The following is a 144,179-nucleotide window of genomic DNA, read 5'->3' on the forward strand; positions in this document are numbered from 1 at the left end:
GGTACATGTTTCCATTTCAAATGTTGGCTCCCTATAGGGAGCCCCATTTGCTTTGTCATTTTTAAATACTTCAGGTCTCCTGTCAGTCCAATTCAATTCCACCAGCATTTATTAAGCACTCTCCATGTATACAGTTGAATTAGCCCTGGATTCAGAATCAGAGGACTCTTCCCATTTCTGCCATTGCTACCTGTTATACTGAGGCAAGTCACTTAACATATGTGAGTGTCAGTTTCCTCTACTGTGACATGTGCTAGGGCCTCTGAGTTTCTTTCCAGCTTTGGATCTATGAGCCCCTGTACCAGGCACTGGGGATACAAAAGCAAACCAAAAATACCCCCAACAGTCCCTGCCCTCAAGGAGCTTACATGGCCGGGGGTGGGGAGGATTGGGGGGGGCAGGTGGCAGACAGGAAAAAATAAACAGATAAGTTAATTATATGTATGTATACATATAAATTTATACACACTGATACAGACTATATAGAAATCTATACACATATATACACACATACACACATACATATATGTGTATGCATGTATGTAATTTGGAGGGAGCAAGTTAAAGCACTAATAGATGGGGAAATCAGGAATGGTTTTCCGTAGGAGGTGGCACTGTAGCTGAACCCTGAAGAGACGAAGGGGAGTACCTTCCAGCAGCTGCCAACCTCGAACTCTATAGCTGCTGCTCACAAAAGCCACTGCTCACAATGCTCCACATTTGCCTATTATATATCCAGGAGTAATAATTGAAATAAAAGACCACTTAGCTAATAAAATCCACAATGAATTTATTGGCTTATAGGGCCACAAAGCTCAAGCTGACATCATTTTTGAAATTAAGAAAGCAAAACTATTTTTCACTGATCCGACAGCTGCCCTGATGCTTCCCATTGAGAACAGATGGATCGAATGATTTGCTGTGTCAAAGCTATCAATGGTGCACTTTTTTTCAGAGACTTGCAGACTTCACTAATGCCCATGAGAATACTGAGAATGGAATGGATCACAGATTATTCTTAAATTACTATTGGATGGGAATGATAGAAACAAGGCCAAAGGCCAAGGCCAGAAAATAACATAAAACAATACAGCAGATGAACGCAACAGAATAAGTAGGGATCATTGGATTTAGAACTAGGAAGGCCCTTAGAAATTGAGTCCAATCCTCTCACTTGACAGAGAGGGTAGGTGGATGCATGGGAAGATGCTAGCTCAAGGTAGCATAGTTGGCAAAATTGGAATTCAAACCCTTGTCCTCTGACTGGATATCGACCAATCTTTACTTGACACCCAGCTATCAACTATTACAGGAAAACAAATTTACCAGATTTGCGCAACAGGCCTATATAAGTACTCAAAAAGTTGTCAAGGGAAAAAAGAGGTCAGACTTGTTCTGTTTGGCCCCAAGTCCCAGAACTAAACTAAATCTGTGGGAGTGGCAAAGAGATAAATTTAGCCTCGAGGTGGGCCAAAGCTTTTAACAATTAGAACTGTTGAGAGTGAAATAGACTGCATTAGGAAGCAGTACCTCACTGAAGGTCTCCAAAGGGTGGATGACAATTTGTTTAAAGTGTAGTAAAAGGATTTCTTTTTTTGGTGTGGGCTTCACTACATGGCTATCCCATCCAACTTTAACATTTTGTTATTCTTTGTGTAATGTGGTCATTGCAATTAAGTGGCAGAAACACCGGACCAGGACTTTAAAAAAAAAAAAGACTGGGTCTTAGCTCTAACACTCAATAGCTAAGTGGCTTATACTATTGGCTTATAAAAGAACCAAGTGTTAAATTTTCAGTGTAAGCATTTATTTACCTCAGAAATAGGAAAACACTACAAATCAGGGCTTGATGTGTTGTTTTGTTGGTTGTCTAGACTTAAGAAAGTGATGAAGAATATGCTAATAATGTAGATTAAACTTAAAAGAGTGTAGTGGGTATAATTTTTCCCTCAGAAAGCCAGCTGTTAAACATTAACCAGCACACCACTGAAAGTCACCATGCTCTGAACTTCAGGTTGCTCTTCTACAAAATAAGAGGTTGGACCCAAAAACTTAGGATTTACTGTTTGACAAAAACTGCTAGGAAAACTGGAAGCAGTCTGGCAGAAATCAGGTATAGACCAAACACCTCACACTACATGTCAAAAATAAACTCAAAATGGAATTAGATACAAACTTTTGTATCATAAACAAATTCAGACGGGCAACGAAAGACTTAGCTTTTGGATCTCTAGATGGGGAAAAGTTCAAGAACAAATAAGGGATAATGAGGATCACAGAAGACAAAAAATGTTTTTGCACAAGCAAAACAAGAAGGGAAATAGTTAACTAAGAAACAATCTTTGATAATGGTCTCATATGAGGAGCTTATTCAAATTAATGAGAACAAGAGCCATTTCCCAATAGATAAATGTCCAAAGGATATGAACAGGCAGTTTTCAAAGGAAGAAAACCAAGTTCCCAATAAGCTTGTGGAAAAATGCTCCAAATCACTAACAACTGAAAAATGCAAATTAAAGCAATTCTGAAGTTCCATCTCACATCCATCAGATTGACAAAGATGACAAAAAAGAAAAATGACAATTATTGAAGTGCACAAAAATTAACATACTGTTCATGGAGCTGTGAATTGATACAGCCACTCTGGAAAACAATTTGGAACCATGTCTCAAATGTCACTAAACTGTGCATACCCTTTGACCCAATGATGCTATTAGGCCTATACCCTAAAGAAATCAAAGCAAGAAGGAAAGGATCCATAAGTTAAAAAAAAAAAATTGTAGCAACTCTTTTTATAGGGGCAAAGAACAAGAAATTAAAGGGGTGCTCATGAATTGTGGAAAGGCTAAACAAATTATGGTATATGAATGTAATAGAATACTACTGTATTATAAAAAACAAAGAGTTTCAAAGAAACCTGGAAAAACTTCTAAGAACTGATACAGAGTAAAATGAGCAGAACCAGGAGAACAATTTATACTAAAACATGAAAACTGTAAAAACAAATTTAGAAGGACTTAAAAACTCTGATCAATGCAATGATCAACCTTGATTTCAGGACTAATGATAATGTATTCTATTTACCTGCTGACAGAGGTGGACTCACAGGCTGAAGTGTTGGACTAATTTGCAGAATGAGATATTTTTAGACATGGCCAATACGAGAATTTGTTTTGCCTGACTGTGGTTATTTATTTAAAAAAAAAAAGCTTTGTTTTTTTCTTCTCCAGTGTGCAGTGGACAGAGTGCTGTACCTGGAGTCAGGAAGACCTGAGTTCAAATCCTGCCTCAGACACTTACTAGCTATGTGCCTTTGGGCAAGTCACTTAACCTTTGTTTACCTCAGTTTTCTCATATGCAAAATGGGGGTGATAATAATAATATTACTTACCTCCTAGAATTGTTGTGAGGAGCAAATGAGTACTTAGCACAGTGCGTGGCACATAGGAGATGCTATATAAATGCTGGTTATTATTATAGATAATTGAAAGAAATAATTAAAAAATAAATGATAAAAGGGATAGTTTTTTCCTTTCTTTTTTAACTTTTTAAAAAAAATTTATTTATATTTATTTATTTTTAGTTTTCAACATTCATTTTCATAAGATTTTTAGTTCTAAATTTTTCTTCTCTCTTCTTTCTCCCCTCCCCAAGATAGCTTACAATCTCATATAGGCTATGCATATACAATCATATTAAACATATTTCCACATTAGTCATGTTGTGAAAGAAGAATCAGAACAAAAGAGAAAAACCACAAGAAAGAAAAAGACAAACAAAAGAAAATAGTATGCTTCCATCTGCATTCATACTCCATACTTCTTTCTCTGGATGTAGATAGCATTTTCCATCATGAGCCTTTTGGAGATGTCTTAGATTCTTACACTGATGTGAAGAGCTGTCTATCAAAGTTGGTCATCGCACAATGTTGCTGTTACTGTGTACAATGTTCTCCTGGTTCTGCTCATTTCACTCCGTACCAGTTCATGTAAGTCTTTCCAGGTTTTTCTGAAGTCTGACTGCTCATCATGTCTTATGGAACAATAGTATTCCATCACATTCATTAACTACAACTTGTTCAGCCATTCCCCAATTGATGGACAACCTCTCAATTTCCAATTCTTTGCCACCACAAAAAGAGTTGTTATAAATATTTTTGTACATGTGGGTCCTAAAAGGGATAGTTTCAAAGAAACCTCCAAAGACTTATATGAACTGATGCAGAGTGAATTAAGAACCAGGAGAACAGTTTACAATACTACTTTTAACAACTGTTAACAATTATTGTTCATAACAACTGTAAAGAGAATAACTTTGAAAGTATAGTGACCAACTACACTGTAGAGGACTTCTGATAAAGCATGTTACCCACCTTCTGACGGAAAAGAGACGGCCACAGGGTGCACAATAAGACATATATGACGGACATATGGACAATGCAGGAATTTGTTTTGCTTGATGATGTATGTTTATTATAAGGATTTTGGTTTTCTACTGTTTTCAATCCTTTTTTGGAGGAGTGAGATGGGGAGAGAAAAAAACAAGTAGTTACTTGTTAATTTAAAAAAAATAAGAGAGTCGACTACATTACAGGTTCTTGACCTTGAGTCCACAAGACCCCTAAATTTCAGGAAATCTGTGAACTTGGATGGGGAAAAATTATTAAAAATTGTTATTTTCACTAACCTCTAACTCAAATCTAGCATTTCCTTCAATTATGATTTTTTTAAAAAATGCACACTCATTCTGAGAAGGGCTTCATCAGAATGCTAGAAGGTTCCATGACGCCAAAAAGATTAAGAACCGTTGGATTAGATGAATTAACAAAGTTCCTTCTTTGAGGGCTACTTGAAGTCAGAAAGATCAGGTTTTGAATCCTGCCTCAAACAGGCACTGTAAAAAGACCCTGGGCCAGTCAACCCACTTCTCTGAGACACAGTTTCCTTATCTATACACTAGAGACAATAATAGTACCTACTTCATAGAGCTGTTGTAAGTCTCCAATGGGATGTCTATAAAGCATTTTATAATAAATGTGAGCAATTATTGTTTTTTAAAGATTACCTCAAAATGAATTCATAATCTGTCCTCCCACTACCTTCCCCTAGTTGAAGAACAACAACAAAAAGTTCAACATAAATACGCATGCCCAGCCAAATAGCCTTACATATTGACTGTGCTGCATATATGCCTCTTTGCATTCATCATTCATCACCTAAACAGAGTCCTCATGGGTCCTCTGTATTCATGCTTCATCATTGTACTGATCAGAGTCATAAAGTCCTCCAGTCGTTTCTCTCTATAACGTTGTCATCATATAAACTGTTCTTTTAGTTCTGTGAGAGCAATTTTTCTTCTAGCTCTAAGAGCTTATTATAATATTTCAAATCCTTTTGGTACTAATCTTTCTCGAAGTGATCTTTATCTCAGAACCAGCCCAAGACTTTACTCACAAGGAGGAGAAACCAAGGCAACTACTCTTGTCAGTAGGCCTTTAGAAGATGTCAGAACATCTCAATGTCACTCACAAAGAAGCAGCCAGAGAGATGGGGGATAGCTCTTACTGCTGGTAGGATGAAGAGAAAACAATACTAACTGCCGTTTGAATCATAGATCTTTTGGAGTCAGAGAAGAGTTAAGAGGTTAGCTACTTTAACTTTGAGACCCCATTTGGGGTTTTCTTTGTGGGCAGCGAGGTAGTACAGTTTATAGAACACTGGGCAGGAAAGCGGGAAGGCTCATCTTCCTGAGGTCAAATCCGGACTCAGACACTTACTAGCTGTATGACCCTGGGCAATTCACTTAACCCTGCTTGCCTCAGTTTCCTCATCTATAAAATAAGCTGGAAAAGGAAATGTCAAACCACTCCAGTATCTTTGCCAAGAAAACCCCAAAATGAGGTCACTAAGAGTGGGACAAGACTGAACAACAACAGAGTCTAACTTCCTCATTTTACAGAGAGAAAAACAGAGACCTTTAAAGGGGCAGAAACTCAATGAATGTCAAAGCTAGTAAACAGGTGAACTGGGACCAGAACTCAGGTCTCCAAATTCCTTGTCCACTGCCTAATCCACTTTGCCCCAATGGTTCTCTGACTTGCTCATACTACAGATGAGGAATTTACAAGAGAGGTTTGGAGGAGGTACAACAAATGACACACAGGTCACACAGGAAGGGAATGGTTAAACAAAGAATTAAAGTAAAATGAAAGTAGGTGCAGTGGGTTTTAAAATATTTTTATTACTACCTTTTGTTTTTCCATCATCTAGGTTTTTTTTTTTGGCTAGGCAATGGGGTTAAGTGACTTGCCCAAGGTCACACAGCTAGTAAGTGTTAAGTGTCTGAGGCTGGATCCAAACTCAGGTCCTCCTGACTCCAGGACCAGTGCTCCATCCACTGCGCCACCTAGCTGCCCCTTATCTACATTTAAAAAAATTCAATTTTATTTTATTTTCAATTCCAAATTCTCTTCCTCTCCCTCCCTTCCCCATTGAGACAACAAGAAAAATACCAAAAACTCGCAACAAATATGTATAGTCATGCAAAACCAATTCCTGCATTAGCTTTGTCAGGAAGGAAGGAAGGAATATATGCTTTGATGGGTAATCTGAGTGCATCATATCTCTATCTGAAGGTGGACAGAATGTTTCATTATAAGTCCTTTGGAACTGTCTATTGGTCATTGCATCATCTCTATTTCCTAATGTTTGCCTCCACTATCACTCATAGAAAGCCATCTTTTATAACAATGATTAAAAAGAGAAAACAAAAACAGTTGACTAACATATGTAGTATTCCACAAACATAGTACCTCACCTTGGTAAAGAAGGGAGGAGTTACCTTTTCATATATCTTCTTTAGGTTCAAGCATGGTCATTTACATTTGACAGCATTCAATTTCTTTTGTATTGTTTTATTTTTGTTTTATTTCGCAACAAACAGGTATTAATTATTTTCTCCATTCCATCCCCTCCCCTTTACCCTTTTCTAAAAGAAAAAAACAAAAAACAAAACCTCTGGAACAAATATGGACAGCCAAGCAAAATAAATTCCCATACTGGTCATGTCCAAAAATGTATGCCCCATTCTGCATCTTTAGTCTATTACCTCCCTGTTAGGAGGTAGATAGCAAACTTAATCATCAGTTCTCTGGAATCATGCTTGATCACTAACCAGAGTTCTTAAGTTCTTGACTTTTAAAAGCAGCTTCTCTTTATACTGTTGTTATTATATAAGTTGTTCTTCTGATGCTGCTATTTCAGTGCTTCAGTTTATAAAAGTCTTCTCATGCATCTCTGAAACTGACTTTCATCATTTCTTACAGCATGATGATATTCAATTAAATCCACAAACCATAATTTGTTCAGCCATTCTCTAAATGATTGCCATCCTCTTAGTTTCTAGTTTTTTGCCACAACAGAAAGAGTTGCTATAAATATTTGTGTACATATTGGTCCTTTTCCTATTTCTTTAATCTCTTTGGGGTATATGTAGGCCTAGCAACAAGTATCATTGGATTAAAGAGTATTCACAGTTTAGTAACTTTTAGGTCATTGTTTCAAATTCTTTTCCAGAAAGACTATACTAATTCACAGCTCCACTAACATTATATGAATTTACCTATTTTCCCACAGACCCTCCAACATATATCACTTTTCTTTTTCATCATTTCTGCCAATGTCAGTGTGAGGTGGAACTTGAGTTGCTTTGATTTGCACATCTCTAATTATGAGTGACTTGGAATATGCTTTTTTCATGCAGCTGTTGAACAGGTACAATATTGATATATAACCTTTTAGTCTCAAATAGGCATCAGAAAATGAGTGCCTTGAAGTGCTTATACTTTCAGGATTGGCACCCACAGAATAATTATGCCTACCCGTCATTTAGATATGATTGGATTTTGAAGCAGGAAATTCATCTTTTTGCTGCTTTCCTGCTGAGCCACTTAGATATCATGCATTCTAATCTTGATTCTTATAGGACCAATCAATCAACAATCAATAAACATTGCTGACTGAAATGAAGTCTTTTAATGCATTCATGATCTCATAGATGTAGAAATCCTCTTCATCTGGTAGACAGACCTACACTGTCAGAGACAGAAGGGACTTGCGCTTCTTTAGCCTTGCCTCTTCGTTTTGCAGAGGAGAACAGCAGAGTGATTCGAGGTCAAAGTGACTTGTCCAAGGTCAGAGAGTTGGTTGGTACCAGATGCAGACCTAGAAGCCAGGTGTCCTACTCTTATTCAATTTCTACAATTTTCTGGGGTGCCCCGGGCAATTTACTTGATGGTTCTAGGCTTTCATTTTAGGCTATAGGGTATAGAAGGAGTGCTGAATCCAAATTTTAGCTCCAATATTTACTAGCTATGTGAAATTGGGAAAAATTAGCTTACTTTTCTGAGTCTCAGTTTCTTTACCTGTAAAATGGAGACAATACTTAGCCAGCTTATTTCACAGAATTATTATAAGAAAATCACTATGTATTTTAATGGATCTGTGATCTCATGAACTGGGTAATCTCTCCTTCAACAATTGCAGATTATGATCTGTCCCTGCCTTCTCAGCTGTATGATTCTTGTCTGTAACTTTTCATAAGGCTTTCATGAAGGATTTACTCAATGCACTAGATACTTCCCTCTGTTTCTTTTAATACTTCTTATATACTAGTGGAAAATCCAGGTTGTCCATCTGCTATCCTTCACTCAAGCTAGAAAACTGACTCACATGCTTTTCTTGTAATTCATATCTTTTTTTTTTTCAGTGAGGCAATTGGGGTTAAGTGACTTGCCCAGTGTCACATAGCTAATAAGTGTCAAGTGTCTGAGGATGGTAATTCATATCTTAAATGATGTCTCCAATGTTTTAAGGACAGCAAGCAGCTTGCCAAAAAGATGGGCTGTGAGAGCTACCAACAAAAATGAGTAAAGACAGTGGTTCTTGCTTCCAGCAAGTAGAGAGGGCAAGGGGGATTTTGCAGGGATCTTAACAGAGCATACTATATTAGGGTTTCTGCCCATGCCAAGAATAACCATTATACATGTTCAAAGTACAGAATGGTTTCCATTCTGGAAAGGAAGGTGAAAAAGCTAGAAGATTCTCTCTCCATGTGTTACTGGGGAGAATGAAGAGTTCCTTAAAAGAATGGAAGATGAGGGGGGCAGCTACGTGGCACAGCAGATAGAGCACCAGCCCTAGAGTCAGGAGGACCTGAGTTTAAATGTGGCCTCAGACACTTAACACTTACTAGCTGTGTGACCCTGGGCAAGTCACTTAAACCTCATTGCCTCACCAAAAAAAAAAAAATGGAAGATGAGCTTCAAGGTAAAAACAGACAAAAAAGTGTAGGCCAGATGAAGGACATTGAAAAAAAGGAAGAACTACTAAACACTTAGACCCAAGTAATAGATTAAAAGATCTTCTTGTCAAGGAGGGAGCTGGACCCCCAGAAGAAAACAGCTTCTTGTTTCTAAAGAATTCTAAGGAATGCTGACATAAATTCATAGGTGATATAAGAAATAAGGGTCAAAGGAAGAAAATGAATAGTAATGGCTCATGACTTCCTGCTGAGGAGTACCAAAATAGTTATTTCTTTAAATCCTAAGATGTACAGTAGAGAAGTCTGCTGTCATGTCAAGAAATCTAAGAATCTGAGGGGGGTGAGGAAAATCATGGAGAGTGATTTAGGAAGGATTAACAGAGGGAGAAAGTGAAAGTAATATTATCTGGGAATATACTTCAGACTACCTGGATATTAAAAGGAACTAAGAGTGGAGTTCAAGAGACAGACCACAAATCTAGTATAGTCACAATATAGCGGTGACTAGAATGTTGTTTCAATAATGTGGCTATCTGCTGGGGTTCTTTTTACAAAAAGCAGAACATCTGACAAACTCTTGGCTGGCCTTAATGATGGATTTCATTCTTCAAGAGATGAACAAAGAAAAAACTACAATTCTGACCAATAAGGAAGAATTGGATGTTAAAGTGGAAATGATGGAGCCCTTGGGGGCAGTGATCAGTCCACTTGAAAATCTGTGAGAAAGGAGAGGAATGGTAAATATAACCTGTCGTGTCCTCTCGACTGTTGTAGAACAGATTTCAAGAGATTCAAAGTCTAAGTAAGCTGCTATGCCTTAAAATTCTCTAGAGAAAGTTAACACAAGAGGGATGGAAACCTCCAAAGAAAGAAATTCTGAAGATCTTGAAATAATGCTGATGAGAAAGAAAAGGGAGAGCTACTTATTTTTAAAAATGGATGGTTATTGATATATTTTGTTTTTACATCACTTAGACTTCCCCCACTACCCCTCCCCTTCCCAAAGAACCATCTTTTATAAAAAAAAAAAACTTGTTTGAAAATAGGAAGAGAAAAAAATTCAGCAAAACCTATTAATACATCAAAAAAAATTCTGATGTTATATGCAATGTTCCATACCTAGAACCTCTGATGTCTACAAAGGAATAAGAATAGGTATTTTCTCATCTTTTCTTTGGGACCAAGCTAGTTCTTTATAATTTTTATAATTTTATAATTTTGATTGATTTGTGGTTGTTGTTCCTTCCATTTGCATTATTATAACCATTGTGTACAAAGGAGAGTGGTTAAAATTTATTCTTTTGTCAGTTACACATAAAAACAATTTTTAACATTCTTTTTTAAAAATTCTGAGTTCCAAATTCTCTCCCTCCTCTCTCCTTGGGAAGGCAAGCAATTTGTTATAAATTACACATGTGCAGTCATGCAAAACATATTTCTATATTACCCATGTTACAAAAGAAAATGCAGACCAAAAAATCCCCCCCCAAAAGAAACATAAAGAAATTTTGAAAAGTATGTTTCAATCTGCATTCAGATTCCATTAGTTCTTCCTCTGGAGGTGAACAGTATTTTTTATCATAAGTCTTTTGCAATTATCTTAGATCATTGTATTGCTGAGAATAACTAAGCCATTCACAGTTGATCATTTTATAATATTGTTACTGTGTACAGTGCTCTCCTGGTTCTGCTCACTTCACTTTGTATCAGTTCATATAAGTCTCTCAGGTTTTTCTGAAATCATCCTGCTTGTCATTTCTTATAGCACAATAGCATTCCATCACATTCATATACCATATAGCCATTCCCTAATTGATGGGTAAGGGAGAGTAGTTTAAAAGAAACTGATGTAGTTGCATTCATTTTTCAGCTAAGATTTTTTTTAAAGGCATATGGAATATAGGTAACTGAAGATGAACATAAAAGATTGACACAGCCCTGTAAAAATTGTATCTGGAAAACTAAACCTCAGAATAAGCTGAGGCTAATGGTGAATGCTAAGTACAGCAAAGGGGGTTTTAAAATTTATGTTGGGGGTAAGAGAAGGATCAAATAAGGGATGGAACTGATGCTCAGGATGTCTGAGATAATGATAATGTATAACAGAAAGAAGGCAGAACTACTCATTATTTTGCTTCTATTTTCTCTGGTAAAAAGAATGAACTTTGCATAACCTGGCAAGTATATTTTATAAAAATGGCTACCAGAGAGTTGCTCTCTGGTACCTAGCTACAGCTGATGTATTCAGATTACCAGGTCTGGATGTACTACATCTGACAGTACTAAGAACTGACAGAATGAATTACTTTGGCACTTTCAGTGATCTTTGAAAAATCATGGAGAGAGAGAGCACTGTTACTGTAATTGACACAGGCAAATATCATGATTTTAAGTAAAGTTTAGCTATGCATTTTGAAAATTATATTTAGTTAAGTTTTGGTTTCTTTAGTTTGATATATGCAATCAATGCCTTTTATTACCAAAAATTCAGTGTTAGCTTTAAAAAAAAAATTCCCAGGGTATAAAATCTAATGAAAAGTGTTGTAATATGCCTAGAAAGAATGACGCTAACAAGCTGGACAATATCCAGAAGAAGGCAACCCAAAAGTTCCACATCAATCAACAAATTAATAAATATTTATTAAGCACCTAAGCCAGGCATTGTGTTCAGTGGTGGGGATACAACTACGGAAAAAGAAAGACAGTCCCTGCTCTCAGCTGAAAAATTGTGGAGGGGTGAGAGGAGAAGGTACTCAACACAAGATCATGGTAGAGAAGTCAGAGAAGTCTCAAAGTAGTGCAGCCAGGTGAGAATTGAGGAGATAGTTGAGCTTAACTCTTTCCTTAAATGCAGGTTTAGAGTTCAGGACCCCAACCTCTAATCAGAGAGGCCTAGGGTAGTGATAAGGAAAAGTTGAAAGGACTGGGGATGTTTAGCCCACAGAAGACTTAAGAAATGCATGATATCGATCTTCAAATATTTGAAGAACTGTCCTATAAATAGTTTGCTTTTTCTTATCCTGGAGAGAAGAAGCAGGACCAACAGGGATAGAAATTGTAAAGAGATCATCTTAAGCTTGATGTCTTCCCAACAATTAAAGACATCCAAAAGTGGAATGGGCTCTCTCAGGATGTGGTGGTTTCTCCTTCCACAGAGTTTTTCAAGCTGAGGCTAAGAAGTGACAGGGAATAAGAATTTATCTAGTGCCAGCTATATGCTAGGCACTGTGCTAAATTCTTTACCAATATTATCTCATTGGATCCTTATGACAACCCTAGAGGTAGGTGTAGTACTATCCCCATTTTGCAGATAAGGAAATGGAGGCAAACAGAAGTGAAGTGACTTGCCTAGGGTCCCACAGCTAATAGAATCTAAGGTTGCATTTGAATTCAGATCTTCCTGACTCTAGCTAGGCTCCATGTTCTATCCACTGCATCACCTAGTACCACTTGTTGGATACACTAGAGTGGAGATTCTTGTATCAAGGTTGGACTAGATGGCCACTGGGGTCTCTTCCAAGTCTCAAATAATGTCATTCTTCTTGAAGAAACAAATCTAGGTGGCGCAGTGGATAGAGCACCAGCCCTGGATTCAGGAGGACCTGAGTTCAAATCTGGCCTCAGACACATAACACTTACTAGCTGTGTGACCCTGGGCAAGTCACTTAACTCCATTGCCTAAAACAAAAAAAAAAAAAAGAAAAAAAGAAACAAATCAAGGAGTTGGTCCCATTATATGCCCAAAGTAAAGAAATCATGAAGACACTTGTACCTTATGCCCCAAAATCTATTGCAGAGGATGAATGAGAGAAATTCCACAGAAAACTGGAAAAGATATTCCTAAGTCAACATATACTTGGTGAATTCAGTGCAAAAGTAGACATAAGAGATGTCAGTGAATGATATGGTGAAATATATGGCTCGGTATAAAAAAACAAAAGAGATCAATAACTCATAGATCACCTATAAGTCTCACACTGGTATAGCTTAACTACTTTCTTCAAGAAGACTTGATAGGCACTGGATATGGACAGCACCCAATATCACAATAAAAGATGAAACTGCATTTGAAGAACCCTTTAGTGATGTGTTTCAAATGAAGCATGAAACAAGGAGACATGAATTCATCAAAGGTGTTTCCCAATGTAAGGTCCTTGAGGAAAAAGACTGTTTCACTTTTGCATTTCTATCTCCAGAACCTAGTAGACATTTGGAAAATGGTTATCTTATCATGGATAAAGATCACAGAATAATAGATCCAGAGCTGAAGGGACCTCAGAAGTTATCTAGTCCACTTCATTTTACATGAGGAAACCAAGGCCTAAGAGGTTAAGTGACTTATACTTGCTGCTTAATGTCCTATACAGAATTCAAATAGAAAACAGTTTCCCTATGAATTGTGAAGTTCTCAAGCTCTTCATGTTTGTGGGTGATAGTATATTGACCCCATCAACCCCCATAATGTTATAGTCTCCTTGATGAGATACATGGTAATTCAAAAGAGATTGGCTTACGATATTAGCTGACACCATATATAACTAAGGAGGAGCTTTGAAGATGAACAGGAATAAATGATTACCTTAAGGAATTTTAACACTAGAAAGAGAAGAAAGGCTGCTCACATGGCAAGGGGAAGCTATAACAGGAAGATAACCCAAGTACTCCACTGGTAACCTCGTGATGTCAGGAGAAAGTGAATGAGGTCTCCAGAATGTTGAGATGCTGGGTGGATCCCTTGCAGCAACTTATAGGAGGACATGGACAAAAGTTAAACAGGATTGGCAGGCATGGATGGGTCACCATCTGGACCACTGGAGGGAATTCTCAAATTGATGACACATCTATGTGAGAGGAAACATAAAAGGCAGAGCAAGACTGTGTTTTCTCCTTGACATCTAATAAATGCAGAAAACAAGCTTGTAGTTTTGGCTAAATGGTTGAAGTGATAGACTAGAAATACATTGGGATTTGCATTCTACCAACTACACTCCTATTTTTATAGGCAGCTAAGAAATGTAGCAGATAGAACATTCAGCTTAGCATCAGAGTTCTATGCCATCTAAGTTAGAATCCTTCCATGGACACTTATAAGTTACGTGACTCTTGGCAAATCAATTAATTTCTTAGAGACTCAGTTTCCTCATTTGTAAAATGAAGGGGTTGTACTCAATGGCCTTTTTTTTTTTTAGGACATTTTTCTCCTCATTGGTTTTTTGGACCTCTTTTGCCATTTGGGTTAGGCTATTTTTTTAAGGTGTTAATTTCTTCAGTATTTTTTTGGGTGTCCTTTAGCAAGCTGTTGACTTGTTTTTCATGATTTTCTTGCATCACTCTCATTTCTCTTTCCAGTTTTTCCTCTGATTCCCTTACTTGCTTCTCAAAATCCCTTTTGAGCTCTTCCAAGGCCTGGGACTGATTCATATTTTTCTTGGAGGCTTTGGATGTAGGAGCTTTGACTTTATTGTCTTCTGGTTGTATATTTTGATCTGCTTTGTCACCAAAGTAAGATAATATAGTCTGACTCTTTTTGCGCTGCTTGCTCATGATCCCGGCCAATTACTTGAGTTTTAAACTCTTTGTTAAGGTAACAGTCTGCTTCCAAAGTGGAGAATGTACTGTCCCAAGCTTCAGGGGTTTGTACAGCTGTTTTCAGAGATACTTGTAGGGACCTGTAAATTTTCAGTTCTTCCAAGGTGATATGATAAGGGGCGAGGTGTTTACTCCTTTCCTGGCCTGTGACCACAAGTATTCCTTTCTGTCCTGTAACTGTGAGGAGGGGTTCCTGTCCACAGTCACTACAAGCTCCTCCATGCCAGCATTCCTCCTCACCCCAGCACTGCCACCCAGAACTGTGACCCAGATCCAAACAGATTCCTGCCTCAGCACTGGCAAAGAGATCTCTGCAATCCCTCTCTGATCAGCCACTGGATTCCCTTCAGTCTGTGGGCTAGAAGCTCGAGAAGCAGCTGGGCCCCCCCCCCCACCACCACGCTCTTGGGGAATGAAGCTGAGACCCCGCCTTCCTTTCTCAGCACCAACAGAAACAGACTTTTCCCACTGACCTTCTAAGTTGTCTTTGGCATTAGTGGGTTGAGGAGTCTGGAAACCTCACAGCTGCCCCTGATTTACTCCTTTGGAGGCCTGCTCCAGGTTTGCTGCGGCCTGCGCTCCCACACCACACTGTGCTGCGCTCCTAGCCCAGCATGATATACCTTTCTGATCGATCATCCAGGGTGTCTTGGGCTGGAAATTTGTTTCAGTCTATCTTTTTGTGGGTTCTGCTGCTTCAGAATTTATTTAGAGCCATTTTTATGAGTATTTGGAGGGGTTTGGGGGAGAGCTTAAGCAAGTCACTGCTTTCACTCTGCCATCTTGGCTCCGCCCCCCTCATTGGCCTTTAAGATCCCTTCAAACTATATGATTGAATATTATTTATATGGCATTTTAACGTTTACAAAAAGCACTTTATACAGACAATCTTATATGATCCTCACAACCATTCTGTGATGTGAATAGGTATTATTATCATCTCTATTTTACAGATAAGGGAAGTGAATCTAATAATAATTTAAATGACTTATCCTTAGTCATACAACTGATGAATATGGGAGGTAGAATTTGAACCCAGATCTCACCTGACTGCAATTCCACTTCTTTTTCCATTATACCACACTACTGCTCCCCGGCAACTCACACAGGAAAAGCAAACTGGGTAAAAAATACTTATTGCCCAAATGACAACTTGTCATTTGGTGGGCAGCCTACTGAGGAAGCCCTTTAATGACGCACTCTTGGACAAATGCTACAGATGAACAATGTATTGGGCCTGGAAGTGAAAAAGAAAAGGGAACTGAGCTGGAGTCCATTTGGAAAATTGCACAGTGTTTTTCAACAATTCCAAGGTGCCCTTGATGTAAAACCTCATCATTTATTACCAATAGTCTCCTGGTGATGCTGCCTGTCTGTGAATTATAGAATCTCTGATGAAGCAAAATTACAGGTGACTCAAAGGGCAAGAAAGACAGATAGATGGTGGGAGTAAGCAGGCTATGGCATTTTGACATATTCAATAAGTAGCAGAAAAGACATCATCAGAAACATGTATGATTGGAAAAGAAGTGAGCTGGTCATATAGCAAAAGTGATGAAGAATATATGGACAACCCAAGTGCTGCACTGGTATCCAGGGAACTTAGAAAGACTACTTTTACAACACTGGCTGGATTCTCTACAGAGGATTTATGAGAAAGGATAGACAAGAACTGCACAGGGTGAGAAAGCATGCATGGATGGATGGATGGATGGACGGATGGATGGATGGATGGATGGATGGATGGTTATTTGTACCACCACAGGGAGTAGTCACACTGGTAAGAGCAAAGACATATCAAAGTATAGAGGTATATATGTTAAAGTCAGCTAGGTAGTATAGTGAATAGTGCTGGGGATGTAGTTAGGAAGACGTGAGTTCAAATCTAGATTCAGACACTTACTAGCTATGTGACCTTGGGCAAATCACTTAACCTGTTTGTTTACCTTTGTGTCCTCAATTGTAAAATTGGGATAGTAATAGCCTCCCTCCTACTTCCCAGGGTTGCTGCAAGAATCAAACGAGTTAAAATTTGTAAAGTGCTTAGCACAGTACCTGGATAGACATATCTAGTGCCCTATAACTCTATATAAATGCCAGTTATTTATATCCTCCAGCTGCATGTAAGACATTTGAGGGTATGGGTGATGCCATTTTATATTTTTTTATTCCCAGCTCCAATCAGAGTGCTTTATACAGAGCATGTGCTTAATATATGTTTGATGAATTGAACTGAATTTACTATTGGTTTCTAAGCTTAGAAAAATCTCACATACAGGTGTTAATAATCACAAGAACTCACGTCTGCCTAGCTCTTCAAAGTTTCCAAACTAATTTCACTGCAACAACTCTCTGAGGCAGGTAGGATAAATATTGTTATTCTCCATTTGCAGATGAGGAAATTGGGGCTCAGGGAGAAGTGACTTGATCATGTTCACACAGCTTGTAAGGGTGAGAACTGAGATTTGAACCAAGGTCTTCCTGACTCCAAGTTCACTGCTCATTTCCAACACTATATTGCCCCTGCCAAGGACCACTGGACCTATCATTGGACTTACAGCTGAAACCTCCTCCATTTGTTGCTTTCCCCATTAGAATGTGAACTCCTGGAGTGTACAAACTGTCTGGCTTTTCATTTTGTATCTCCAGTGCTTAGCACAGCTTGTGCTGCCTGAGCTAACCCAGAAAAGAATCTATCAACATTTAGCCAGGGATGGGAGGGTAGTGAGAGGCTACAAAGCTGTTTGACTGAAGAAAACCTGCAGATGGTTAAGAAGTCTCTTCCCCTCCTCTCCCTTTTGTGGGAATCACAGCAGGTACCTGTATTCTCTTAGGTCCTTAGCCTTTCATTCTGCTTCTAGCTTCTTTCTCATCAAAGTTAACCATTGTTCCCTCTGGGCAGGTTGGCAGGGCCCAGTCTGTGATCGGAGCCAGTGTACTACAGTGATTACTGGAGTAGGCCACTATCTCCTTGGGAGTCTATCAATGCCTGAATGGGTTGGGAAGCATTTCCATCCTTGCTAGTGCAAAGGCAGTGACCACAGAAAAGGCTTTGGCTCCCCAGCACTCCATAGGGTCCTGGGTTTCTTTGGCCTTTTCCTTACCCCTACCTAACACTTATTCTTAAGTGAACACATCTCTGTTACCCAAGACTTCAGCCATCATGCAGTAGATTTCAAGCAGGAGTGACTGGGAGTCTGTGTTGAGAATGCCTCACTTGCTTTGCAGTAGTCAAGTGCCAATCTCTGGGCTATGTTCCCATTGAAGTTGGTAGTGGAGCCTAAAACCATTGAGTTGTAGGGCTATAGCAGCTGGCAGACAAAAGTTTAGAGAATTAGCTGATGTTTTACATTGTTAGACTGGTTTGTACCAATTAGGATACCTGTTCCCAGAGAGTTCCTGAGATTTTCACACCACAAGTCTCTGTGGGTGTTTATTATAGAGGTCATCTGGCCCAAACCATAACTGAACAAGAATCCATTCTCTCTACAACATCCCAAATTAGTGATTATTTGGTTTCTACTTGAAGACCTCCAAAGACAGGCAACTTGCTTGAGGTAGCCCACTTTTTGACAGCTCTACTCCCAGTTAAGTAGAATAACTCTAAATTCCCATTCCACATGATAACTTTCAAATGAAAATGACTACCATGTGTCATCTAAACCTGCCCTTTCTCATACAGGATAATCATTCTCAGTTTTTTTTTCTTTTTCAAAAAATTAATTTTATTATTTTTCTAATTAATAAGTATTTATTTCACTTAATTAAATGATAAAAAACTCAGCTAAGAAATATGCATAGAAAAACAAAATAAACTTCCACATTGGCTATGTCATATTTGTGTCATAGAAGGAATTTGGTAGGACTCCTTTATCTATTTTTTCAAATAATTTATGTAGCATTGAAATTAATGTTTGGTAGAATTCACTTGTAAATCCATCTAGTTCTGGGGTTTTCTCATTAGGAAGTTCATTTCTGGCTTGATCAATTACTTTCTCTAAGATAAGCTTATTTAATTATTTTATTTCCTTTTCCATTAATCTGGGCAATTTATATTTTTGTAAATATTAATCCATTTCATTTAGATTATCAGTTTCATTGGCATTCAGTAGGGCAAAACACCTGATGACTTTTTGTTTCATCTTTACTGGTTGTGAATTCTTCTTTTGGGGGGGTTAAGTGACTTACCCAGGGTCACACAGCTAGTAAGTATCAAGAGGCTAGATTTGAACTCAGGTCCTCCTGACTTCAAGGCCGGTGCTCTATCCCCTGTACCACCTACCTGCCCCGGTTTTCTTCTTTTTTAAAGAAACCAAATTAGCCAATGGTTTGCCTATCTTATTGGCTTGGTTTCCCCCCCCCCCCAAAAAAAAAATCAGCTCCTGGGTATATTTATTAGTCCAATGTTTTTTTTTAAACTTTCAATTTTGCTTATCTTTCCTTTGATTTTCAAATTTTCTATTTTTATATTTAATTGGTGATTTTAAATTTGTTGATTTTTCTAATGTTACAATTCATTGATCTTCTCTATCTTTTACTGATGTAAGTGTTTAGAGACTTTTTAGAGCACTTAGAGAATTTCCCCCTAAATACTGCTCTGGCTGTATCCCACAAATTTTGGTGTTTCTATTTTTCAGCTTTTTTTTTTTTACTTTATCTTAATATTTCTTGTTGTTTCATGGAGTCATTGGTTTCTATTTGACCTATTCTAATTTTCACAGAATTTGTTGCTTAAGTAAAGTTATGTATCTCTCATGTCACATTGTTAATTCCCTTTCCAATTATTTCTTTCAAAGCTCTCATTTCTTTTCCACTTTTTCCTCTAATGTTCTCACTTTAATCATAAAAACACCTTAAGCCTTTAAAAAAAAAACCTCTTGCTTCATCTCTTCTAGGAATTAGAGTTGAATGTGTGTTCAAGTTGTGTTTTATTTTGAGGCTTGCCTCAAAGATGTTTTAGAATCATCTTCTTCTGGATTTATGTCTTGAGCATTCCTGTCATCATAATAGTTCTTTATGGTAGGATTCTTTGCTTGCTTATTTGTTTACTCATTCTTCCAGTCTACTTCCTGACTTCAGACTTTGGGTTAGAGCTAGGTTCTGTGTACTTCTTGAGGCTATATCTAGGTTGGTCCTTCTGATGTTTTCTTGGAGTATTACTGAGTATTATGGTGCGCCAGGATCTTAGGGACAGTTCATACTAGGTAGCTGCAACATATCAGAGCTTGCAAAGTGGTAAGATCCAGAGCAAAGTCTGATTTCTACCATCCTGGTCTGGAATCTGCAAGTCCCTGACCTGGTGGTGGGTCTGAATAATGTCTGAGGGCTTGTCTCAATTGGAGTTCCAGTAGACTGCTACTGGAACTAGCTACTATTTGCCAGCCAGAAAAGTATGCTGGTTTAGAGTGACAGAAATGCAGGCAATGTTTTGGTCTAGAATTCCTGGTCTGGTTATTCAACTACTGGCTTTAAATTATCTGAAGCCTGGGACTGAGGTCACAATCTGATTCTGGGGTCAGAACCACATACGTGCTGCTTACTTCTGAACTTGTTCCTTGTTCAGTACCCAGCCTAGGGCCTTTGATTACTCCTCACCCTGGAAAACCACCCTTAGGTATATGTCCCCTCCTCAGTCACCCTTAGATTTGTGACTTGAAACTGGTGAGTGAGCAACAGAGATGCCAGTTGGCACCTATTCCTGCACCTTGCACAAGTTCAGGCCCCTCTATGCTGGATTTGCCTTGGTGCATTATCTTTCCCTGTGCTAGAATGTTCTGCATTGCTACTTCCATCTAGAGCCTTTCCCAATGCCTGCAGACCTCTCTGTTTCCCTATGTGTACCTGGGCTAGAAAAATGACTCACTATGATTTTTTTCTTGGATTTCCTAATCAGAACTCAGCCTGATTGCTTGATCTTTTCAGAGGAGTCATGGGATGGATCTGAATTGTACCTCTCTCTGCTACTCCATTATCTTGGTACCTCCTCTCCAGTGGATTCTTTCCATCTTTTCTTTGTCCTTCGGTTCTAACAGATCTAGGAAGTTCTTATTTATGATTTCTTGAAATATAGTACATAGGCTTTTTTTTAAAAAAAAATCATGTTTTTCAGGGACTTCAACGATTCTTAAATAATCTCTCCCTGACCTGTTTTCCAAATCAGTTGTTTTTGCTATCAGATATCTTACATCATCTTCTACCTTTTCAATCTTTTGATCTTGTTCTAATGTATACTATTGTCTTACAAAGTCACTGGTTTCTGTTTGGCCTATTCTAGTTTTCAGGGAATCCATTACATGGGTAAGGCTCACCACTTTCTCTTCCAAGTAATTTATTATCCTTCCATTTCTTTTTTCTGTTTTTTTTTTTGTTTAGTAAGGCAATCGGGGATAGGTGACTTGTCTAGGGTCACACAGCTAGTAAGTATCACATGTCTGAGGTCGAATTTGAACTCAGATCCTCCTGACTCCAAGGCTGGAACTCTATTCACTACACCACCTAGCTGTCCCTCCTTCCCTTTCTTTTATCAATAACTTCTGTATCTTTTTTTTTTAATCTTGCCTCATTTTTTCTAGGCATTCATATAGCACTTGTCTAATATGCATTTTTTAAAATTTAAGTTCCCTGTTGCCAGTTGTTGTTTTCTCCTTCCAAACTAAATAATGGAGTATCTCTAGGTCTACAATAATTATTTTTACTACTTGCCTTCTTTAGTTTACTCATATCTCCTACTTTATTTTCTGGATTGGGGCTCTGTGCCATGGCCAACCAGTGCCCCTTAATATGCTTTTGGGTGGTCTCAACCTGGGTGACCTGGGGTCATATGCTGACTTCAAGCATCTCCTGGTGTTAGGACCCCCTGTACCTTTGTTGTTCAGAAGACTGGTTCTCCAGAGTCTTCTATTGTATCTCAGGATACAATGCTAGGTCCCTTGAAGTCTCTGGTTACCTATTCTTTCCTGCTGAACTAAGACCCACTGGTCACCCCTATATTTTGGGGCTTCCCAGGTTCTTCTAATCACTCTGGTGGTTTCTCAAGTGCCTCCATCCTGGCAGCTTCCAGACACAGAACGTTATAGATTTCATGTGTCTCTGGCCCTTCTCTGGTTCTGTTGAAAAGACACTTGCTTGTTTCCCTGTGCTGGTGCTGGCTTTGCTGGTATCCCCCTTTCCTATTGGCTTCTGATAAGAGTTTTTCTTCTGTTTTCAATCATTACTTAGTTTGGTGTGAATTTTTTTTTCCATTCCAAGTTGTTTCAAAGGATTCAAATATGGCATAAACTCAAGGCGCTTCACTATCCTGGTTACCCTCTAAGAACCCCAGACCAGACCCTCAGACCATATCCCAGATTTCCCATTTACTACCTATGTCACCATGGGCAAATCATTTAACAGTTTCTTTATCTATAAAATGCAGATAATAATGCCTAATAGTGCCTATCTTATAAGGCTGTTGTGAGAACTGAGTCAAATAAAGTGTTTTGCAAACCTTAAAGCACTTGTACAAATATATAAATTAAACACTGGTAATTTACAATTCAATAATTTAGGATTCAAATAAGACATACAGAGTTTACCAACCACCACTATAGCTTGTCTCTTTTTCTGTTTTGTGTATGTTGAAAAATCATCATCCATAGTCTCCATTTGTATGGGAAGTATGCAATATATTCTCATAACAAAAGTCTCTTGTTTCTTGCTTCTTCTTCCCTACCCCAAATGATTTTCATTGTGATTATTTACTCACAATATTCTACAATTAGAATCTTTCATTCATTTGGGCAAGACCTCCTCCTCTTTCCCCACCCTTTAATTATAAATCACTTACATTTTACTGCACATTGGTGTACCACTAATGAGGGTTAAAAATAAATCAAACGATTGTTGGAACAGCACTCAACACCATGGCATTTCAGAAATCTTAGTAACCATACTATTTTGTTGATGATTCCTAACTAGTTCTGAGCACAGTTAAGCCTTACTGGGAAGAAGAAGAGGCCAGGGGTCAAGGTCTCCAGGATGTTAGTCACACTCCTATTAGAAACAGATGTAGACTGTATAACAGAATCAGAAAGAGTCAAATCTTGTGGTCTGGAAGTTACAACCCCAAGAAGCTTCTTCTCCATATGATCATCACTCTTACTTTGGTTAATTCTCCCAAACTTGATTCACTTGTAGATTTGCCCCTAAGTACTTTATGCCAAGTTGTTTTTTGTTTCCTCTGTCTGGCAAGAATTGCATCTGCCTATACTCATCCTATATGGGGAATACTTGATGGTGTCTATCTCCCCAAGCTATCTAGGGATTTGGTCTTCTGCGTTCCCTCTTTGGCTCCACTAGCTCTACCCCAATGACCTCAACAGTCTCTAGCAGAGATGGTAGACACAACGTACTTAATACCTAACCCTAGGCATGAAGCTAATGTTCCATAATGTGGAACAAGACATTGTAGGTCTGTAGGCTTCACTCATGAGCAATTATATAATCAATTGATGCTAGTTAGGCCCTGGATGCAAAGAAAGGCAGTATAGTATAGTTGATAAAATGATAGATTTTGGAGTCATGAAGACCTAGGTTTGAATTCTGTCTCAGATACTTACCAGCTTTGCGACCCCAGGCAAGTCACTTAACCTCTCTGAGTCTCAGTGTCCTCATTTGTACAAAAGGCATGAAAATATCTGTTATAGTTATTTCATATGACTGTTGTAGGGAGCAGATGAGAGAATTATGAAAAGAGCTATATAAATATTAGTTTTTCTTTTCCAATTTGGCACACAGAAGGGGGTGGAACTGGTTTTAATGATGTGATGAGAACTAGGTAGGTAGGTAAAGACTTAGTTTGCTAATTCTAATTCTACTTCTGAGAGACAGAAAGGCTCCTCTTCATATACTAGCATCCCCACTGAGGATAGACTTGTATATGGTTAGTACTAGATGGATATTTACAAAGTGTCTCTCACTCTTGATTTTATTCATTGGGGGCAAAGGTTTGGAGAATAGGTGTAGGGTCATGAGAAGGTCACTAATACCTCTCAGCAAGTTGAGGAGTTTTGAGACGAGTGATTGTCCAATTGTAAAGCTAACACCTGATAGCCATCACTCTGAAGAGGTTCCACCTCTCCAAAAGAAAATGCAGCTGGCACCTCTTTCAATGAGCTCCCCCTTCATCGGAAAGTCTGGTTTCACTCAAGGTAGCCATGGTGATTCTAGGGCTGGACAGCTCATATGTGACTAGTACCATTATATTTGCTAGGCAGCTGCTTCCATCATGTCATAGCAACAAGATATAACCTTTTGCTAAAGTTACTTTCTTCCAGGGAGAGAGGGAGCCTTTGTTTGCATATGTACCATAGAAGAAATGTTTGAAATGGGAAATAAGGCCCCTTGCCTGGTGTTGAAGGAAGCTATGTTTAGGACATCTTATGAATGTTCTAAATTAGGCTACTCAGAGACACAGTGATAAGTGATAAGGCCTCCTCCTTGTATATGACTTGGAGGGATCCTATGAGCAGTTATTAGCTATTGTTCAGGAATGCTAGCAGGTTGTTCTGGACTGTGTATATATATTCAATAAAATGCACTGTATGGTTCTGATTTTGTTCATGCCAAGTACACTATAGCTGTTAACATAAAAATGGCACAGGATCTAGATGTGAATGTCACCTAGGTCTCGGAACTTTCCCTTCTTCAAGATGTCCCAAGCCTGCTCCTAACTTACACTAACAAAATTTGAATTTCTCACCCATGGTAACCATCAGACTGGGGATTTTTAAAAGAGAGTCACAATATATTTAACTTGTTGGTGATGATAGTGGAGTCATGGCTCAAGGTACCCCCAAACTCTTGGCTCACATGCCTCAGGTCTGGTCTCTGAGACAGGTTCCAAAAGGTCACTATTCTCTTTTGCCTTTTATGTTCCATCCAGAATTTACTCTGGAAAATCTCCAGGTAGCTTTGTGCCAAGGTTTCCACAGATGTGAGGAACAGAAGTCCCCAGCTCCCATGTAAGCACTCAAGCTTACAAATGTATATTTGGAAGAAAACAACATTTATCTCACCCCACATAAAATGAAGATGGCACAAAGGAGTGACTGGGATTTGAAATCAGTGGTTCTTTATGAATGGCACACGAGGGTTTTCAAGGTAGTCTATAGGTAATATATTGATGTAACCCTTATCCCAAAGCCTTTTGGTATAGGACTCTTTCCTTATTGGTAGAGATGAATGCCAAGCCCTGTGTGAAGGGGGAGGTATAGAAGTAAGAGGGGTGAGAGGTGAGGAGGGAGGTGAGAGAGCTCCAGCCTTTGCTAGTGTCCCTTAGGCACTCTTCAAGAGCAAGTATCCCTTTGAGACTCTTCAACAGGCTAGTTCCATCAGACTTTGAGTCTTCCTTACCATTTGATTAAAGAAGCAACTTGAAGTGGGGTTGGCCTCTTCTACCAAGTCTTTTTTTTTTTAATAGGCAATTAGGGTTAAGTGACTTGCCCAGAGTCACACAGCTAGTAAGTGTCAAGTGTTTGGTCTGAGGCCCGACTTGAACTCAGGTCCTCCTGACTTCAGGGCCGGTGCTCTATCCACTGCGCCACCTAGCTGCCCCCTTCTTCCATTAAGTCTTAAAGAAGTTCTGAGTACCACATTTTAGGAAAACATTGACAGTAAGAGCATGTCCCAAGAAGGGCAGCCAGGATGGGAAGAAGACTGGAAACTGTACAGGCACTGTAGGTGCTTGGTCTGGAGAAAAGAAGACTTAGGACAGGACATGATCACTGTCTTCAAGTATTTGAAAGACTGACATGTGGAAGAAGGCACAGGCTTTTTTTTTTTTTTTTTTGCTTGGCTCCAAAGGAACATTAGGTAGAAATTGCAAAGAAATAGATTTTGGTCTGATATAAGGAAACTTTAATTCCAAGAGTAGAATAAACTGCCTCAGAAGATAGTGAATTCCTCATCACTAGAGATCCCCTATGGTGACTAGGTGAACACGTATACAGGATGCTGAATATTCACATATAGGTTGGACTTCATGTGAGGTATCTTATAATTGAGATTCCATGCTTCTATATAACATTTAGAGCTGATATGCTTTGGCACAAATGCTAAGCATGACAGTGTATGTTATAGAGCAAGTTACATAGAAATGACCATAGCACCTCAGAGATCTTTTTTACCATCATGGTCTTTTATTATTACAGATGCAGGTCAATTCTAGCAAGACAGGACTGTTTCTCTTTTCACTTTCAAAGAAGAGTAAAGTATAACCCACACCAACTAGAAAAATTATACCATCCAGACTGGTGAGGAAACCTTGTGGACTTAGGACTGGGCCACCAACACAGGAGCAGATGGCTATGGAAGAGGCAGCTGGAGTTACTCGGGGTATGTGGGGGGAGGCAGCCATGCTGTCCTTAAGTTCAGTGATCATATAGTAAGAATTACCCTTCTACATTCTGATTGATTGAAGTTTATTCTCCTCCCTTTCATGTAATTATTTAAAGTCTTGATGCTTTTTCTTTTTATATCACTAGAAATGATATTACATGCCCCAACAACCTCCCCTGAGGGAGCCACTGAGCCCTCTTCTGTAACAAAACAAAAGTTAAGTAAAACTAACATAGCAACTATGTCTGATAGCATATGCACCATTCCATACCCATAGACCCCCACCTTTCCATAGAGAGGAGAAAAAGTTCCATTATCTCTTCTATATCAAAATTGGTTACTACTATGATTGAATTTCAAAACTAGTCAAAAGTAAGTTGGAAAAAAGTCTGATGTAAAAAGTGGATGATCTAGCTGGGGGATCTCTTCTTGGTTCAAAAACAAGGTGTGACTACATAAGGACACTAATTTTCTTATGGAATTTGTAAGCTGGCTCTGAGGGCAATTCTCAAAATGGCCTGAACCATGGCAGCCTTGCTGGAGCCAGAGTGATACTAAGAAGCCCACTCCAAAGGACAACACACATTGGATTTATTCTCATTATTTGATAGCAACACCTTACAGTCTATTGTCTCTATTCCTCTCTTCTCCATTATCCTGGAGAAATCAGAGGTACCATATGTAATAAGGATGAGGATCCAGAATGGCTGAATCTACTTCTGTACAGTATTCATCACTAATAAACGGATTCTGTTAACTGTCTACAGGATAGAACAAAAGAAACAAGGCATTACTAGAGATTATCTAGTCTATGGAAATGGACTGTGTACTTAACTGTAACTTAGACTAGTCTGTCTCTCAACTATAGCAAAACTGGCAGATTCAGTAGGAGCTATAACCAGGTTGAGGTGACCAGAATGATGCCCTAAGGTGCTGACTTTAGAGGTCAACAGCACTTCCAGTGCTTCAGCAGTATACGGTCAAAAGAACTTAGCAAGAATAATTAGTTAAAATAGGAAGCTATTGCTGGGGAGATATTCTCCCACTCTGAGACTTCCCTAGAAGGGGCTTTGAAGTAAAACCTCATGGTCTCTATTTATTCCCACTTCACACAGGGCAGTTTCTGATCCAACCCTGTCACCCCTCCCTCCCTCAACCAAAGGAGAATTTCTTCCTAGCTGCCCTAGGTACCAACATTCCTAGTTATGGTCTTAGATTTAGGCAATTTAGTAGGGGTGGACAGAACTCCAGGGTTTGGAGTCAGAGGACAGGATTCAAAATCCCTGCTTGACCACTCACTAGCTCTGTGAGCCTGGGTAAGTCATAGCTCCTCTCTGAGTTTCAGTTTCCTCAAATGTAAAAATGAGAAGGTTAAACTAAAAGGCCTCTAATGTCCCTTCCACTTCTAAGTCTACAATGGTCTATAATTGTTTACCATTATAGGAATACCCAGGAAATTCAAGTTTTCACAATTCATCCAGTTGTTCTTGTAGTCTGGAGGCCTGTTCTCCTGGAGTCAGATCTCAGTCAGATCTCCAGCATAGTCACCCAACAGTGAGAAAAAGGGGGATAGTGGGAAAGGAGGTAAAAAGAATAAAATTACAGAATTTGGAGCTGGAAGGGGACCTTAGAGGACATCCAGTTCACCTCATTCCACTTTACACATGAGGAAACTGAGGCCCAGAAAGGTGAAGTGATTTGCCCAGGTTCAAAAACTTTTCCAAAAGTAGATACTACAGGCACTCAAAGCCAGGCCCAGCACTTCCCAATCCATGGTCCACTAAGGCTGAGCTTTCTAACAGAAGGAAAAAAATCCCCAAAATTCTCTCCCACTCTCACAAAGTTACAAAACCACCAGTTCTACATCTGAGAAGATCTCCCTCCTTAGAGGATGCATTGGCAGAATTCATGCCTGTGCCCTAGAGGCAAAGGGGGCGAGATGCAGTAAAAGACCAGGCTATACATGAAGTGATGACAAATAGAGGGAGCCAGGACAGTGCAATCCTTTAGCTATACTGCTTGTGAGTCCCCCTAGAAGCATTACTTTCAGATACAAAGGGCCTTGCTAAATGGAAGCCATAGAACATGCTCAAATCAGGGTATGATATCAGATGCTTTCTTGCTTTCCCAGAGCCCCAACCCTCCCCTTCATCCCCCAAGGTTTAAGTGAATGGAAAAAAGAGCACTAGGCTTTCATGATGGACTGTCCCAATTATCTTTCAATTCTTTAGTCTATGGTCTGAAAGGACGACTTCATTTTCCAGCCAACAATTCACTCTCATTTCCTCACTAATTTTCACTAAAGCCTGGGCAAAAAAAAATTGACTGTAGATGCTCCCTTCTCAAGCTGCCAGGGAACACCTGCCCACTTAACTTTCTATGTGGTATTCTCTCCGGCAAAGGCCATCACTCTGTCTGTCTGTACATGGCTTGTCCCTTTTGTAAGTTGACATGCAGCTTTTCTTCTCCAGCCTTACCTTTGAAATACAAGTTTCCATGGGGATTTCATTTAAACAGAGGCTGAGCCTCTTTAACTCATAAACCAGAAACTTATCAATTTGCCTTTCCCTCCCACCCTCGTAGCACAAGGACATATTCTGAAGGAAGACAAGCACATTAATGTGTCAATCAAATTATTATTTGCAAACACCAGGTCCCCATTGGGCAATATGGACCCAGGAGGGAAACTGGTTTCTTGAGCTCATTAAATGATTTCCAAATCCTAATACTAGAAAGGCCAGGCACACAGATGCATTCTGGAAGATGTGGGGAGCTTCCCATGGAATATTTGCAGAAGAAGCACCTAAATAAAATAAATTATATTTGTCACTCCTCCAATTATCAGGAAAATGAATAACCCCTTCAATTCTTCTTTCAAGTCTATTCCCTAGTGTTTGATTACTGTTTTGGAAAGGAAAACAAATACAGCATGTGCTATTATTCAAGTAATTCAATGCAGATTGGGCACAACATAAAATTACACTTTTAACATCTGTCAAATGACTCAGATGATTATCAAATGTAGTCAGGCATTCAGAATTCAGTATTTATGAATTGGATCTGATTACTGAAATATCAATTTAGGACTCTGACTATTCATGAAAATGGAGAGAGAAAGAGAATATCTCCAGATTTAAGGTTTCAGTTCCTGGTAATGGATGGGGTCCCCCAGGACCTTTACCAAGATGCAAAATGGGAGAAAGAAAGAACAGATGTTAAGCTCAGGAGGGGGGAAATTGTGTGCCTACATGTGGGTGCTGGATTCTCACTGAATCACTACCAGCTGCACTGAGGCATCAGCTTCTTGGTTAAATATTAACTCTTTTCCTCCAAAGAAGCAAAAAAGTACGCACAGACGGCAGGACAAATGTTTATGAGCCTTCTTCTCTCTGACTACTTCCTGTCCCTTTGGACTTCATTCTCAACATCTGGCTCCACCTTTGTTTTTTTCATTAAATAATTGCTAAATCATTATAGCTCCTCAAAGAAACATGGGGAGAACAACACCCACTCTCTGCAGAGTATTTTCAGAAAGGAACAAATAATATGATGTCAGTGAAATCCTCTGGGATCCTAAGAAGAAAGAAATTATTTTCATTCAATTAATAGCCCCAATCATATTAGTTAAGTACATTTTATACACTGAGATGTCAATGGTGCAATATTTAAACTAGAACACACCAAAGGGATCCCCAAACAAAAGGTAACTGAAATGATTCAACAATAAAAAGTGCATTGTCAATCAATGTGATTTCTTTTTAAAGGACAAGATAGATTATTGTACAAAATTCCCCTTAACAATAACAATGGATTCAGATTTCATAAAGATTGAGGGGAGGAGAAAATGTGCCTTGTAGAAGTGGAATTGTCCTCAATATAGCAGGTGCTGGAGCAAGGATTAGAGCAGAGTGTTTGCTTCCCAGTCAGCTGTTGTACTCAGATGACTTCTGGATGGGATAAGTGCAGAGGTGGCATGAGTTGGTGGTCTAGGGCCCATTGCCACAGGGCAGGTGTCCACCCCAAGCAAAACAGGCAGGCACAATCAATACTAATTGGCCTTTGTTGAGATGCTCAATGGAGGCTCATTTCTGAATAGGTCTAGGGAAGGAATGACCTCTCCTTCTATCAATCTGGCACCCCAAAGAGGATTCCCACTTGTGAATAATGTAATTCAGTCAATCCTAACTCTGCAATAAAAACTTTATAGCCCCTACACTATCTCTTCTCTACACAAGAATAATTCAGTCAGGCATGCTAAAGGCCTGGTTCTGCCCTCAATAGGGGCAAATGACCCAATTAAAACCAATTGGGAAACATATGCATATCAAGGGGAGAATAGATCCCAAAGGATGCAAAGAATCTGCCTTTAGATCTGCTTTAGTATACTTTCTACTGTCCCCTCCAAAAGTAGTTTATTGAATGTCAGTGAACTCCTCCGTGGATTATCAGCTCTCTTATAATTTACTGGTTTGAGGTAACTATGTTCTGGGTATAAAGCTGTCAATGGGGTCCATTTTCAAACATGGGGACAGAACTATAATTACGCAGTCTGACATCTGGAGCAAATCCAGTTGAGTAGTGTAGGGGACCACTTTATACCCTATTGCTCATCCCAGACATGCCCTATAGCTCTGCTGCCCTTTTATGCATGAGGCCACACTTGGTCTGGAAAGGCAGCATCTCTCTAGTGGATCCCTTTGCTGCCTGCTCATTATCCCAGAACCAAGCTAATGGGGACCTGGAGTTTCCCATACATTCTATCCCCTAGTTGGAAGACTGATACAGGGAAAAAGTAGAATACCCCCTATGTGTCTGCACTGTAACAAAGCTACAATGGTTCCACCCAAGTTACAATTTTGCTTAAACGTATTTTTTCTTCTTTGTGTAACTCTGCCTCATTTAAATCCAATTCATGTGCAAGTCAAGATATCACTCGTGACGTCATTGGTTCTCTTTGAAAATGAAGGATGAACAACCATACCAATTTTTTTCTTTCATTCAAATCTGTTTTAACTTAAGTCCACTCCTGGGTTCAAAGATGTTTCTAGGAAATAAAATAGTTAAGTGTTTCTAGATAGATATATAGACACATATATATCCATATACTATACCATATAACTAACTCTAACTCTGGCCTGGGGGCTGCGGTTAACCCCTACTCCTCCATCCCCCTCCAACTACCCCATGGTTTCCTGTCATTTGGAGATGACAGTATATTTGTGATATTTCACTAATCATTACTAAAACCTAGATTCATATGATTTTTAAAACCTTCCTGTCTCTATATCACCTCAAACAATCATCTTCCTCCATTTTCATAGACAAGCTCCTAGAAAGTATCCTCTATTACCTTACCACCCGTTCTTTGGTCTCTCTCTTGCTGGATCATCGTCCATTTCTTTTCCATTTAACATGAGCACTCTCCCATGCCTATGCTGGGCCTTGTTCTCTTCCCTACTTATTTGCGTTCTCTTGGTGACACCAACAGCTCCCCAGTGTTCAATTACTATCACCAGGTAAATGACTCTCAAATCTTTGTATCTAGCTATAATCTCTCCTCAGTCCTACGTTATCAACTGCCTGATTATATATCTCCTCCTCTATGTCCCATTAGGATCTAAAACTCAATAGGTCCAAAAGGGAATTCATTTCCCCTTCTCCTTATTTAAAACATTCCTCACTATGCCCAAAGGGCTATAAAAATGTGCATACCCTTTGACCCAGCAATAGCACTTCTAGGGCTATATCCCAAAGAGGTCAAACAAATGGGAAAAGGACCCACATGTACAAAAATATTTATAGCAGCTCTTTTTGTGGTGGCAAAGAATTGGAAATTGAGAGGATGCCCATCCATTGGGGAATGGCTGAACAAGTTGTGGCAAATGAATGTAATGGAATACTATTGTGCTATAAGAAATGATGAACAGGCTGACTTCAGAACAACCTGGAAAGACTTGTATGGTCTGATGCTTAGTGAAGTGAGCAGAACCGGGAAAATGTTGTACACAATAACAGCCATACTGTGTGATGACTAATACTGATAAACTTAACCCTTCTCAGCAATGCAAGGATCTAAGACATCTCCAGAGGGCTTGTGATGGAAAATGCTATCCACATCCAAAGAAAGAACTACGGAATTTGAATGCAGATTGAAACATACTATTTGCTATTTTTTTCTTCTGTTGTGTTTTGTTTCCTCTTTCTGGTGGTTCCTCCTATTGATTCGAATTCTTACTTACAACATCACTATTGTGAAGATATATTTAGTAGGAAAGTATATGTATAGCCTATATCAGATTGTGTACCGTTTTGGGTAGAGAGGTGAGGGGGGACAGGGGAGAAAAATTTTAAACTCAAAAGCATATAGAAGTGATTATTGATAAATCAAAATAAATTAATTAAAATAAAATAAAACATTCCTCCTCTAACCTTCCCTGGTTCTGCTGAGAGTCTTCTCATCCCTCTAGCCTCTAACATTCATAAGCTAGAAATCCTAATGACTTTTTCCTCATCTTAATCCCCCATATCTAATCAGTTACTAAGTCTTGCTGATTCTACCTCCATAGCATCTCTCCCATCCATCTTTTTTTCTCCATTCACAGAGCCATCACCCTAATTCCTGGCCTTATCACCCTTATCACCTGTTGCCTAGACAACTGCCAAGGCCTCCTAAGTGATTTCCTCATTTCTAGTCTCTCTCTTCTCCACACCTACTCCAAAGGGCTGCACAAATAATCTTCCTCAAGCACAGGACTCTTCTTTACCATGTCACTCTCCTGCTCGAAAATCTTTAGCAGCTCCTCTGTACCTCTAGCCCAGAGCTTCTTAACCTTTGTTGTGTATCCTGGATCCCTCTGCCAGTCAGCTGAGAGAAGCCTAGGGACTTCTTCTCAGGAAAGTAGTTTTAAACATATAAAGAACAGGATTACAAAAGAAACAAATTATATCAAAATAGAATTTAAAAAACAAGCTCTTTGGCCCTAGGCTAAAAATCTCTACTCTAGGATAAAATATAAACTTTTTGGTCTGGCATTTAAAGTCTTTCACAATTTGGCTCCCACCTAACCTTCTAGCCTTATTTCCTACTACTCTTCATAAACTCAAACTGAACTAGTAATTAATCCCCAAAATACACTCCTCCCAACATGCATATGCCTAGGAGGCATGCCTTCTTCATTACTACTCAGAGTTCATGTCTTCCTTTAAGGCTCAGTTCAGGATTTACCTCCTCCATGAAACCTTTCTTAATCCCTCTAGCTGTAAGCACTTTCTCTCTCTCTCTCTCTCTCTCTCTCTCTCTCTCTCTCTCTCTCTCTCTCTCTCTCTCTCTCTCTGTCTCTCTCTCTCTCTCTCTCTCTCTCTCTGTCTCTCTCTCTCTCTCTCTCTCTCTCTCTCTCTGTCTCTCTCTCTCTCTCTCTCTGTCTCTCTCTCCTTCTCTCCTTCTTTCTCTCCTCTCCCTCCCTCCCTGTCTCTCTCTCACACTTCCATTTTTCTTGTATTATACTCATTTGTGCACACACAGTATCCGAAAAACAGAATATAAGCTCCTTGAAGGCAAGAGCTTTTTGCTTCTGTTTCATCTTTGTATTCCCCAACCCAAAGGAACACCTTGTATATGGAGAGGCAGAGCCAAGATAGCAGAATAGAAAGCAGCAACGCAGTTGAGCTCCTGTCAACAACTCCTCCAAACAGACTTATAAAATGCACCAGATGAAATCTTCATAGAGAAATCCAAAAAAAGGCACAGCGAGTCCTTTGTCCAGCCCTGGTTAGTTTAGAGAGACAGAGGGAGAGGTCTGCAGACACTGAGGACAGAGTCAGAACAGGAGCATGATCCAAGAATCATACTGGAGCACCCAAGATTGATACTAGGGCACTACAATAGGTAGTGTCAAATGGAAGCTTGGTAGCCCATTACCTAATCCTGGGTTGTAGATCCTGAGCAGAGCAAGAAGGGGACTTGCACAGGAGCATGGGAGGGTGAGGCGGGTGAGTTGTCTTTCCCTGGTAGGGAGGCCCTGGGTAGTGTAAAGAGAAAGAAGGAAGTTCAGGAGTCCGCAGCAGTAGTGGGATGGATCAGACCTCAACCTCAGAGAACGAATTGGGCATGCAATTAAAAAAACTAGAAAAAGAACAAATTTTAAACCCCCAAATAAACACAGAATTCGAAATCCTGAAAATTAAAGAAGAGATTAATAAAATTAAAAGTAAAAAAACCATTGAACTAATAAATAAAACTAGGAGCTGGTTTTAATGGAAAAAAATCAATAAAAGAGATAAGCTACTGGTTAACTCAATTTTTGAAAAGAAAGAAGAAACCCAAATTACCAGGATCAAAAATGAAAATGGTGAATTCACCACCAATGAGGACAAAATTAAAACAATTATTAGGAGCTATTTTGTCTAATTATATGCCAATATAGCTAGCAATCAAGGTAAAATGGATGAATATTTACAAAAATATAAATTGGTCAGATAAAAGAAGGGGAAATAGAATATTTAAATAACCCCATCTTAGAAAAAGAAATTGAACAAGCCACCAATCAGCTCCTTAAGAAAAAAACCCCAGGACCTGAAGGATTCACAAGTGAATTCTACCAAACATTTAAAGAACAATTAATTCCAGTACAATATAAACTATTTGCAAAAGTAGGGAAAGGATTCCTACCTAATTCCTTTTACAACACAAATATGGTGCTGATACCTAAACCACAAAGGGCAAAAACAGAGAAAGAAAACTATAGCTCAATTTCCCTAATGAATATTGATGGAAAAATTTTACATAAAATATTAGCAAGGAGATTACAGCAATACATCATAAAGATCATACACTGCAACCAGGTGGGATTTATATCAGGAACACAGGGCTGGTTCAGTATTAGGAAAACTATCAGTATAATTAGCCATATCAATAATAAAAACAAGAAAAATCACATGATTATCTCAGTAGATACAGAAAAAACTTCTGACAAAATATAACATTCATTCCTATTAAAGACACTAGAAAGCATAGGAAAAAATGGAGCTTTCTTAAAATGATAAATACCATCTATCTAAAACCATCTGTAAGCATTTTCTGTAACAAGGATAAGCTAGAAGCTTTCCCAATATGATCAGGGGTGAAGCAAGCATGTCCATTATCACTGCTGTTATTCAAAAATGTACTGGAAATGCTAGCTATAGCAATAAGAGAAGAAAAAGATATTGAAAAACTAGAATAGGCAATGAAAAAACAAAACTATCATTCTTTGTAGATGATATAATGGTATAGTTAGAGAATCCTAGAGAATCACCTAAAAAAACCAGCTGAAACAATAACTTTAGCAAATTTGCAGGATATAAAATAAATGCACATCAGCATTTCTATATACTACCAACAAAACCCAGCAGAAAGAGAAAGAGAAATTCCATTTAAAATAACTGTAGATGACATGAAATACTGGGGAGTCTACCTGCCAAGGCAAACCCAGGAAGTATATGAACACAATCACAAAATACTTTTCACACAAATAAATTTGGGTCTAAACAACTGGAGAAATATTAATTGCTCATGGGTAAGCTGAGCCAATATAATAAAAATGAAAATTTTACCTAACTTAGTTTGCTGATTCTGTGCCATACCAATCAAACTACCAAAAAATTATTATAGAGCTAAAAAATTAATAACAAAACTCATCCGGAAAACAACAGGTTGAGAATATCAAGGGAAGGGGGGCAGAGCCAAGATAGCAGAGTAAAAGCAGAGAGTCACTTGAGCTCTCCCCCCAAACCCCTCCAAATACCTGTAAAAATGACTCTAAACAAATTCTACAGCAGTAGAAACCACAAAAGACAGAGTGAAACAAATTTCCAGCCCAAGACATCCAGGATGGTTGACAGGAAAGGTCTATTACACCAGGTTGGGAGAGGAGCACATTCCAGAACAGGCTGACCTAGCACAAACCAGGCCCCAGCGGGCCTGGAGCAGGACTCAGGGGACTGAATCACTGGCAGCTGTAGTGGTTTCCAGACTTCTCAACCCACAAAAACCAAAGACAACTTAGAAGGTCAGTAGGAAAAGTCTGTTAGACATGGGTGAGAGAGGAGCAGAGTCCAGCCCTGGCCCTAGCACAGCCCTAGGGCAGCAGCAGTGGCAATGATGGCGGCAGTGGCAATGGTGGCAGCAGTGGCAATGGTGGCGGCAGTGGCAGCAGCTGCTTCCAGAGATCTCAGCCCACAGATGGTAAGAGAATCAAACATCAAACAACTTATCAGAAGGAGATTACAAGAATCTCTTTACTGGCACTGAGGCAGGATTCTGTTGTTTTGCCATACTTGGATCTGGGTCACAGTCTTGTGTGGCAGTTCTGGAGAAAGGAGGAGCACTGGCATAGCAGAGCTTGTGGCATCAGTGAAGAGAGAACCCTCCTCACAGTTCCAGGGCAGAAGAGAGTGCTTGTGGTCACTCACAGACCAGAGCACAGGCCAGGAGAGGAGTAAACACCTATCCTTAGATCATACCACTTTGGAAGAACTGAAAACTTACAAGTCCCTAGAAGTATCTCTGAAAAAAGCTGCACAAAATCCCTGAAACTTGGGACAGTATGTCCTCCACACTGGAAGCAGAGCCCTACCTTAACAAAGAGTTAAAAAGTCAAATAATTGGCTGAGGAAATGAGCAAACAGCGGAAAAAAAACTATAGAGTCTTACCTTGGTGACAAGGAAGATCAAAACATTTACTCAGAAGAAGACAACAAAGTCAAAGCTCCTACATCCAAAGCCTCCAAGAAAAATATGAATTGGTCTCAGGCCATGGAACAGCTCAAAAAGAATTTTCAGAAGAAAGTAAGTGAAGTAGAGGAAAAACTGAGAGTGACGTAAGAAAATCATGAAAAACAACTCAACAGCTTGCTAAAGGAGACCCCCAAAAATACTGAAGAAAATAACACCTTAAAAAATAGCCTAACCCAAATGGCAAAAGAGGTCCAAAGAGCCAATGAGGAGAAGAATGCCCTAAAAAGCAAAACTGGCCAAATGGAAAAGGAAGTCCAAAAGCTTACTGAAGAAAATACTTCCTTAAAAATTAGAATGGAGTGGGAGTTCCGCTTCTGGGAGCCAAGATGGTGGAGTAAAAAGGTAGTTGCTCTCACCCTCCCCTATTAACCTCTGAAAACCCAGAAAATATCACCCCAGAAAAAAAGAAAACCCTGGAACAGCTAAACTAGAAGACAGACAGGGAACAGCAGTGCAGCAGCCCAGCAAACGGGTCTCCCAGTGCCTCAACAAAAATAAGGGAAGCAGCACTGCAAAGGGACCCTGCAGCATTTGAAAGGAGCTGAAGAAAGCAACCTAGACTAGTCTTCATAAAGCCCCAGCCTTGCTGATTCCAGCCCAACACAAGGTAAGCTGCCAGAAACCTACAGCCCCCAATTGCCAACATAAGAGGCCCCAGCACACAAAGCCAGTGACCAAGACCTAGGCTCCCAACACAAGAAGCTTGGGTCAGTGCCCTCTGTTCCCCAGCAGGAGAGCTCAATCTCTTTAAAGGCCAGGGAATAAAGAAACACCATGAGTAAAAAGAAACGTACCATAGATTCATATTATGAGAAGAGTGAAGATCAAGACAGAAATTCTGAAGAGGACAACATTGTCAACAAACCCACATCTGCAACAACAAAAGGGAATATGAACTGGTCTGAAGCCCAAAAAGCCTTCTTAGAAGAGCTCAAGAAGGATTTTAATAGTCAAATGAGAGAGGTAGAAGAGTCCTTCAAAAATACAATTGGCCAATTGGAAAAAAAATACACTGAAGAAAACAAGTCCCTAAAAACACAATTGGCCAATTGAAGAAGGAAGGACAAAAACTAACAGAAGAGTACACTGAAGAAAACAAGTCCCTAAAAAACACAATTGGCCAATTGAAGAAGGAAGTACAAAAACTAACAGAAGAGTACACTGAAGGAAACAAGTCCCTAAAAAACACAATTGGCCAATTGAAGAAGGAAGTACAAAAACTAACAGAAGAAAACAATCTGTTAAAAACTAGAATTGGACAAATGGAAACTAATGTCTCTATGAGAGAGCAAGAATCAGTCAAACAGAAACAAAAAAATGAAAAAATAGAAAAATGTAAAATACCTCATCAGTAAAACAACCGACCTGGAAAATCGACTCAGGAGAGACAATTTAAAAATTATTGGACTACCTGAAAATCATGATGAAAAAAAGAGCCTGGACAGTATCTTTCAGGAAATCATAAAGGAAAACTGCCCAGAAGTCCTAGAACCAGAAGGGAAAATAACCATAGAAAGAATCCACGATCACCACCTGAAAGAGATCCCAAATTGACAACGCCAAGAATATAATAGCAAAATTCCAAAATTACCAGATGAAAGAGAAGGTGCTGCAAGCAGCCAGAAAGAAACAATTTAAATATCATGGAACCACAGTCAGGATTACACAGGACATTGCAGCTTCTACATTAAAAGACCGCAAGGAGTGGAACACGATATTCCATAAGGCAAAGGAGCTTGGAATGCAGCCAAGGATCAATTACCCAGCAAAAATGAGCATCATTTTTCAAGGGAGGAGTGGATATTCAATGAAATAGGAGACTTCCAAACTTTCCTGATAAAAAGACCAGAGCTCAACAAAAAATTTGATCTTCAAGTACAGGACTCAAGAAGGACTTAAAAAGGTAAATGGGACAGAAGATACAATATGTTGTTAATAAGGGGGGGGCTGTTTAAACCCCTACAAGGGAATATGAGACTTGCAACCCTTGAGAACTGTATTGTTATTACACCTTGTTAAAGGAGTATACATAAAGAGGGTGGATATTAGTTGACTTTGATGTAATGATAAAAAAAATCTAATCAAGTGGGTTAAATGGATCCAAATAAGTGGATCAATCTGATCTTAGAAAATGTACTGAGAAAGGAGGAGGCAGACAAGGGTAAATTACATTACAGGAAAAGACACAAAATCCTATTACAGCAGAGGGAAAGAAGGGGGGGGAGCATTGTTTGAACCTTACTCTCATCAGATTTGGCTCAAGAAGGGCATAATATAATCAGTTAGGTATAGAAATCTAACTTGCCCTATAGGCAGTAGGAGGGAAAAGGGGAAAGAAAAGGGGGGGAAAGAAAAGGAGGGGGGAAAGAAGGGAGAAGCAGCAGTAAGACTAAAGGGGAAGAAAAGGGAAAGGGATAATAAAAGGGGGAGGGTACTGAAGGAGGCAGTGGTCAAAAGCAAAACACTAGTGAAGGGGGAAAGGAAAAAGGAGAAAGAAAAGCATAAATGGGGGAAAAAGGATGGAGAAAAAGACACAGATAGTAATCATAACTGTGAATGTGAATGGGATGAACTCTCCCATAAAACGGAAACGGATTGCAGAATGGATTAAAAACCATAATCCTACAATATGTTGTTTACAGGAAACACATTTGAAAAAGAGTGACACATACAGGGTAAAGGTAAAAGGCTGGAGCAGAATATATTATGCTTCAGCTGAAGTGAAAAAAGCAGGGGTAGCAATCCTGATCTCAGACAAAGCAAAAGCAAAAATAGATCTAATCAAAAGAGATAAGGAAGGAAACTACATCCTGCTAAAAGGCACCATAGACAATGAAGTAATATCATTACTAAAATATATGCACCAAATGGTATAGCATCCAAATTCTTACAGGAGAAGTTCAGGGAGTTACAGGAAGAAATAGACAGCAAAACTATACTAGGGGGACCTGAACCTCCCCCTCTCTGCACTAGATAAGTCTAACCACAAAATAAACAAGAAAGAAGTTAAGGAGGTGAATAGAACATTAGAAAAGTTAGGTATGATAGACCTCTGGAGAAAACTGAATGGGGATAGAAAGGAATATACTTTTTTCTCAGCAGTACATGGCACATACACAAAAATTGACCATGTACTAGGGCATAAAAACCTCACAATCCAATGCAGAAAGGCAGAAATATTAAATGCATCCTTTTCAGATCATGATGCAATAAAAATTATATGTAATAAAGGGCCATGGAAAGATAGACTAAAAAATAATTGGAAACTAAATAATCTAATCCTAAAAAATGATTGGGTCAAACAACAAATCATAGAAACAATCAATAATTTCATTCAAGAGAATGACAATAATGAGACAACATACCAAAACCTATGGGATGCAGCCAAAGCAGTTCTTAGGGGAAGTTTTATATCTCTAAATGCTTACATAAATAAAATAGAAAAAGAGGAGATTAATGAATTGGGCATACAACTAAAAAAACTAGAAAAAGAACAAATTAAAAATCCTCAACTAAACACCAAATTAGAAATATTGAAAACCAAAGGAAAAATTAATAAAATTGAAATTAAGAAAACTATTGAACTAATAAATAAAACTAAGAGCTGGTTTTATGACAAAAACAATAATATATATAAACCTTTGGTTAATTCAACTAAAAAAAAGAAAGAAGAAAACCAAATTACTAGTATCAAGAATGAAAAGGGTGAAGCTACCACCAAGGAAGAGGAAATTAAAACAATAATTAGGAATTATTTTGCCCAACTATATGCCAACAAATTTGACAATCTTAGTGAAATGGATACATATTTACAAAAATATAAATTGCCCAGATTAACCGAAGAGGAAGTAAAATACTTAAATAACCCCATCTCAGAAAAAGAAATTGATGAACTCCCTAGGAAAAAATCTCCAGGGCCAGATGGATTTACATGTGAATTCTATCAAACATTTAAAGAACAATTAATTCCAATACTATATAGACTATTTGGGAAAATAGGTGAAGAAGGAGTCTTACCAAATTCTTTTTATGATACAAATATGGTGTTGATACCTAAACCAGGAAGAGTCAAAATAGAGAAAGAAAATTATAGACCAATTTCTCTAATGAATATAGATGCAAAAATTTGAAACAAAATACTAGCAAGTAGATTGCAGCAACTTATCACAAGAATAATACACTATGACCAGGTAGGATTTATACCAGGAATGCAGGGTTGGTTCAATATTAGGAAAACTATCATCATTGAGCATATCAACACAAAACCAACAGAAACCACATGATCATCTCAATAGATGCAGAAAAAGCTTTTGATAAAATAACACCCATTCCTATTAAAAACACTAGAAAGCATAGGTATAAATGGAGTCTTCCTTAAAATAATAAATAGCATTATCTAAAACCTTCAGCAAGCATTATATGTAATGGGGACAGGCTAGAAGCATTTCCAATAAGATCGGGGTGAAACAAGGATGTCCATTATCACCACTGTTATTCAATATTGTACTGGAAATTAGCTTTAGCAATAAGAGAAGAAAAAGAAATTGAAGGCATTAGAATAGGCAAAGAAGAAACAAAGCTATCACTCTTTGCAGATGACATGATGATATACTTAGAGAATCCTAGAGAATCAAGTAAAAAACTACTTGAAATAATAAACAACTTTAGCAAAGTTGCAGGCTATAAAATAAACCCACATAAATCATCAGCATTTCTATATATTACCAACAAAGCCCAACAGCAAGAGATAGAAAGAGAAATCCCATTTAAACTTACTGTAGACATTATAAAATATTTAGGAGTCTACCTCCGAAACAAACCCAGGAACTCTATGAACACAATTACAAAACACTTTTCACACAAATAAAATCAGATCTAAATAATTGGAAAAACATCAGTTGCTCATGGGTAGGCCGAGCTAATATAATAAAAATGACAATCCTACCTAAGCTAATTTACTTATTCAGTGCCATACCAATCAAACTACCAAAAATTATTTTATAGAGTTAGAAAAAATAATAACAAGATTCATTTGGAAAAACAAAAGGTCCAGAATATCAAAGGAACTAATGAAAAGAAATGCAGGGGAAGGTGGCCTAGCAATTCCAGATCTTAAATTGTATTATAAAGCAGCAATCATCAAAACTGCTTGGTACTGGCTAAGAAATAGGGAGGTGGATCAGTGGAATAGGTTAAATATGCAAGACACAGTAGTCAATGACTATAGTAATCTATTATTTGATAAACCCAAAGACCCCAGCTTCTGGGATAAGAACCCACTCTTTAAAAAAACTGCTGGGAAAACTGGAAAAGAGTATGGCAGAAACTAGGCATAGACCCAAATCTCACACCATATACCAAAATAAAGTCAAAATGGGTTCATGACTTAGATATAAAGGCTGATATAAGTAAACTGGGAGAACAAGGAATAGTTTACCTATCAGATCTATGGAGAACAGAAGAATTCATGACCAAACAGGAGATAGAGAACATTATGAAAAGCAAAATGGATAATTTTGATTACATTAAATTGAAAAGTTTTTGCACAAACAAAGCCAATGCAACTAAGATTAGAAGGAAGGTAGAAAATTGGGAAAGAATTTTTACAACCAGTCTCTCTGATAAAGGCCTCATTTCTAAAATATATAGAGAATTAAGACAAATTTATAAGAACACAAGCCATTCCCCAATTGATAAATGGTCAAAGGATATGAACAGACAGTTCTCAGATGAAGAAATTAAAGCCATCTATAGTCATATGAAAAAATGCTCTAAATCATTATTGATTAGAGAAATGCAAATCAAAACAACTCTGAGGTACCACATCACACCTATCAGATTGGCCAACATGACAAAACAGGAAAATGATAAATGTTGGAGAAGATGTGGGAAAATTGGAACACTAATACATTGTTGGTGGAGTTGTGAAATGATCCAACCATTTTGGAGAACAATTTGGAACTATGCCCAAAGGGCTACAAAAATGTGCATACCCTTTGATCCAGCAATAGCACTTCTAGGGCTATATCCCAAAGAGATCAAACAAATGGGAAAAGGACCCACATGTACAAAAATATTCATAGCAGCTCTTTTTGTGGTGGCAAAGAATTGGAAATTGAGAGGATGCCCATCAATTGGGGAATGGCTGAGCAAGTTGTGGTATATGAATGTAATGGAATACTATTGTGCTATAAGAAATGATGAACAGGCTGACTTCAGAAAAACCTGGAAAGACTTATATGGTCTGATGCTGAGTGAAGTGAGCAGAACCAAGAGGACTTTGTACACAATAACAGCCACATGTTGATGACTAATATTGTTAAACTGAACCCTTCTCAGCATTACAAGGATCTAAGACATCTCCAGAGGCCTCGGATGGAAAATGCTGTCCACATCCAAAGAAAGAACTATGGAAGTGAATCGCTTTTTTTTTACCTTCTGTTGAGTTTTGTTTCATCTTTCTGATGGTTCCTCCTATTGGTTTTAATTTTTACTTACAACTTCACTAATGTGAAAATATGTTTTAAGGAATGTAAATGTAAAGCCTATATCAGATTGTGTGCCATCTTGGGGAGGGTGGTGGGGAGGAAAGGGAAGAAAAATTTTCAATTCAAAAGTATATGGAAGTGATTGTTGATAAATCAAAATAAATTAATAAAACAAATTTTAAAAAAGAAATGCTGAAAGAAAAAAATTAGAATGGAGCAATTGGAAGCTAGTGACTTTATAAGAAATCAAGACACTGTAAAACAAATCCAAAAGAAGGAGAAAATAGAAGAGAATGTGAAATATCTCATTGGAAAAACAACTGACCTGGAAAATAGATCCAAAAAAGAGAATTTAAAAATCATTGGACTATCTGAAAGCCATGATCAAAAAGAGCCTAGACATCATCTTTCAAGAAATTATCAAGGAAAACTGCCCTGATATTTTAGAACCAGAGGGCAAAATAGAAATTGAAAGAATGCACCGATCACCTCCTGAAAGAGATCCCCAAAGGAAAACTCCTAAGAATATTGTAGCCAAATTCCAGAGTTCTCAGGTCAAGGAGAAAATATTGCAAGCAGCTAGAAAGAAACAATTCAAATATTGTGGAAACACAATCAGGATAGCACAAGAGTTAGCAGCTTCCACCTTAAGGGACCAGAGGGCTTGGAATGTGATATTCTGGAGAGCAAAGGAGCTACAATTAAAACCAAGAATCACCTACCCAGCAAAACTGAGTGTAATCAATGAGCGGGAAAAATTGATATTCAATGATGTAGAGGAATTTAATGTCTTCTTGAGAAGGCAGAGCTAAATAGAAAAAGTGACTTCCAAATACAAGACTCAAGAGAAGCATGAAAAGGTAAACAGGAAAGAGAAATCATAAGGGACTTAATAAAGTTGCAGTGTTTACATTCCTACATGGAAAGATGATATTTATAACTCATTAGACCTTTCTCATTATTAGGATAGTTGGAGGGAATATGTGTGTGTGTGTATATATATATATATATATATATACAAAGTGTAAAGGGTGAGTTGAACATAAAGGGATGATATCTAAAAATAAAATTAAGGGGAGATAGAGGAATATACTGGGAGAAGGAGAAAGGGAGAGGTAGAATGGGGTAAATTATCTCACATAAAAGAGGCAAGAAAAAGCTTGTAAGTGGAAGGGAAAGGGGGGGGAGGTGAGAAGAAATGAGTGAACATTACTCTCATCAGATTTGGCTTAAGGAGGGAATAACCTACACACTCAACTGGGTACAGAAATCCATCTTACCCTACAGCAAAGTAGTGGGGAAGAAGATAAGGTGGGTGTGATAGAAGAGAGGGCAATCAGAAGCAAACACTTTTGAGGAGGTACAGGGTTAAAGGAGAGAATAGGACAGAGTGGGATAGGATGGAGGGAAATGTAGTTAGTCTTTCACAACATGACTATTATGGAACTCTTTTGCATGACTACCCATATATAACCTATATCAAATTGCTTGCCTTCTCAGTAAGGGTGGGTGGGGAGAGAGGAAGGGAGAGAATTTGGAACTCAAAGTTTTAAAAATGAATGTTAAAAATTGTTTTTGCATGCAGCTGGGAAATAAGATACACAGGCTATGGGGTATAGAAATCTATCTTACCCTATAGGAAAATAGAAGGGGAAGGGGATAAGAGAAGGGGGTGGCGATAGAAGGGAGAGGAGATTAGGGGAAAGAGATAATCAGGATGCACGCTGTCTTGGGGTAGGGGTAGGGGAGAGATGGAAAGGAAATTTGGAACCCAAAATCCTGTGGAAGTGAATGCTGAAAAAAATTAATTAATTAATATTAAAAAAATAATATTAAGGGAATTAATGAAAAAAAACGTGAAGGAAGGTAACCTAACAGTGTCAGATCTCTAGCTATATTACAAAGTGGCAATCATCAAAACAATCTGGTACTGACTAAGAAATAGAGTGGTAGGGGCAGCTAGGTGGCACAGTAGATACAGCACTAGCCTCGGAGTAAGGAGGACCTGAGTTCAAATCCGGACTCAGACACTTGACACTTACTAGCTGTGTGATCCTAGGCAAATTACTTAACCCCACTGTCTGGCCAAAAAATAAAAATAAAAAAAAGAAATAGAGTGGTAGAGCAGTGAAACAGATTAGGCACATAATACACAGTAGTAAATGACCGTAGTAATCTAGTGTTTGATAAATCCAAATATCCAAGCTTTTGGAACGAGAATTCTCTATTTCACAAAAATTGCTACAAAACTGGAAAGTGGTTTTGCAGAAACTAGTCACAGACCAACATCTCATAATGTATATCAAGGTAAGGTCAAAATGGGTGCATGATTTAGACATAAAAAGTGATATAATAAGCAAATTAGGGGAGCATGGGATATTTTATCTGTCAGATTTATGGATAAGGAAAGAATTTATGATTAAACAAGGGATAGAGAGAATTACAGGACATAAAATGGATAATTTTGATTACATCAAATTAAAAAGGTTTCGCACAAACCAAACCAATGAAGCCAGAATTAGAAGGAAAGCTGGAAACTGGGGGAAAAAATTTACAGCAAGTTTGTCCGATAAAGACCTCATTTCTCGAATACATAGTGAACTGAGTCAAATTTATAAGAATACAAGTCATTCTCCAATTGATAAATGGTCAAAGGATATGAATAGGCAGTATTCAGATGAAAGAATCAAAGTTATCTATACTCATGTAAAAAATGCTCTCAATCACTATTGATTAGAGAAATGCAAATTAAAACAACTCACACCTATTACATTGGCTAATATGACAGAAAAAGAAAATGAGAAATGTTGGAAGAGATGTGGAAAATTCGAAATACTCTGGTGGAATTTTGAACTGATCCAACCATTCTGGAGAGCAAATTAGAACTATGCCCAAAGGGCTATAAAACCGTGCATACTCTTTAACCCTACAATACCACTTCTAGGTCTGTATCCTAAAGAGATCAAAAAAAGAGGAAAGGACCTTATTTGTACAAAAATATTTACAGCAGCTCTTTTTGTGGTGGCAAAAAACTGGAAATTCAGGGGATGCTCATCAATTGGGGAATAGCTGAACAAGCTGTGATATATGATTGCGATGGAATGAGCAGGCTGATTTCAGAAAAACCTGGAACGACTTATACGACCCAATGCAAAGTGAAGTGAGCAGAATCAAGAGAACATTGTATACACTAACAGCAACAATGTTTGATGATCAACTGTGAATGGCTTAGTTGTTCTCAGCAATACAATAATCCAAGACTATTCTGAAGGACTTATGAAAAATGCTATCCACCTCCAGACAAGAACTGATGGAGTTTGAATGAAGATTAAAGTATATTATTTTTCATTTTCTGTATTTTTTTGTGGTTTTTTTCTTTGGGTCTGTGTCTTCTTTCACAATATGACCAATATGGTAATATGTTTTGCATGATTGAACATGTATAACCTCTATCAAATAAATAGCTTACTGTCTCTGAGGGGGGAGGGAAGGAGAGAAAAAATTTGTAACTCAATTTTTAAAAAATGAATGTTAAAATTGTCTTTACAAGTAACTGGGAAAAAATAAAATATTATTTTTAAAATGAATGCTAAAAATTGTCTTTACAGGTAATATAACTGGGGAAAAATAAAATTATTAAAAAAAGAAATTTCACAAGGAATTTGGCAATATGTAATGGTAACTCAGGAAAGAGGCTAGAGCTATACACACACGTATTTGAGAATCATTTGCATAGGGATGATGTGTTCTAAATCCATGGGAGATGATTACATCACCAATTGATACATTATACAGCAAAAATAGAAGAGAACTAAGGACAGCGCCTCAGAGGACACCCATGGTTAGTGGGCATTACATAGATAAAGAACCATCAAAGAAGACTAAATAGAAGAAGTCAAACAGATTAGGAGAATTAGGAGAGAGCAGTGCCAGGAAAACAAGAGGAAAAAGAGTATTCAGGAGAAGTAGGTGATCAACAGTGTTAAATGCTGCAGAAATGTCAAGAAGGATGAGGTCTGAAAACGAGCCATTGAGAGATCATTGGTATATTTGGAAAATGAAGTTTCAGTCGAATACTGAGGTTAGATGTCAGATTTCAGAAGGTTTATGATATAGTGAGAGGAAAAGCAAGTATGGACATCAATTGTGCCTTTTTGAAGGACTGACCAGGAAAGGGAGGAGAGAAACAGGATGACACCTTACAGAAATGGTTGGATTGAGTGAGGGTTTTGTTTTGTTTTTTAAAGAATGAGAGTAACATAGGCATATTTGTAGGTAATAGGGAAGCAGCCAGCAAAGAGGGAGAGAATAAAAATAAAAGGAATGGGGATGATAATGGAGACAATCTGCTGGAGAAGACATGAGAGGATAGTATCAAAGGGGCATGTAGAGTTTTGTCTTGGCATGGAGAAGGGCCACCTCTTCATGTGAGATCTGACTGAAGCAGGAGATAATGGAGGAAGATGTCTGAGTGATGTGAGATGTAAAACAACGTGAGAAGAGGAGCTCATGTTAAATGGTCTCAATTTTTTCAGGGAAATATGAAATTAACGCTTCAGGGTCTGTTGTGGGAGGTTTAGAAGAGAGACAAGATCATCTGGCATAGCCACTGGGAAGAATAGGATAGGGACTCAATTAGGGAGCAATGGAATAATTGCCATGCTACAGTGAGAGCCCATTTGAAATTAGATAATAGGTGTGCCTTCACAGAGGTCTGAGCTAGGCTGGGTTAGGAGCCTGGAAGGGGGCATCCTGCAGGAAAGAGGAGCCTTGGAGCTCTTTGGAGCATGAGGAAAAGGTGTCCTGCTCTCTCTTTAGTGAAATTGCCTTTGGAACCACCAGCTACTAGTGCTCTGGGAGGCTCTGTGGGGCTGAGAGATGCTGGGAATGCCTCCCTGCCTGGCACCCCCCAAATTCCAGACAAGCTTGAGGTTCTAGCAAGTAGCTGTCTGGCCCTAGGGTTGTGGACCATCTGGTCTTGGACTAGTGTATCTTTCAAGAGGCTCTTAACATAAGACAGACAATGTCTGTAGTGGCTTCTTGTAACAGAGTAAAGAAGGAGGAACCACTGTACAGTTTCATACTTTCCACTTTGAGTCTTCAGGGGTTACATTTCATCCTCAGAGTTTTAGTTAGAGTAGTCTAGTGACATAAAAATGAATTTTTTTGCTGACCTGACTTCAAATAACCTCACTTCATCAGCCAACATGACCAAGTCTTTGCCTACAACAGTAGCCTACGGATTCACTTCTACTAGTAATCCTCCAACAACATCAAAAATTATTTTTTCCCAGCCTTGTTAGAATGCTTCGATATAGGACTCATGATGAAAAATATTATCTACCTCCAGAGGAAGAACTGATGGAGTCTGAGTGCATGTTGAAGCATAATTTTTTTACTTTAAAAATTTTTCTGGATGTTTTTATTGGGAGGAGGGGGCCTGTGTTTTCTTTTATAACATGACTAATATGGAACTATGTTTTTCATTATTGTACATGTATAACTGATATCAAATTGCTTGCTTTCTCAATGAAGGGGGAGGGGAGAGAGTGGGAGAGAATTTGGAGCTCAAAATTTTAAAAAAACAGTGTTAAAAATTGTTTTTACATGTAATTGGAAAAAATAAAAGATTAAAAAAATGCTTTGGTATAATCCCTTGTGGATACATAGCAGAAAGAGCCCACATAATAGATCAACCCAGGCCAAAGGACTAGGGAATTTTGTTTTCCATTTCACACTTCCAGCTTTACTATTCAAAAATGTGGTCATATTTAATTTTTCTAACATAAATTGGTCCTTCCTTTATAGTATCTTAGCTGCCAAAGCCTCTGCCCTTTTTATTGTGCGTATGTTAATATTATTAGCTGCTTGTCTTGACAGCCAATTAGATAAAGCTGGATTCTTCCATATTTTTGCTATACAAAGTAAAGATGGGATATCCTATAGTTGAAGCTTTATATCTACTTACACAGAATACCTTGAGTACATTTATTTGGTGGCTGTATTATCTCTTATGATGGTAAACCTTATAAGATTTATCTTCTGTGAGATCCAAAAATAGAAAGAAAATTATGATGAATCTCAAAAAAAAGTATAAATAGTTGGACTTGGACTTCTGTGTGCATTGTAGAACCCAATAGCATTCATGGTCTTCACTGGAATTGCCTTCAATCTTATTCTTGGCAAGATCATGTTAGTTTACTTGGAGAAAATTCTAGAAAATTTTCTAGATAAGTTTGGGAATTCTTTTTCTGGCTCAGCCCTATTTTATCTTGGTCTCACAATGGTGGGACAAATAAAAAAACTGAAGAAATCTACAGTTGTTGCAATAATTTTGCTCACCACAGCTAAACTCTTGGTGATGCCACTTCTATGTAGAGAAATGGTGGAGTTCCTGAACACGATCAGTGGTTTAATGAACCAAACTAGCTTATCAAATGGTGCATTTTTATATGGCATCTTACCAGTAACACCAAGAGTGGCTATCTTCAAAACACAGTTCAACATGGAAGTAGAGATTACAACTCCAAGGATAGTGGAAAGCACTTTTGTGTCTGCCCATATATGTTTATGCTTGGTTACTGACCATTCCCTCCACAGATCCAAAGTAAATGGCGTACGTCATCCAGAATGTTATCATTGATATAAGTACCGTCAGTTTGGTCTACCTGATCTGGTCTCTTGCTGTTCTACTTCTGAGTTAGAAATATAAACAGCTTCTTCATCTGATAACAACTAATTTACTTATTGCCAGTCTATTGTCTATTCTGGAATGGTCTATTGAATTTTGTTGAACAAATTCTGGTGCTTGTTTTGTTATATAGTTCCTTCTATAGCACTTACCTATAGGCAGGGATTCTATCAGTTTCTTTGCTTCCGTTGAAGAAGAGACAATATAGATTCTTGTAGGACTTTTCATTATGTCTGGATGGGGAACTCTTTCCCTTCTTTGTGGGTATTGTTTTGATAGCTAGAAAACATAATGGTGATAGCATTAATTCAGACTTTTTTTTAATGGGAAAGATCAGATGATCACCACAGCAGTCACCCTGTTTTGTAGCATACTGGTGTCTGGAATATCACTCATGTGTATTAACAAGAGTACACAGGAAGGAATTATGAGGGATTGGATCATTGTTTTCAGAACAGCAAAGAAAGAAAGGCTGAAAAGACAGCTGTTAAGGAGAGTCCAATGCCAATAAAGGAACCAAAACGTTTTCTAAGTTCTACTATCAGAAGAATCTCCTTTTCATGTTCAGTAGGCAACACTGAATTGTGCCATTCTGCAGTGGAATCAAGAGCAAATAACAGTCTAGGTGAAACCCTAACCCCATCCTTGGGGACAAAAGCATACTGGATGAGTCAGTGCCACATATTAGCTCAGGAAGAACAACTTCCACAGATTGAAGACAAACAATTGGCTAGACATCTATTGCTGTTTTTACTATTTATTGTCAGTTTATTCGCTAATCTTTCCAGTTGTTTGTGGTGGCTGTTACACCAGGAACCTGGTTCTTGGTTCAGTGGATAGAGCACTGACCCTGGAGTCAGAAAGACCCGAGTTCAAATCTGACCTCAGACACTTACTATAACTCTGTGACCCTGGGTAAATCACTTAATCTCTGCTTGCTTCAGTTTCCTCATCTGTAAAATGGGGATAATAAGAACACCTACTTCACAGGGCTGTTGTGAGGATCAAATGAGAAACTGAAAAGCACTTAGCATGGTACCTGGCCCATAGTGAGCACTATATAACTGTTACTTATTATTATTATTAGATAATATGTTGGATTACAATTTTTTTGTGCTGTATTTAATTTTGACCAAGGTTTTACTTCCTTTGGAACTCTGGGTTAGACAAGCATTTAATCATTCTGCCCTTCAAAAATAATTTGAATTCCTGTGCAATAATAAAGAAACAGCAGAAAATGGATCATCACCCATTTGGGAGGAAATCAGAATGACCTGTCAGCAGTTTGTCCATTATCACCCTGATTTCTGTGTCAAAAGCATGATCAAGGGAAGAAGGTGTGATGCAAAGACTTCTGATGGAATTTTCTGTGGCTGTGACTTAGTGAACTGGCTAACAGAAGTTGGCCTTGCTTCTGACTGTGGTGAAGGCGTGCTTTATGGAGACAGGCTTTTACAAGGAAGAGTGGTCCAGTACGTGACCAAAGAAAATTAATTTCAGGATAAGTATGTGTTCTACCAATTTCTTCAGGACAGTCCCACAGCAAGTCCTCAAGGCACTAATTCAGATTCATTCTCACAGAACAAACAGAAATTGACTCATCCTCTACTTTACTTTCCCTCTAAACCTAAAATATGTGGGTATAAAACACATAAGGAAACTTTGTCAAACAAAAACCAAGAACAATTTTTTCCCTACTATATCATCAACATTATTATTATGTACCTCTTAAATAAAATAGTCACCAATTAAGGCAAAAATTGTTAGTGACTGATTTGGATGAAATTGTTTAAAATAATTTTAATATATAGGCTACTGCTATAAATTGCAGAATCTTGCAGTTGGATATCACACAGTAAATTAATCTCATGCTTATGTATACTTTGCACTTACCAAGTGCATTTCATGAAAAGACTTTGGAAATCATTTAAATAAGAAGTATTCCTAATTCTTCATTTCCCTCTCACTCCCTAATTTCTTAACAATTGGTACTCATTCAACCCAGGAACACAATGAGTTTTTTTTCCATCAAAAGGTAGAGGATAATCTCCACAAACCTGTAACAGTAGTTAAAAAATTCAAGTCTGTAACTTTTGTTGTGCATGTCGCAATTGCAGCAGTTTAACTTACATTACACCAATAAAATTCCTACCACAATCGTGATATATATTTATAATTTTACACGTTCCAGCTCAGAAAATTTTTGTATATCTCATCTGAACTACTGTTCTGAGAAATTAAGAAAAGAAGTGATTCAATTAAATAATTATTTATCATGTGTCTTCTATGTGCTAGGTACTAGGGATGTAAAGATAAAAAAAGAAAGTCTTTTACACATTTTGAACTATTTTTAAAGCTGAATGTAATGATGCCATAAATTTTTGAATTTAGTTTCTGGCATGCTCATCCTTAAGAACCTGTAAACTTAAATGATTCATGCTGTGTACAGTTATGAAAAATTATTCCTGGTTTGAAATTGGTAAAAAAAAAAAAAAGATTAGAGGAAAAAAGGTGATTACATTATCTTGGGGTTGAAGTTTTATGAAAAGAAAATTAGAACTAGAGGGTCATGTAATAATTTGTATTACTTGATATTCAAGGTGCTTTTTTTAAAATAAGTTGTAACATTAATTACTTTTTTAAAGTGTCTAGAAAACACCATGCCCAAGTTTGTCTTACTCTTTAAGCTCTATTTACCGACAAACTCCTAAGTTAAATTTAGTCTTTCACTGTTTAACTTAAAATATATTTAGATAGTTCCTTTGTATTTAATTGCATCTAATTTCCATATGAATGAGACAGTTTTTCTATTTTCTACTTGGACCCTTATTAAAAAAAAAGTGGATAGGGCTAATTTTACTATCCTTTTCAAATCTGCATGTTAAAATAATGTGAAATCCTAGTGTATTTAATCATAATAAATCTAAACACTTCACTACATTTGCTTTAAATTATGTTTGAGAGTGATGAAGTTTGTTAATTAGAGTCATCTTGGTAAGGAAAGCTGTTTTTTACATTCTAATTACGTGACCGCCTTAATGCTCAGGAGTTTATACTTTCTTAAAGCTTAGATACAACTTTTTACCAGGAAGAACTGATAGACAGTTGCAGTAATTGACATACCAAATCACACGTATTTGAACATTTCAAATTTAAATTAAGAATCAATTGTTTTGCCTTTGTACAAGTCATTGCATAAGTTTTCTCACACAAAGGGAAGGAGAAAACCATCTGTATCTTTTAGCACAGAAAGTACTGATAGAAAACTGTTGATCATTGTGATCTGCAGGCTTGGTTAATGGAATACTTTTCTTACACTGAAATATTTTTTAGAATTAAGGGTATGCCAGTATTATCGAATGATGATATTTTTGTACCTGTGACCCCAATGACATAGCAAGTCTCTCAATACAACAACTCTTTTAATTTGTGTTGGAAAAAAAATTAGACACTTTTAGTGGAGTCAGCATAGCTCTGTGGTTTCCTCCAGCTTCATTTAGAAGCAAGTGAATAGGAACAAAAGAAGAGGATGGTGAGAGTAATCCATGTTTGGGGTTTGGCAAGGCATGGTTAGTGATATTAAAGGGTGCTAAAGAGCTTGAAAGTAGAAGAAAGTATAGAATTGAATTGGTTCACCAATAGATTGAGGTAAGGAAGGGAGAAAAGTATAGTCAGTGCAAGGGAAAGGGCTGGAGAAAAAAGTGAAGGGTAAAGGGAATTGAAGGTTGTGGTGAAACCCCTCTGATCATTTCCACCCCTGTGTGATGTTCCCAGTATAGATGGGGTTTAGCCACTGAGATACCCTCTTAGGTGGGAGGGTCTACTCAATCAGTTATCCTTTGTCTTTACCAAAGCAAAAACACTTACTTTCCTTACTAACCTACCCACTCCCCCCCAAAATCAATCACTAGGAGCACACCCACTTCACACTTTCCAAAACTGGGGCATCACATAGTCAACACTTGGAATACTTCTCAATCAGGATGAATAAGAATGAGTTGCTTATTCAACTTTTGCTGACTCCTTAGGCAAAGGCTAAGCTCCAAGAACTTTCTTTTTCTTCTAGCACCTTTAGACAGATGGCTCAAGTAAGCCATAGTATTAGATATGGATGGCTTCTTAGGGCAAGTGACATTCTTTTTTTTATCTCTTCTACCCTGCCTCAGGGAGCCCTAATCCAGTCCTACTTCACAATGATTATTGTGTGCAGCCTGAGCTGCCTAATATATTGGCAGAAATGCAGATTATCAGGGACTACTCCTTACCCAAGCCTCCCCAAAGCTCTCCAACCAGTGAAGATGAAGGTACTAGGCGGGGCAGCTAGGTGGTGCAGTGGATAGAGCACTAGCCCTGGAGTCAGGAGGACCTGAGTTCAAATCCGACCTCAGACACATAACACTAGCTGTGTGACCCTAGGCAAGTCACTTAACCCCATTGCCTAAACAAACAAAAAAAAAAGATGAAGGTACTAGGGCCATGCCTGACACCATAGTACAATGGGGTGTATAGAGATGGCATCAAAAAGTTGGCCGTAAGACCCAGTTGGCTGGAAAAATAGGAACTTCTAATGGTGGATACCAGAAACATTGATGCTGATAACTTATTCCTTCCTGTAGTTCCTTCCATTAAGAGGTTATGGGTGATCCAAAGAAGGTGAAGGTTCTAGTCCCCTTCAAATTTATAGTGGAAGGCAGCTACTTGGTGACTGATGTGGGGTAAAATAAAGGAATAGTGTCACCCTCTCTTATGCCTCCAGCTGACACACTTACACCTGGGAAGCTCCTAGGCCTCAACCAGCAGCAATTCCAGGAGTCTATCTCTCTCCATGTACACTGGGGGTTCCTGAATGGAGGCAGAGGATCATGGGTGTGGGCTGTGATGTGCCTGGGCCTCTAGCCAGTACCAGTGCTGCCTGGCATTGCGGGGGAGAGAGAGAAGCAGGGCATCTGTTGGGTGCAACCACTCCTAGGAGCCTTAGCACAATTTAGGCACTTCCACTGCTGTTCATTTATTAAGCCAAGCTGCTCCCTTTCCACTGGTCTTGTGAGTTGCCAGCCAGGGCACCTAATGCCAGAAGGCATAGCACATAGATCAGTTATGGAAGCAGTGTGGCTGGGTTCTGGAGCTGATCCCCTCACCCCCCAGGCCCTACTAGCACAGTAGCAACAGTTGGAGCTGAATTCCCAGACCCAGGCACACCAGGCTACCCTTAGCCTCCACTAAAACTCTTGGCTCTCCTCTTGTTGGGGTCCTTCAGAGCAATCTGGACTCATAGCCACCAAATAAATATTTCTTAAAAGATAAAGAAGTTTTGAGATAGAAGGGACTTAAGAAGTCTTAGTCCAACTCCCTCATTTTATAGAGAAGAAAACTGAGACTCAAGGAGGTTAAATGATTTGTCCAAGGTTACATGGATAGTGATAGTTAAGATTAGAACCCAGGTCCTCTGACTCCAAATTCAGCACTCTTTCCACTATGCCATACCAAATAAATGTTCTCGAATTGCTGAATTATTCAATCACACTCTCAACTTCACAGGCCTTTTAGGCTAGATAGAGTTGAAGAGGAAGCTATGTTCTTCCAAATCATAGAACAAGAAATGTCATGTATTAACATCTACTACACTAAGTGTTCAGAGATACAAAGATACAATCAATCCCTGCCCTTGTGGAACTTACAGTTTCAAATTACTATGTTATATAGTATTACACGACAAGGGCATTAGAGAGTTAAAAAACCCAACAAAGTTCTATGGGATGTCTGAGTAAGAATACTCATGGAGAGAGGAGACCCCAGAGGTTCCTCTGTCAGATAGTGAGGAGACTTTTACTCCAATTCTATATGATATCTGTATCCTTACCATCAAAGACTATGTTAATTTCTAAGACTTGAGAGAACTCAAGGTAAGGCAATCAACATATCACAGAATTTTTTTTGAAAATCCACCAAAGACCTACCTTCCACTACCCATCCAACTAGAGGCATCTTTCAGAAGATAAAATCAGAGGTGAGGCTGCTCTCTTATTAGAGGTTTTCAAGAGAAGGCCAAATCACCAGTAGTCAAGATTCTTTTTCCAGTACAGCTACTAAATGGATCCTGAGATCCCTTCCAATTCTGCAATTCAGTGATTTCCATTGTTCACCAGGAATGTCCTCCCTTCAGACATCTACCCATCTGCCTCTTCCTTCAGGGCCCAGCTATTCTTGGCTTCTCCAGCCCTAAGGGCTGAATCTTCTCCTTGGACCACAGCAGCATTCACTGCCTGCCACTACTTATTTCACTTCCTTTGTAACTTAATTGTTTTATAGGTGTTTGTCTTGTCAACCTAGAGAGACTAAAAATTTCTAGAGATTAAGCTTAAAGGAACCACAGACAATGAACCAATATCAATAACTCAATATATATGCACCAAATGGCATTGCATCTAAATTCAAAAAGGAAAAGTTGGATGAACTGCAGACATAGATAGTTAAAAAAATAATTGCAGAGTTCAATGTTCTTTCTTCAGAGATGGAGAAATCCAACAGGATGATAAAATGAAAATAGAGAATTAAACAAAATGTTGGACAGTTTTGAGCTGAAAGCTCATCTCAATGGTAATATTAGAGAATTATACATAGGTCTCAATAACACATGGTACTGTTATGCAAATAAACTATGTGCTAGGGCACAGAGAAACTATAAACATAAAAAGTAAAACTACTAAGTGCATCTTTGACAATTACTAATCCAATAGAAATAGTAATTAGTACTAGGAAGACAAGCAAAAAGTAAAGACCTAAATGAAGACTTCATAATGACATCCTTAATAATGATTGGGTACAATTAATCATAGAAAGAATTAATAACTATGTGAAAGAGAGTTGTAATGATGAGAAACATTTTGAAATTTCTGGGATGCAGCTAAAACAGCATTTTCAAACGAAAAATGACTGCTCTAAGAATATATACTAACAAAACAGAAAAAGAGGAAACTAATGAACTATGCAATTAAAAATAAACAAACCCAAACTAAATGCAAAAAAATAAATTTTGAGAATTAGAGGAGATATAGATGAATTAGAAACCATCAAAACTATAGAAATGGTAAAAAAAAAAACCCGAAATATGGCTCTTCATAAAGACTAAAAAAATCAATAAATCTTGAGGTAACTTAATAAAAAAGGAAGTTTATATTATCAAATAAAAAAATGAACAAAGTGAAATCATAATAAAGAAGAAATAAAAAAGAATTACATAATTATATGACAGCTATACAAGATTTAGAAGAAATAGAGGATTACCTAAAATATAATATAATATACATATATATATTCCTAGAGAGCAAGAATCATATCTTATATTTATCATTTTTTCTCAATTCCTCTCCAATCACTTCCTCCCTTCCCCCCCCAACTTAGTGCTATGTACATACATAACTCACACTGTTACAGCACTTTATGATTTATGAAGTACTTTCCTCATGACAATCATGTGAGAGAAGTGAAAAGATTATTATCCCCATTTTACAGATGAGTAAACTCGTATTTACACAAGGCCATACAGCTAGTATGAGAAGGGGGGATTTGAGTCCAGGTATCCTGAATATGGGACTCTTTTCATTACACCAGACTGACTCTCTTGGTAATAAATACTCAATTCAGTAAGCTGAATGACTGAGTGAATAAATGAGGAAAAAATGGTTATAGCACACCAAGGACAGAAGGATGTAAGCTCCTTGAGGGCAAATAAAAAACTATTTGGTTTTTTTTAATTGTATCTGCAATGCCTAGCATAGTGTCACGAAATAGACACTTGGTAAATACTTGTTGAATGAATGGCTACTTCCCAAACCTGCAAAGGAGACAAATAATAGCAATTAATCACTTGTCTAATAACTAAGGGACACAACTTATTGGTGGGGTCTTTTTTAACCCACTTTACTCATGGAGAAAGCATGTGAAAGAGCCAACAGATGGCTGAGCCTTCCCCACACACCCCACCCCCCAGCCCCCTCCCCAACCCCTAAGAACCATCTGCTGGCTCTCACACACTCCTGGCTAAGCTTGTAACAATTTGCTTTCTTTTCATTTTGGGGGAATTTAGGGACCTGATTTCATTTGTACTGCCCTTGACCTTAGATTAGGCATGAGAGAGTACAGCTCAGAAGAACATGGTTTCAACATTCTTTAAATGTCAAAATTAAGTGCAGGGAGCCCTGATTAGTCCAGCAACACTGAAGCTAACAAAGTAGCTTATCTGCTAGAAAATAGAGAGTCTTAAGATTTTCCAATAAATTATCATGATTTAGATTCCTTACAGAGCTGAAATAAAATGGTGAGAGGAAAAAAAAGCCGGAATCCAGGGACATTTCTTTGAAAAGAAAAACTAGCAGCATTTCTGTCACATGATGTGACAACAGAGAGAATATTTTAATGGATCACTGAGAAATACCTACTTGTTTCAGTCATGGACTCCATCAACTAACTGACCTCTGATGGCTAAAAAGACACAAAGAAGTCATTCCAACAAGTGAAATATAAGCTTAGTGAAAGTTAAGGGCAAAGAACTCACGGTGGCTAGGCTCCCTCCTCAGATGACTTTCTCAAAGGTAAGAGGCAATCAGTGTGGGCTTTATAATTAACCATTCATGGGATCATAGATTTAGAGTTGTAAGTAACTCTAGGTCACACAGTCCTGCTCTCTTGTTTTATTTATTTTTATTTTTTGCAAGGTAATTGGGGTTAAGTGACTTGCCCAGGGTCACATAGTAAGTGTCAAGTGTTTGAGTCTGCATTTGAACTCAGGTCCTTCTAACTCCAGGGCCAGTGCTCTATTCACTGTGTCACCTAGCTGCCCCTTAGCTCCCTTGTTTTAAAGAAAAGGAAACTGAGGTCCAGGACAGTGAAGTGACTTGCACAAAGTTATAGAGATAAATAACAGAGCTGGGGTTTTAATTCATGTTCTCTGATTTCAAATCTTGGTCCTGGAGAAGAGATGAAGAAATAAATCTCACTCATGTCTGGTATATCTGGAAATGACTGTGATGTAAAAACAAAAGGTAGCAATAAAATTTTAAAAAACTAAATAAATTTTTAAAAATGAGAAAACTGACCATTCCTCACCTACCACCCTCCAAAACAAAACAAAACAAAACAATACAAAACCCTGAGCACTCTAGAGACAATAACATGACCAAGTGGGTCCTCCAGTTTTGGACAATATTGTCATTGTTACTTCACTGTGGATGCTGACTTCAGATGAGTCTGCATTACTCTCTGTGAAGGATAATCATTTCCCCTCTTCATTCTAAAGAGGCAGTGCACCAGCACAATTGAGGGACAGTGGGCCTCAGAGTTAGGGAGTCTGGGATTCATTCAAGCCCTGCCACTTCCACACACTATCGTGTGACTAGCCACGTCTTTTCCCTTGTCTAAGATTATATATGCCCAACAGGTGTCAATATGTATCGGTGGAGTGTATTTCCTCATTGGGAGTGCTCTACATTACTAAAATCACAGGCCAGGTCTAGAAAAAAAATTTCCTGAAATAGTGGATTCATGGGATCACAGATTTTGAGTTGTAAGAAAACGTAGAGAGCACCTACACAAGTCCCTCATTTTAGAGATAAGGAACTGAATCTTAGGTTGAGTGACTTATCCAAAGCTATTATCATTTCCCTATTACAGAGACTGCTTTTGAATGATTCCTGCATGGAAAATTAAGAACCTAGTTCAATTCTAAACAACAGAGGGTTGAATAATAACTTTTGATTTGAGGGATGACATTCATTAAGAGTAAGGACTGTGTTGCTTTTCATCTTTGTAGTCATAGCACCTACCCATAGTACACTGCACATAGCAGGCATTTAATAAATCTTGGTTAAATTGAACTAAATAATGACCACATGTAAAATAAATCTACACTATGAGGAAAGTCATCAGTTTCAGAATAGCCTATATAGTGGTAGTGGTGGTGGTGGGAGGGGGAGTTGAAGGGAAAAAGAGAAGACAATACACACTCCAAAGCTGAAGTTCTACCTAAAAATGACAGGGATTGAAAAATAATGCATATGTCACAAATGAATCTGATAAGCAGATGGGCATACTTAGAAAATTGGAAAGCCCTTTTTGACTTCGACAGCATGAAAACACCCAGTAGGCTAACCATACCAAAACAGTAATTTTACAAATATTTTAATTTTCAGTTCAATGTTCTTTCTCTCACTCCACCTCTTAACCTATCCTTTTTTTTTTTTAAGGCAACTGGGGTTAAGTGACTTGCCTAAGGTCACACAGCTAGTAAGTGTCAAGTGTTTGGTCTGAGGCCAGATTTGAACTCAGGTCCTCCTGACTTCAGGGCCGGTGCTCTATCCACTACACCACCTAGTTGCCCCTTTAACCTATCCCTTAAGAAGGAAAGAGATATGATAATTATTATACATATGAAGTCATGCAAAACATGTTTCTGCATTAGCCACATTCTGAAAACTAAAAGGAAATGGAAAAAATATGTCTCAATCTGCATTCTGGGTCTATCAGTTTTTTGTCTGGAGATGGATAGCATTTTACATCATGAGTGCTCTGGAGCTGTGGTGGGTCATTTTATTGACAGGTTTTACTAAGTCTTTCACAAGACTTAGTTGTTCACAATAAATTGATTTTCATTACACAATTGTTACTGTGAAGATTATTCTTCTGGTTCTGCTCACTTCACTCTACATCAGTTCATATAAGTCTTCCCAGGTTTTTACAAAACCATCTCCTTCATCATTTCTTACAGCACAATAGTATTCCATTACATCCATACACCAAAACTTGTTCAGCTATTCCTAAATTGATGGGTATCACTTAAGTTTCCAAATCTTTTACAGCACAAAAAGAACTACTATAAATATTTATGTATATATAAGTTCTTTTTCTTATTCTTTGATCTCCTTGAGGTGTACTCCTAGTAGTGGCATTGCTGGGTCAAAGAGTATGTATGCATGGCTTTATAACCCTTTGGTTGGACTAGTTCACAGATCTACCAACAGTGCATTAGTGTACCTGTTGTTCCATAACCCCTCCAGCATATATCATTTGCCTTTTCTGTCATCTTAGCTAAACTGATGGGTGTGAGATACTACCTCAGAGTTGTTTTATTTTGCATTTATCTAAATATTAGTGATTTAGAGCATTTTTTTCATATAACTATTGACAGCTTTGGTTTGTTCTTCTGAAAACTGTTTGTATCCTTTGACCATTTATTGATTGAGGAATGACTTCTATTTTTATAAATTTGGCTCAGTTCTCTATGTAGTTGAGAAATGAGATGTTTATCAGAGATACTTGCTATAATAATTGCTATAAAATTTTCCCAATAAACAGCAATTTTTAAAAGTTGATACGATGATGATGATAATGATGATGATAAAGACACCATTTATACAGCCCTTTAAAGTTTGCATGACATTTTACATGTTATCTCATTTGATCCTCACAAGCCCTCTACAATGTAAGTGCTATTATTAACCCCATTTTGCAAATGAGGAAAGTGAGGGAGATAGGGGTTAAATAATTCTTCAAGGGTCATACAAGTAACTGTCTGAGGCAAAATTTAAATTCAGGACTTCCTGATTCTAAGTCTGACACTATCCACTGTATCATCTAGTATATAATAACTATCTGATACCTGCTATAATAATCACAAGTGAACACAAAGACCTGAGTTTAAATCCTGCCTTAGACATATACTAGCTATGTGACCCAAAGAAATTATTTAACCTCTTACTTTCTCATTTCCTCATCAGTAAAATGGGGATAATAACAGCATCTGCCTCACAGGGTTATTGTGTGGATCAAATGGGTTACAATATATAAAATGCTTTGCAAACCTATATAAATTTGCTTTACATAAATTCTAATTATTATTATCATTATCACTATTATTATTACTACAACCACTGCTAGGCTTAAAGAAAGGCAAACACATCGCTATACAATTTGAATCCTCTCCTATGTTCTGCTGTGCAAGACATTTTTTTGTTTTTTCTTATTTTATATTTAAGTTTACAATGTTCCTTTTTCTTTTCTTATAATATATTGAAGTTTTAGCATTTGTTTAAAAGGAAAAAAAAAGGATGGATCCAGAAGTGTGGGAGAAAGATAGTATCTTACTCTGTGTATCAAAGAGAAAGTAGCAGAAGCAACATCTACTGAGATTTCTACCATGTACCTGAATTAGTTTTCCCCTAAAAGACAGTTGTTCCTGAGACCTGACTGGTCTAAACGGCTAGGGCTTAAATCAATGATGAAGCTTAGCTTCCTGTTCACCTAGGTCATAAAAATCCATTCTTAAAAGATGGATTGTATCACCTCAGATTTGACAGATATATCACTGCTGTGCCAGTTAATTTATATTCTTCTGACCAGATATGTTTCTACATAAAGATGAGAGGGTCTCCGAATCCATCTGAACAAGTGTTGTATTCTTGCTGCATATTCTTCCTATGTTATATTCACATAAACTTCCATTTTGTTAAATGCTAAAAAAAAAAAACCCAAAACAGAAGTCTATGTTTGATCCTAGAAGTAATAGGGAGCCACCAGACTTTACTGAGCAGTGGAATAACATGGTCAGACCTGATTTAAAAAAACAAAAAAGAGGGGCAGCTAGGTGGCACAGTGGATAGAGCTCTGGCTTTGGAGTCAGGAGGACCTGAATTCAAATCCCACCTCAGACACTTGACACTTAACTAGCTGTGTGACATTGGGCAAGTCACATAAATCCCACTGCCTTGCCAAAGGAAAAAACAACAACAATAACATCAAAAAACCAAAAGGCAAACACCACCATGGGAGAAGCAGCTCGGGAACACTGTTGAAGATATCAAAAGATTACCACAATATTTAGCCAGTATGTATGGCAAAAACTTGAACAAAAACAAAAAGAAATATGTGGAAATGAATCTAAAAATTTTTTTGAAATTAGAAATTCTAGATATCCTTAATCAACAGTTAAATATGAAAGCCAAAAAGATTAAGACAATACAATGCATCAAATAAACACAAAGATCAAAATAAATAATTTACCACCAATCAAAAAAGAGGGTTAAGATGTAAAAAGAATAATAAGAGAAAGAGAACTCTTAAAGTAGAATGTGGAAAATTGCTAGTTTGGTAGTAAGAATTTCAATACAAAGAAAACACAAGTTGAATGAAATGTGAAACAGAAAGCTTGGATATCATTATTATAATAAATGACAGAACAGTTCCATCAAGAGAGGTGAGTGAAATTGGCTTCTCTGCAAAACTGGAAAGTAGAGGGGTCAGATAAGATCCATGATTATAGGCTCAAATGCTTTCTAGGAGCATATTAATTAGTAGCAAGGTATTTAGCTTCTTTTCTGATTCAAGCCTAATCTCACCTTTCTTAACAGAAGACATCACATATTTAATATCAAAAGACAGCAACACCAGTGACTCCTCCAGTATAGGCCAGTTACAGTTTATGTACTTAAATATTTACAGCTTGTAAATATAGCTTACTCAAAAAGCAATAAACACTTAAAAGAAAGCAATATATTGGCTATGAGGTCAAAAGGGTGTGTCAGAAATTCTCAAGATACATAAAGAGTAACTCATTATCAATTCAGCTATTACTAAACGTGCCACTTAAAAGCAATTAAACTGCCTTTATTGATTACCACAAAGCCTTTGACTCAGTTCTGCATTAGTGGCTTAGTCATGCACTACACAATGACAAAATAGATTCAAGCACAGTGAGAACACCAGAGTATCTGATGTCCACATGGAAAAACTATTCTCTATTTAAAACATGCTACTAACATAGTAAGTAAAGAACAATTGAAATAAAATGTCATCTTCTATGGAGACAGTTAAAGCCTGATATGAATCTGCTTAGTCTTAAACACATTATTATCACTCCTGAATAGAAATGATAATGGCTATCACAACAAAGAGGGAATTATACCAAAATATTGGATTAATCACTTGATGTATACACATCATGTGTTTATTTTTTAAGTTACTATTTCTTAAATCATTAGCTTCTATTTGTACAATTCTAATTTTTAAGGAATTGTTTTCTTCAGTGACCTTTTGAACCTCTTTTTCCATCTGGCCAATTCTACTTTTTAAGGAGCTCTTTTCTTCAGTATTTTTGTATCTCTTTTACCAAGTTGTTAATTCTCTTTTTATAATTTTCTTCCAACATTTTCATTTGTTTTCTCAATTTTTCCTTTATCAGTATGATCTGTTTCTTTAATGTTTCCTGTAATTCTTGTTGGGCTGCGGTCCAATTAGCATTTTTTTTTTGAGGCTTTAGTTGTAGCTATTTTCACATTATTTTCTTCTTCTAAATCTATGTCTTGGTCTTTGGTACCACCATAATAGCTTTTTATGGTCAAGTTATTTCTTTGCCATTTGCTAATTTTTCCAGCCTATTTCTTCACCTGTTGTTGCAGCCACTTGTGCTCCAGACAACCCCCCAACTTGATGTCACAGACTTCTCCTACCAACCTCCTAAATTATCTTAGACTAGAAAAATGTTTCAGTCTGACCGTTTGTTGGCTCTGCTGTTCCAAAATTTGATTTGAGGAGTTATTTTAAAATTGTTTGGAGGGGAATGTTGGGAGAATTCAGCAGGGCTGCAGCCTTTACTCTGCCATCTTGACTCCATCCTTCAAGGCTCAATATGTTAAGAGAAGAACCTGAATTTGAGAATACCTCAAAGGACAAATCTGGGTCAACTGCAGTACATCTTTTTTAACCACAAGGAAAAGAAAATAGAGATAGGATAAAAATGTTTACTTTAAAGTAAAATTAAATTATTAAATTAAAATATTTTTGTGTGAATTGAAGCTTATACATTTTAGTATTAAGAGATGACTAGCATTATGAAGTGAAAGCTTAATGGGAAAAAGACATTTGGAATACTCTCTGCAATATCAATTTTTTTTCCTAATATTTGTGCCAATTTATTTAGGAAAATGTGTTTTTTTAATGAAGTATACCTGCAAAGATAAGCTTTTTCCTTAGGAGGTTGGAGGATTAGGGAGGAGGGTCCATTTTTTATATCAAATTTGGTTTTCCTTTGTGCATAGCTCTCTCTTCAAATGTAGCTATCCATCTTCAAAATGCTAGAAATGTCTTCTAAGTCATCTTTGGCGTTTGTAGGTTGAGAAGTCTGGAAACCATTATAGCCGCTAGTGATTCAGTTCCCTGAGGCCTGCTCTGGGGTCACTGAGGCCTGGTCTTTACCTACATGGCCCATGCTGAACTGTGCTCCTCTCCCAGTCCATCACAACAGACCTTTCCCATCAACCACCCAGGTTGTCTTAGGCTAGAAATTTGTTTCATCTGTCTTTTTGTGGGTTCTTCTGCTCTAGAATTTGTTTAGAGACATTTTTTACAGGTACTTGGACAGGTATGGGGGAGAGCTCAAGCAAATCACTGCTTTTACTCTGCCATCTTGGCTCCGCCACCCTGCAATATCAATCTTAATGTAACCCACTGTCACTGTAACACTGACAATGGAGCAAGATGGTGACCAAACAAAAATCCATATAATGTGAGCACAATGCAGGGCTCATTACCCCAAGGCAGCTACAGAAAGTCTTAATGTTTCTCATTAAAAAAAAAAAAGATTGATACACGTATTAAGAGCACATCCTAAACAGATAAAAAAAAAGGTACAGAAATAGTTTTCAAATATATAGATCTTACTTTGCAAAGCAACAATAAAAGACAACATCAGGCATGTGGTATTGGATTTGTCAAATATCTATAAAAATAATTTATTTTTGCATGGAGACTATGAGACAGTTAAGATTAAAAAATGGAATCAAGCAAAAAAAAAAAAGAAATCAAAAGATCCATTTACAATGAGTATCTCTAATTCTTCTCCTCTTAAAATTTTCTAAATTCTCTGCAGTCTGGCTTCTGGTTTCATCATTCAACTGAAATTGTTCTCTCCAAATTTACCAGTGATCTCTTAATTGACTAATCTAATGGCTTTTTTCTCAGTTCTTATCCTCCTTCACCTCCCTGCAGCTTTTGGTACTGTCAATCATCTTCTTCTCTCTAGGTTCCATGATACTTCTCTCTCATTATTTTCCTCCTTGTCTGATCACCTCTCAGTCTTCTTTGCTGGATCTTTATATGACTCATATCCACTAACCATGAGTGTCCCTAAGGCTTTCTCTCTTGGGTCCCCTTCTCTTCTCTTCTCTTCTCTCTCATTTTGCCTGTGATATCATAAGCTCCCACTGACTCAAGAATCCACTGATTATCTGCTGAAAGGAACCTCAAAAGTAAAAATCCCAGGAATGTCATAGCCAAAATCCAAAACTTTCACATGAAAGAAAAAAATGCTACATCCATCCAGAAAGAATCAATTCATGTACCAAAGAACCACAATCATGATCACAGCCAGGTCACAAGACCTGTAAGCTTCTACCATAAATGAGATCATGGAATACAATATTCTAAAAGGCAAAAGAAATAGGCTTATAACCAAAAATAACTTACCCTTCAAAGTTGAGTATAATCCTATGGGGAAAATGATACAGAGGATTTTCAAGCATTTCTGACAAAGGCACAAGAGCTGAGTAGGAACTCTGAAATTCAAATGCAAGAGTCAAGAGAAACCTAGAAAATAAATTTATTGGAGCTGATAGAAGAGTCTATATGATGATCTAGCGCTACAGAAAGAAGAAACAAGTTCTTTCAGAACCTCAATGTTTTAAAAAGGTACTAAAGGAGTCGAAAATAAGAAAAAAACAGAGGTCTTAGGGGTGGACTGGTCGTTCTGAGAATTTTAAGAGAAGAAAAAGAAGGAAGAGTAAAAGGAATACACTAGTGTAGAAAGGAAAAAGAATAAGGTAGAACTTGCTATTTCTTACATTAAGTTGCATGAGAAGAAGAGTATACAAAAGGAAGGAATGAAGGGAGTAGATATCAGATGAGCCTGACTCTTATCTGAAAAAAAGAGAGTTGAACATACACAAAGACACAGACACAGACACACACACAGACACACACACACACACACACACACACACACACACACAGCCCTTCCCTGCCACTCCCCAATTTGGTATAAGAATATATCAAACTTGACAGGGAAATAAGCATCTTTCATGGACTGGAGGGTGGTGATTGAGAGGGAGGATCATTCCAAAGAAGGAACTGTCACAAGGATAACAAATTTCTTGATTCTAAAAAAGAGGTTGGAGTGGGGGGAGAGAAAATCAAATGATTAGAATCTAAGGAATGCCAATTAACTGAGGAATGGCTGAAAAATTGTGGCAAATGAATGTAATGATTCATTTGGATTGGCTGCTCATTGTTATAAGGTTGTTTGTTTTCCTTTTCTCTTAGTTTTTTAAATTGAATGAGGTTGGTGAGGGAGAGGGGAGAGTGAAGAGTACATGTAAAAATAGCGCCACTGAAACATTTTAAAAAATACACAGAACAGAATGAAATTCAGAAGGAAGCATAGACAAACAGAAGTTTTTAAAATAATGTGTAGAATTTATTATACACTTAAAAAAAGCAAGCATCATAAAATGGAGATTCATGGTTTCATATGCAATTCTCTTATTGTGTTATGCTATTTATATGGAAATGGTTTTTTTTGGGGGGGTAAGTTCAAAAAGAAAAAAAAACCATAAATTTTAGAAAAAGACCTAGTGACGCTTCGGCTTAGAGAAGGGACTCGTGAGGGATATGACAGCTGTCTTCAAGTATTTGAAGGGTCTAATGTGGAAGAAGAATTAGACTTGGATTAAACTTGTTTTCTTGGCCTCAGAAGAGAGAATAAAGTGTAACGGATGAAGTTGGGAAATGGTGGGGCTCAAAGCAGTGCCAACATAAGTGAATGAAGTGGGACCACTGTTGTAAAAAGGACTATCTTGGCAGAAGACAAACTATTTCCAAGTGGTAAATAACAATTATGCATTTTTTTAGTGGGAAGGAAGGGGGCTGCCTAACAGTACTAGATTTCCACCTATACTATAGAGTATGGCTTATTAAATCATTTTCATACTGGTAAAGAAATAGAGAGGTCAAACAGTAGAACAGATTTGGTACACAAGTGGAAACGAATGAACACAGTAGCCTCAGGATTGAGAAATCCAAATATTCCAACTACTGGGGTAAGAATTATTTGAAAAAAAAACTGCTGATAAAACTGGCAAATAGTCTAGTAGGGGTTTTCCAGCTGGGATATCTGAGTCCTTAAAAGAGACAATGTCTCAATAGCCCAGTATGTCCTTTATAGTCCTTTATAACCCTTATGTTATCCAAATGACAAAAAGCTTAAGGGACATCCACTTGCCTAACAATGAAAATTTTTCTGTGGGTATGCCATCTTGAATTTCCCTTTCATCCAATGGAAGCAAGGGGCTCTACTATCTGGAAGGTACCACACTGTAGCTCGTGTCTGAGTTATAGAGGCTGTTTCTTTGGTTAAGTAGACAATACATGGGAAAAATTTTTCAGGTACAAATCTATTCAAGTAGCAGGGGATTCCCTTACTCTATCTTGACTCAAGTATGTGTTTATCCAAATGACATCCAGATGCAGGTATTCAGACATATCTGGAGGTTCTTTTTATCAATGGTATGTGGAGAATGCTGTTCTCCACTTAAAATATCCAGAAATCCTACTTCAGTATCAACATACACATCACCAAAAGTAATAACTTCAGCCTGGAATGTTTCCATCCTAAAGGAATTGTATAAAATTTGGAAGATGGTAAATATGAGTGAGCTGCACTTGTTTAAATACTTAAACCATCCACTTATCAAAGATGGAAATGCCATGTCCAATTTGGGAATGTTGAAATGGTTGAGAAAAAAACAAACCAACCAGGAAAATGGGTCTCAGCTCAGGGAGATCCAGTTCATTCAGCCCTGAAGCAAATCCAAACAATAATGCAAATTACATAGCATTAATCAAATAAAAATAAGGGTGGACTATTAAAATTTAAGTTGAAAATACTGAAAAGAACAAAACTATGATAAAAGTACCAAATCATTAAGAAAAGTTGAACATATGTGTGTGTATATATACATATACATATATATATATTATATATAGGTAATTATTTTCTTTAGTACTGCTGTTAATAAACAATTAGAGAAGGATAGGGGGTAATTTCCAGAAATGACTGACTTCAGTACACTAGATACAAACTCTTCCTAATAGTTCCTCACACCATCCAACTGAGTTAAACAACCTCTTATTACAAGTGACATTTATTCAAAACTTTGGTGACTTGGTGATCTCATTAATAATGGTATTTGGTCTACCACTGCAGATTCCACCCCATCCATGCCTTCCCATGTAGTACAGTTATCATCTGTGTCCTTTCACAAATGCACCATAGGAAATCTATGTAATGCAATGGATATCTTGTTGTGATTCTTTTAATATTTCATAGAAAACCGTGCAATGCTGATTTTTGTCTGATCTGTTATCCCCTGTTTTCATTACATGATTAGGGCATACATCTCCTGTAAATCATAACATACTATAATATATCACCATTATGATAACTACTGCTATTATGTACAATCGTTAAATGCCTTTAAAAATGTTAACAGTCAATGCCTTTGATTTTATCAATCTTACCACTTTATAATCAACAGTTTAGTTTGGTTGAAGCTTTATTAACTGTACACAGTGCTCTCTCATCTTTATCCCTTCTAATTTATGGTTCACTTCAACTTTTAATCAAATGAGATATTTGTAAAGCACTGAGCACAGTGACTGACACACAATAGGTGCTTAATAAAGGCTTATTCTTTCCCTCTTCCCTCTTTTACTATAACTAGCCAGCGAGAGATGACTACACATACAAATAGCTGATTTTGAAGTAATCTATAAGTCTAAAACCAGTCATTTCTTTTTTTAATAGTATTTTATTTTATTTTTCCAATTACATGTAAAGATAGTTTTCAACATTCATTTTTAATAAGATTTTTGAGTTCCAAATTTTTCTCCCTCCCTCCTTCCCTTCCTCTCTCCAAGACAGCAAGCAATCTGATATAGGTTATACATGTGTAATCACGTTAAACATATTTACACATTCCAACATGAAAGAAGAAGCACAACAAAATGGAAAAAACACAAAGAAAACAAACAAAAAATGAAAATAGTATGCTTCAATCTTCATTCAGACTCCATAGTTCTTTCTCTGGAGGTGGATAGCACTATCCATCATGAGTCTTGTGGAACTGTCTTGGATCATCGTTTTGCTAAGAAAAGCTAAGTCTATCATAATTGATCATCGCACAATGCTGCTGTTTCTGTGTACAATGTTCTCCTGGTTCTGCTCACTTCACTCAGAATCAATTCATATAATTCTTTCCAGGTTTTTCTGAAATCTACCTGCTCACCATTTCTTATAGCACAATAGTATTCTATTACATTCATATACCACAACTTGTTTAGTCATTCCCCAACTGATGGGGCATATAAATCAGTCATTTCTGATCATTTAAAGTTGCCCCCAAAGTACTTGACAGGCTAAAGCATTTAGCCAAATATGATAAGATGAAATTTAATAGGGATAAATGCAAAATCTGACTTGGGATTCAAAAAATCAACTTCTTAAATGGAAGATTGGAGACAGTTGTTCATCTAAAAAGGATCTGATGGTACTAGTAGACTTCAAGTTCAATGTGTATTAGTAATATGATACAGCAGCCAATAAAACTAAAACTAACATGATCGGATTGTAGTAAGAGAGGCATGGTGTCCAGAACTAGAGAGGTGATCATTCTGCGGCACTCTGCCCTAACCACACCACACTTGGAGTATTTTTATGTTCAATTCTACATGCTACATTTTAGGAATAACTCCGAAAACATGATGATGAACACAATGAAGGGTCTTAAGCTCATGTCATACAAGGACTGAAGAAATGGGATGTTTAGCCTAGAGAAGAGAAGATTTGGGGGGATAATATTATATCTGTCTTCAAGTATCTGAAGGACTGCTATACAGAACCCTAACCTACTTTACCTCAGGCAGAACTAGGAGCAATGACTGGGAACTTCAGAAAAGTAGATTTAGGCTCGTGCTAAGGAAAGCTTCCTCACAATTACAGCTATTCAGAGGTGGAAAAGGATGCCTTGGAAGATAGCACCGTCGGGTTCCTCCTCTTCAGGGTTCTTCAGCAGAGATTGTCTGGCCATAAGTCAAGCACGTTGGGGAAGGCAGCCTTTTTTAAGTACAGGTTGGATCAAACAGTTTCTGAGATCCCTTACAACTCTGGGATTCTGTGATTTAATTTCATGTGATGTTCAGCACTTGGCAGATCTAGCACCCTCTGACTAACTTTTAAAAGAAAGCTTTCAAAAAGATAGGCATGAATCTTCTGAACAGCCTATAGGCTTTTGAACATTTTCATTCCTTGACTTTAAATAATTTTCCAACATCACTTTCCTTTCCCTTGTCCACTTTTGCATAAAAATCCCTGAGCATCAAAATATATATATTGCATTAATATCGAGTTATCTTGTTGATCTTTATCGATTATTGATATCAAGTACAGCATTAAATTGAGATTCATGTTAACCAAAGGTGATTAAGAGTCCCATGGAAGTTCTGCGAAAGGTCCAAATAAAAGAAGGATTTCCTACTGTTAGTGAATATCTCATGTTTCCATTCCCAGTTGACTTTTTACTAACTTCATTGAGATTGTAGATGCTATAAAACCTCCTTAATAAAATGCAAAGTAATGCAAAAAATCTGTTTAACTATTCATACTGACAACTCAAAGTGGATAAAGATGAAAAAGTATGTGTCAACCACATTATTTATGACATGCAGCTAGATGGACAGCCCATTGAGTTAAAGATAGATGCCAGATCTGTGATTTAATTAGAATAGGAAACTCCCAGATGAGGAAACTCCTTCTATCAATGTAAGCTGGTACCTTTGCTGCAATGTATAATCTTCAGGAGAGTTGCCTAGAACACTGAGAGGTTGAGTGACTTGTCCAGGCTCACAGAGCCAGTACATATCAGAGGTGAGACTTGAATCTGGGTCTTGCTGGTCCAATGGCTGACTCCCTATTCAATTTGCCAGATGAATTTGTCAATCAGTAGGTGAATCTTTAGTAAGTGCTACAAATGGGTGTAAGCTGGTACTGGAACCGGGTCCCAGGAGATCAAGCAGCACTGTAAGTACTAACCTACAGTCCTTCAAATGATCCCCAAACTGTCAACTTCTTCAAAGTTTCATTTCTTTGAAATCAAAAGTATCTAGATGATGCTAAATGGACATAAATCTGCAAACATCACAATACCATAAGAATTTAAATAATTAAATCAAGAGATGAAGGGAAGATGGTAGTTATAAGCTGTTACAAAGCATAATAGCATGTTACAGTCAGCTAGCCAAGTATCTATTTAGCACTTCTTATGTGCCAGAGATTGCGCTAATAACTGGGAATACAAAGAAGAGAAAAAACATAGTCCTTGCCCTCAAGGAGCTCACATTCTAATAAGGGAGACAACATGCTAACAATTACATATATACAAAAGACATACATGAATAAAAGAGTAAATGAAGAGTAATCATGGTATACATGAATGAAAGCTACACATGAATGAAAGAGTAAATGAAGACTAGTTGCAGAGAGATTGCACTGGGGGGCATAGGGGTAGGGGAAGGGGACTATGAAAGGCTTTCTGCAGAAGGCTGGATGTTAGCTAAGTCTTAAAGGAAGACAGTGGAGCCAGTTTGCAGACATGAGAAGGGAGAACATTTTAGGCATGGGGTACAGTCACTGAAAAATTAAGAGATGGAGAGTTATGTGTGAGAAACAGCGCGAAAGCAGTTGCTGCTAGATTTTTGAGTATATGGAAGAGAGTAAAGAGTAAAAAGACTGGAAAGATAGAAAGGGGCCAGGTTGTAAAGGGCTTCAAATATCAAACAGAGCATTTTATATTTGATTCTGTGGATAATAAAGAACCACTGGGGTTCATTGGGTAGGGGTGTGACATGGTCAGATATGTAGTTTAGGAAAATCACTTTGGTAGCTGAGTGGAAGATGGATTAGAGTAGGCAGAGGCTTGAGGCAGGAAGGTCAACAAGAATACTGTTTTAATAGTTCAAACATGAGGTAATCAGAACCTAAACCAGCAGGGTGGCTGTATAAGTAGCGAGAAGACAACATATATAAGAGATGTTTTCAAGGTGGAAAGGACAAGACACTGATGAAGGATTGCATGGTTATGATAAGTGGAGTAAAGGACATTATGGAGGAAAAAGAAATGGGTTAGTTACGTAGTGAGAAAGATAAGGGACAGATAACCTGATATCTCTAAAATATATTTTAAAAAAAGATACACCTAGAAGGTATGGAGTATCAGCTGATGAAATTATGGATATTCCAAAATCTCTGGTATCATCATCATCATCATCATCATCATCATCATCATTATTATTATTATTATTATTACTGGGGAATAAATAACTTTTAATTTTGGAATCACATGGTGGCCTGGAACAGAGTGTAATATGTTACAAAGTAAAGGCAGTAAAAAGAATGTTACAAGCTAAAATGATGGGTTAGTCACATAGTAAAAGTGAGAGATAATCGAACAGCTTGCTAGTACTTGCAATGTCAAAACAAAGTGAGGAAGGTCCACATTGGATAGGATGTAAGGATATGAATGATAAATATACAGGATGTGGAAATATGTATGGCTGCAACCTGCACTGCTGAAGAGAATATCCATATAGATGAAAAAATAGATCTATTTGACTATTGGTATACTACAGTTTCGGAAACCAGCTCATTTGAATACGTATTTCTGAAATGCAGAGAAACGTGGGAAGACTTTTATGAACTGATGAAGAATGAAGTAAGCTGAACCCAAAAAATTAGACAAAATGACTATAAGAGCATAAAAGGAAAGAAGAAAAAACGAAATTGGATACTGTGTCATTATAATGACCATGCTTGGCCCTGAAAAAGAGATGAGAAAATGTACCTCCCTCCCTTCTTTTCTGAGGTAGGAGGTTATGGATATAGAATATTACACATACTATAAGATTCAATTATATGTTGATTAGTTTTACTGAACTGCTTCTTTTTCTTTCCTTATTTTTTTATTTACTACTATTCTTACTTCTTTCTTTATTCTGTATTACAAGGAAGGGCTCATTGGGTAGGGGAAGGAAGGAGAATATATTTGGAAATGAAGGTGATATAAAAAACAAAGTATCAATAAGCATTTTCATAAAGACTCCATCCTCCAGAATGAATATCACCTCTTTTAAGAGGCAGCATAGTGCAGTGCAATGAGATGAATTTGGAGTCAGACAAACTGGGTTCAAAGCTCAGCCTTTGCTTCTTACTTTCTTTGTGAATCAATCATTTAAACTCTCTAGTACTTAGTTTCTATTCCTGAAAAATGAGGGAGTCACTAAATTCCCTTATAAATCTATGAACCTATGAATTCCACCTTTCTCACTACCTGACTCTGAGGCAATTTAAGATGGCACATTCCCACAGTTTAATCATGAACTTCTATGACAGAATCACCATTCAGGAATTGGCTAACTACCACTCTATAAGGCAGTGAGGGAAAAATCTGCTCAGCAAATGGGTTATAGTTTATTGAATGATATCATCTGAGGCAACTTAGTGGCTTCTCAAAGTGCCCACTCCCCAAGAGCCACTGGATTTGAAAGCCACTTCATTTTGTTGCTTGATTGCTTTAGGTTACTGCAAATTGTTCTCCAGGGCATGACAGGAAATCGGTTACGATCTTTTGTCTCTTTTCTGAGACAGCTTAAGGTGATTACACACAGTGAAACAGGGACAAACTTTTGGGATTTCATAATCACTTCAAGAATGGGTCTACTACCTTGACAACTGCTGAGATTTAACACATAGGAAGTTACCATGAAAAGAGAAAGTCTAAACACAGAGGGTAACGATGAGCTGGTTTCTTTTCTCAACTGTCTCGATTTCTGGCACTCATTTGGTCCTCAAAATTGAGTCGAAATTAGTCATCCAGTCCAACTCCCTCACTTCATAAAGGAGGAAACTGGAGCCCAGAGAAAAGAAATGAACTGCTCAAGGTCATAGGGATAATGAAAGATTCAAGACCTGAAGCCAGTGCTTTGGAATCTAACTCCAAATCTAGAACAATTTCAGCTGTACCCCTCTGCCTGCCTCTCTGGCCAGTTGAATAGACAACCTCTAAACGGTGAAAAGTTCTATTTTGGTGGTACTGCTGTGTGGGTCAATCCCCAAGATATTGAGTCACCATTCTCAGTATACCTGCCTTTGACCTCTCATTCCTGTCTGTTTCCTCAAAGCCACCCTTAGTACCTGACCCTTGTGTTTGCATATTGTCTTTCTGGCATCTCTGGACAGTGTCCCTCCTCAAAGCTCTAGCTGTGTTGCCTGCCTAGCCTAGACTTCAGAATACTAACTGGGCCTTCCTACTTAGATTTTGAACTTTACCTTTACTTTGCCTTAACATTCCAAATACTGACTTTGCCTCCAGGAGTGAAGGAAACAAAAAACAATTTAAGATGAGCCTTTTCCTATGGTACTCATGAATCTCTACAACAGAATACCCAAACTGGCTTCTGCTCTAACTGGTCTACACACAGGCTTGGCCTGCCTGCTGCCAACCATGATGTAATGCTGACGTCACTGGTTCACTAGCTGTGTCTCTATGAGGCTACTGGTTTCACATTTGGGCTAATGCAGGCAATTAGTTCTTTTGGTTAAACAGTAAATTATTTTTCACCATGCCTATGAAAGAATAAAAATGAAATTACTTGCTCCCTGGTACTACTATTAAACCTCTCTTTAGACCGAGGTAGGCTAGTTCTTAAACAATAGCATGTAGCCCACCAGGCCTGTACCTGAAGCTTTTCCAGCTTGGTCTAAACTTTGAGCATTTGGACTCTATAGATGTTCTCATGGAGAGCTCAGTATTACCTGTATACCACTATGAAGCATGGGATGGGAGAAAGGTTTTTCTGGAGACATTAAAATCTCCCTAGTAATTAGTCTTCAAGAGTTGCTGTGGTCAAAAGAACTCATTGCTTCCACTTAGGAACAAAGATACAGATACAGAATTGTAAAGGACCTTAGAGACCACTTAGTCTAGCTCCCTCAATTGTACAGATGAGGAAACTGAGACACAGAGAGGTCAAGTACCTTGCCAAGGACCACACTGGTAGGACTGGGATTCAAATCCAGCACTTCTACTATACTGAAACTTTCTAGCAATAAGCCTTTCTAAATCAGGTTGGAATTGAGATAACAGAAATTCAGCCCATCACTGGGTCTGTCCATGTTCATGTCCATGAAGCCTTTTCTTTCTGGCAGGTGGGACCTGCCAGAGTTTTGTCTCTTTCAAGAGGCCAGGATCACCTCCACAACAGTTTGATGCTTCAAAGGTGGACTTTGCAAAATGCCCAATATACAAAATATTACAGAACTCAACAGGATTGATTCTGGATTATACCACAGTGCCCCCTACCACAAACATTTATCTGATAGCTACCAAAAGGCAAGGATACTTACTTAAATGAACTGAATTGGGCAGTTGTTTTTGCCCAATTGCAGACAAAGTTGAGCTGAATTATCAAACCAACTGATTATATTTGTTGTTGTACAGACACTAACTCTCTGTGTTTTTTTCTTTCTAAGTCACTTCACTTTTCTGGGGACCTGCTTTTCTTTGTCAGTAAAAATATAGGCAATCTCTGTTCCCCCTTGCTGAGAACTGTTATTAGGATAAGAGATGTAAACTCATTTTTGGATGAATATGCTGTCAGAATGGTATGCTGAAATATGCACTAGTCTTGAAATCAAGAAAGACCTTAATTTGTGCTCTGACATTTATTTACTATCTATTCCTGGGCAAGTAACTACATCTCTTTAAGCCTCAGTTTCCTCATCTGTAAAATGGGAATAGTACTATTCCCATGAGGTTGTTGCGAGGATCAAACCTTAAAGTGCTACATAAATGTCAGTTCTTTCCCAGGAATAAAGTTATTTTGAAAAATTATTTTATTCATCTTAATCAGACAAGGTCCACCTTTTCATCTTCTCACTATTGAGAACATAAGAAAAACAACACCTATTACAAATATTCAGTCAGTTAAAATGAATTTCCACAATGGCCTCCCTTTTGACCTCTTCCTCTGATTGGTCATTTAATCCCGGAATTTCCATTTAAAGGAAAGTGCCCAAGCCAGGTACAACTGCTATCATTTCTCTCTGGACTCTACTCCCCACTGCAACTTCTTGCCTGAATACCTTCTCTGCATTCCCCTCCCCCCACTCTTTTTTCATTTTAAGTATTCTCTTCTCCCTACATTTCAAGTTCCCTAAAGGCAGGGATAGTCTTTCTTTTTGCCTGTGTTTGTATTCCCCACACTCAGCACAGTGTCTGACACAGGGTAAGTCTTTAGTAAATGCTTTTTGATTTCACTTGGTACCCTCGTTTTATAGGCGAGGAAACTGAGGCACACTAATTATGTAATTTGCCCAGAGACATACAGCTAGTAAATGTCTAAAGTGATATGTGAACCCCTGTCTTCCCGTACCCCAGTCCAACGCCCTTTCCCACTCTACCACACTGCCTCTCAATATTAACGTGTTGAAAGATCATTCCATAAAAATGATAAATATGTGAGGCAGAGCAAAATCTAAACATATAAGAGGTTTTTGTTCTGTGTTCCCCTACTTAGCCTGACCAATATTCAGCCTATGTCTTCTCTTCTCCAGGGTAGACATTTCCAGTCTCTAAAATTGTGTTTTGACATTTTCCAGCTTTTCAATTAGTGGCTAAAGAAGACCAAATATTAACCTTGTTAATCATAGTGCTTCTTTCTATTTTCATATAACATCCATCTAAGGTATTCAAGAGCTACTACTCTGCTTCTATGCCAATATTTCTCTGAAGAAAACATGCCTGAGGTCAGAAAAGTAGCTTTCCTCCATACAAAGAAATTTATCCATTTATAAGAAGGAGCAAGAAGCACTTGATTTTGTTGGAGATGTTTACCTTAATAAATTGCTGTCCATTAGGTAGAAATTAATTTTTAAATTGCTTTTTAAATTATAACCTTCATAAATGTGAGCAATAATTAAAGAAGCATTCAAGATAAAAGGCAAAACCTTCTTACCCTGCCTGCCAAACACTTAAACTGGAACAAAATGAATGGTCAATAAATAAGTTTTTACCCTATGTCCCTTTCTAGGCATGTTCAAAATTCAGCTGCTTTGCGTTTTCTTCCTTATTCCATTTTTTAAAAAATGGATGTAGGCAATGTATATACAATTCTGGTTCTGCTGCTTTTGCTAATAGAGGTCATGCTGGTCTGGACACTTTCCTTAAAATGGAAGCTCCAGGATTACCTGACCATTCAGAGAAAGGAGTCAAAGGGGAGAAATGATTCTCCAAGGTGAGAAGGGACTTGGCACTCAGTGACTTGCTACAATTTCTTCCAGCTCTAAATCCATGATTTTATTATGATTCTATATACACCATAATTTGTTTAGCCATTTCACAACTGTTGAACGTAGAGGTTTACCAAATTTTTTGTCATTGCAAATGGAACAGTTATGAATATGTTTGTACAAAAAAGTTTTTTTTCTTTTTATTTCTGACTGAGTTCTAGCAATGGGATAATTGGTATGATCAGTTTTGTGATTCACTGCTTAATGCCATAAAGCTTTCCAAAAATTTGTACCTTGCAGAGTACCTGTTTTCCCACAGCCCTGCCAATACTATTACTATATCTTAAATATCTATCATTCTATTAAGTATAAGGTGGCACAATATCTTAAGGTTATCTTAATTTGAATTTCTCTATTATTCAGTTAGTCATTCATTCACCAAACATTCACTGAGTATCTATTAGTGGTAAGCACTGCACCGAATTCTACTGGGGAAAAACAACATGTATTAATATACGTGTTTGAGTATCTTTTCCAATACTTATTACATTTAGAAAAATGTTCCTTCAAAAATTTTCTGTTTGTGTCCTTTGACTATTGCTCTACTGCAAAGTATGTTTATCAGTTTTTATATATGTGTCAGTTCCTTATATATTCTGGATGCCAGACCTTTACCTGCTATATTTCCTTCAAATGTGTTTTCCCAATCTGTTTCTTATCTTTTAATTTTAAAGATATTGCTTTTTTGCTGTGAAAATCCCTTTATATTTATACGAGTAAGGCCATCATTTTCTCTAAAGATTTCTCTTTTTTTGACTGATAAAAAATGCCCTACTTCTCCATATTTGAGACGATTATTATACTTTTTTCTTCTACTTTTTAAAAATGATTTGTTGTTGGATTCTCTTTTTTTGTGTTTGTTTGCTTGTTTTCACATTTATAAATGGAATTTGTAGGGTAGATCCTAGAAGTACAAATATTTATATCTTATAGATGAAGGACCCTAGGTTTTTAGAGATTAAGTGATTTGCACAGAGACAAACAGCTGGTAGGTATATAAACACAAAAACAAGAGTTCCTCACTACAGATTCAAACGCAGGCCTCTGATTTCAAATTCAGTGACTTTTACATTCAATACCCACAGTCCCCCCACCAGTGTATTTCCTCTTCTTCTCCCAGAGGCCAAGAATGGTCATTATAATTATAGAGTATTTTTGAGTTTTTAATTTATATTAAGGATTCTTAACCTGGGGTCTACGAACTTGGAACTTTTAATATTTTGATTAATGTATTTCAATGTAATTGGTTTCCTCTGTAATCCTCCATGTTTTATTTTATGCGTTTAAAAAACATTCTTCTGAGAAGGGGCCCATGGCTTCATCAGATTGCCAAAGGGATCTAAGACACAAAGTAAGGTTAATAACTACTGATTCACATCAAGATAATTATTATGCAAATTGTCCTTTTGCTTCAATTTACTTCACTCTGGGGCCAGGCCAGTAGATAGAGTGCTGGGCCTGGAGTCAGGAAGACCTCAGTTCAAATGTAGCCTCAGACACTTACTAGCTGTGCAATCCTGGGCAAGTCACTTAACCTTGTTTGCTTCGGTTTCCTCATCTGTAAAATAAACTAGAGAAGGAAATGGCAAACCAGTCTAGTATCTTTGCCAAGAAAACCCCAAACGGGGTCACAAAGAGTTGGACACGACTAAAATGCCTGAACAACAACAACTTCACTCTGCATCAGATAAAAAACAAATCTTTCCAAGTTTCTCAGAATTCTTCATAGTTGTTAATTTTTATAGAACAAAAAAATATTCTCTCTGAAAAACTATGGTATCAATTGTGAGACATGGGAAACACTGGCACAGGACCCTCCAGGGTGGTGTGTCTGCATCAAAGAAGGTGGTGTGCTCTATGAGCAAAGCAGAATTGTGGTAGCTCAAAAGATGTGGAAATTTAAAGACATCTCCCTCTCAAATGGTCATATGGACTATTTGTACCTGACTTGTGGTGGTAGATAGAGCCTTCTGAGCTCATACTAGTATAATCTGCCACAGCTGGACACACTGTGCACTGACCCCAACATGGTGATGTCATTCTGATCCTCTTCAAGCATGAAGTTCAAACAACAATAACAATTTTTACAAAACAATATTATATTATATTAACGTTCCACAATTTCTTTAGATGTTCCCCAATAGGTACCCAATTTCCTTACAGTTTTTTGCTACCACACAAAGTGCTACTAGAAATATTTTGATAAATAATAGGGACTTTTTTCCTGTTTTTGACCTCACTGTGTATACCTAACAGCGAAATCTCTGGCTCAAAGATTAAGAACAGTTTAGAGACTTCTCTCATATCTTCTATCCATCTTGGCATATTTATATATGTACACATTGAGACCCTTCCCTGGACTGTAAACATCAGGCAGGCAGGGACTATTTTACTTCTGTCTTCATATCGCTAACATAATAAACACAGGGCCTGGTGCACAGAACTCACTTAGTAATTGGTTACTGATTATCACAAATTGTTTTTGAAGAACATGGCTAGTGGTGGTTTTTAATATTTAAATTCATTATCTAGAATTTATTTGGGTTTAAGGTAAAAGATGTGGATTCAAAATAATTTCTGGCCCTACAGCCATTCAGTTTCTCTGTGTGTGTGTGCGTGTGCGTGTGCATACACACCCATGTGTTTTTGTGTATACGTAGACACACAGATAGATAGATAGATAGATAGATAGATAGATAGATAGATAGATAGATAGATAGACAGAGACAGAGTAATTTTTGAGCATGGACCTATAAACATTGAGTTGTTTTATAATCACTGGGTTCTACTTCTGGGTTCTCACTTCCTTTTCAAACACCAGTGTTTATAATTATTAATTTAAGATACATTTTGAAATCTGTTGGTAATAGTCCCCCTTTGTCTATTTTTTTCTTGATAGTCTTGTCCATTTATTTTTCTAAATTAATTTTTATACACCTAACTATATGAAATAAACTATTACTATTTTTCTATGGGCTATTTGTCAAATATTGCCATTTTTATTATATGTTCTATGACAATGCCATTAATATGCTCTCCTCAGGTCTCAGAGCCTGGCCTTAGATTTAATCCAGTGACAAATAGTACAGAGTATCCATTATTCCTTTGAAAATTAGGTTATCCTTCTTAAGCTCTTCCCATGCAAGCCTGAAAAGAAAGTAACAAGGGCAAAGGCAAGAGATTCCAGAAGGAGAGACAGGGAAGGGACCTGGAGGGCAGCTAGGCCAACCACCTCAATACTTTTTTTCAATTTTAAATGTTTAGTTGATGTTCTATTCTTTTCTTAGATCAGTTATTCCCCAGCAATTCCCTAATTCCCAACCCTTCATGGTAACAATCAATTAGCCAGCTACTTATGAATACTTACTATATATGCCAAGCACTGAGCTGAAAGCCATAGATCCAAAAAAAAAACCCCCAAAACTAAACCCCCAAACCAAAGCAAACCAAAAAAACCAAAGACCAGTCCCTGCCCTCAAGGAGATGATATCATAATGGGGAAAACAGCTTATGTAAATCAGAACACATAAATATAGAAGAGATGAAATATAAACTTAGAGTGAAGGGCAGGACCAAGAAAGGTCTCCTGGAAGAGGTGGCTCTTGAGTTCAGTCTTTTAATAAAATGAGCATTTACATAGATAAAGCAGAATAGAAATATAGAACTATACATGAAACTTCTAAGGAATTCTAAGAGTCAGAAGTTGGGAGGGAAAGCATTCCAAGTTTGTGGAACAGCCAGTGTAAACGCATAGAGATAGAAGATGGAGCATCATGGATGAGAGCAATAGCAAGTAGGCCAATATGGCTGGATCACAGAGTGTATGGAGAGGAGTATAATTTCAGAAACTTGAAAGGTAGGAAGGGTTCAGAAGAACTTTAAATGCCAAACAAAGGGCCTTTCAAAATTTGACCCTGGAGGTAATACGGAACCAAAGAAGCCCACTGACCATGTTGGGATTGGGGGTGGAGGGGTATGACATGGAAAGACTTATACTTTAGGAAAATAACTTTGACATCTGTGTGGAAGACGAATTGGACTAAAGAAGGATTTGAGGCAAAGAGCACAATTAAAAGGCTACTGAAACTGTTTAGGCAAGAAGAAATGAAGTCTGAATAAGGGTTGTAGCTGTGTGGGTTATAAGAAGGGAATATAGGACAGAAATGTTATAGAGTAAGAAATTATAAGATTTGGCAACTGATGTGATATGTAGGGCGAGTGGAAGAATGGCGTCAAGGATGACCCCAAGATTGTAAACCTGGGTGACTGGGAGGATGGGACTATTCTTGATAGTCATAGGGAAATTCAGGAGAGGGGATGGCTTGGGGGGTCAAGTGTTTTTGGACGTACTGAGTTTAAAATGTCTACCAGATATCCAGTTCAAAAGGTAGTTGGTGATGAAGGACTAGTGCATGGAAGAGAGACTAGGATTGAATAAACAGATCTGGGAATCATGTGTATATAGCTGAACTGATGTGAACTGATTAGATAACCAAGTAACATTTTATAGAACAAAAAAAGAAGGGGGTCTACGACAGGGCCTTGGGGAAACACTCAGCTAGGGGGTGTGACATGGATGAAGACCCAGCAAAGGAGAAAGAACAAAATAGGTAAAAGAATGAAGAGACAGCAGTTACAAAAACCCAGAGAAGAAAAACGTGGTCGATTATTATTAAATATGCAGTAAGGTCAAGAAGGAGGAGGATCAAGAAGCAGTCATCAGATCCAGCAATTAAAAGATCATTGATTACTTTGGAGAGAGAATCTGAATGATGATGTAAAAAGTCAGATTGCAGAAGGTTTAGAAGGGAATGAGAAGAGAGGAGAGGAAGTAGGAGCACTGATTATAGAAAACTTTCATGGTCAGAATCAGTCAACAAACATCTATTAAATGCCTACTTACTATGTGCCAGAAACTGTGCTTAGCACTGGGATACAAATAAGAAAAACAAAGAGTCTCTACCCTCAAGGAACTTACAAATCTAATGGAAAAAAACCAAACAAACAAATATTATATCCTTTGAGCCTTACAACAACCCTGGAATAGAAGTAATTATTATCCCCATTTTACAGTTGAGGAAACAGAGGCTAAGTGACTTGCTCAGAGTCACGGATCTAGTAAGTGTCTGAGGCTAGATTTGAACTCAGGTCTTTCTGACTCCAGGCTGAGTGTTCTATTCACTGTATCACCTAGCCGCCTCTAAGCTTTCTCAAGGAGTTTAGCTGAGAATAGGAGGAGAGATATGGGAAGACAGCTGTTACGCACAGTAGAATCAAGTGAGGGCTTTTATAAGGATAAAGACTCAGGCATGGTAGTAGGCAACAGGGAGGATCCAGGAGATATAGAGAAATTGAATATTAGAGATTGTGAGAGTCATAATGGAGGCAATCTTCTGTAGAAGATGGAAGGGGACAGGATGAGGGGTTGAACTTGGAAAGCAAAGGGGCTACTTCATTATCAGAAAACTGAGTAAAGGAGAAGAATGGAGGATGATGTCAGAGATATGTAAGATGAGAAATAGGGGTGAAGAGAAAGCTATCAGCAAAGGTCCTCAACTTTTTAGGTTATGTATGAGGTAAGATCCTCAGCAGAGAGGGTGGAGAGAGAGAATGGTATAGGAGGCTTGAGGAGAAAAAAAAGGTTTGGAACAGCTGTTGTGAGTGAGATGGAGAATCAGGGAGTGAGGGCCCAGCTGAGACCAGCTACCATAAATGTGAGGAGGACCCAGTTAGCAATCATTATTTAATGACTGCCTCCACTTCCATATAGCAGCTCATGAGTAGAAGCAAAGTTCGTGAATGGTAGGAGTAATCCAGGGGTGGACTTTGGTAAAGGGATAATTGGTGACAGGACAAGGTAGCAAGGGATTCAAAAGTAAAGGATAATATAGAGATGAACTCTTTCACCAAGGGCTCAAGATTAGCAAGGGAAGAGAATATAATCAAAGCAGAGACCATGGTCTGGGCAAGTACTGAGGGAAGTAGGACCCAGGGGTCACCTTGAAGATTAAAAGTAGGCTTAGGAAGAGCGAGGTATAGGGAGAGATGGAAAGAAAGATTAGGATCAGATAAGGGAAATTCAGAATTCCTCAACATGGAAGTATAACACTCATGGATGATGGCAAGATCAAGGTCATTAGGGGTTGACCTAAAACCAGAACCCTGATAATTCAGGTTCAATGTTGGACTGAAATGAGACCATCCCAAATCACTGAACAATTAATACAAAAAAGGTTTACTTTGCCCTAATATAACAAGGATATAATGACACTTAGCTCCTTTGGACAAAGCCCCATCTTCATCTGGAAAAGAATATGGTCAGCAAAGTATGGGAACTCACGTGGTCTTCAGATATCCACTAAGTTGAAGAGGCTATGACTACATGTAAGTGGTATTTTTTTATGCTCTCATGACCAGAAGCTGTATCCAGGGAAGCAGGAACCAACTGAGTTCTAAGGATAGCTTCATTGCCTTTTAGGGGAAACTAATCCTTATTTCAGGAAAACAAGGAACCCTGCCTGGTTCTATAAGGGATTGACCATCTCTATGCATGGCTGAGGTAAAGTGAAGGAGTAGATCGTGGAAATTGAGTAAACTGAGGAAGCTGGAAGTTAAGATGTTTAAGAACCCATCAGCATGTATATTAAAGTCTGCTAGAATGAGAGGAGTTGGACTTTAAAGGAAGGTTATAAACCAGGCACTGAACTCATTTAGAAACGAGGGAGAATGTCCTGAGAGTTAGTGGATAATGGCTGCCAGAATCTGGATTGGGTAATAAATTTGGATTGAATGAACCTCACAGCATGAAAGGTAGTTGAGGTACAGTCTGGAAGGGACAATGTTAAGCAAGGAATATTATAAATCCCCTACCATGAGCAGTGAATCAAGGACCATGAGTAAAAGTATAGCAGGAACAAAAAGGATGGCTAGGAATCCAGTGTCATCAAAAGGGAGCAAAGTCTCAGTAAATTCCAGAAGATGAAAAGAGTGAGAAAGGAAGGGGGTTAAGATGAAAGGAAGTTTGTTTATTATGGAGCAGACTTTGTAGAGCGCATAGTGGATGGGATGGGCAGTTCTAGAGTGGCACAAGGGCAGTGGAGATAAGGTTCAAGCAATAGAAATGTGAGGGAGTGGACAGCTGAAGTTGAGGAAGATCCTTTGTTCTTTAACAGCAGGGAGTTCATTATCACTGGGATGGGAAGAGTAGGTGGGATTGGGAATATGCTAACTATTGGGGAATGAGTCCAGACAGAGCAACAGTATGGTATGCTCTCAAACATAGGTGATTAGAAAGTTCAAGGCCAATGTTCTGTGTGGGTAAAACTCTCTGCCTGTTGTGTTGTGAAATGGAGCAAGTCCAGCAGTGTTGTGACCCCTGAAAAATAGGGAGATAGTTTTTCCTGGCCAACCACATGCTCCTTTATGCCCTCAGGATAGTCCCAGAGAAAGGCCTCTCTCCTCACCAGCTATGAGCAGAATAGGACATGCATGAATTGTACCCTTGGCTCATCTGGAATTCTAGATGAGGTAGGAGTCAATTCCCAAATGGGAAGCCCTATCCCAAGAAGTAGGAGGTAGTTTGCCCTACGCCCTCCTCACCAGTCACAGAAGAGAAAATAAGCCTATATTTAAAACTGTGAACTTTTGTTAAGTTAATTTTAAATGTACTTTTAAGACGAGTGAATTTAAGACAACAATAACAAAACTGCCTTGTTTGTGTCTCCTGAGAAGGGGTTGAGAAACTCCTGCTTTCCTCTGAAAAATTTTTTTTTGTTTTACTGATTTTTTTTAACATCACTCACTGGAAACAATTACCATATTTTACATAATTAGAACTTCAAATACTGAAAATTTGAATAAATGCAACCATTTCAAAGGATTTGTTATTCACATTAATCAGGACCTAGCTGTATATCATTTTGCTCCTCTAAGTTGATCAACTCTCTTTCAAGGGATAGAAAGCATGATTCATCATTAGTCTTCTGAAGCAGTAACTGATCACTGTAGTGATTATCGTTCTGAAGTCTTTCAGAGTTGTTTTCTTTTACATTATTGTGGCCATCGTGCAAATTATTTTATTCACTTCCCTATGCAATCAGTTCATAGAAGTCTTCTCAAGTTTATCTGAATTCTCTATATCCATAATTTTTTATGGCATTGTAATACCTCATTACATTCATATACCAGAATTTGTTCAGTCATTCCCCAATCAACAAGCACCCATTTTGTTTCCAGTTCTTTGCCACTATAAAAATCACTTCTATACACATAGGACCTTTCTCTTTACTTTTGACATCCTTGGGATATACACCTGGTAGTATCAACTTTCCATCAAACAGTATACACATTACAATTACCATTATATTTTTCATACTTTTCTCCTCTGCTTATATTTGCCACACTGTGGTTGAGGAAAACAATTGTGAGGGTATAATATATCATTCCACAAGCATTAGTTAAACTCCTACTACAATAACAGCCACTGCGCTATACACAGTGAATACAAAGATAGATTTTTTTTTAAATCCCCTTTTCCAAAAAGCTTACATCCTATGGAGAAAATATCATGTCCACATATGAGTAAATACAAAATAAAAATAAAAAGTAAATGCAAAGTAATTGTTGGGTGCCACTAGCATCTAGGGGACTCTTAAGCTGAGTTTTGAAAGGAGCAAGGGATCCTAAGAGGCAGAGGTGAGAAGGAAGAACATTTCAGGCATGGGAGACAGCTTGAACAAAGGCATAGAGATGGAAGATGGAATGTTGTATAAGGAGAACAGCAGGTAGGATACTTTGTCCTACCATAGAGTGCATTGATTACATCTCAAACTATATTACAAAGCAGTACTCATTAAAATGATTTGGTTAAAAAATAGAGGTTGATCAGTGGAACAGATTAGGTATACAACATAGAAGAACAAACAAATCTAGTAGCCTAGTGTTCAATGAAACCCAAAGAATCAAGCTTCTGGAGTAAGGACCCACTATTGGATAAAACCTTCTAGGAAAACTGGAAAACAGTATGATAGCAATTAAGTTTAGACCAGCTCACACCATATACCAAGATAAGTTCCAAATGGACATGTGACTTAAGAGATTAAATGGTCATATAATAGAGTGGCAAAGAATGAACTGTCTTTCAGACGTACATGAAGATACATGGAGAGTTCATGACCAACAAGGGATATAGAGGAGCACAGAAGAACAAAACAATGTTGATTACATAAAATTAAAAAACTTTTGCACAAACAAAACCAATGTGGCTAAAATCATAAAGGAACTGGTTAGAGGGGGAAAAAACATCTTGCAGCAAGTTTAAACCATTCCCCATTTGATAAATGGTCCAAGGATAGGAACAGGCAGATTTCTTAGGAAGAAATCTAAGCTGTCACAAAAAAAAGTTCCAAAGCATTAATAATTAGAGACATGCAAATTTAAGCAAGTCTGAGGTTCTACCTCACATTCATCAGATTAACAAAAATGACCCCAAAAAATGACCAATGTTGGAAGGACTGTGGGGAAAATGGGTGTACTCATGTACTGTTAGTGGAACTGTGAACTGGTCTAGCCATTTTGGAAATACAACCAAATAGTTACTATACTGTGCATCTCTGATCTAGTAATACCACTACTGGGGCTATAACCATGGATCAAAGAAAGAGGAAAAGGACCCAAATGTACAAAAATATTTATAGCTGCTCTTTCTGTGATGGAAAAGAACTGGATACTTAGGAGATACTCATCAATTGGGGAATTACTTAACAAATTATGGTATATGAATGTAATGAAATACTATTGTACTATAAGAAATGATGGAGACAGTTTCAGGGAAACGTGGGAAGACTATGAGTGTGAAAAGAGAAAGCACTGTTCAATGACCCCTCTTGTACACAGATTTTGAACTGGAAGAGATCATCTGAAATGTCTGCCTCAGTTTCCTCATCTATAAAATGAAGCTAATAACAGCACCTGCCTCTTCTCTTAGGGTGGTTATGGGGATACAATGAGATAATATTTGTAAAATACTTTCTTAAAGTACTATATAAATGCTATTTGTTATCATCATTATTATTATCTTACAGACAATGAAAGTGAGACCAGAAGTTAAGTTTCTTATCCAAAATCACATAAGAATATGTGATACAGCTATGATTAGGACCCAGTCCTCTTGACTCCAAATCAAGTGCTCCTCTTAAGGCATCATACTGCTTTTCCTGGAGACAAGTCTACACTGGTGTATATGTGTGTACATGTGAAAACATGGGCCTTGAAATTTCAAATCACATGATTCTGGGAACCGATGCATCAAATATTCCTGTAACATTTAGTCTCTTCAAGAATTTTACCTATTCAACAATGCCATTATAGTAAAGGCCAGCATTTGTTCACTGTTCTAGGTGAACTTACCCACCATACTCTCACCTGTTTAATAGTAAAGAAACTGTTTCAAAATAGGTACCTATTACAAAAGGTATCAATTTCCTCCTGTCTTTTCAGGTAACATCCTCAGTGAAAACTGGGTAGGGAAGGTTTCATATGACAAAAAGGGTAAGTAGAAGGGTTCAGAGACATCTCAGTGACAAAGTAGACAGAGCACTGGGCCTGGAATCAGGAAGACCAGCCTTCAAATCTTGTCTTAAACACTTAATAGCTGTGTGGCCCTGGGCAAGTCATTTAAGTTCTGTTTGCCTCAGTTTCCTCATCTGTAAAATATCTCCCGGGGTTGTGGGGATCAAAAAAAGATAACATTTGTAAATTTCTTAGTACAGTGCCACATAGAAGGTGCTAAATGCTTCTATTAAGCCTACTGATATGACATTAGAGCTGGATTTCTGGACTGGGGTAAAGGTAGCTATGGGGCAGTTAGGAAGAAAGGGGACAAAGAAGCTCAGTTTGTGCCAAACTGTTCTCCTGCCTACAGGAGACTCTCTGCCTCCTACCAACTGTCACATAAAGCAAAAACAGATACAACAAGCCTGCTACTTCCCACCTTTGCCCAAGTAATTATCTAGCCATTCCTGAACAAAGAGCTGTCCTCTGTTCCTTTTTCCAAACATGTCCTTATCATGGCTCATAATGGAATCTCAAAGCTGAGTCTGGACTGTTTCGACAATGAAAGCCATAGGCTGCTCAATAACAGGGATCATCCCAGGACCATTCCAACAGAATCTAGGCCAAAAGGAAATAAATTAATTATGACTTTCTATCCATTCTAAATGTCCCATTCTAACCCTTCAGGCAGAAACCTATCTCCCTCTGGAACTATAATTTCATTGGCAAAAGGAAACTCCTTCTAGGAATGCAGATTCCCACACGATTTGCAATTTCTAGTCTTGGAGAGTTGCCTGAGGCACTGAAAAGTGAAGTGACTTGCAAAGCCTCCCAGGACTTGGAGGCTGCTTTTAATCCACTACCCCATGCAGACTTTCTTGATGTATTCTTACTACTAATACTCTCATTATTAAATCCATTTCCCAGTCAAAGAACTAAGGTTGTAGGAGAGCAAGAATTGGATCAAAAAATGGTAAAGTGAATCAATATGAAGTTTTAATACAGTTTTTTCTCAGTCAAGTTTCCGTCTCTCCGCAAGGCTGATTCCCAAATACTGATTTCTGTTTTCCTTCCTCACTCCACCTTTTTGCTTCATGCTTCTCTGCATTTCTTGCCTTTAGCCACCAGGTGCCATCAGAACATGCACTTCCAGGAAAAACACTGGTTGTAAATTTCAGATTGTAGGTGGCGACTACTCAGGAGATATCAAGATACTGACCATTAAACCAGCAAGAATCTGGGCTGTGAATACATGGCCCACGGGATGATTTTGAAAAAAAAAAAAACAACTGGATGCTTTGCAGTCCTGTAGGTGAAGCTTTAGATAAGAAGACCGACACCAAAGAATTAAAAGGGAGTGGGGGGAGGGGCAGGGAGAAGAGGAAACAGCTGTTCAGGAGAGAGAAGATAAAACAAATGCACTAGTGGAGCTGAGTACTTACAGCCTAAGTGAATTTCAATGTGTGAGATTCTCTTAATCATACGCTGAAAAAGAATCACTCCTGTTTTTCCTACACTGATAAGCTCAATTTACTAAAGACACGTGCAGTATCTCCCCCTTTTCCCCAGTCGAATATAAACTCCTTCAGGCTGGTGATTGTAATTTTTGTTTTTGTATCGTCCACCTCTAGCACATAGCCTTGCACCTTGAGGCCCCTTAAATGCTTGTTGAAGCCAGGTTGTGCGATGACTAATGTTGATAGACTTAACACTTCTGAGCAATGCAAGGATCTAAGACATCTCCAAAGGCCTTGTGGTGGAAAATGCTATCCACATCCAAAGAAAGAACTATGGAGTCTGAATGCAGATCGAAGCATATACTATTTGCTATTTTTTTCTCTTCTGTTGTGTTTTGTTTCCTCTTTCTTGTGGTTCCTCCTATTGGTTCTACTTCTTCCTTACAACATCACTAATGCGAAAATGTGTTTAATAGGAATGTGTATGTACAGCCTATATCAGACTGCACACCATCTTGGGGAGGGAGGTGGGGAGGGAGGGGGAGAAAAATTTAAAACTCAAAAGCTTATGGAAGTGATGGTTGATAAATCAAAATAAATTAATTTTTTTTAAAAAAAGAAATGCTTGTTGAGTTGATCTCAATTCCAGTTGCTCCTTTCTAGCCCATTTCAGTCTTCATTTTTGGCCACAGACAACTTAAGCCTAAAAGGAGCAGTATGAAGTCCCTCTCCCTGCTGCAAGTTCACAGTCAATCTCTTTCCTTTTCGTCCAAGTTTTGGCAATGCCTTTTCTTTTCACTGCACAGTCTCTTCCAGATATCTCCCCCCCTGCCCCACTTCTGCCAGGCAAGGAAGCAAGGTGTACCTCAGAGTAATTTCTTGTTCAGTCTATGATTCCCAGGTAGAGGAGCCTCCATAGTCCTGCCCAGAACCTAGTTTATCTTAGCACACATACCAAATTTCCCTGAGACACAATAACCAAAATGATTATCCAAGTGATTACATATTATTCTTCTTTTGGCTCAACAATACCAAAAAGGATTACATTCAGAAAATTTAAGTATTTTTTCTCCATGTTAGATAGTTAGGTTTTGCTTTACTTGATTATAGACAACTTGCAATGTATTGACAAAGAAAAATGACCAACAGTTATCAGACAATACACGAAACTGATTAAAAAATTAGGACAAAAAACCCAAAGGTAACATGAATACATTTTTCAAGTCATTTTTTTCTTCCAACTGCTGAAGAGATAAACCTGTCACAATTCTCCAGGTAAAAATCTTTCATATACTTGCTCCTTTTAAAGTGGTTCCTCTGTTCCTTTCACCTTTTCTTACAGGCCCGATTTTCTAACCCTTCAGTCAGGTTTCTCTTTTAAACTCTATAGTTTTTCAGATCCCTAAAGCAAGGGGAGCTCCTCAGAGCAACGCCAGTGGGCAGAGTTTCTGAGACCGCAAGCAACGGCACTTTGTTGCTCTTCATAATATGCCCCAAATATGGATAACTCAAAAGACTACAGGACAAATGTCCAATGGTCTTTTAAGATTAAAGCAATTGTGCCTTGGGGCCAGCATTTGTTTTCCATGTACTCATTAACCTGTGCCCATGCCAGGTTTATGTAACAATTATATTGTTGAGAGGACATTGTCAGATTGCTTTGATATTTTCCTATCCCTATTATTTTTTTCTATTTAAAAAATGCTAAGTTTAACACACATCAAATAAAATGAGCACTTCCATATAGTAGAACAGAAAGATACTGTTGTACATGAAACTGTGAATTTCCATTATTATGTTCAGCTTGCTTTTCTAAATATATAATAAATTCTGCCTGTTATTTTTGAAGTTGGAGAGCCTTGTTCCTTCTTGCACAGGACACTCCAGCTACCAACTCCAATCATTTTCACTGGCTGTCTCCCATGCCTGGAACTCTCTCCCTTCTCACTTCTGCCTCCTGGCTTCCCTGGCTTCCTTCAAGTCTCAGCTAAAATCCCAACTTCTGCAATATTCCTGATCCTCTTTTGCTAGTACCTTAGTAGGTGTTTAATAAATGCTTATATTTTCCCTTTCCTCTGCTAATTAGCTCCAGTTGATCACATATACATATATATATATATATATATATATATATATATATACACACACACACACACACACATATATGTACATATCCATATCCTATTTGTACATAGTTGTGTATATGTAGATATGTATATACATACACACACACCTATATGCATGTATGTATGTATCCTATTTGTACATAGTTGTATGTATGTTGGCCCCCTACCATAGACTGTTAACTCCTTGAAGGCAGGAACTGGTTTTGCTCTTCTTTGTATTCTTAGCAGGCAGTTAATAAATGCTTCTTGATCTGTCTTACATTCATATATCACTTTCATGTCTGCATAATGCTTTACATCCACAGTCTTACTTAAACTTCCTAACAATCCTACGAAATAGGTACTATGAGTACTATTATCCCCATTTTTTTAACGATGGGCTTCTTTTTTGTTTGCTCATTCTTCCAGAGCACTTCCTGACTTTGGAGTTTGTTAGGGCCAAGTGCTTTGAACTTCTGGAAGAAATATGTGGGCTGGACCTGCCACTGCTTTCTTGGGGTGTTTATTGTTATGTTATTCCAGGATCTTAGGGACAGCTCAGGCTGGGAACATGCAAGCTTTCCATACTCTTAAAGTGGTCTGATCAGGGCAAAGTCTGTTCATTGGCTTCCTGAACTCTGCAAGTTCCTGATCTGGGTTTGGATCCGAGCAACATACCTGTGGACTTGTCTCCTTTGGAGTTTCACTAGTCTGTTGCTGGACTCAGTCAATATCTTCCAGGTAGAAAGCTCTGCTGGCTCAGAGACAGAACTGTAAGCTTCCCTTTGGTCTGGGATTCTTATTCTGATGATTCCTTTGCAGGCTTCATGCTGAGGCTAGAAGCTGGAATTGAAACCCTGCTCTTATCCTGGGGTCTGAGCCACACAGCTGCTGCTTACTTCTGAACTTGATCCTTGATTAATACACTGCCTAGGGCTCACAACCACTTCTCACTCTGGAACACCATCCCTAAGTGCAAATCCCATTCTCAGCCCTGGATCTGTGATTTGGGACTGGTTAGCGATGGACAAAGTTGCCAGCTGGCACCTGTTCCCAAAGCCTGTACAAAGTTGTAGTGCCTGAGTATGGATATGAGATCTAATCTTGTCCCACTGCACAGCCTCAGTAATTTTTTAGTCCCTGGGAGATGGAGTGATTCAGGTATCACGTTCCTAGCCAGACCTGGCCCTGGTGTCCACAGACCTCTCTGTCTCTCTCCTTATGCAAGCACAGGCTGGAAAAATTACTGTTTCTTCTATTTCCCATCAAAATTCAGTCTGGTGCATTTTCTAGATCTGTTAGGAGTTTTCTGGAGTGGAGCTCACTGTACTTCTTCTTGCTACTCTGCCATCTTGGCTCCACCCTTACAATCCTGGCTTCTTGTTCATTATCACAGAACTCAGTGGAAAGGAAGAGAAATACAAAGTGTACCAAAAGTCCTAGTGTAATTTTAAGCTTTAACAACTTAAAACACAAGCTCTACCCATTAAGCTTTAATAGCTTAAAACTGCACAAAATCTGTATATACCAGCTGCTTTCCTGGTGACAGATAAGCCCTTTTTCAGGCCAATCCCCTGTCCAAATGCCAAGAGCTTACTCAAGTCAATTCCTCTGTCTCCACTGATGAGTCAATTCTAGCCAAAGGCAAAAAGGTTGTGACCACTTTTACATTCAGTGGCAATGGTAACCATCTTCCCTTCTCCTTAAATATACCATTTAAACATTACCTCTGCACACCAGAATTGCAATACAGTAACTCATGACTACTGCTCCAGTTTCCACAATTCCACAGAGTTTCCCTAGTTACTAAGCTAAAGTTACTGTTATCAGCCTGTGGGAGAGTTTCCTCTGCAAATCTTGAAAGCTGGGGAACAGAAAGTAGTTGGTTACATCATAATTTGTCAGACTATTTAAGGGGTATAGCTTGTATGTGAGTGAATTTAGTGGTTACAAAAATCAATTCAGTGATATCCATTATGTGTTATAAGATGTATTTTACTTCACGAGCAGAAATGTTTTGGTGAGAGTGGAAAGAGTAGGGGATAGACCTGTAAAAGCTTGGGAGGTATCTCAGACCTCTTCATGGTGTGCTGGAGGGCTATTCATAGTTGTACTGTCCTAGGCTCCAGGCTGATGTTGGTCCAACACCCACACAAAGAGTTCACCAGAACTAGAAAAGGAGCTACGGTCAGATCAAGTCTAGCATGGCCTGCCTGAATTATTACAACTGTGGTTTGTTCCTAGTTCTCATCCCTAGAAAAAGGTGCAAAACAAAATCAATGCAACTAAAATAAGAAGAGATGCTGTTGAATGGGGGGAAAAATCTTAACCTCTACTGTCTTTGATAAAAGATATGATAACCAAGATATACAGGGAACGGATATAAATATAAATAAGACCAAGAACTATTCCCCAATAGATATGTGGGCAAAAGGAACGAACAAAGAGTTTTCTAAAGAAGTAAATAAAAAAAATGTACCACATCAATAATAAGAGAAATGGAAAAAAAAGGCTTTGAGGTTTTGCTTCACACACATATTGGCAAAGATTAGGAAATATGAAAGTGATAAATACTGCAAGGGCTGTGGGATGATAGGTACATTAAAGCACAAATGGTACTGTAAATTGGTCCGACCATTCTGTAAAACAATTTCAAACTATATTAGAAAAGTCACTGAACTATAATTAATCAAAGCACTTACTACGTGCCAGGGACTATATTAGACATGGGGGATACTTAAAAAAAAAACAAAAAAACAGAACACTCCTTGCCCTCAAAGGGCTTATATTCTATTAGGGAAATAGCATGTACTAAAAAAGACATACAAAACATATAAAATAAATAAAGATAATTGTGGGTGATAAAGGCACTACGAGCAATAAGGATCAGGGAAAGCTTCATGTAGGAAGTAGCATTTGAACTGAGTCTTAAAGGAAACTAGAGATCCTAAGAGGAGGAAAGAAGGAGGCAAGGATGATTCATATTCCAAGAATAAGGGATAGATGTATGGGCACAAAGATGGAAGATGGAGTGTCATAGGGAAGGAACAGTAAAGAAGATGGTTTTGCTAGATTGTAAAGGGCATGAAGAAGAATAATATATGGCTGGAAAGCTAGGTTGAGGCCAGGTTTTAAAAGGCTTTAAAAGCAAAATAGAGGAGTCAATACTTGATCCAAGAGTTAATAAGGAGCCACTGCAGTTCAATGAGTAGGAATGTAACATAGTCAGACCCGCACTTTAGAAAAATCACTTGGGCAACTGTGTGGAGGACAGTATGTAGTGAGGAGAGACCTGAAGCAGCGAGTCTAATTAGGAGGCCACTACAATCTTCCACTAGGATGATGGCTGCATTTACCTTTTGACCCAGCAATACTACTATTGGGCACTTAGATGTGATATCAATTTTATTTTGTAAAGTGTCCAGAAAATATTTATTTATCTATTTGATTATTTTTAATAAGAGACTCATTGAGAATCAGACCTTCCTAACACATATGCTTTTACTTGTTCTTATTCAAGAATGCAATTGTAGCAATCTACGTTTTAAATACATTAATCACAGTAACTCACCAAGTGTGTTCTTATATTCTTTCTGGCTCAAAGATAAGTATACAATTGAACCTGTCAGGAAAGTCTCATCACAGTCAGAAATGGAGCAAATGAAACAGTGAAATCATATTACTGTTGTGCACTGTGCTATCAAATAAGCAAATTCTCATTTTACAGATGAGGAAATCAAGCAAAATAGATTTATGACTTGTCCAGTTACATAGTGAGTCAGTGGAAGAAATGGAAAGAGATCCCAACTTATGGGAAGAAAGAATATTGAGTTTGGATTTAGATATCTTAGACATGTCATTCCCCCCTTTTAAGCCTCGATCCTCTCTTCTGTCAAATGAGGGGGTTGGATTAGATAATTTCTTAGATCTCTTCCAGCACTGACACTCTATTATTCTATGATTCTGGGCTCCTTGTTCAGCTAAGTATCCACAGATGACACAAGATATTATCTATACCCTCACAGATATTCAAACTTAGAAAAAAATCCCCACAATCATTTAAATATTTCCCAATACACTTGGGTATATCCAAATAAATTTTATCCAGATGCTTAAGTGTAATTAATTACACTAGAGGAAAGCTAAGGAGAGTGGACCACTCCACTTTCCTCTTGAATGCTTATACCTAGGTGAATCAAAGTAGGTGCTCTCCTGCCTTTTCCCATACACTTCTACCTACAATGGGGGTAGCAGGTACCAGGTCCTGAGGGATGTGGGCAATGTGACTATTTCTGTCCAGTGCCTAATGAGAGTAAATTTTTCTACATCAAATTTATTTTTTCTATTCTTAATACCAAATAAAATTAGTATTTCCACAATACATAGAACAGAAAAAGAGAGTTATACATGGAGCTGCACATTTATATTATATACAGTTTGCTTTTCTTTTCAAGAATATAATGAATTTGACAGGTAACTTCCAAAACTGTCCTGCTTGTCTGTGATTCTTTCTGAACTTCCTTCTTTTCTCTTCTGTGTATTTAAAAAAAATCTTTGAAGACCCTTCCTTCCTTCCTTCCTTCTTTCTTTCCTTTCCTTCACTGCCGTTTTACTAGCTCTGCATCCATCCTCCAAATTGGAAAAAAAGAAAAGAAAAATGAAGTCCTTTGTAATAAATATGCACAGTTAAGTGAAACAAATCTAATGAAAGTAAAATGAGGGACTTCTGGGTCACATGATCAACAAGATGAAAAACTGGGCATTTTCTCTGGTCCCCACAACCTCTTAAACTTCTCTAAAACAGAAATTATTCACCAAAGATTAGACAACTTCAACTGTCTTCATTATCTAGTACACCCCAAAAGCACCTAGAGTTCACTTAACACCCCTCCTCCAACTCCCAGACTACTGGCAGGGAGGCTGCACTAGAAGACCCAAGGACCTGACACACAAGGTTTGCAACAAAACCCCAAACCCCGTCCTCATTCTTTCTTTCCAATGGGGTGAAGACCTCAGCTCCAGGAAGCAGAATTTTACTCAGGCAGCCACCCTTCAGGAGCAAAAGTCTGCTGAGGGCCACACCTCGATAGCACTAGTACTGCAAAGCTCTGAACTGCTGGTGCAGGGGCAGAAACCCTCATGGCACTAATACATCACAGAGTAGGGCAGGACATCAGGATAGGACACTATGTGTGTTTGGTAGAGAGGTGGATGCTATGTAGAGATCCATTAAGCCTGAGGGAAAGAGCACAGCATCCAGCTAGGGCCAGTTCTGACCACTAAGAAGTCACTAGGGACAGAGATCAAGGCTGGTAAACTGTGAATTGCCCAGTGTGGGAAGAGGCTGAGACACTTTGAGATCCAGCCCCAAAGGAAACCACCATCAGAAAGGGGGGAAGGAAAGCAGGGAAATAGAGAGGAAGGTGTGATGTGTCAGGGTCAAATCAAGAGACAGCAATGAAGGGAAGAGGACCCCTATGGTCTCAGAAAAGAAAGAGCCTACAGGGAGTGGGTGAGAAGGAGGGGGAAGTATCTAAAAAGGGGAGAAAGGAAGGAGGATTTGCTTTGTGATGAGAGAGGTCTCCACCTATGAATTCTCCTATAGGTGAAGATAGATGGTGACCTTACATTGGGTGTGGAGTAGTGCTTGAAAAGTTTACTTGTCCTACCTTGGCAAGGGGGAGTTGAAACTCCTGGGGGCAACTGACACCTCAAGAAGTGGGAGGACATGGAAGCAGAAAGGAGATTTTGAAGCAAATGCAGTAAAAAGGTGATCAGGGGAGGTATGGATCAGTGGTGGGGTATATAATTAGGAATGTGGTAGACAAGGGGCCCTACCAGGGGGCATTATCCTTTCCTGCAATAATTGGCATCTTTTGTTTTTCCATCTGAATTTTGTTATTATTTTATCAAGTTCTATAAAGTATCCACTTGGTAATTTGATTGGTATAACATTAAGAGAATAAATTAATTTTGGTAGTATTATCACTTTTTATTATATTGAGACAGCTTAAACATGAGCACTGAATATTCCCCCAGCTATTTAAGTTATTTCCTTTTTACATTTACTTATTTTTAACATTCATTTTTAAAATTTTGAGTTGCAAATTCTCCCTCCCTCTGACCCCTTCCCAAACCATCGAGAAGGCAAGCAATATGATATCCATTTTATAGTTGAAATCATGCAAATAAGTTCTTTATTTTGTTAAGGACCACTTTGTAATTGAATCTATACATGTCTTTTTAGTGCTTTCGTAGGTCAATATACAGATGTTTTATACATTTTGTAGTTATCTGGAATACAATTGTCCCTGCAATTATTTCTTCTGATGTTTTGTTAGTATTATTATATAGAACTGCTGTTGTTTCTTTTTTTTGAGGATTTATTTTGTAGCCCACTACTTTGATGAAGCTGTTAATTGTCTCAGTTAGTACCTTTGCTGATTCTCTAGGATTTTCTAAATAAAATATCATATAATAAGCAAACAGGGATAATTTTATCTCCTCTTTATCTATCTTTATGCCTTCAATTTCTTTCTCTTGTTTTATTGCTGCTGCTAACAATTCCAGAATTATGTCAAATAATAGAGGAGGTATTAGGCATCCTTGCTTCACACTCGTATTTACTGGAAAAGATTCTAATGCATCCCAATTACATATGATACTTTATTTTTGTTTTAGATAAATGCTTTTTATGATGTTCATGAAAAGGTCCCTTCTTTCCTATACTTAATAAGATTTTTAGCATAAAAGAGTGCTAGATTTTGTCAAAGGCTGTTTCAACGTCTATTGAGATGATCTGTGGTTTTGGACATTTTTATATGATTATATTGATTGTTTTACCTAATGTTGAAAAATCCTTGCATCCTTTCCACTTGGAAACAATAAAACTCTAATAACCCAGTGTTTGATAAAGTAGAAAGCATAAATTACCTAGGAAAAATCCTTATTTGAGAAAAAAAAAACTTGGCAAAACTGGAAAGAAGTCTGTCAGAAATTAAGCTCAGATCAAAATCTTATACTATATTTCACAATACATTTTAAATGGATACATGACCTTAATATTAAAAGGATACTATACAAATTTTGAAGAGAAACAGATCATATACCTCTCACAGCTATGAGTAGAATATTTTTTTCTTAACCAAACAAGATATAGAGGCAATTACAAAAGATAAAATTACAAAAGATACAACTTTGATAACCCAAAACTAAAAAGTTTCTGCACAGACAACATTAATGCACCTAGGTTAAGAAGGGAAATGGTTGAATGGGAAAAAATCTTTATATCAAATTTCTCTGATAAGGGTTTGGTATCCAAATATATATATATATATATATATATATATATATATATATATATATATATACACAATTAATAAATATACATAAGACTAATAACCATTCACAAATAGATGAATGCTCAAAAGATACAAACAAATAGTTCTTAAGAGAGCTGCAAAGTATTCACAACCACATTTTAAAATGCTCTAAATCACTAATAATAAGAGATATGCAAATCAAAATAACCCTGTGATTTTACCTTAGACCCTGCAAATTGGCAAAAATGACAAAAAATGGCAATAGTCTATATTGGAGAGGATGTGGAATGATAGGCACACTAATACATTGTTGGTGGAGCTATGAAATGGTATAACCATTTTGGAAAGCAATCTAGAATTATACAAATAAAGTAACTAAAATGTGCATACCCTTTGAACCACAGACTCCATTGCTGGGCTTATTCCTTAAGGAAGCCAGAAGAATGTCCCTAAATATACCAAAATAATTATAGTAGCACTTTTGTGACAGATAAGAATTAGAAACAAAGTAGATGCCCATCAATTGGGGAATGACTAAACAAATTATGGTACACGAATGTAATGGAAGATGCTGTGTTGTAAGAAATGATGTGTGTGATGAATTCAAAAGAGCACGGAAAGACCTGTATCAACTAATGCAGACTGAAGTGAGCAGAGCCAAGAAAATTATATACGCAGTAACTACAACAATGTAAATGGAAAGAACTACATACCAAAAAAAATCAAAAGTAAATGTAACAAAATTATAAAGATCAAGCAGGATTTAACTGAAGAGATATGAGAGAATATCCCCAACCTATCCCTTTGTGGAGTTCTGAAGTCCATAGGTGTTACACATTGTATTGTTTTTGGACTTTTTTCAATGTATTGATTACACATGATCAATTTTTTTTTCCTCTCTAAAAATACTATTTGTTATATTAGATGTCTGGGGAGAGACTTAGGAAAACTGATGTTGTAACAAACAGAAGATATCACTAAAAACTTATTTAAAAAAAGAAAGTATACTGAGGGATGGTAGTGGTACCCTGGTAGAGCCTAAAGAAGTGGGTAGTGATCCCTTGGGGAAAGAAAGCCCAACCTTAGTGTAGAGAGACAAGAAGTTCACTAGGGCTATGGGAAAAGGGACAGAGAGAAGGTTCTGTCATCCTCTCTGGGAATGGAGTCAAAGGACAGAAGTGGCATTGTAAAGTAGAGAGAGTGTTCAAGTACAACTTTTTAAGGAACCCTAGAGACCTTATCCCAGAGCTTCTGTAACAAGAGTAGAAGTCTCCAGGGCAGAAACCACTGATAAGGCACTGAAAAAACAGTATTCACTGGCACTACTAAGGAGAGCTCTCAACACATTTATCTGCTAGGAGAAGGGACTAGACTAGGAACCATGAAGCTCTTCCAGAAGAGAACAGTACAGTGGATATGCACTGACCTGGAAAATAGGAAAGTATCACAAACACAGATCTGTGTACACTTTGTGTCCTAAATTTCCTCACACTGTAGTTGTTTCTTATATTCTTAAACTGTCAATTGAGTGGGAACGTTTGCCATGTCCTAGCCTTGGGAAGGGACAAATCTTTTTATTTATTTATTTTTAACTTAAAAAAAATTGTTTTAAATTCTCTACCTCTTTCCCACCCCTCCCCCATCCACTGAAAAGGCAAGCAATATCATTTATACACGTGAAATCATGCAAAACATTTCCATATTAGCCATATCACAAAAAACAAGAAAAATAGAAAAAACTATATTTTAATTTGCACTCAGAATTCATCAGTTCCCTCTCTGGAGATGGATAGCACTTTTTCATTATGAGTCCTTTGGAATTGTCTTAGATCATTGGATGGATCAGAGTAGTTAAGTTTTACACAGTTGATCATCATTATAATATTGATGTTACTGTGTACAATGATGTGGTTCTTCTCACTTCACTTTTCATCAGTTCATATAAGTCTTCCCATATTTTTCTGGAACTGTCCCCCTCATCATTTCTTATAGCACAATAGTATTCCATCACAATCATATGCCATAACTTGTCCAGCCATTTCCCAATTGATGGGCATCTTGTCAATTTCCAATTCTTTGCCACCATAAAAAAAAATGCTGCTATAAATATTTTATACATATAAGTCCTTTTCTTTTTCTTTGATCTCTTTGAGGTACAGACCTAGCAGTGGTACTTCTGAGTTAAAAAGGTATGCATAGTTTTATAGCTTTTTTGGGTATAGTTCCAAATTATTCTCCAGAATGGTTGGACCAATTCACAACTCCACCAACAGTTCATCATTTTATTTTCCCTCAAACATGCCAGAACTTGTCATTTCTTACAAATATAAGCTGGTACTTCAGAGTTGTTTAATTTGCATTTCTCCAATCAATAGTGATTTAGAGCATTTTTTAATATGACTATAGCTAGCTTTGATTTCTTCTTCTGAAAACTGCCTGTTCATATCCCTTGAAAATTTATCATTTGGGGAATGGCTGTTATTTTTATAAATCTGAGTTGCTTCCCTATGTATTTCAGAAAAGGGGCCTTTATCAGAGAAACTTGCTATAAAATTTTAAATATTACTTCATTGTCTATGGTACCTTTTATCAAAATAGAGTTTCCCTTATTATCTCTTTTAATTAGGTCTATTTTTGTTTTTGCTTTGTCTGAGTTCATGATTGTTATCCTTGCCTTTTTTACATCAGCTAAAGCACAGTAGATTTTGTTCTATCTCCTTATTTTAACTCTGTGTGTCTCTTTCTGTTTCAAGTATGTGTCTTGTAAACAACATATTGTTGGATTCTGGTTTCTAATCAATTCTGCTATCTGCTGCCATTTTATGAGTGAGTTCATCCCACTGACATTCACAGTTATGATTACTAACTGTGTGTTTTCTTCTATCCTTTTTCCTATTGTTTATCCTTCTTTTTATCTTGTCCCTCCTCAAAAAGTCTATTTTGCTTCTGACCACTGTCCCCCTTAATCTGACCTCCTTTTTATCATTTCTCTCCTTTCTCTTATCCCCTTCCCCTCCTATTTTCCTGTTGGGTAAAACAGATTTATGTATCTGAGTGTATATGTATGTGTATTCACACACACACACACACACACACACACACACACACACATCTTCCCTCCCTCTTTGAACCAATTCCAATGAGAATGCCACTCTCTCACTTTCCCTTCCACTGTAAAAGTTATTACTTGTACATCTCTTTTATGTGGCATAATTTCCCCCAGTCTACAAAGCCCTTGGGAAGAGACAAATTTAATTGTAGCCAAGGCAGAAATAAAAAAAAAACACCTACCTCATTAATTGGGGTAGGAGATAAGACCAAAAAATGTTTCCATTTGAAAAGCTCCTAAGCACCCTTTCTACCCAACTTTATTCTAAATTCTGAGGACCTGGGTTCAAATCCTACCTGTGGTGCTACCTGTCAGACACTACCTGGGTGGTCAAGGGCAAGTTACTTCATCTTTCTGGGCCTCAATATATTCTCTAAAATTAGAAGGGAGGGCTAGATGAACTCTAAGGTTCCTTCTAGTTCAATCTCTGATCCTATGATACTTCATAGTACTACAATACTTAAATATTAATTTCCTATCCTGATCAGGGGCAGTTAGGTGGTGCAGTGTATAGAACACTGAGTCTGGAGTCAGAAAGACTCATCTTCCTGAGTTCAAATGTGGCCTCTGACACATACTGTGTGACCCTGGGCAAGTTGCTTAACCATTTGTCTCAGTTTCCTCAACTGTAAAATGAACTGGAGAAGGAAATAAACTATTCTAGTATCTTTGACAAGAAAACCTCCAATGGGGTCACAAAGAATAGGAAATGACTGAAAAATGACTGAAATGAAAATCTTGATCAACGAGTTGGTATATCATCCTGTGATGTAGGTGGTATGGTTATCCCCATTTTACACATGAGTAAAATGAGGCTCAGAGAAGTTAATGAATATTAAATGCATGTATGACTTGGGCAGGTGACAACTCTTTTAGACCCCAGTTTCCTCATCTCTAAAGTAAAGGGATTCAACTAGATGATCTCTAGGTCTCTTCCAGTGACTGTCTGATCTTAGGTTCCTAAGTACAGCTTTAGTACAGTATAAGAAGCATTGGACTAGGGGGCAGGAGACCTGGGTTTGAGTTCTGCCTTTGCTACTTCCTAACTACGTGATCTTGGGCAAATCACTAAGCTTCTCTGAATTTCCATTTCCGTTTTGGTAGAATGGCAGGGTTGTAGTAGATGATCTTGAGGGTCCCTTCAAGTCCAAGTACCAAGTGATTCCAAAAAGCTAGCATTAACCAAGTAAAGGTCCCCAGACCTACTTTACTCAAGTGATTTAAATGATTTGTAATTAGCTTATCAAGTGTCCATACACAAAATTTCATTTCTAATTAGAACATTAACTGTTCATATCCCTAAATCATATCTCTTGAGTATATATTCTCTTACAGAGTAAGCCTTTACTCAGTCCTCCTCAGAAATCTTGTAACATTATTGTTTTGGTTAGTAACAACGTAACAACTAACATTAAACCATTTTCCAAAGAGAGCAAAGAGAAACCTCAGATCAGAGCAACCCAATATCCAAATTCGAAGAGGGTTGTGAGAATGAGGCTGGACTGAAACTAGAAAAGACTAGGCTTTGGTGGGCTACCTGGGTGGCGAGTGGCTGGGGCCTCACCAGACCTGACAGCAGTGTGAAAGGGGGAAATGCCAGTGGGGTAGCACTCCCTCCAAAGAGGATCTAGCAGGATGAATGCAACACAGAGGGCCTGCAGAGCACAAAGCCAGTATGACACAGTTCCTACAATGAGATAAATGAAGAAGCCCATGAGGGAGCACTGAACAATGGCTCAGGCCCAGGGAGCCTATGGCCAGCCTGACTGCTGGACACGAGGAACTCCTGACTAATTGCATGGCTGCTTGTCTTTATCCAGAAGAGTTTGTTTATGGAGCATCATGTTCTTTGTCCTGAACAAATTGACCCATTTGCTCCACTTTGTGTATTTAATATCCATCTGAACTATTGGCAAAATACGTCCAATCAGTGGTCAGGATGGAAAATGAATATTTAGTGTTCCAAGAAGCCTATGATCAGTCTTCATTTTACACTAACTCTTTCCTACCCAGGGCACTCCCCACCCCCCAACCCCTACCCCCATCATTCACTAATAGATATCATTTCAACAGTTTGACTAAGTGGCAGGTTCTAGAAAAGGCAGTAATTTATACTGATGTAATGGCCGTGATAAAAATCATTTGTGTGCTGATTTTATAAATTAGGGTGGAAATGTGAGTGCCTCTGAAAAATGAAGTGCTACCACCCGGATTCCAGTGTTGTTAATGCTTCATACCTTTCTGCTTCATTAAACCAATTTCACGGGGAGATGAGTTAGAGGAGCAAGCCGTGCTGCTTAAGAGACCCAACAATGCTTTACTGAAAGAAATGGGGCTAAGATTAAATTAAGTGCTCTCTGAGAAATATGGAAATACAAAAATATTCATGCAGTGAGATGGTGAATGCAAAAAATATGATAAGTTGGTTCTTTCACACTCAAAAGAACTATCTCATCATAATTGCATAGGCTGAATTCACAGGCCACTAATTGACACTGAAGAGTTTTGTAAGCTACCATTAGTAATGAGCAAGAGACCCTTGGAAGGGCTCTGTACCCTTTGAGATTGGACAATTCAAATTTTCCTTGCTCTTCATTCATTCCTGTGAGGTTGTATGTTCAAATGATTCCTCAACTATATACATGTGGTTTTAATGCCACTCCAAAGAAAATCATGGCACACACTGGGCAGTAGTGAAGCTGCTCCTTTGGAAGGCTGGAATTGCCAAAGGCTTAGTGCTAGCTCTCTGTTCTGGCTTCTGACTTCAAGAGTTTGGGTTATTGTTTAGAGGTAGCATGGTATACTGGATAAAGTTCTGGCATTGGAGTCAGAAAAGAGTAGGGCTTAAGTTCTACCTCATATATTTATTAGCTGGGTGACTATGAGTCAAGTCTCTTCACCTCTTAGAGCAGGGATGGGGAACCTGGGGCCTTGAGGCCATGTGTGATCCTCTACGTCCTCAAGTGCATCCCTTTGACAGAATTCAAACTTCACAGAACAAATCCTTTGGGGATTCAGTCAAAGGGCCACACTTAAGGACCTAGAGGGTCACATGTGGCCTCAAGGCAACAGGTTCCCCACCTCTCAGTTGGAGACTCAGTTTTATAATATGTAAAATGGGGATAATAATACCACTTGTTGTTCCTATCTCACAGGGCTGTTGTGAGGCTTGAATGCAGTCACGTATGTGAAGTATTTTGCAAATTTTAAGATGTTATATAAAGGCCACCAAATAATGGCAGTGATATTCTGGTAAAGGCTTAACAACTAGCTCTCCAGAAAAAAATGTACACATGACACACTTTTAAGTTTCATCTGCATTATTGATATTTTCTTCATTACTTTCTAAAGCCTAGACAATCAAAACAAGTCTTGATTTGTAGTGTTTGCCATTTCCCAAGGTGTAAGTGCTCACAATGCAAATTGAATAATCTGTGAGCTCGTGAGGCAGCTGGTGGCTCAGTGGATAGAGCACCGGGCCTGGAGTCAGGAAAAACTGAGTTCAAATCTAGTCTCAGATACTTCCTAGCTGGGTGACCTTGGGAAAGTCACTTAACCTCTGATTGCCTAACAAAATGGATCCACTGGAGGAGGACATGGCAAACCATTCCAGTATCTTTGCCAAGAAAATTCCAAGTGGGGTCACCAAGGGTCAGATATGACTGACACGACTGAACAACACCAACAAGCAGCTTGTCTGTGCTGGCTTGAGCCGGCTTCAGTACACCTCTGCCTAACAGTAACGTGACTGTTATAAGAGAGACGTTGAGGCTGTGAAAACAACACTAGATAAGGAGTCAAAGGATCTGTGTTTGAATTCCAGCTTGGCCATGTACTTCCAGATTGGGAAAGGAAATTCACCTCTTGAGACCTTGGTTTTCTCATACGTAAAATGAAGGAGATGAACTAGATGATCTTTAAGGTGCCTTCTAGCCCTAAATCTGCGACCCTATGCTTCTTGGATAATGTCCTAAACCATGGTGGGGTGCTGAAAAAGAACCATCTCAGTTGACTTGTGTTTAGGGCCAGTTTTTAGCACATTTCTAAAATGCCCACTGCATAGTCCCCATGTGAGGAGCATGAAATTTCTACTTTCTGATACCTTGAACCTAATTTGTTCCCAGCAATGGGAAACACGTAAATACCAAAGGGATTTATTAATTAAAGAAGAGCTTATGTATCTACTTACAAAAAATACAGAGTTTCCAAGTGCAGCTAAGGGAATGTCATTTTGTTCAGACTTCACAATGAGAACTCTGTGTATAAACGGCCAGGATCCTGGGATTTAGTCCAGCTCTCAGATTAGCACCCAAATCACAGAGAGATGAGTACTTTCACCACCTCCCTTCTCCCACCCTCAACAATAAAAGGAGTTCAAGAAAGTGCTCCTCCAGAATTCCAGGGAGGGATTTATAGATTACAGTTCTTAACAGTTGGAGCTCAGAGACAGATCCTTTATTTCCAAAAATATGGGGAATGCACAGGTGTGGAGATACTATTTGCTGCTCTTAACCTAATATTCAGGATTTTGAAGGATTGATGAAAATGGCTGACCAAAAATATTTTGCTTTTATAACAAACATTTCTCATGGTTCTCCAATAAAGGGTATGTGAGCATTCCCCTCTGAAGTTCCACAATGCTACATCTAAGACTTGCACATTAAATGTCATCAGGAAGGAGGATATGCATTTACCAAAGCATTTTTCCTGAAATGAAATTCGTCTCAGTCAGTCAATGGTTAGACACAAAGGCAGCTTCATATCATTGAGAATCACAGGCAGCATCTGTTTTGCTCAAATATCAAGAATAGAATGTTTTTAAAATAATATTTTTAAAGAATCATGATTAATTAGTCTTATCCATTTGGAATTTGAAAATTACTAAGATCAATGTCAGTAATTGCCTCTGAGACCTTGGACTTATTAAGTCATTCATCGATCTGGGCCTTATTTTCCTCACCCACAAAAACGACAGGATTATACTAGATGACATTTAAGATTTCATCTACCTCTAAACCTATGAGGATATGATACATCAATTAATCGATCAATATGCATGCATTAAGTGCTTGTTATGTTCCAGGTATTGGGCTAGGTGCTGAAAATAAAAACAAAAATTGAAATCATGATTATTCACAAATAATTCATATTCTATTAGGTGAGACATGGTATATATAAGTATATAAAGAATAAATATGAAACAAATACAAGGTAGCTCGGGATGGAGAGCACGGGGTGGCAGGAAAGTCTGGCTTTGTGTAAAAAGTGGCGCTTCCGCCACATCTTGAAGGAAGTGATGGATTCTATGAGGCACAGGTGAGAAGAGAGTACATCCCAAGAAGAGCAGCACAGTCAGCGCAAAGGTGAGGACATGGGAGATGAAATGTCAGGTTTGATAAGGAGAGAAAGCCAGCCTGAGTGGAACTCAGAGTGCCTGAAGGAATGTAAAGAACAACGAGGCTGGAAAGATAGTGTGTGAAGGGCTCTAAAAACCAATGAGGACTTTATGTTATTTCCTACCGGTTAGGAGGGAGACACGGGAGTTCACTGAGTAATGGGGTGATGTGGTCAGATCTGCACTTTCAAAAAAAAATCCCTTTAGCAGCTGTATGGAAGATAGATTGGAATGGAGACATGAGGTAGGGAAATTAATTAGTATACCATTGCAATAAATTAGATAATGAGAACCTGGACAAAGATAACAGCTTTGCGTATAGAAACAAGAGGTTGGCTATGAGAGATGTGGAGGCAGCTATGTGGGGTTAGGGAGACTAAGGAGTATAGATTAATGTTAAAGTTACAAACCTGGGAGGCTGGAGGAATGGTGATACTTTCCAAAGAGACAGGGAAGTTTGGTAGAAGGTTGGGATTTTAGAGCAAAATAAATGAGTTCTATTTTAGACATGCTGAGTTTGAGATGCCTAAGAGACATCCAGTTTGAAATGTCCAACAGGTACTTGGTAATTTATTAGTGAAACTCCTGAGAAAAACTAGACTAGATATATACATCTGGGAGTCATCCCCAGAGAAAGCATAACTAAACCTTTGGGAGTTGAAGAGGTTACCAAGAGAGTGTAGTGAGAGAATAGAAGAGGGACACGGGCAAAGTCACGGGCAACACCTGCAATTAGGGTATTGATATGGATGAATAACCTGAAAAGGAGTCTGAAAAATAGCAGTCAGACAGGTAGGAAGAAGGAGCAGGAGAAGGAATCAGCAGATAGGGAGAAACTGAAGAGAGAAAGAGAAAAAGAAGATAACTGAAGGGGCAATCTGCAGGAGAAGAGAGGAGTAGGTGGGATCAAGGGTATGTCTAGTGGGTTTGGAAGAGAAAAGGGACATTATTACCAAAGACTGGAGAAAAGAGTGACATAAAGGGGTTTTGAGATAGAGAAGGAGAAAAGAGGGAGCTCACAGTGAAGAACTTCAATTTTCTTAGTAAAATAAGAGTAGAGGTACTGAGCTAAGGAGGGTGCAGGGACAATGAGGTATGAGAAGCTTGAGGAGAAAACAGAAGGTTTGAAAGAGCTTCTATGGGGAGTGCAACAGGGAATCAATTAGGAAAAAATAAAAGGATTGCCTTCCTGCAGTGAGAGTTCAGTTGAGGTTGGATAACATAATTTTGTAATGTACAGGACCATTCATCAGCACATTAGTAGAAGGCAGATGGTGAGATTAATATAAAATTAGGGTTTGGAAAGGGATGAGTGGCAACAGAACCAGGGGTGAGGTATTCAAGAGGAGAGGACAGTGTGGAATTGAATTGGTTAACTATAAGGTAAAGATTGGGAAGGCTAAAAAGAGAAGTCAGAGCAGGAGTAAAGGTGAGAGTACTGGAGGTGGTGATGAGGGTGTTAGAGAGGAGACGAAGACATTGAGCCAGGTGCTGAGCTCCCCGAAAAAGGAAGAAGAACCTGGGGCCCGTAGACAACGGCCATCATGGTTTGTACAGGATCTGTGCTGGGAGCCTCACCTGCCCCCATGAAAGTGGGATTAGTTTTTTTCCTTAAATGGTATTGAAACAATCATTAAGACTTAATCAGCTCAGGTGACTAAAGGCTCAGGTTGGTGATAACACTTCCTGGTCACCTGAGTACAAATCAGCCACAAGGAGTTCCTGGCTTGCTCTGATGTACGGAGGGCACACTTCAGTGAGCAGCTCAGAGTTTGGGAGACTCACTCATCGGAATCAATCTGGAGTGTCCTCAATGAACATTCTTGTTAAATATCATTGTCTTGCTATGGCTAAGTAAATCTCCCCTTGTTAACTGTTGAATGACTTGTGAGTATCTCATTTGATTCCAACACTGAACATAAACTACTATACACTAGGGAACAGGCCTAAGTCAGGCCTTTGTCCAGAACATTTGGCATAGTTGGCAAGAATGTAGAAAAGTTATCTCCAAAAATGGCAGTGGTATCCTAGTGATAAAGATAAGCCCATTGTAGCCCATTGCTTACCATAATCTACAAATGATTGGTTCTTTTATACTACAGCCAGTAATGACCCAGTCAGTCAATAAGCATTCACTAAGCATCTAACTATGCTCCAGGCACTGTACTAAGTGCTGCAGATACAAAGAAAGGCCAAAGATGCCCTTGAGGAGCTCACAACCTAATGAGAAAGACAACAAGTAAACAAGGTAAAACAAGCTACACACACAGAGGACATATAGGAAATAATTAAGAGAGGGCAGGTACTAGAGTTAAAAGGGGCTGAGAAAGACTTCTTGCAGAAGATGACATTTTAACTTGAATGTGAAGGAGGCCAGGGAAGCCAGGAAGCAGAGATGAGAAGGGAGAGCATTCCAGACATGGGGGACAGCCAGAGAAAATGCCTAAAGCTGAGAGATAAATGTCTTGTTCATGGAACAGCAAGGCTACCAGAACCAGTGTCACTGAATCAAAGAGGATGTAAGAGAAGTGTAAGGTATAAGAAGACTGGAAAGGTAGGGGAGGGCTAGGTTATAAAGGGCTTTGAACACCAAACAGAGGATGTATTTGACCCTGGAGGTGACAGAGAGTCCCTGGAGTTTACTGAGTATGGGGGTGACATGGTCATACTAGTACTTTAGGGAAATCACTTTGGGCACTGAATGGAAAATAGACTGGAAAGAGGACAGACTTGTGTCAATAGGATTAAAACCCAGTGGTCATTCTACAACTTCTCCCCAAAAAAAGGGCTTAGAGAACCAAGATGTGGCATATTTGGGAGATAACCTGTGTTCTGGCAACCAAAGAGAGATGAATATATCTTCCCAGAACCTAGAGAAAGGTAACAAGTCAACAGAGGCCCCTAACAGGATAAAGATTTGGTATCCTTTCCCCCTACCCCCATGAGGCTCCCAGAGAAAAGAAAGTCTCATCTGGAGGATCAGGGAACACTAAATGAATGGTGATTCAGGGAAATTCTCCCTGAGTCATGATGTTGATGAGTAGCTATATAGGAAGTGTCATTGTCTTTACTACATCCAATTAATCAATCAAACATTTAGTAAGTGCCTACTATGTGCTAGGCACTCTGCTAAGTGCTGGGGATAAAAAGAGAGGCAAAAGACAGTTCTTGACCTCAAGGAGCTTACAATCTAATGGGGAAGACAATATTCAAAACAAATACATACAAAATGAGCTACATATCGGATAAATAGGAAATAATGAAAAGAGGGAAGGCACTGGCATTAAAAGGGGTTGGGGAACCTTCCTGTAAAAGACAAGATTTTAGCTGGGACTTAAAGGAAGCCAGGGAAGTCAGTTATAGGAGTAGAGAGAGCCCTGGTCTAAACAAACTAGAAGCTATTAAACCATGCTCCAGTGGTCTTTCTCCTTCTCCAACATTTAAGAAGAGGTCCTAGCTGTAGGAATCCCAATACCTGCTTTATTTATTACTAGCATTATTTACACACCAAGGAACCAAATACATGGTAGAGCAGAAAACAGTGGATCTGAGTTAGATCTGAATTCTATCCCTGGTTTTTTCATTTGCTAGCCTTGAGGCTTTCAGTAAGTCATTTAACTGTGATGACTCTTTCTCTATCTGTTATAAGGAGATAATAATACCTGAACTTAAGGTTAATAAAAGAAATAGGTAGAATGATATACAAAGCCCTATATAAACATAAGCGAGTATTAAAGGCACATGGTAGGCATGAATAGGCTACAAAATATTACCAATGAAGAACTATTCAAGAGAAATAAAGTCACACATCAGAGACATATAGAACTGGACTAGGAAGTGGACTAGTCATGTAAGAACAGTGAGAAATAACAAAGAGGTGGCCTGTGTACTCCAGTGATACTCACATAATGCTAAGAGACTAACAAATGGGATTTCAGCATAATGTATAGGCCCCTATGCAGTATTTACCTAAGGATACTGACAAGAGTCAAAGAGGATGAAAAGGTTAGAAAAGGCTACAATATGCACCACTTAAGTAAGCACTGATATCAGTGAAATCAAAGATTCATTCAAGTATCCAAACCAAATGATTTGTTCAGTGTCACAGAGGATATATACATTGCTCAAGCAGCAGATTAAAAAAATGAAATAATCAAACTGTTTATTTGGCATCATATGAATGGGGAAGAGTAAGCTGAATTTAAATATTTTTAAAAGTACAATTCCATCAAATTGTTTTGTATGTACAGACAGACCATATGCAACTTGGCCCCAGTCAATTCTCATTCAAAATAATATTACTCATTTAAAAAGAATAAAAAGAACTGAGGGTTTCCTCCAAGAGACTTAGTTCTCATGGCAAATAAAGCCATCCTCTACAACTACGCCAGATTGTCAATCTGCGTTTATGCAACTGTCAATCTGTATTTATGAATCAGCTGTTCAACAAGTTTACAAAGTCAATTATTGAAGACACATAGAATGCTAATTTGTTGGTAGCACAATATTTTGTTAGGTATGTATGGTGACACTGTACAATGACAGCTATGACTATTTGGTGTAATGGATCCCCAGTCAAAAATAGCTCTTCTAGACAGTTCCTAAGTAAAGTGCATGCTGTGGTGGTTCCCAATCCCCCCCTTCAAATGTTATTCATATATCACAACCAAACACCACCTTAATGAGGTAAAACCACAGTCACAGCCCCAAGCCAATTGTGTAAGATGCATATCATATGGGACTATGGAGTTAACTGTAATTTCAAACCTAATACAACATTTTCACAGAAATAAATTAATAACAGGTGAGATATACTTGCACATTCATTTTCTCCTCCTTTTCTCTAGACTCCGAAGTGTCCCTTCTCCTTGTCGAGGCCTCTTATACCCCTGATCCCACCCTCTCTGTGAGTCTGCCCTCTGACCATTCTCTCCCTCATCTTAATTCACTCTTTACCCACTCTGTGGTAGGAGCATTATGTACTAAGACTGAAAAGCCCCTGCCATGAAGGCCAGTTTTTTTTCCCTAAAGGTGAGAAAAGGCTGCCTAAAATGGCAATTAAACCATCCTTGAAACTTAATTTGTTCAAGGGACTAAGGCTCTAGTCATTCACATAGCTTCTCAGTTATCTAAGGTATAAAAATTCCATTCATGAGTAGCTGACCTTGTCCCCCATAAATCAACACATGAGCACACTGCTGTGGCAGATGGGAGACTAAGGGAAACTACAAACCCAAAACCATATCCTTGCTGAATATCCTTACCATGCTATTGTTAAGGAAGCATCTTTTTGTAAAATGTCACGTAAGCTTTAATTGTTCCATTTCATTCCAAATCTAAGCCTGAACCACTGGATAGGACCAGCTTCAGTAAGTACTGGTCTAGAACATTTAGCATAGCTAGCAGTACTGAATCAGAATGACTTCTTGGCTGGTTGAAGTGGGGAAGGACAATGAGGAGGAAGAGGGCCACTGAGGGAATTAGATGGCTAGATATGGGGGCTCTGACATCCTGTGACCACCTCACTTATGGCTGCATATGGTGAGTCTTCTCAGTGGGATAGGGAATGGCCCCCTCACTGACCCAGCAAGATTAACCCAATGGGTATTTAAGAAAATTGGCAAGGAGAATAACCATACTGCTAAGGTTAGCATTACCTGGCTATTTGCTAATAGCCTTGGAAAACTTAGATCACCAGCATAAGGAAACTGAAAGTAAATCTTATGTATTTAGCAACTAGAGAGAGATGCATATGTATTTCTGGTTAAGGACTGTGCCTAAAGGCAGAGGAGAAACTCACGGACTCAATAACAGCATAAATGAAAGAGGCAATACTGAAAGGGACAGAGATCTAGCTGTAGGTGAGAAATGTGGACTCTAACACAAAGGTGGGACTAGATAACGTGTTGAACTCTGCTGAAGTTAGGACAGTAAGGGAAGAGAATGGGAGTAGGAGTGAGGATTCCAACTGGGAACCCACCTAAGAGGTAAGAAAGCCTTGGCCAAACCCTATTATTACTTTGAGGGAGTAGAGTGTTTCTTTCCACAGAAGAGTGAAAGGACTAACAGACTTTTACCACCAAAGAACTTAGAGGGCTACAGAAGAATGTTAAACAACAAACTGAGAAATCGCTAGAACAATGGTTGGTAAGAGTATGGTTCAATGTGAGCAGTGTGGAGCTCTTCTCAGTCCCAGAATTCCATTGATGTGGTATCTCATATAAGACTGACATTTGAAAAATTGGTTAAGTCCTTTAGAAAACCTGTATGGGGACTATGCTTTTTAGGTGGCTAAGATGGAGAGTTGCATGTACCTGGACAAATAATGATTAGTTTCCTATGCAGTCAGTTCCCTGATGGAGGTCAGCCAGAGATGGAGTAAAATTCCTAAAAGAGATGGGTTTAGTAGACTGGATTTGTGTTGCCCCAGGAATACCCTAAGACCAGGTGGTATTGGAAGTAATTAGCTTTTCCTTTCTGAGTGGATCCCCTACCCCAGTGGCATCAGACTTTAGCTATAAGCCTCCCTCAACACTCTACCATACAGGTATGAATAGACCAATTAGTGACATTTGAGCAAGAGATCAGAATAACCAAAGCTGCTGTGCAGGAAAACATGGCTATCTGTACAAATAGACACTGATGATGAAAGGGTGAGGCACTACACTTGTCACCTAATTCAGCAGGGAAAGTGGTAACACACTCTCCTATAAGTAGCTTTAGGTGTGGCTCCTCAAATATGGGGTTAATAAGGTGACGACAGGCAGCTTATGAAGATCCTAGCAAAATGGAACCAATGACATTAGGAATGATGACAGGATCTCTACCTAAGATTTGAGATCAAGGTAGGAAGGGCCCTTCAGATGCAAAAGCATCCCCCAAATCCCATGCATTCCTTGGATATAAGGAGCTTTTCATGACGTGGTTTTTTTTTTTAATTTTTCATGACACATGAAATCTACAGTGCCAGCAGCCAAGTTACTATCACACCATGGGACAACTAATTGATCCATTGGGGAATTTTCATGTGAAGTTTCAGGCTTTTCACCCTACAGAAGGAACACCATGAGTTCTTGGGAGTTAAGACCTGTACAGGCACAACATTTATGCAGGTTACTGTGGGCAGGTTCAAATGGAAAGCATTCTGTACAGGTAACACCAAATACTTGCTCCTAAGAAAGGTAAAAGCTATTTCCACCCAAGTGATGGAGCTGAAGGAGGCTAGGATGCTTTACTATACCAAATCTCCTTACAACAATCCTGTGAGGCTATTGAGGAATTAGGATTAGGGAAGGTAGATGGCACCTATTAAGTGATGGACTAGGAAGCAGAATGGAGTTATCACACCAATTACTTTTAGCTATTCTTGATGTCATCCATGTGGTGGATCAGGTAACTGGGGCCCCTTCCTACCTTTCCAGGCTTCTTACAACTTACCTCCTCCCCATTCCCCCAAATAGTCTCCAATCCTATGACACTGACCTCCTTGCTATTTCTTGCACAGGATACTCTACCACCTAACTCCAAGTATTTCCACCACTTGACCCCCAAGCCTGGACCGTTTTTCCTTCTTATCTCTGCTTCCTAGCCCTCCTATCTTCCTTCAAGTCCAAGCTAAAATCCCTCTCTTCTAACAAGAAGCCTTTCTATATCTCTCTCAATACCAGTGCCTTCTCTCTACTGATTGCCTCCAATTTATTCTATATAGATCTTGTTTATACATATCCTCAACATTCATGCATTTAACTTTTGTGACTTCAAGCATTCATGTGATTTTATTAGTAATTTCATTTTCACTTTTGCATTGGCAACCATGTGCACAATAGAGGCTATGTACAGTAGAGAAAAAAAATGAGAAGCATGATGCACACAAGTTTGTGGAGCAGCTGGTATACTACTAGGTACTTCACTGATCTTGTTCATCTTACCATTGCAGAACAAAGAACTCCTCATGCATTTGTTGCATATTTTCATTGTCTTTAAAACTTAAATTTTGTGCTGCAACTATACCCCTAAAGCATATATCATATTATAATTATATTATATAATTATATTATAAGTTCTTTGGGCTCTAAGCCCAAGCCGGCAAAGTCAGTGATGCGATTTACTTAGAAAATAAGGGTTTTGGGGCAGCTAGGTTGCGCAGTGGATAGAACACCAGCCCCGAAGTCAGGAGGACCTGAATTCAAATCTGGTCTCAGACCAAACACTTGACGCTTACTAGCTGTGTGACCCTGGGCAAGTCACTTAACCCTAATTGCCTAAAAAAAGAAAGAAAGAAAGAAAAGAAAGAAAATAAGGGTCTTAGATGAACTCCATGATGGAATGTTTACAGCTGCTATTGACCATGAGTTTGATGTCAATATCTGCAAAAAGGAGGAAAGTATTTATGATACTGTAAATTTCATGTGTCATGAAAAGTGAATATTGTCTGAAATCAATTTTTTTTATTGAGATGTTAGCACAAAAGGTCACAGAATTCTAGGGAATTACTAGTGAGAAAAAATGTCTTGCATGTTACCAATTTTATTTTGTGTACTGCACTTTATGGGTTATTTCACAGTTACTATGTTAGGGAAGTGCATAGTATTAGAATTAATGTTTTGTTATAAAGAACTGAATGCAGAAAAGTATATTTTCAGCAACAACTTACCAAGTTTTTGGTAGTTGTGGGAACCTAACCCCCTATTTCCCATAGGTTTAATGTATCAACATCCATGTTTTCTACTTTTGTGCCATTTTCTAGGAATGCTATCTCTGGGAAAGTTGAGGACCTACTATAGTAGCTTACATGTTGTCTTTCTGATTGAACAGTAATCTCCTTGAAAGCAGGGTCTTTTATACAAGTCATTCCGCAATTGATAAATGGTCAAAGAATATGAACAAGTGGCTTTCAGAGGAAGAAATCAAAGCTATCTATAATCACATGAAAAAATGCTCTAAATAATCATCAATTAGAGAAATGCAAATTAAAACAACCCTGAGGTACCACCTCACACCTATCAGATTGGCTAATATGACAGAAAAGGAAAATGATAAATGTTAGAGAAGATTTGAGAAAATTGAACACTAATGCATTGTTGGTAGAGTTGTGAACTGATCTGACCATTCCAGAGAGCAATCTGGAACTATGCCCAAAGGGCTATAAAAATGTGCATACCCTTTGATCCAATAATACCACTACTAGGACCCACATGTACAAAAATATTTATAACAGCTCTTTTTGTGGTGACAAAGAATTGAAAATTGAGGGGATGTCCATCACTTGGGGAATAGCTGAACAAGTTGTAGTATATGAATATAATGAAATACTATTGTTCCATAAGAAATGATGAGCAGGTGGATTTCAGAAAAACCTGGAAAGACTTACATTAATTGACACTGAGTGAAGTGAGCAGAACCACGAGAACACTGTATATAGCAACAACATTGTGTGATGATTAACTATGACAGACTTTGTTCTTCTCAGCAATACAATGATCCAAGACAATTCCAAAAGACTCATGATGGAAAATGCTATCCACATCCAGAGAAAGAACTGTAGAGTCTGAATGCAGATTGAAGCATACTATCTTCACTTTTTATTTTTGTTTTTTTCATGTTTTTTCCCTTTTGCTCTGATTCTTCTTTCACAACATGACTAACGTGGAAATATGTTTAACGTGACTGTACACGTATAACCTATAGTAGACTGCTTGCTGCCTTTGGAAGAGAGAGCAGAGGAAGGGAGCAAAATTTGGAACTCAAAACTTTACAAAAATGAATCATGAAAACTATCTCTACATGTAATTAGAAAAAAATACTACTAAGGAAAAAAAGAAAACAGTGTCTTTTGCCTTTCTCTATATCCTCAGTACTTAGCACACTGCCTCACACATAGTAGTCTCTTAATAAATGTTGACTTGTTGACTTGATGGCTAAGTTGTATGGGGTTGCTGACCTTGTTAGTGCTTTTTCTTCTAGTTCCATAGCTGACACTAGTCAGATATAGTTTACTCTCATGTAGGAAGGAGTACACTATACCATCACTGCCCTTCCCAAGATTATCTGAACTCTCTCATTCATACTGGCACAATCCAGTGGGCAGAGGCCTGAAAGAATCCTTACTTTTGAAAGAAAGTGATGACTACCACTACACTGATTACATAATATTGACCAGACCAGAGCAAGTCTCAATAGTAGAGGCTGTAGGTCAGATGATACCTATAAGAAAGGCAAGGGGTGAGAGATCATCCTAAAGAAATCCAGAGTTCAGCCCACTCAGTGAACTTTGGGGAAATACAATGAATGAGGAAAACCCTTATTATTCTAGATGTAGTCCAGGACAATTACCTTATGCTTACCAATGACTTGGGCACCAGTAGTTCACACCATGAGAGTTGAGCAGTGAAGTAGGCCTCAGAATGGAGAGCACTGTGAGTAGTGTTGTTATCAATGTTTACCAAAGGTTGTGACTGTTGGAAGCTGAGGCCAACAGCCACCTCCATTAGCCCAAAGGGGACCCTGCCTATAAGGACCTGGCTCCTGAGGATTGATATTTTGCCTAGTTTACCAACAGCTCTTACCACTTAAATGGAGACATGTATAACTAACTCTCTCTCTCTCCATAGATACATATACACACATATATGTATAATTTGTAGGATATGTCAACACATAGAGATATCATCATACACCATCTTCTGCTGAAATGAACAACCAGGATGATGCCCATATGAGAACCGTCGCATAGCAATCTGGATATGGAGGTCATGAAGCCATTTTGTGGGGCAGAAGTCACAGTATCATAAGATATCCCTAAGGACAAAGCAGTTACTTCTGTCCAACAGTGATCTTTGTGCTATTTGAAGCATCCACCTATCTTGTGTGCTTCTTTACCTGCTTCTGGATGGAAAATTAGCCCCTTCCCCCAATCTCAGGGCAAGAGCCCCAACCAAAAACAGCTTTATTATCATGCCTGATTACTGGAATTAAGTGTCCTGTTTCATAGAAGCCATATTTGATGATGTGATCCCATTCTAGGAAGGAGAGCTCTCTGGTCCATGGTTTCTTGGAATCTGCCTCCAAGAGGACTTATCCAATTAGGACTAACTGCTTTTAAACATAATTTCCATTGGCTCTCTCTAGCCCTTCCTTATTCCGTTCCCTATTCAAAGTTACCTGTGCCTCAAGGTCTCTGCTCCCTCAGAGGGTTCCATTTACCCCAAGGAAATGGGTCAAATCCTCCTCAATTTAAAAGTCTTCTTTTCCCCAAGACAGTAAAGAGAGATAACTTCTTCCTATGGAGGCTTAGAAGACCAAGGGGCAGAATGGATGGCAGGGTAGAGGGGTCTGATTGGAGGTCTGTAGATGGTGGGTAATGGTACAGGGTTTCAGTGTGGATCCTAACTCTAAGACGGGGTGTATACAAGAGAGAAATGACCTCTTAGCTACCTTAGTATATATGAACTTGATCTATGAAAATCAGTGACTAAAGAAGAAAAAAATCTGGTTTAAATAAAGTTTCACGTATGACATACACTGGCTGTGTGATCCTAGGAAAATCATTTAACCTCTCAATGCTCTAAGTAACACTCTAAGATTAAATTGCAGAGAAGACAGCAACTGCACTGGTAAGAATTTCTTCACCCTGGAGTTTTCTATACCAGTGAAGTTACAGGTTCAATCCCTATCACTACATTGGTCAAGACAGTTCCCCAGACCAACAAAAGCATGTCTCAGTCAAAAAGAAAGATCAAATTTAAAATATTCTTCTCTGATGAGTGAAATGTGAACTCACAGGCTTTTGTCAAACAGTTCATTTGCTTTTAGCCTACAGAAAGTTATAAAGTGAGCCAACTGCCCTCATGGGGTGAATGTGAATGTCCATAGAGGTAAGTACACAAGATCTATGCAACTATAGCATTGGGAATCCCTCCTGGAGCATGCATTTCCTGCTGCCAAAGTTTTTCTAAAGGGGAAGTCAGCTGGAAGCAACTTATAATGAACCTGAATGGGAGGGCCTTTAGAAGAAAAAACACATTTAGTGAAAAGTAAGTAAAAGTCTTTTTAGGTGTAACTTAAATTTTTTTTTTTTTATAATATCATTTCCCTGTTCCACCCCTGACTTTAGATCTACTGGTAAATTTCAAAATGTGGAAAAAATGCATCATTAGGATTCAGAAGGCTAAACAAGTTTACAAGGTGTAGATTTTTTAACTTAATTTTTGCTTTATTTTGTTTTGGCATTATCTCAGACTCCCATTGTAGTTAGTGGTAGAATATGAATCTTGAGGTAGAAATGTTCTTCACCTTGGAAAAGGTTCCCTGAAATCTACAGAAAGGTCAGAAAAGTTCTTTCCAGCAAGGCAAAAAGCTTCTGGATCTCAAAATGAAATATTTTTCCAGGAATCCTCAAACATTCATCTTTCTGATATAGATGGGGGTAGATACCAATGGGCTTCGATTTTAAGGTCCAGTCCTAATGCCTCCAATCCAGTCTGGTTGCCAGGGCTGGTCTTGGAAGGAGGAAGAGTGGGATGACACTTTCACAGTGTGATTAGAGGAGCTCACGGAGGAACCCTGCTCCCAAATGCTTCTGCATTCAAATTTCATGATGCCATAAAATGCCACCTTTGGATTATTCTGCGCATGGGTCCTGAAGGCTTTAAGCTGTTAAAGAGTTTCCACCTAAAGAAAGTCTTCCTAACTTCCCAATTTCTGTCAAAATCAACATCCTGCTTTCAATACATTCATTCAACAAGCATTTATTAAATGCCTGCTCCATGCTAAGCAATGGGACACAAAACCAAAACTAGTTGCAACTCTGCTGGGATGAAGAGTTAGCCAGGTTTCTAACCTTAGCTATTTTTTTACTTTCCTCAATCCCTCATCCCACTACATCAATTCAATCAGCTGCCAAGTCTTTTGTTTTTAATTTAATTTTTTTTTATGAACAAGCATTTGCTTTCTCCTCCTTTTGCCTCCTTCCCATTAGAAAAAAAGAAAGGAAAACAAAATCCTTTTAACAAATACGCACAGTCGAGCAAAACAAATTCCCACACTGGCCACGTCCTAAAATGTATGTCTTATTCTGCATTGAGTCTATCAACTCACTGTCAGGAGACAGGTAGCATGCTTCCTCACTGGTCCTCTTGAATCATGGAATCATTGCCATGATCAGAGTTCTTAAGTCTTTCAAAATTCTTTGTTTTGACAAAGTTGTTTTTATGGTATAACTTGTTCTCCTGAATCTGCTCACTTAGCTCTATATCAGTTCATATGAGTCTCCCCAATCATCTCTAAAAGTGTCTCCACCATTCCTTATTGCATAATACTATTCCATTACATTCAGATATGTATTTGTATAGCCTTCTGCAACTAATGAGCACCTCCTTAGTTTCCAGTTCTTTGGCACTACAAAAAGAACTGTTATATATATATTTAACATATGGGTACTTTTTTCCTTTTTGAATCACTTTGGGAGAGAAGCCTAGAAATATCACTGGGTCAAATGGGTATGTGCACAGTTTAGTAGGTATTTGGCCACAGTTCCAAATTGCTTTCTAGAACAGCTGGATCGATTCACAGCTCTACCAGCAATGCATACATGTGTTTATTTTCCTTCAGCCCCTCCAACATTGGTCATTGTCCTTTTTTGTCAACTTTGACAGTCTGATGGATAACAGTGGACCCTGATTGTTGCATTAATTTTCATTTTCCTAAACATTAGTGACTTGGAGAATTTTTTTTTCAGGTGGCTATTGATACCTTGGATTTCTTTCTTCAAAAACTGCCCGTTTGAAAGCCAAGATGGCAAAGTAGAAGAAGCACTATGGCTGAACTCTCCTAACATTGCCCTCCAAACAACTAAAATAATGTCTCAAATCAAATTTAGGAGTGGCAAAGTCAACAAAAGGCCATGGTAAGACATTTTTTCCAGCCCAAGACAATTTAAGAGCTCAGAAGAAGAGGTCTACGGCACTGAAGTGGGGGCTAGCCCAAAGCACAAATGGTGGCAACACCAGCTATGGGCCGTGGAGGCAGCTGCAGCTTCAGGAACTCCCTGCCCATAAATGGAAAGGGGCTTGGAAAACTAGTCAGAAAGAAATTGTGCTAGCCCTGGGCATAGGATCAGACACTGTATAGCAACCCCATTGCCCATATCCTGCTCCAGACTGAATTACCAGGGCAGAGAGCAGCTCTTATGGTCACAAGGGACCAGGGGCTCTGGTCTTGTTTCAGAGCAGAGAGGAGCACTAGCTCTTATAGCTAAAAGGGAACAGGAGTCCCACCTGGGTAAGGACCAGAGCACAAATCAGGAGAGCAATAACTAAACCTTTCCCAGGATCACACCATTGGAAACACTGAAAACTTATAAATCGCCAGAACTAAATGTAAAGATAACAGGGCATCAAAGCCTGAAGCTTGAGACAGTGCCTCCCTATGCCCAGGTTAAAAAAGACAAATGTTGCAGGGGATATAAAAAATAGGTACACTAATACACTGTTGGTGGAGTTATGAACTGATCCAACCATTCTGGAGAACACCTTGGAACTATGCCCAAAGGCCTATAAAATGGTGCAATACCAAGCAATACCACTACTAAGTCTGTATCCCAAAGAAATCAAGGAAAATGGAAAGCGACCCAGATGTACAAAAATACAGCAACTCATTTTGTGATAGCAAAAAATTGGATATTATTGATTAGAGAAATGCAAATCAAAACAACTCTGAGGTACCACATCACACCTATCAGATTGGCTAACATGATAAAACAGGACAATGATAAATGCTGGAAAAGATGTGGGAAAATTGGAACACTAATGCATTGTTGGTAGAGTTGTGAACTAATCCAACCATTCTGGAGAACAATTTGGAACTATGCCCAAAGGGCTATAAAAATGTGCATACCTTTTGATCCAGCAATACCACTTCTGGGTCTGTATCCCAAAGAGATCATAAAAATGGGAAAAGGACCCACATGATGTACAAAAATATTTATAGCAGCTCTTTTTGTGATGGCAAAGAATTGGAAATTGAAGGGATGCCCATCAATTGGGGAATGGCTGAACAAGTTGGAGTATATGAATATAATGGAATACTACTGTGCTATAAGAAATGATGAACAGGTTGACTTCAGAAAAACCTGGAAAGACTTGTATGGACTGATGCTGAGTGAAGTGAGCAGAACCAGCAGAATGTTGTACACAGTAACAACCATGTCGTACGATGACTAACTTTGATAGACTTAGCTCTTCTCAGCAATGCAAGGATCTAAGACATCTCTACAAGTCTCATGATGGAAAATGCTATCCACATCCAGAGAAAGAACTATGAAATTTGAATACAGATTGAAACACACCATTTGCTCTTCCTTTCCTTCTGTTTTATCTTGTTTCTTCTTCCTTTTTTTTTTTAAAGGCAATTGGGGTTAAGTGACTTGCCCAGGGTCACACAGCTAGTAAGTGTCAAGTGTTTGGTCTGAGGTCACATTTGAACTCAGGTCCTCCTGACTTCAGGGCCGGTGCTATATCCACTGCGCCACCTAGCTGCCCCAATGTTTTGTTTCTTCTTTCTTGTGGTTCCTCCTATTGGTTCTAATTCTTCTTTAGAACATGACTAATATGAAAATATGGGGAGAGAGGTGAGGAGGGAAGGGAAGAAAATTTAAAACTCAAAAGCTTATGGAAATGATTGTTGAAAACTACAAATAAATTAATTTTTAAAAATTAGATATTGAAGGGATATTCATCAATTGGGGAATGCCTAAACAAATTCTGGCATGACTGTGATAGAATATTATTTTGTTATAAAAAATGACAAGTAGGATAGTTTTGGAAAAACCTGGGAAGATTTCTATGAACTGATGCAAGTGAAGTGAGCAGAACCAGGAGACCATCATACATAATAATAGCAATATTGTAACAATGATTAACTGTGAAAGACTTGGCTATTCTAATCAATAAAATGATCCAAAACAATTCTAAAGAACTTATGGTGAAAAAAGCTATCCACTTCCAAAGAAAGAACTAATAAACTCTGAGTATAGATTGAAGCACACTTTTAAATTTTATTTTCTTGCACCATTTTTTGGGCAACATGGCTAATATGGAAATATTTTTCATGACTTCACATATCTGATAGCATATTGCTTTTCTTCTCAAGGGGTAAGGAAGGGACCGGAGAGAGGGAGAGAATTTGGAACTCAAAAATTTTTTAAATGAATGTCAAAAATCCTTTAACCATTTATCAATTTGGGAATGCCAAGTCTTTTGGATTTCACTTCCAAATCTCCTTGAATTCTGACCCAGAAATGGCAGCATAATTCCAATTCACACTGCATATTTCCATTGGGTTGGAACCAGTGACCATAATTTACATGATTATAAAATTATAATAGTATGAATTCGAATATATTGCAACCACTTCACTAGATTTATTATTTGAACCAAACAGGATCTAGTTGTACTCGTATAATCACCACCCTAGCTTAGGTCCCCATAACCTCACTGGGGCAGTAAGTTCCCTGAGGATAGGAAGACTTCATTTTCATCTTTATATCTCCAATACCTAGCACAGAGCTTGGCATACAGTTGGGGTTTAATAAAAACTTGTTATATGCTTGAATTGCCTCCTATTTGGTCTCCCTGCCTTCAGTCTCTCCCCTCTCTAATTCAACTTCTACATAGCTGCCAAAATGATAATGGCTCCCTAGTGCCTCTAGGACAACACAGAATCTCCTCTGTTTGGCATTTAAAACCCCACCTCACCTGTCTTCTGCCTTTCTAGACTGAGTCCACATGATGCTCACTCAATACACAGCAAGCTGCAGCCCACCAGGCCCACCTTCCTGCAGTTTCCTGGGCATAACACTCCATTTCATTCCTCTAGGCCTTTGTACATGCCGTGCCCAAACCTATACTGTTCTTCCTCCTCACCTCTGCCTCTTGGAATCTCAAACTCCCTTCAAGAACAGGGTCAGACTTCAATTCCTTAATAAAGCTTTTCCCCAATCCCCCTGCAATTGTTTGTGCTCTCTCATGAGCTTACTTTGCATTTATTTTGTATATATTCTGTATTTCTTTATTGCTGTACATGTTGTTACCTCCAGCTGAATGTTAAGTTTCTTGAGGGTAGGCAATGTTTAATTTATGTATCTCCAGTACCTAGCAGTCACATAGTAGATACAAATAAATGTATGAATTGAAATGGCAAAGATTCTTGAGAGGCTCAACAACTCTCAAGATAATGTTGTCACATACTCTCTGACTCAGCTGAGAATAAGGCTGTGGCAAAGTGTACCACAATGTACAGTGTGAGAAGGAAGAGAGGTAATGTAGTAAGACCTAAGTGGGGAAGATATAAAAAAATTCAGGTAGCAGGACAACAAAGAAACCTTTCTACTTCTCAACTGTCTTCTGATACCCCAGGCATACAATATGAAGCCAGCTTGATCAAGCATTGATTAAAATCCCCCTTCCCGCAAAAATGTATTATACACTATTTGGCTCCTACTTTCCTCCCCTGAAGTATATTTCTTTCACAAGAAATGATGCTCAAGTCTCCTATAACATTTCCTTCATCTTGAAACTATTCTGCAAAGCTTCTGGGGGCAGTCAATTCATTCCAGTCATCTGAAGGGGGATTTATGTTCAAGTGGATTTGATTTTGCCAAAAAAGCCTTTGAATATTGAAGGAAAGAGTGTTATTCCAAGTGTGAAAAAAAAATACAATGCAACATGCGCTCCAGCTAGGCTTCAGTTTTACATTTTCAACAGATAGATGAACAGTCATAAATGGAACAAAGATAGGACTAAGGCTATTCAAGGTATGGAACCACTTGGGCCCCAAGATGAGGGATGCTTTTTACTTTTGTTTATTACACATCAAAGGAAAGGCACGGTGGTATAATAATACCTAGAGGGCCAGCCTTGAAGTTAGGAAGACCTTAGTTCAATTCGAGTCTTGTCACTGATACCTACAGGCTGTGTGATCCTGGAAAAGTCACTTAACCTCATGGCATTATCAGCAGCTTTCCAAGGCTCTACAAGTTACAATAAAGATTTAAAGGAGATGAAATCACAGGTACCACTCCCCCCTCAAAACCACTATCCTATAAAACCAAAATTACATGATTTCATTTTAACTGCATATCATGAGTGTCCTTCTACCTTAGGAGATGGTTTTCATAAGCAGCTGTTGGTAAAGAAAAAAAAAAGCCTTTCCAAACTCGGCAAGGAGTGCAGAAACACACAAGTACTCTGTCACTATGTCTCAGTTTCCTATTCTGTAAAATAAGGTTGAACTTGATGATCTCTGCCCTTCCTGCTCTAAGTCTTATAGTCTTATAGATCTTCCCATGTCTGTGCTCCACTCTTTCCAGCCAGAGCTCACACCATCTGGGGATGTTCTCTGGCTATCTACAACGTTCTCTCTCCTTGGCTTCTCTGGCTTTCTTCAAGTCCCAGCTAAAATCCCACCTTCTACAGGAAGCCTGTCCCAGAACCCTCTTAATTCTAGTGCCTTCCTCCTACTGACTATTATCAATTTGTCCTTCATAGCACTTTTTGGTACATAGTTGTTTGCATGTTGTCTCCTCCATGAGACTACAAGCTCCCTCAGAGCAGGGTTATCTTTTGCCTTTCTTTGTATCCCCAGAACTTACCCCAGTGCCTGGCACACAGTTGGTACTTAATAAATATTTACTAACATGGCATATGAGAGCCCATCATCACCTTCATGCCTCCCTGAGGGATCAGGAATTAGACTTCATCACTGACAATTATCACAAAAATGGACATAATTCCTAGCTTATTAACTCCCTGGGTGTTCCAATTTTTCAGCTGTTTCCCTCTCCTTCCCAGCTCCCCTTTAAACACTGTCTTCCCTCATGGGAATGAAAGCTCCTTGACAGTACGGACCATCACTTAAGAAAACACACACACACACACACACACACACACACACACACACACACACACAGAGTTGTATACCTAACTCTTACCACAGTGCCTGGCATGTAGTTAACACTTAACAAATCCCAAATAATCCCACTCTCCAGAGGGTGGTGGGGTGGAATGAGTAATTTTAAAAGTACTGGATTTGAAGTCAGAGAACCTAAGTTTGCATTAACAGCTTTGCCATTTCCTACCAGTACAACACTGGACAAGCCCCTTCTTCATGTCTAGCACAGCGTTTGGCACTTGGTAGGTGTTTTATTAATGCTTGTTAATTGATTCATTCATCTCTCTGGACCACAGTTTCCTCAACCAGAAAATGGATTCAATAATCAATTCAATAATCTCTGAAGTCCCTTTCAATTCCAAATTCGTGATCACTATTAACTTCCCAGTGTCATTTTGATGGCAAATTGGGGAGCAAGGACTGGAACCGAACATTATGTTAGTGCTCTTTCCAACATACTAAACACTTTGGGTTAGATACTATGTTTTATTCATCTTTATATCCCCTAGATCAGTCAACATAATACTTTACAAAGAGCTGATTAGTTAATGAGCATTTACTGATTGGCAGAAGAAAAAAAAGAGGCAGTTTGTGTTGTATTGTTTTTTCCTTTTTTTCCCCCTTACAAAATAAAATAATAAGGAAGCAATTGGTAAGCTACTGGAGAGCTGGGATATTTGTGACAAGGAAGACTCCTAGGATATAGATATTCAATTCTTCTTTAAACTGTAGAAATGACATTAAGAAGTAATGTTCTGCTTTTTTGAAGAGTAGGGGATCATAGAAGTACAACACTGCATATAAAACAGACCTTTTTAATACGTTGGTTAATTCTGTGGAACTTTTTATCCTTTCCTCCATTTTGAAAATTCTTTATTATAAGGGATGGTTCTCTAGGAGACAGTAAAGGGAGGGATAAAAAGAGAAATATAAGTGATAAGAATAAATGGATTACTGGCCTACCACCTATTATACCAGGCTAACTATTGTTGAAATATATATCTTCTGGCATAAAAATTATCCTCAATGGAAACAAAAGCATTTTCTAACTTTCTAGAGTATCAGGTTTTTAATAGATTTGTCTCAAAATTATTGGGTCCTATTCTTACCAGACTCGATGACCAAGAGGGATCTGTTAGCTCCAGGAAGTAACAAAACAACCTGTACTTCCCTGGATTACCTTAATAAAAGGTATGCCTTGTAGCTATAGGGGAGTGGCTCCAACAGAAGTTTAGGACAACAGGAGCCATCTACAATGGCCAGGACTATTACCTTGAACTTCCAGGGTGGCTGCACTCAGTGAAATGTTTAGCAATTCCTCTGGATAAGACGAATCAATAACTAAGGTGATGCCATATAAGGAATGGTTGAAGGCACAGAGTATGTTTCACTTAGAGAAAAGAATATACAGGAAAACCATTCAGTGACTATCACATGGAACAGAGATTAGACTTCTTGTTCCAGAGGATAGAACTAGGAGCAATGGGTAGAAGTTTTAGGATGGCAGATTTAAACTTGATATAAGAAAAAGCTTCCTGATAATTACAGCCGTCTTTAGAAAAGCCTAGTAAATTTAGCACTACCATGCTAAATTTAATGCAAATTAAAAGGAACAAGTTCAATGTAGTAGATTTATGGTTTCACATACAATGCCTACTTTCTGGCCTTCTTTGTGCATGAAAATATTCATGTTTATTGAAGATTTTCTAGTTTGCAATAAAATTTATTTTTAAAAAATTAGAGTTGTCACAAAGTGGCATGGACTGCTTTAGGAGATAGGAGGTCCCCCTTACTGGAGGTCTTTGAGCCAAATAAAGCTAGATGATAACTTCCTGAATATTGAAAAACACAAGAGAAGATCTTATTCAAGTATGGGTGAAACCAGATGACCCTGAGGCAATTCCAATTCTAAAATTCTATGGTTCTAAATATAAGCACCTCTTTGGTACTATGTTTTGGAAAAACAAAATATCATCAACTTTATATTGCAGGAGCCATGAGAACTCCATATTCAGACACAGTAATGAGGGCATGCAGAGAAAAGATGGTGTAGCGTAAAGAGGAGACTAAACTAGGGGATCTCTAAGGTCCCTTTCAACTCTATACAATGAGTCACAGAAGCATAGAACGTTAGTAGAAAAAACACTAACACTAAGAATCAAGAAAACTTAAGTTCTGGTTCCATTTCCCTCTCTGGGCTTCAGTTTTCTCATCTGTAAAGCATGAAGGCTGGACTAGTGATGATCTCTAATGTCTCTTACAACTCTAGGATTCTTGAACTGATGAATCAAGTCAGAACAGCCTAACTGATCTGTCCATGTTAACTCCAGTTGAGTATATTGAATGGGGCTGCTCTTGTGATAGCAAAGACATATTATTTCTATTTTAGCAATGGATCGTGGGAAATTTAATCACAGAGAAAGCAGAAAATTGGTATCAATATCCCAAATATGAATCTGAGAAAAATATGTTTGGGTTTTTTCCATCAGGAATAGAGCAATACAGTATATACCATGACATAATCAATGCACAAGGTGGTGGTGGTGGTGGGGAGCCTAATGCTCTTGATTAGCAGTGAGTCCATCCTAGATATTTTTCTTATAAAGTACCATAAATAGTAATGTATATACTTTCCTGATTTCCCTAGGGTTGCTCCTGTATTTTATTGTCTATTACATCCCTTTACTAAGTTTGAATACTATACTAGTTACCAAATAGGAGGAGAAAAAACCCACCTCATTTTAAATAGGACATTAAAGCCTCAATTTACTGGAACTCAGCTAGCCAGAACTCAATTAACTAGATTTGTGCTATACTAAATATTTTAGAGAAAAAAAGCATAGAAACCAAAAACATGCTTTTATCTGGGATTCATTCAAAAACCAACTATCAGGGGTTGTCCTGGGGTCAGTACAAATTTAGCCAAAATGCCTGCACCTTCTACATCTACAATCCTGAACAGTTCAGAATGATGACCCTGAAAGGTTAAATGAGGGTCACTGGATTGTTCCCAAGGCAGAATGGTAGACTAGCATGGCTTAGAGTTTTTAGCAAAAAGAGAAGAAATGAAAATGGAGTTCCAGTTAACATTTTATTAACTATTTCAACTGTTTATCAGCTGTTTCTAGTTGAGATTTGACTGTGTCCAATTCACTGCACACTTGGTATTTTTTCACAGTGTTATGGTTACACATATCTCCATTCATTTGTTCAAATTAGTCTTTCCTTCCCATAAGGAGAGCACAGATCCAAGAAACACCAGAATTGGCAAGCTTGTGCACACTATTTCCACTTCTAAACAGCCAACCCACTGATTCATTCTGCCCAGTTTTTGGCCTCCTGGTCAGCCGTTTGTGGTCCCGTGGGATCCAGTTTGTAAGTCGGATGGTCCAGCTATTGTCCATCACCCTTGCTACATGACCCGCCCAGCGTCTCTTTGTGCGATTAACTGCTTCGGGTACATCTGCCACCCCTGACCTTCTGCAGAGCTCCTCATTTGTCATGTGGTCACACAGGAAGATTCTGCACATCAGTCTTTCCATAGTGTGTTGGGTGACTGCAAGATCCTGCTCTTTGCTCATCATTATGGGCCAGCATCCTGATGTGTAGATCATGGGCAGCACTACGGAGTTAAACATTTCTTAATTTAATCCATTTTTCTGATGGCAAAAAAAAAATAGGCAGCCTACACGAATACTACCATTTTTTATTTTTAATTTTTTTTTTACATTTCAAAGATGCTTCTTTTTTAAAAATCAAATTCAATTTATTATTTCAGACTACCTGTAGGCATCAGCCTTCTTACACTGAACTGTTTGGGATAGCCTCTTCTTTCCATGCTGGAACTTTATGCCACTGAATTTTGCATGGTATCCATTTCTTTTGTGTAAATGAACATGACACCCTGAAGCACAGTGGGAACAACAGGAGAAGTAAAGCAATAAAAGGAAAACACGCACTTCTACAGATTTTCTGGATTTCACCATGTGCATTGCTTTTTTTTTTTAAGTACTTAAGAATTTGGAGTTGCCCAATTGGCTAAGAGAAAACAAATATGGGCTTCTACTACAAGATCAGAAGCAGTTGCTCGGACAGACTATTTACTAAGGGACAGGAGAACCAAAGTGCTTGGTTTCTTGAAGGAAAGGGGAAAAATAATCCCATATTACTACAATGCAGCATGAGCCCAATGCAAATGGAAAAGACTGGTGGCTTATTAATAGGCTCGGCCTGTAGCAAGGCTGCCTTCCCGGCTTCAGTTTGAAATTGATTATTTTAATACAGAATTCCTGAATGAAAGAGGTTCTTGGCCTTTTCCTGGGCTGTTGAATAATGTATGTGGGAGAAAGCAAATAGCAGCAGAGGGTCTCAGCTGCGGGCACAATGGGGAGCGCTCAGAGCTGAGGGGCCACATTAGTTTATCATTGCCTTGTCAATCCTCATAGCCTGGGAATCGTTGGACGGCCTGGAAAGCAGCAGCTGCCCGACGTGTGGTAAGCTGACCGGGGCGCTTTCAAGAGACGACTCCATTTACCCATCTCAACACAAGATATTGATTTGCCTCCAAAGCTGGAGAGAAAAGAACGAGTCTGAAAATATCCGGAGATCACTACTGCTTTTTTTTGTATTCGTGTTCCCTCTTCCTCAAATCACAGAACCCTGACTGCTTTCCTCACTTCCCCTCTACCAAATTAGGTTTCTCATTCTTCATGGAAAAGCCGTGACAAACAAGAAGCTGACCGGCAGACTGACTTACTCCAATGCTATGTAGAGTCACACTGTGATTTGAGAGATATGTGCCCCCCCCCCGACTGAGTGAGGAGGAAGGGATCAAGAGGTCATCTAGGTGGGGGGAGAGAGGAAGGGTCTTCTTGGCTGGCATAGGGGAGGTGGGAATAGAGAACCCCATTTAAAAACATTAAATCCCATCCCTGGTTGCTGTCAAATCAGCTGAGAGATCCCAAACCCTCAATGCAGCCCTGTGTATTTACCTAATCAGGATCCAGAAATGCAGACAAAACTTTGAGACCAGCCCTGGTAGTTGAGCCCTCTGTTATGCTAAACAAGCACAGGAGGAAGACAGGCCCAACCATCTGCTGGAGACATGCATAAATCGAGATGTGCATAAATCGAGTAGGAGCAGAGAAATACTGGCTGGTGCATAATGCAGAATCCAAGGGCCCATCCTGGGAAAGATCAGAACAGGCTTGTTCCAAGAATGCAGAAAGAGACTCTGTGTTCCAATTAGAGAGTTGTTTCTTTGTTTGTTTCCCTTTCCTGAAAAATATCAACTTGGCCCAAAGGCACCACTGTCTGCTAGATTCCATAGAAAGCCTAGAGCACTGATACCCAAGAATCATTAATTAGATTTCATGATTTTCTCCCAACCAGCAAAAGTGATCAGTGACCATACTTTAAAACTGAATTACAATTAGTTTGGGTTTTGAATCTTAGGACACCTCTGTAAACCAAGTTCTGGTCAAGGCAGGATTTCACGAAGTGAGGGTTGGCATTGGCTTTGTATAAAGGATGTGGCCACAGTACATAGTATGATTTCAAAGGGTCAGAAAGAATCTAATGCTCCAGATGAATCTTTGCTCCTGCACTTGGATGGCTGATATTGTCTGCTGTCAAACTTCATCCCTTCAGCTTAAGATGTTGACGCTTTTCCAAATGCAACTACCCTTGATGCTGGTCACATTTTAAGCTCTAATTAATGATTTATATCTACGTTGATTGAAGGATAAGAACAGCTTTTGAGTGTGTGTGTGTGTGTGTGTGTGTGTGTGTGTGTGTGTGTGTGTGTGTGTGCGTGCGCGCGCGCAAGGGATCCACATTAGGTATACTACAGGGTACCTGAGTAAGCCAGGTCAGGACACTATGCGGACTCTGGAGGCTCTGAAATGCTAATTTCACCAAATTTATAATCTTAGGGCTCACCCTAAACAGGGTGTTCACACATGTGTTGCAGAGGGGTATAGTGCTGGATTTGGTCGGAAGACCTGTGTTTGAATCATGCCTTTGATTCTTACTAGCTATGTGATTTGGTCAAGTCAAATAATCTCTGTAAAATGGTGAAGTGGTACCTATAGTCCCTACCCTACAAGGCTGTGTGAAGTTTAAACGGCATAACGAATATAAACTATAGTACAAATTTTAAAGCAATAAGCAGCCATAATTATAATTAATAACATTCTAAATTTGAACTCCCACTGAAAAATATAAGAATAAGATACTACTACTAATTATAATAATCTCAGCAGATGCTTTTAGCTCTAAAATTTTCCCAGGAAAACCAGTCAGCAAGCATATAGACCTAACCCACAAAGTCTTCAAAGCTGTATCTTGTTTAAAACATTCATGTTGAAGGAGCACAGAATCTCAGAACTAGAAAGGATCTGAGAGACCATCTAGAGATCATCATACCTGAACAAGAATCCATTTTACAACATACTCTACAAGCACTCAAACCCTTGCTTTTGCAGTCCATTCTCCTTTGGGGAAACTCTAATTGTCAAGAAGATTGTACTAATCTTAAACCCAAATCTGACTCTCAATAACTTCTACCCATTAATGCTGGTTGTACTCTGTAAGGTCAAGCATAAAAAGTCTAATTTTTAATCCTATAAGATAGCCCTTTAAGTCCTTGAAATCAGCTATCATGTCTTCTCCCTCTGCTCCCCATCCCCCCAGCCCCATTTCATCCCTGCTCCAGGTAAAATATCCCCTGGCCTTAAAACAATCCATAATGTAGGAAGTTGGCCTTCACCATTCCAGTTACACTCTTCTAGACATTCTCAGGCTTATCAACTCCCGTCCTCAAAAGTAGTACTCAGAACTGAATGGGGTATTTCAGGTGTGGTCAAATCAGGACAGAGTACAGTGGGATTATTACCTCCCTCATTCTAGACAACATGACCGTCAACACAGCTTAAGGTTGCTACAGATATTTTGACTGCCATATCATAACTGTTGATTCATATTGTGCTTGCAAACCACTAATAACAAGAACAATAATAATTTACAGATAAGGAAACTAAGGCTCAGAATGGGTAAATTACTTGACTACTGTCAACAGAGCTAACAAACACCAGAAGCAAAATTCAAACCCAAGTCTTTCTGACTTCATGTCTCACTCTTGGTCCCCCACAGTACATGTAGATTATTTATCATTTATTAATACTGTTTGAACCTAACTTTATGTGCTTAGAGACTGTTTGCAGCCAGAATGTTGTCCTGACCTCAGTAATTGTCTAGGAATGCTGGAGATGGCAAAAAGGAATTTGGGGTTCCCCCAGGTCCTGGTATCACCCAAATATTCTTGTTTTGGGTCCCCATATCTAGGTCTTGTCTTGGGTCCACCCAAACTTGTGTTTTGGCTTCACCTAAATTTTAGTGAATGTTTGTATTTAGTAATATCTGTCTCAAACTACCTCGCTTTCAAGTTGCTCTCTCAGCAAAATTGTTTAACTGCGTACATGTAGTTTGTGTGTGAGTTCACTATCCTGTATAACGTAAACCTTCTAGTGCATGGACAACAGGGAGTCACACCTCCCTCCTGGCTCACTCTCCTCTACCAAATGACCTAATAAATTTCTTTCTAAAACTGTTGCAGATTTTGGGGTTTGTTCTCACAAACAATATATACCACCACCATGATTTACTTCATGTAATGAAGTGAATAATTTCCTATTAAATTTCATCTTATTAGATTTAGGCCGGTGTTCTAGCCCATCCAGTGTGTTAGCTGTCTTTCCCTACTTTGTGTCATACGTAAATACAAACTGGATAAGCATACCATCTACGACCCCATCCAAGCCACAGCTGAAAATGCTGAACAGAACAAGGCAAAATACAGGTCCCTGAGGGAATCCACTAGTGACCTTCCTCCAAACTGACATAAATTCATTAATGATACATATTGGGTCCAGTCATTCAGCTAGCTCTGAATCCACTTACCAATCTTACAACCTAGCCTACATCTCTTTGTTGTTGTTCAGTTGTTTGAGTCATGTCAGACTCTTCGCGACCTCATCTGGGGTTTTTTTGGCAAAGATACTGCAGTAGTTTCCCATTTCCTTTGCCAGCTCATTTTACAGATGAGGAACTGAGGCAAACAGGGTTAAGTGATTTGTCCAGGGTCACACAACTAGGAAGGGTCTGGGGCCAGATTTGAACTCATGAAGATGAGTCTTCCTGATTCCAAGCCCAGTGCCCTGTGTACTATGGCGCCACCTAGCTGCCCTCTTTCAGCTCAAAGTATAGGTTGTTTGAGAGTGAGATGAAGTCTCTCCTATACAGGGAGAATCCCTGTAACTCTTTGTTATTCATTACCATTCAGTCATTTTAGTCCCATCTGACTCTTCATGACCCCACGTGGGGTTTTCTTAGCAAAGATACTGGAGTGGTTTGCCATTTTCTCCTCCAGCTTATTTTACAGATGGCAACAGGGTTAAATGACTTGCCCAAGGTCACATAGCTAGTACGTGTCTGAGGCCAGATTTGAATTCAGGAAGATGAGTCTTCCTGACTCCAGGCCCAGAGCTGTATCCACTATGTCACCTAACTGCTTGACCAAAAGGATAGCATAAAACTGCTAAATGCTTTGCTGAAATCTAGGTAAACTAAATTTATAGCATTGCACTGATGTATCATTGGGCAGCTAGGTGGTACAGTGGATAGAGCTCTGGCCTTGGAGTCAAGGGGAACCTGAGTTCAAATCCAACCTCAGACATTTGACATTTACTAGCTGTGTGACCCTGGGCAAGTCACTTAACCCTCATTGCCTCACCAAAAAAAAAAAAGTCTTCTAAGATGAAATTGGTAGGTGGGAAAAGGCAACAGACAAAACTGGAAAAGATCTTTCTAGATTTCTACTAAATTTATTTTCCATTAATGACAATACAGCCCTCACATTCAGCATTTAATAACATGATAATTGATATTCAGTATGATGAAGTCAGAAGTTGCACTGAAGAAAGCAAAGATGAGAAGCAGTGGGACCAGAATAAATATATATAGGAAATGTTCATGTTGGAAGTGACAAAATTTTGAAGGGGGGTGGGGGAATGATTCTCAAATATCTAAAAGAGATACCAAATGCCTTGAAAAAAAATCATGGTGTAATTACTACCAAAAAGGAAGAAGATAGGGGCAGCTAGGTGGCACAGAGGATAGAGCACTGGCCCTGGATTCAGGGGGACCTGAGTTCAAATCCAGCCTCAGACACATAACACTTACTAGCTGAGTGACCCTAGGCAAGTCACTTAACCCCATTGCTTAGCCAAAAAAAAAAAAAAGGAAGAGGATAGAAGGGGAGCACTGAACTGAAGAAATATTCCACTAAGATGTCTGAACCCTAGCTCCTAAATACAGCCTCCAGAAAAAAACCTAAAAACAGACTCAAATACAATGACAAACTACAAGAAAACACTTCTTCCACTCTAGAAGAGAAAAAAAAAGTCAGCTAGAAGGCCACAGACAATAGGAGAGGGGGTGGGGAACCAGCGAAGAAAGCTCCAAAATAGATAAACAAGCTGTTAGTGTCGCAGTGTCAGAAATCAGCTAGAGACATGGGCAGCCTGCAAGGGTCTGTGTCCCAATTCAGTAAGAAGGGAAGGTTCCCATGAAGAAGCCCACAGGTGGTCAGAAAATCCCAAGATAGTTGTTGGAAGCCGCAGGGTGCAGCATCAATGAATTAGCCTCACTTACAGTGAGACTAGGACAGGCCAGGTGCCAGGGGATTTTAAGGTGCCTGGCATTCTGCACTGAGATGCCACAGAGGGCCCTGAATACCCACAGCTCTGAATCTCAAAGGACATGGGCAAGGGGGGGAGGGTAGAGATCAGCACATGAACCCAAGTAATCCACATTGAGACTAAGTACCGACTACTACCCTACCCAAAAGTATAGCAGGTCCTGGCACAAAGTCTCAATTCAGGAACTAAAACTGAAGAGATAATCAAGTAGAAGACAAAGATCACTATAAAGACTTATACTCAATCCAAAGATACACAATAACCCATCCTAGAAGGATATTCTATAACAACTGTAATCAGAGACACAAAGGAAAAAGTACATATTCCACAGACTATGAATACCTGGAAGAAATGAAGCTAGATATAAAAAACAAACAAAATCTTGGAGGAAAGAAATGGAAGGAGAATAAGTAGCTTAGGAAAAAACGTGGTTAATTTTACCCTAGTAACGGACTTCTTGAAAATTAGAATAGACCCAACAGAAATCAATGACTCTATGAGACAGAAAGAAATATTAGGTGGAAAAAAGTCAAAAGATTGAAAAACAGAAGAAAAAGTAAGAAAATCCTATAAAAAACAAATGATTTAGAAAACATGACAAGGAGTTTTAATTTAAGAATCACTTGACTCCCTGAAAACCATGATAAAAAAAAAGCCTAGACATTATTTTTCAAGAAATCATAAATAAAAACTGCCTAGATCTATTAGAATCAAAGGGCAAAAGAAAGAAAGCCACCAATAACCTCTGGAAAGAAACCAGGAAAATTTCCAGAAATGCCACAGCTAAAATCCAGAGCTTCCATTTTTAAAATAAAAATGCCACAAGTATCCAGAAAGGAGCAGTTCAAGTATCAAAGAATCAAGGATCACACAAGACCTGGTAGATTCTACCACAAATGAGAGATCTTGGAATACCATATTCCACAAATAGAGATTGGCTTACAACCAAAAATAATTTATCATGAAAAACTGAGTATAATCCTACAGTAGAAAAAATTGATTTTTAATATACTGGCCTACTTTCAAGAATTTCTGATGAAATTGCCATAGCTGAGTAAGACACCTAAAATACAAATATAAGAGTTAAGAGAAATTAGAAAGTTAAGTTTATTGGAAGAGGCTGTATGATGATCTAGTGCTAATATTCTGATAATAGAAGAAACAAGAATCTCTCCAGAACCTTAAAAATAAGAAAAAAAAACAGGTCTTGGTGGTAGATTAGTTCTTTTCTAAAGATTTTAAGGGGAAAAAGAGAAGGGAGAATAAAAGTAATACACTAGTGTAGAAAGGAGAAAGAATGAGATAGAACTTGCTATTTCTCATAATTAGCTGCATGAGAAGAAGGGTATATAAATAAAGAGGAAGGCATTAGTATCAGATAAGCCTGACTTTTATCTAAAACAGACCAAGGAGGGCTGAATACAGATAAAACTAGAAAACTAAATTTATTTGAACAAATGGATGCAGTTGAATGATGATGCTGGTGCTAACATTTTAGGGTGAGAGGGAAAAGAAACAAACATCTCCTTAGAATCTTAATGATGGAGTGAAATAAGAAACATAGAGGTTCTGGGTAACATGGAAGAATGTGTATAGAGAATAGCAAGTAGACCAGTTTGGCTGAACCACAGAGTATGTGAAGGGGGAATAATATATGAAAAGCTTGAAAAGGTAGGCAGGAACCAAATAGTGGAGGGCTTTAAATGCCACACACAGAAGTTTGTCCTAGAGGCAATAGAGAGCCACTGGTGGGACACCTGCAGACATGTGCTTTAGGAATATCACTTTGGCTCCTATGTGTAAGATGGATTGGAACAGTGAAACAGTGTGGCATAGTCTACAGAGAGTCAGCCTAGGAATCAGGAAAACCTGCATGACAGAAAGACTTGCTGTGGGTCAGCTGCCTCTGTGGTCATTTTGCTGCTTCATTTTTACAATGCCTCGGCAAAATGAAGGAGACATTGATTGTCAGGGAGGGGTAAGTGGGAAGGCTTCAGCATCTCAAGCCAACAGAAATCTGGTTTATTTTTAGGGACTGCAAGACCAGAGTAGGCTTCATCCTTGAATGTCACCAAGTAACCTAAGGAAGTCCTTATGCAGATAGGAGAATAATAATAATAATAGCTAACATTTATGTGGCATTTACTATGTGCCAGACATTGTGTTGAATGGCTTACAATTATCTTATTTGAGCCTTATAACAACCTTGGGAGGTAGGTGCTATTATTATCCCCATTTTACAGATGAGAAAACTGAGGCAAACAGCAGTTAAGTGACTTGATCCTATGCAGGATGATTCCACATAGTCATTAATTTCTTCAGGTCATACTGTCAATCAGGTCTTAACTTTGGAGAGATACAGTAAGGGACATAACTTGATTCTATTGGGGACCCTATGAAGAACAAACAGATACAAAGAATTAATTAGATGCCATTTGGTTCTCAGAGGTTGAAAATAGGCTAATTAAATTGCAAATGCCTACTGAGAATTACTATAAAGACAGCTATTTTAACATGCAATTTTGATAGCCTCCTTCTTTGTGTGTGAATTGGGTTATAAAGTACATAGTGTATACCTGGCTAGTTTCTTTTGCTGGCATTTAGTCTTGCTGCTACTTTATATAAATTAGCCTAAGAAAACCTAAGAATGAAGTCTATTTGCAAAATCCTCAAGCTTAAGGGGTCAACTGATGGGTGAGAACAAATGTTTACATTTGTTTACAAGATAGTGAACTGGATCCAGAAACGAAAAGAAGAAAGACATCAAACTAGATTTTACGTGAAAAATTGCACAGTACTTCCGATGACTCTCAAGATATTCCTAGAAAAAAAAACTTTAAAAAATACTGTAATTCTTTTGGAGACACTATAGGGCTACAAATCCTAGAATATCACAATTTCCAAAGAATCAAAACTGCAGGTCATACAAAGGGAAATGGAGAGACACATACCAGCCGTAAATAAGATGTAACTTATTATCAACGAAGAACTACTCACTAGAATAGGCATAAAAGATATGAAAGAGATTTATGATTGGAAAAGGAGATGGGCCAATCATGGAGCAAGAATAAGGAATGACAGATGGATAAGCGGGGAACTCAAATGGTACCAATGTTATATCAAGAGAGCTATAAAAAGACATCCAATATGTCTGAAGGGCTTAAAAGAATCAAATGGGGGACGGAGGTTTGGATGGGCTGTAAGGCACAATGCTGAAGGGAACATGCTCAGTTATGAGATCAGAGATCCACTGAAGTACTTTTATCCAGAAAGCCTTCCCTTATAACAAAGATTTTAAAAGAAAGACAATAACTACTAGGCCTATATCCCCAAAGAGGTAAAAAAAAAAGACTCATATGTATAAAAATATTTATTGTATCTCTTTTTGTAGTGGCAAAGAACTGGAAACTAATGGGGTACCCATCAATTGATGAAGGGCTAAACAAATTATGGCATATGAATTAATAGAATACTATTATGCCATAAGAAATGGTAAAGATTTTAGTGACACCTGAGAAGACATATGAATTAATGTAGAGTAAAGTGAGAAGAACCAGGAAAACAATCAATCAATAAACATTTATCAAGCACTATAATATGCCAGGCACTGTGCTAAGTGCTAGGGACATAAAAAGTGGCAAAAGATAAGTCCCTGCTCTCAAGGAGCTTATAATCTAATGGAGGAGACAACACGTAAAACAAATATATACAAAGCTGGCTATATGCAAGATAATTAGGAAATAACAGAGGGAAGGCACTGAATTAAGACGGGTTGGGAAGAGCTTCCTTTAAAGACAGAATTTTAGTTAGGACTTAAAGGAAGCCAAGGAAGTCAGTACTCAGAGCAGAGGAGGGAGAAAGTTCCAGAAGGGATAAGCAGAGAAAATGCCCAGAGCTGAGAGATGGAGTGTGTTGTTCTCGGAACAATCAGGAAGTCAGTATCACTGAATGAAAAAGTATGTGTTGAAGAATAAGATGTAAGAAGGCTGGAAAGGTAGAAGGGGGCTAGGTTATGAAGAACTTTGCAGGCCAAACAGTATGTTGTATTTGCTCTTGGAGGCAATAGGAAGTCACTAGACTTTATTGAGTAGAGAGTGGGAAGGACAACATGATCAGACTTGCATTTTAGGAAAATCACTTTAATGGCTGAATGGAGAATGGAATGGAGTGGAGAAGCTTGAGGCAGGCAGACCCAGTAGCACGCTATTCCCATAGTCTAGGCACGAGGTGATGAGGATCTGCACTAAAGTGGTGGCAGTGTCAGGGGAGAAAAGAGGGCATATTTGAGAGATTTTGCAAATGTGAAATTGACTAGCCTTGGCAACAGATCGAATATGGAAGGTGAGACATAGTGAAGAGTTGAGCATGACTTCGGTTGAGAGCCTGTGGGACTTTGAGGATGATATTGCCCACTACAATAATAAGGAAGGTAGGAAGGAGGATCAAAAGATACTGAGTTTTGTTTGGACATGTTGATTTAAGATTTATATGACAACAACACTGTAAAGACAACTTTGAAAGACTTAAGAACTCTGATCAATGAAGTAACCAACCATGATTGAAAATTGGGACACTAATGCATTATTGATGGAGTTGTGAACTGATACAACTATTCTGGACAGCAATTTGGAACTATACCCAAGGAGCTATAAAACTGCATACCTTTTGATCCAGCAATACCACTACTAGGTCTGTATCCCAAAGAGATTTTTTTTTAAAAAGGGAAAAGGATCTATTTGTGCAAAAAATATTTATAACAACTCTTTTTGTGGTGGCAAAAAATTGGAAACTAAGGGGATGCCCATTAACTGGAGAATGCCTGAACAAGTTGAGGTATATGATTATAATGGAATACTTTTGTGCTATATGAAATGATGAGCAGGATGATTTCAGAAAAACTGGAAAGACATAAAATGATGCAAAGTGAAGTAAGCAGAATGAGGAGAACATTAGACACAGTAACAGCAATAATGTAGGATGATCAACTGTGAATGACTTAGTTATTCTCAGCAATACAATGATCAAAGACAATTCCAAAAGACTCATGATGAAAAATGCTACTCATGTCTAAAGAAAGACCTAATGGAGTCTGAATGCAGATAGAAACTAAGTATCAAATACTATTTTTCATTTTATTTTTTCATTTTTTTTTTCCTTTTGGTGTCTGCTTTTACAACATGACTAATATGGAAATATGTTTTACATGAATATACATGTATAACCTATATAAAATTGCTTACTGTGTCAAGGAGAGAGAAAATTTGGAACTCATTTTTTTAAAAAAATGAATGTTAAAAATTGTATTTTACATGTAATTGGGAAAAAATAAAATATTATTTTAAAAATTAATATAAAAAATAACCAACCATGATTCCAGAGGACCCATGATGCAGAGGCTACCTACCTTCTGCAGAGATGATGGATTCAAAATGTAGAATGACATTCTTGGACATAGTCAATGCAGGAATGTGTTTTGCTTGACTATCTGAATCTGTTACAAGTGTTTCGGGTTTTTTTTCCCCATTGGGGGAAAAAGAGGTAGGAATGAGAGAAAACAAATGCTTATTAATTGAAAAAATTAAAACAAAATAAAAATGCTATTAAAAAGAGAATAAAAGCAGTTCAGTCCAACCAAACATGTCTAGTAGTAGATACAACATTTCAAACTCATAATCCCCCACTTCTGTAATGAAGGGAGGTAGGTACATTTTCTCAACTCTTCTCTGGGAACTACTAAGATGTACCTGCTTCTTCTTGCATATAAACTATAGGGGGCTAATCCCCCTAGTGACCAGGTGACTAGATTAACCAAACTCTTACCATGAGAGTGCTAGGACTTGGGAAGGCCATTAATGCTAACCCCAGGTACAAGAAATGGAGAGATGTCAAGAGGACAACCTCGTACCATTCAAGTCAAGGTGCAGTGCACTAAAACTCATGAGACAATGGGATAAGGTGCAAATTCCCCACCACAAAAGGCCCTTGTTACATTACAATTTTCATCCCCCACCCCACCGCATGGGCTGAGAAATCTGACAATGAAAATTTCTCAATTGCATCTATCTTTAGCCTTTGGACGAACTGTGAAGAATTAGCTGTTTTATTTAAAATGTGTTTTTCTCTTGTATTCCAGCAAATGCCAAACTATTGCTGGCCAATTGGGAAACATGGCAAAATCAACATATATCAAATCTATGTTCCTCTGAGGGAGAATAGAAAGCTAGTATGTTCCAATGGGAAACACAGCAGCTAGGCAGATGTACCCCTCTCTGAGAGTACAAATGCTGTGTACCAGTCAGTTTCTAACAGCTAATTTGAATTCTTGCAATCTTGGGGAGGTTAGCATGTAACTTACAGGTCTGTAAGCCCTTCATAAGGGATTTCTTTTGATTCTCTGGAGGACAGCAAACTGATTCCTATGTAACAATCTACTTTCACCATCCCTGCACAAAGAAAGGATTATACAGAGAGTGGTTAAGAAAGGAAGTTCTGTTGGCACCACTCAGATGCTGAGGCTTTTGTATTGTAAATTTGGTCAAGAGTAAAGGAGAAGAAAATTATACCAGCAAAGAGTTTTCCAAAAACTCCATCTACAGTATTATTAAGATCTACTATAGTCCCAGAAAAATAAGCAATGATGATAACTTCCTTGTACTCTCACTTGAGGGGGGAGGAATGTAATTATATTGTAGTAACTGGAAAAAATGTCCACTCCAGCATGTTTGCAGAGGATTACTATGGAACACCCTCACAAAACAAAGGACAGGTACTAAAATTCCTGACCCTACTAGGCCCCC

The 144,179-nt window shown here is 38.3% G+C and overlaps 1 pseudogene; it reads left to right on the forward strand.

Moving 5' to 3' along the window:
* Window positions 1-12,087: 12,087 nt before the first annotated feature.
* Window positions 12,088-90,559, forward strand: LOC110197709 (lysosomal cholesterol signaling protein-like; annotated as a pseudogene).
* Window positions 90,560-144,179: the final 53,620 nt, after the last annotated feature.

Source organism: Phascolarctos cinereus, unplaced genomic scaffold, assembly GCF_003287225.1.
Source record: "Phascolarctos cinereus isolate Bilbo 61053 unplaced genomic scaffold, phaCin_HiC Scaffold_8;HRSCAF=390, whole genome shotgun sequence".
Taxonomy (NCBI): Eukaryota; Metazoa; Chordata; class Mammalia; order Diprotodontia; family Phascolarctidae; genus Phascolarctos; species Phascolarctos cinereus.